Source organism: Nelumbo nucifera, chromosome 2, assembly GCF_055504915.1.
Source record: "Nelumbo nucifera cultivar China Antique chromosome 2, China Antique-T2T, whole genome shotgun sequence".
In the NCBI taxonomy this organism is placed as follows: Eukaryota; Viridiplantae; Streptophyta; class Magnoliopsida; order Proteales; family Nelumbonaceae; genus Nelumbo; species Nelumbo nucifera.
Genome location: NC_142650.1, coordinates 86,265,818 through 86,409,996, shown reverse-complemented (window position 1 = coordinate 86,409,996; position 144,179 = coordinate 86,265,818). Strand labels below are relative to the sequence as shown.

Here is a 144,179-nt window from a genome sequence, read left to right as displayed (position 1 = left end):
TCTTATTGCATTGTGGTATAGCGCGCTTTTGTATGGATTAGAATTTGCATCATGTTATAGCATGACTAATCGCTTGTTTCCCGGCATACAGTGGATTTCTGATTGCATCGTGGTGGTGCACCCAGGATGCGTCATCAAACACTAGGAACACAGTTTAATAATTTATATTTTTCCAATCCTCAAAACTAAATAAAGAACGTAGCTTAGTGGGGAGGAAGGGGTCGAATCCTCAGGGAAGCAAGGTTAAAAATTATTATTTTGTTCTAGACAAATAAGAAAAAGAAAACAGATTTGGAATTTGCAAATAATAGGAAAATAAAATTTATTAAAGCTGAAATTAAATATTCAGAATTGAAAAAGACAAGAAATAAAACTCAGAAATTAAATAAAACTAAAATTAACAAGAAAATAAATAAAAATATGCTGAAATTCGGATCTAGTGGCAATAGCTGTCCAAGAAGATGAAATACACGCTTTCTCCCTCCATTCAACCCTCCAACCCTTCGAGACATCTGCAAAAGACAAAGAAAAGCAGAAATTAAATCAAACCAAAATAAAAAATAGAAATTAAATTGCTAAAAAAACTGAATAACAAAAAGAAAGAAAATAAAACAAAATAAAAATGGTGGATCAGCTCCAATGGCAGAAGTTGCAGGTTGGACGAACTGCTAGCAGGAACCCCTCCTAACAAGAACTGGGCATCCTCTTTCATGTAATCCTTGAACCCCTCAAGAAGCCATAGCCTTGTAAACTGGGTTAACCAGCCCCTTCTTAAGGGCCTTTGGAGTCTTTTTTATAGAGAAGGGAGGACAAAACTGGGATTAGAGAGAAAGAGAGGGGTAGTTAGTAGGTTTATGCAGAAAGTGGGTGCCCCTAGGGTTTAGGAATGGAAGGTTAGGATTAAACAAGAGGGATCCTATGGCTAGAGTGAAAAGGAGAGGGTGCCTATAAGTATGGAGGATTGGGATTTAAGCTCCTAGGATTGAATGGTGGAGATTTGGACGCCTAAGGCTGAAAGGTGGAGATAAAAGGAATGGGTGGCACCCTAGGGTGAGTGGCTGAGATAAAGAGTGAAATAGAGGGCTGAGATTTAGTGTCTAAAGGCTGAATGATGGGGATTAGGAGTTAAGTGGCGCCCTAGGGTTAGAATGCTAAAGAGATGGCGCCCTAGAATGGAGGGTGGAGATTGCAAGGTGAAGATCTAAGGGTATGAGAGGTTGCTAAAGCTTTGATGGTTGAGATTAGATGTTAGGGAGGAGTGGAAGGTGAAGATTTAGTAGTTATGGGTGGCTAGGGTTTGTTAGAGGTGCAAGGAATCAGTGGGGAGGCGCCCTAGAGTTTGCTAAGGAGAGGGGGGTATGCTAATACAGTAGGAGGGGCGCCTTTCGGGTTTAGCAAATAGGAGGTGCCCTCTTGTGCTCAATTTTTTACAGAAACACCCCCTCTCTCATCTGGAATTCTCACCAACTTCCCAAAATCTGCAAAAAACTATAAATTTCCCAGTTTTTACCCAGAATTTGCACAAGGACCCTCAGAGGTCACAACATTGAATTTAACCGAAAAAAGGGTACAGATTAGTTAATGTAAGGTCTAAAATACCCCTAAAATGATGCCCTTAAGGCATCAAAATACAAAGTTATCACGTAGCATATCACTTTCTTTACTAGTTTAAAAAATTGCATCATGGCATATCATGAATTTTTGCTTGTTTCCCGGCATATAGTGGATTTCCAATTGCATTGTGGCATATCGCGCTTTACTATGTTAGTCTTTGATGTGTTTGACATGCGCCAAACCCTTCTTCCTAAGGGCACACCATTCCTTAGGAATTAGGCAATCGCGCAACAATAAAACTGGCCTGAACTAGATGAAGCGATGCTGCATGGGAATTCCTCTCCTTTACCTTTCCATTTGCTTTAATTTTCCTTCGTCGTATCGCCGCTCTTCTAAGCCTCCTTTCGCAAAAATCTTTGTATTCTTCTTTTCGTCTTTGTTGTTTCGTAGTTTCTTACCTCACAACAAAAAGGGGCAGCTGTCAGCACCCGATTTTTGCTCGGTCCACCGCCTGAACCTCCAATTTACTCGAAACACCTGATCAGACCTTTTTGACCCCTTCAAAACACCCAAAATCCCAAAAATCCCAACTTTCATCCCTAGAGCCCTCAAAACCACCTTTAAACCTGCCCGATACCTATCTAATGGCTCCGATCGACCCATACTTACACCTCAACCATCAAATCAGACACAACCATCAGTACTTGGACACCCCCAAATACCCACCTGTGAAATCTCACCAAGATTCCATTTTAAGGCCCTAGATTAACCAAATTGAGCCTTTCCAGATCTGCCCGATCCAAGCGCAGTTAGCCCAATATGACCTTACCACTCATCTCAGACTGTCCAAAGAACCTAAATCTCAATCCCTAAATCCTCAAAACTCATCATAGATCTCATCTGATACCCCCTGACCAAATTACCAAAATACCCTTCAAACCAAATTCCTAAGATCCAACCGTTCTAGATTACCAAAAAATACCCTTTGAATAGATTCCCGTAACACCCTCCTCTTCCGAATTGCCAAAATGACCCCTTTGACTAATTCCCAAATTACCCTCGACCTAATTCTCAAAATGTCCCATCTTCCAAAATTACCAAAATACCCTTAACCAAAATTACCCGAACTACCCCTTTGACCAATTCCCAAATTACCCCTGACCTAATTCCAAAAAATGCCCCTCCTTCCAAAATTACCAAAATTACCAAAATGCCCTTTACCAAAGTTACCCAAATTACACCAAGTGTCCAAAATACCAAGTTACCCTTCTTCCCCCAATTTACACCCTTAAAGACACCGACCTAGTGATATACCTCCCCCAAACCCTAGCTTACCCGCTTGAAACCCCCCTTTTCTCTAAGTTTTTGTTTAGAAACCACCCTTCCTTCCAATTATAAAAAGGAGGGGGCACTATTCCCAATCGAACAAGAAGAAGAGGGGAGAGAACGAAAGAAAGGGGGGTTTCACTCTTTCGTCATTTTCTTTTGGGAGGTTATCGAATGGGGAGTCGAGAGAGAGCTCTGAGAGAAGAAAATATAGAGGGTTCGTGAGAGAGAAAGAGAGCTAGGAAGGAGAGAAGAAGCGAAGTACTCCCGAAGGTTCTGTATTAGCCTTCCTCAAATACGAGTAGAGAAGTTGTTCCCAGCAAAATCCAAAGTAGAGATCCAGCTCCTAAAGAGGCTTCATCGAAAGGCTGAACCTTCCTTTACTTGCAGCACTACTCCTTATTCCATGCCACAAAAGGTATATTCCAACAACCTCATATCTCCTTCTAGGGTATCGACTATAGTTATAGTTGCAGCTTTTTATTTCTGTAATAGTTGTTCTGAGTTTTTGGTTCGTTTTTCTTTGCTTTCTATGAGGCCTAGGGTTCTCTAGAGTTTGGGAGTACTTCGCTTCCTCTCTTTTTCAAACCATTCAGCTGAGTCAGAACGTGGGATTTCTGATAGAAAAGGGGTGAGGAAGCAGTTTCTCATCCTTTTGCTCAGGCTCCTATGTCCAAAAGGGGATTGGTCTGGGAACATAGATGGGAGCATTCCTTCGAGCTATTAGAGGACCTGAGTCTCCAATCTACCTTCTGTGTGAGTAGGGATAATGGTGTTCACGTTGACCAGAGAATGGGGTGCCTAACCCCTTCCCCTTTCTCTCTCTCAACCTACCCAGATTTGTTTGCCTTGTCCGGGTCGAATGATATGGAGTCACCATTGAACTTAGGTTTATTTTTGAAATCCAACTCTAGGAGGGCCATCACTCCCAGTTATTCATTTCTGATGGGTGGCGACTCCATAGCATTCAGCCATGAAGTGAACAGCCGGCGAAGTCATTTTCTCGACGTTCACACTAATAATCAGGAAAAGACCGCCTTCATCACTGACCACGAGTTATATTGTTACAAAGCAATTCCCTTGGTTCTCAAGAACATTGGCGCTACTTATCAGCGACTGGTGAACCAAGTATTCAAGGACCAGCTCCGCCGCAATGTTGAAGCGTATGTTGATGACATGCTCGTAAAAAGCAAGAAGGCCGAGCACCACCTAGCCGATCTCAAGAAAGTCTTCGGCACCCTTAGGAAGTACCAAATGAATCTGAATCCAACCAAGTGTACCTTTGGGGTCAGCTCTGGCAAGTTTCTAGGGTTCATAGTCACTCAGCGAAGAATCAAAGCCAATCTAGATAAAATCCAAGCCATCCTTGACATGCAATCGCCCTGGACTCATAAAGAAGTGCAGCGCCTCACCAGGCGAGTAGCCGCCCTTAGTAGGTTCATGTTTAAATCTGCAGACCGGTGTCTTTCTTTCTTTAAGGCCTTGAAAAAGGTCAAAGACTTCCAATGGACTGAAGAGTGCGAGCAATCCTTCCAGGAGCTGAAGAGATACCTAAGCTCACCACCACTTCTCATTAAGTCGAGCCTAGGGGACGAGTTGTTGCTCTACCTCTCGGCTGGAGACGAGGTGGTCAGCTCGGTGCTAGTCAAAGAAGATTGAACACAAAGGCCGATCTACTACACTAGCAAAGTCCTCAACGATGCGGAAACTTGGTATTCGAACCTAGAAAAATTACCCCTGGCCCTAATCACCACGGCAAGAAAACTCAGGCCATACTTCTAAGCCCACAGTACCTGCGTGCTTATCGACCAACCTCTCAGACAAGTGTTACAGAGGCTAGAAGCATCTGGCCACTTAATCAAGGCAATGGGGCCGGCCTCATCATCTTTGGACCAGAAGACACAATGCTTGAGCACACCCTAAGGTTCGAGTTCAAGGCCTTCAACAATGAAGCCGAGTATGAGGCTTTGATTACTGGACTCCGACTTGCCCTAGACATTCAGGGCCAGTTCAAAGCCTTCAGCGACTCCCAATTGGTGGTCAACTAGTTCCACGGCCAGTTTGAGACGCGGACCCCAACAATGGCAAGCTACCTGCAAAAGGTGCAAGTGCTCGTTCAACGGCATGATCATTTCACTATCCAACAGATCCCTCGAGCTGAGAACGTCCGAGCCGATGCACTCTCAAAGCTGGCTAGTTTGTCGCGGACTGACCTCGACACAACAGTTCAGGTTGACGTCCTGGCTCAACCCAGCATCATCCTATGACACTCCTCATCCTTCTAGTGCAGCAAGGCTCATCTTGGATGGATCCGATAGTGCAATACTTATAGGACGACAAGTTGCCCGAAGACTGCACGGAAGCAAAGAAGCTCGCATATAGAGCCGCCCAATATTGCCTTATCCAGGGAAAACTCTATCACCGGTCTCACACTCTCCCCTACTTGAAGTGTCTCTTCCCTTCCGAGGCCGACTACGTCCTCAAGGAAATACATGAAGGAATCTGCGGGGATTACCCTAGCGCCCATACCCTGGCTCACAAGACACTCTGGTAAGGATACTACTGGCTGACCATGAAGCAGGACACAACCCAGCTCGTCAGGAGATGCGACCGATGCCAAAGGCATGTGAATCTCCACCACTAGCCAATAGTCCCCCTGAGGCCGATCACCAGTCCGTGGCCCTTTGCATAGTGGGGAATGGACATCTTTGGACCTTTCCCTACTGCGGTTGGGCAAAATAAGTTTCTCTTAGTTGCTATGGACTACTTTACCAAGTGGGTGGAGGTCGAAGCTTTGGCACGCATCACCGCACACAATGCCTAGAACTTCTTCTAGCAAAGTGTTGTCTGTCGCTTCAGCATTCCACAAGTTCTCATCACCGACAACGACACACAATTCATTTATTGGAAGTTCGAAGCGCTTTGCACCAACCTAAGGATTGACCACCAGACTACGGCCCTACACCGACCTCAAAGCAATGGGCAATCCGAAGTGACCAACCGAACCCTATTGCATGACCTAAAAACCAAACTTGACCAGGCCAAGGGAAGGTGGGTCAAGGAGTTGCCAAGCATTCTCTAGGCATATAGGACCACGCCACAGACAAAAACTAGAGAGACACCCTTTAGCCTAACCTATGTGGCCAAAGCCATGATCCCCGTGGAAATAGGCTCGCCAACTCTCCTGGCCGAGCTCTATCATTTCCTACGACCCCTACATTCTCTTTGGGCACGTCCATGGTAGTATCATCCTCAGTGGGCAGGGTAGCACTGTCATAAGGGCCCACATCTGCACAACCTCGGCAATGTCAAGGTAATGGCGTAGCACCATTCTCCAGAAAAGGTTGAACCCTGTTTCGAAGGAGCTCACAGCAAATTCGTCTATCTCATGTTGGTACTCCTCCGAACTCTCGAACTGAGCAACCACCTGAACCTCTCTTTCACCAACCTCCTTCATCTGCTCCCTCTTTGCCTTCAAATCATTAATGCACTTCTTCTGGTTGTGGATGGTGTTTTACTGCTCGTCAACCCGGCACTTCAGCTCGGCTATCTCCCCCTCCATCGCGGCTGTCCGTTCACTAGCTGCCTCGAACTCGGCCAACCGAGCTCTTAGACCCACAAATTCGGTGTCCTCTGTGTCATAGAGGCACCGCAGTGCTTGGAGGTGGTCGACCACCGCAACCTTCGAACAAGCGCTCTGCAAAAGAAACTGTGTCGGCACGGTCAACTTCGACCAAGCAAGAAACAAAGCACAAACTTATCGAAGCAACTTGACGAAGGAGTGCCACTCCAGGGTGCCGCTCATTGTTTCCGCAGACTCTCGCTGAATGGCCAGTGTGAGCATCGGGAAATATCTCCACCGATTGTTCACTTCATGGCTGAACTCTATCGAGTCGCCACCCATCAGATAGCTAATAGTGAGTGATGGGTGAGAATCCCCACCCCTTTTCTATTAGAATCCCCACCTTCAAACTCGGCTGGTAGGTTTGAGGTGCGGGGAGAGCGAGATGACTCTTCTCCAAATGCTAGAAAATATCCAATTCCCACCCGAAATCAAACTACGAACTGAATATGTCAAAAGCAATAAACTGAGATAAAGAAAGCAAAGCTAGATTATGAGAGTTAATTATTCAGTCCAACAGAAAAGACTCCAAATAAATAAATAGCGACCTTTCCTAGGTATCAAGGACCCTTGGAATTAGGGTACCTTTGCCTTGAAAGAAAATGATTGATAATATGAAAACTATTTGGAGAAAAGACCGTTCCTTGCGGAATCAGGGATAGATCTGTGAAAACTAGATCTGGATAAACCTTTAAGAAACTATATCTGGATAAACACCCGAAAACTAGATCTGGGTGCATCTATGAAAATTGAATTAAAGTAAATCTGTGAATATTGGATTAGAAAAAAAATTGCGAAAAAGCTGGATTAAAGTAAATCTGCATAATCTGGACCTGGGATAAATTTGTGAAAACTAGATAAAAAGTACATCTATGAAACTTGATCTGGGATAATCTGTGAAAACTGAATTAAAGTAAATCTGGGAAATCTACGAAAAACTGGATTAAAGTAAATCATGGAAATCTAGATCTGGGATAAAACTATAAAAACTGGACTAAAAGTACATTTGTGAAACTGGATCTAGGAGAATTTACGAAATCTGGATATGGGATAATTTGCGACAACTGATTTAAAGTAAACCTGTGAAATCTGGATCTGGGATAAAATTGTGAAAACTGGACAAAAAAGTACATCTGTGAAACTGTATCTAGGAGAATCTACGAAAAACTAGATTAAAGTAATTTTGCGAAATCTGGATCTGGGAAATCTATGAAAAACTGGATTAGAGTAACTCTGCGAAACCTGGATCTGGGAAATCTACGAAAACTGGATTAAAGTAAATCTGGGAAATCTGAATCTAGGGTATCTGTGAAAAACTGGATTAAAGTAAATCTACGAAATTTGAAACTGGGAAATCTGCGAAAATTGGATTAAAGTAAATCTGGGAAATCTAGATCTGCGGTATCTGTGAAAAACTGGATTAAAGTAAATCTATGAAATTTGGATCTAGGGTAAAACTGTGAAAACTGGACCAAAAGTATATCTATGAAACTAGATCTGAGAAAATCTACGAAAAACTGGATTAAAGTAAATCTGTGAAATCTGGATCTAGGAAAATCTGCGAAAAATTGGATTAAAGTAAATTTACGAAATCTAGATCTGGGAAATCTACGAAAAATTGGATTAAATTAAATCTGTGAAATCTGGATCTGGAAGAATCTGCAAAATCTGGATTAAAAGTACATTTGTGAAACTGGATCTAGGAGAATTTGTGAAAAACTGGATTAAAGTAAATCTGCGAAATCTGGATCTGGGAAAATCTACAAAAAACTAGATTAAAGTAAATCTGGGAAATCTGCATCTGGGATAAAACTATAAAAATTGGTCTAAACGTACATCCAAGGTTCAAAGTATCGCTACGTATCGGCCTGTATCGGCCAATACGTATCATTCTGGGACCCTTTCGATACGCCCCTATAGTGGGTGTATCAAGGGTCTGACCGGTTCTAGGGATGGAGGGGTCCTAGACCGACTCCCTTGAACCAGTTTTGAAAAAAAAATAATAAAAAAAAGTAAACAAGTATTGAAAGTAAATTTGTGAAAACTGGATCAAAGTAAATTTGTGAAAAAATGGATTGGATCTGGGAAAATCAGCGAAAAGTTGGACTAAAAGTAAACCTGTGAAAAAATCTAGATCTGGGAAAATCTGCAAAAACTAGATTAAAGTAAATCTATGAAATCTAGATCTGGGATAAAATTGTGAAAACTGGACAAAAAGTACATATGTGAAATTGGATTAATGCAAAATTTGGATCTGGGAAAATTTGGGTTAAAGTACATCTGGATCTGTGAAAACTGGATTAAAGTAAATCTGCAAAATCTGGATTGAAGTACATCTGGATCTATGAAAACTGGATTAAAGTAAATCTATCACTAAGAAAATCATGTTAGAGACAAACAAATCAATCACAAAACACCAACAAATATTCTTTAGTTTTTCAGAACATTTTGGAAGATTTTAATAACTACTTTTTGACATAAGACAATGTAAAATAATTGTTATAGAGTTTCAGACATTATTCTTCTATTTTTTTCTTTCTCTTTTGTTTCTTTTTTGTATTTTTTCTTTCATTATTTATATCATCTATATTTACTCAATTAAAACTAGTATTGGTCAAAGAAAGGAGATTTACAAACGTAATTTCTAACACGGGTCAAGGCATAAAGGCTGACATGGCCGATTGATTTTCTAGATAAGCGAAAGTATAAGAAGTGATGGTAAAGCCAAGATAGAAGTTGAGCACACACTGAAAAGGTCAAGCATCTCAAATTGTGGCACAAGTAAGTATTTAATTATCGAGCATTTCACAAGGACATGAAATATGGGAATTGTACGAAGGAAAAGCATCAAAACTCAAGGGCAAAAGTGCCTTTAACCCCAACTCTTATGAGAGTAATTATGTCCAAATGGGCTATATCCGGTTTGCATCAGATGAGTGTGTATCCGGTCATTACTCAAAACTCATTGAATTCAAAAGCATGCATGATGGAACTGTAAATTGTTGAACAAGAGATTTGTTGTAAGAAAAGCCTTATCACAAGGGGTCTGCCCTAGTTTAGTTTCTTTTTTTTTTTTTTTTGTGAACAAAAAAGGTGGGCTATGAAGATGATACTTTAATTGAGTGAGTGACAACTACGATCCTCCATCACCGGCCAAATAGGTCTATCTAGTACTAATTTGTTGATTTTTCAAAGATCGAGGAGGTCTTGCTCATTAGGACGAAATGTGGTATGGGAAGGAGGTTACAAATGATGGGTTAAAAGGCCTAAATAACAATTGATGGGAGGCATCAGATGCATAGATCACCTCTTGGGAAATTTGATTCAGGAAATGCTCTCATCATCATATTTTCATCATCCTTTTTTTATCTTTTCTTTTTTATTATTTTTTTGTCAAAGTTCTCTTCATAGCCACATGGATGGAGATTGCTCTTCGTATTCTTCATCAGCATGAATCGTGCCTTCTTATTGATCAGGAAGGACTTTATTTTGGGACAAAATGTAAATGGGTAGGGAAAATCAAAACCATCCTAGCTGCCCCAGTTTCTTCTAATTGTTTCTGGATTCTCCGTTTGCCCATTCACTTTTGCATTGATCTTTTGTGATAATCACCCCGCTTTCATTATCAACAGAGTTACCAAAATTTCATTCCCTTTTTCCTCTCTCTTCTTTTTTTTTTGCCCGATTGTCCTAATCGCTTTCCAATTTGTTTTGACACCCACTCGCTAAAAAATGTTTATTATGGAAAAAGGTTGATAGGAATGCTCAAAGGGCCCACTAGGGGATTTTACTACTTACTATCAGGATTGAATGCATAAGGTCAAACAAATGACCAAGGATGGTCTCCCTTCATTTCATTATTGACTACATGTTGCATATTGAAGAATCATATGTCGAGCATAGTATTTGTCGAGCAAAGCCCCTTTGGGCATTCTCCATCCTCTTTCTCTCATTCTTTTGTTTTCTTTTCTCTTTTCTATCTTTTTTTCTTTTTCTCTGTCTTTTTTTTTTGTTTTTTTAGACCTTTGATGATCCTTGAAGTGCATTCTCTGGGTTTGACTAGTTTGCCAAAAAAAGGTCTAATGTATAAGCTCAACTAATTAACTAGCGACTTTTGCAAATTCAAGGGATCAATGAGGAAAGAGGAACGACCGAGGATGGCCTCCCATCCTTTCTTTGATTAATTGACAGAGCACTAGAATATGATGGTGCCTTTATTCTATGCTGGTTCAAGAAATCTTCAAAGGGAACGAACTATGCTTGGGCATCTATACTTCTTCCCCAGTTTGAACAAAGATGATGGCTTTATTATGGGCCGAGAGGTCACCAGGAAGTTTGATTGAAAAGCTCTTGATCAACACAGACTTTTCTTCAAGCATGCTTTTGGGACTTTGGAAGGAAACAAACTCTACTTTCTTTTGCGAATAGACAGCCTTAAAAGGGCTAATCACTCTCTTATAAGTAAAAATATTAGGCAAGGGAAGGATAAATGGGGGAAAATAATATTTTATTTATGGAAGTGGTTGGACCCATGAGATGGGCTGCTCTACGTACCCTTTGAAAAGTATCAGGCCGGACGTAGTTCAAAATGGAACTTGGCTTCATTAAGGAGGAAACAGTTAGATTTGCTAGATGAGAAGTGATGGAAAGGATTTTATGCCATGACTCGGTAACTAATCTGGGTATTATACACCGGGGTCTAGGACAAAGCATTCTTACATCTTTTCGCCTCCCCCCTTTTTTATTTGAATTTTGGATTTTTTCTTTCTTCTTTTTTTTTGAATTTTCCTTGTTTTTTATATTTTATCCCCCTTTTTCTCTTTTTTCTTTCCTTTTTTTCTTTTTTTTCTCCCTTTTTTTTTGCATTGACTGGTTTTGCATCAGAATAACTGTAAATCACTAGATCATTATCCAATTTGGCGTATCTCTATAAGATCATGCAAAAATGTCACTATTTTCATCAAGTCTGCTCTTTGCTTACGGGATAAGTCCACTCCAGTCAATACTTCCTTTGGCTCGCCCTTGGTACCTAAATTTATGGTCTCAGATTCGACTTTCGGCTTATTCTCTCCAAATCGCTCTATTTGATCAAGAAGCTCCTTCGGAATTTCCTCACCAGGATCTTCTTGTTCAATGCCCATAAAGGTGATGTCTAATTCAATATCCAAAATCCTACAGCTCAAGAGTGAATTCCTAGAACAAGAAAGTAATGAAGGGAAATAAGAAATACTTATGATAGGGGCCGGGCTCGTGATATGGGTTGTGCTATGTACCCTCGTGAAAGGGATCAGGCCCAACGTAGTTCTTCTTGTGTCATGGAATGACATAAAATACGACTGTATTTTGACTATTTACATAAAAAACTCTCGATATGAAAAGAAGTGGGGTAGAGAACATTGATTCCCCACTCTGGCATTACATTCAAACTTGAGAAAATGATTTAATCTCAGCACTGGCTCCCAACACTATGGGGTTGGCGCTCCAACTAGTAACCTCTCCTGGGCGGATCAGATGCATTGGATCGCATGATCATCTTGGTCAATTTTGCAAACATTACCATTATAAAGCTCCGAGACAAGCTGGGGATGGGATTCTTTTTCTCCCTCTTTCAGATTAACAAAGATTTCCATTCCACATTCTATGAAGTTGATGGACGAGGGTTATGTGATTAGGAAGAGGGTTTTGTGTTATGCCTATACCTGGTTGTGGTTGGGGACCTGATACTAGATTGAAGTTAATCAGGTTCTTGTCAATCAAATCCTAGATAACGAACTTCAATGTTATGCAATGATCTGTGGTGTGGCCAAGCCCCTGGTGAAATGCACAATATGCATTCTCATCATAATGCTTTGGTTTGGGCTCTTGAGGCAGCTTCCACTTCAATAGTTTCAAGTACCCCTCTTGGACCAAAGTGGGCAACAAGTAAGAGTGTGGGTATGGAATTTGAGTAAGTTCTTTCACCTCCCTACGGGGGCGAGGAGGGAAAGTTGGGATAGGCAACGGGAGGCACATTGTTATATCTGCGAGGAGGAAATTGGGGGTTTACTGGAGGTTCTGGTTGATAGGGCATCACCAGGTTAGGTGGTTGTGGTCGAAGTGGAGGGTTCATTACCAAAGGTGGTATGACAGGTGGGGAATAAGGCTAAACAGTGGCTACAAAGCCAATTTGTGGAAGGGCATAGGTGGAGATTGCATGGATCTCAGTTTCAGCCTCCAGTCTGGGTGAGGGTCTCCTTGGTCCAGGAGTAGAACAAGTTGGGTTTCTTGCCCCATCTATGATGGGATTCATGCGCCCGTGACACATAAACTCTTCTATCCTTACAACACCCTTGACAACATCGCTAAAGTTCTTCAATGGTTGGGCCACTAACAGTGTATGGTTGGGATCCTTCAATGTCCTAATGAAGGTCCTAACCATTTCCTCTTTAGGCAGGGGATGGTGGAGTTTGGCTGCCACCTCACACCAATGATAAGCATAGTTCAGAAACGATTCCCCTAACTTCTTACTCATCAGTTCCAGATCGGCTTGGTCGGGTACCAATTCCATATTGTAAGAAAAATGGTCAAGGAATGCTTCTAAGACTTTTTTCCACGACTTCTTGTCCTCCTCTAGGTTAGCGAACCATGTTCTCACGCTGCCAATCAAACTCTTTTAGTACATCTGGATCAATAAGTTCTCATCGGACCCGTATTGAAACATCTCCCCACAGAAGATTTTCAAATGAGTTTGAGGGCAACTCTTCCCATTATATTTTTCAAAATCCGACAACTTGAACTTCTCTAGCAGCTTAACGTTGGGGTAAAGACACAACTCTTTAAAATCTGTGACCCCTAAATTGTACACCCCTTTCACTTGCCTCATTTCTACATCATCCTTGAGAGGGGTTTGGAATAAGGGAGGTGGTGTAGCAAATTCGGGATCATCTTCTCCGAAGATGATTGGAGAGAGTCAAGTATAGGATTGCCCTAGGAAGCTGAAAGTTGGCTAACGCGAGGTTGGCAGTAGGATTGTTCACCAAAGGTGAAGGTTGGTTGAGGTGGAAGCTGGCAGTAGGGGTGCTCCGCAAAGCTGAAAGCTGGTTTGGGTGGGGGTTGGTGTGATGATGCAGTGAACGTGAAAGGAGGAGGTGTAAAAGTAGTATTAGGTATGTCAGATGCATGGAATGAGGTAGATGTAAAGGGTGGGAATGCGGTTGATGTGCTGGGAGACATGAAGGCATGGGAGGTTCCTGATATTGGTGGTTGGGTGCTTGGATTTGTGGAACAGGAAGGAAGTGGCGCTGATTGGTTATGATCTTTGCGAAAAGCTGCGAACTGGGCTTTTACATCCACTAACTACTCTTGAAGTTTGAGGTATTCAGTGTATGGGACCTGAAGCTGGTATCCTCGAGTCCGATGTAGCAGAAGAAGAAGGTGGAATGGTACTTTCATTCTGATGTGATTCTTCGGCCATTGCTCGCGCGATTGATTTGGTGATTATGCATCGAGTTGTGAGCCAAGGATTCCCAATGGTGTTCTTTCCTAGCCAACCAGTGGTGTTTTTTTTATTTTCGATTTTCCCTTTCCTTGTTTTGGATTTTTTCTTTATTATTTTTATTTCTTATTTTGGATCATCCCCTTTTTTGTATTTTTTACATTTTTTTATTTCTCATTTTGCATTTTTCTTTTCTCTCTTTTTTTTTCTGATTTTTGAACTTTCCATTCTTTATCCTTTGGATTTTCTTCCACTCTCCTTTTTATTTCAGATTTTCACATTTTTTGGATTTTTGGATTTTCCCCTTTTTTAATTTTCTATTTTTGTAGTTTTTATCTTTTTTTGACTGTCCTCTTTTTCCTTTTTTTTATTTTTGGATTTTCTTCTTTTCTTTATATTTAATTTACCCCTTTTTTTATTTTTTTTTGTTTTTTTTATTTTTTGTAGTTTTTTCTCTTTTCTCTCCTTTTCCTTTTTTTTGTTTTTTGTATTTTTGATTTTTTTTTGAGTTCACATCCTTTTGATGTTTTTTTTTTTGAAATTTTCTCTTTTTTATATTATTATATATTTTTTTAATTTTGTTTTTTTTTGGATTTACCTTTTTTTATTTCTTTTCTTTTCTTTTTTTTTAAGATAGAACCCTCTAAGATTAATTATGCAAATGTATCTCAAAAACAAGGTGGTTGACCCTAGACTCTAGGCTAGATGATGCACATGGGTTTGGGGTGTGATATCTAGATCATGGTATATGGGCTTCTCAGGTTGGTGACTAACTGGGAGCTTTCCACCAGTCTCATCGGGTGCCTAGTCCCCATGGCCCAAGTGTACCGAACTCTCTCCTAATAGGACAATTGGGTTCTAAATTTCTAGCATTGATGTGTAAATATAAACAATGATGTATCAACAAACATATATAACAAACAATGGAAAGAACCCAAATGAGAAGATTTTGGTATAAACATTAGTACCAATATGTCACAACCACAACAAAAAAAAATCCAAAATACCACTTCAAATATTGACAAACAATCGAAGGACTATAAGCTCAACCAAACTTCAACTTTGAGTTCCTCAACCGAGAACTAAAGACCTCTTCTGCACTATACCTTGGCCGAGCACTTTACTCCTCTACTTCGGAACTAGGGGAGTGGTGTTCAGGTTATGGTTGAGCTGGCTCCAGATGACATGTGACACCTATGTGGCTGCCCCATATTCTTGGCCACGTCAACACCACATCATATCCGCGGCCTACCTTATCTCCTTGGCCACGTCACCTCTGCAGCCCCGCTCCACCTTCCTAGACATGATGACTCCACGTCATGTGGATAGACATGACCAAGACAAGAGAGTAGATGGGGACAACTCCAGTGGGAATTAGGTCTTATCCCAAAGACCTTGATGGTTAACCTCATCCCGAAAACCCCGGAAGCCTAATCCGTTAAGGACATGAATCTTCGGCTATAAAAAGGTACCTCCCACTCAAGGTAAGGGATCCAACTTCTGACTCTTATATTGCTACCTTGCTCAAACCAACACTGTTCTCCAACAGCTTGGCCCAACCACCTACTGCCTCCTATTGCCTTGAGCGTCGGATTACCTACCCGGGGACAACTCCTCAGGCCTTTGACTTGTTTCTTGCTCGTAGATCTCATTGTGCAGCTTCGTCCTTCCACCTCGTCTTCTCCAGTTGGCAAGGATTATCTGACTATAACCTCGGTTCTAGCACTACCTAGGATCGAGCAACATTAATAGATAAAATATATTATTTTTAACATACTAGTTTATCTATCCTTAATTCATGATGTAGGTTAGGTAAGGCTTGGGTGGAGGCGGTCTCTTTGAAAGACATAGAGAGGTCAGTGAGTGGGGAGATAGGCCTTTTGGGGCTAAGGATGCTAGGGTAGGGAGTTAAAGTGAAAGAGTGCTCGGGTACTGGATGTAGAATGTTGAGTGATTCCCAATACGAGGAGGATCTCTATTTATGGGGGAGATCCCAAAATCCTAAAAGGTAGGAGATAAGGGTATTTGTGATGTATCGGGAAAGGGAATATTGGATTTTGCTGTCAATCATTAAGGAGTAGGAGATGATTGTACCTGATCCAAAGAAATAGTATCTCCCAACGAAGGTGTTCACGCCCAAGGAAGGATCCAATGACTGCTCCCACTGAAGATGGCGCAGTGCAGGATGGAGCAAAATCAGTAGTGTTCTTCTCCAAGAACTCTATCCTTCACAAGAATCAGCAGGATGGTACGTGAGCACAGCTTCCTTTCAATCCTTTCTCAAAGGACTGATGTCAAGATCCAATCTTGACTTCTCCCACAACTGGAGATCGAACTGGCAAACAGGGCGACAAGAACAGGGAGGCGGCAAGAGAGTATTTGCAGGGTGCAGAATTCTCTCTTCTTGATTTCAGCACTGAAGAAAATCTTATGTGTGTCTCCTAAAGGCTGCCGCCCCCTTCTACTTTTGTTAACCTAGAAAGATCAGCTCCTAATCTCATTAGGAGCTACTTATCCAAATCATATTTGGATCAGCCTTCTCTTCAGGTGATAAGGATAAATCCTTATCTTATCTGCAGATTAGATTAGCTTTCTCCTAATCTCATTAGGAGGTTTCTAGATCTGAATCACATTCAGATCTGGACTCTCTGACTGGATAGGGTCAAGACCCTATCCTATCTGCTAATCCATCTCAGAATTCGCCCCATTATTAACTAAATAAATAGTGCAGTTCGAAATTGGCTTTAGGCCCATTAAGCTTATGTACTCACTTAACCTTCCTAACTGCTGCCCAGTTGGGCTTCCTTGTATGGTGTGGGACCCAAGCATTGGTCTACACATCAGCCACATGGGTTCGGCCCAGCTATTATTACAAGGCCTGGCCGAATACACTGTTAAGGACAGTGCACCGCCTGAAACCCATCAAATGGGCTCTATGGGCCCAACACTTACCCTAAGTGGTCCCTGGGCCAAGCCACCTTGTAACACCCAGGGACTGTGGGTAGATGCAAGATTAGCCCATCAGGTATTATCCTCAATGGTCTTACACTTAACCTCTCAGCCCATAATGATCATACACTGTCCGACAAGAGAGGACCTCTCCCTCGGCTGCAAGGAACAGTGTTGCACTCTCTACTTATATTGATCCCGGGAATTAAAACCTTTTTGCAAACATTTGAGAAACCATAATATATATACTTTTATATCTCATATAAAATATACTTTACAAAACAAATCTCAACGGTTGAAATCGGCTGCCGGCAGTCTTGGTTTCCATCAGTGAGAGTGCATCCCTGATCATTACCTTTGTCCAACAAAGGGGCTGATCCTGTCACTATGATCACCCACTCAGATGAATTTTCGGCCTGTCTCAACATACCTAGGTTTTGACCCCCGCTAAGGATCTCACTGATTGGTACATCAAAGATAGCCCAATCTGACACCTAGTGCAGTATCATAATCAAGTCTCGGGGTCGGGTGTAACTTTCCAGTTTTGCCCATCAATCTCCAAGGTCCAGGGCAATACTGGAAATCTGGTCCAGTTCATAGATTCAATTAATCCTACACTGTATGTGCCTAGGGTCTCACCCTGGCAGCTGAGACAGGCCACCCCAACCGACTTCATGGCACCACAGTGTCAGCCTTGTCAAGATAGGTCTCCCCAGACCAACCCACTGGCTGAGAACATTCTAAACTAACATGAGTCTCATTAAGTGTCCAGTTTAAGGGTATTACACAGAAACATACCAAGGGAACATGAATCAAATATGCACTTTTATTCATTTACAATAAACTCATAAAGTGCATCATTCTGATTGAAGCTAAGGGCATACAAAACTGTCTAACAGTGAGTGGGCTTGTAAGTCCTAGGTTCATCGCGCGTTTAGCAAATCGTCAATTTATCACACAATTGAACAAGCGTGGGGCTCTATCCTGGGTTCAGCCATGATTCCCTTTGGTTCGAGCATTGAGTGAGCTCGGTGAACCACATGTTTATTGCAATTTTGTAGTACGCATTATTAGTTCATCGCAGAGCTTGTGGTGCGTTGCGGGTTCATCGCAACAAGAACGTTGTCTATGTTTGGCAATTGTTCCTCTACTCCCACTCTTTTGGCTATGGCTCTCCACCAGCAAAGGGCACAGAAGGAGACTGGGATCCCTACTGTCCCTAGCATAGTGAATGGCAGCAGGGCTGTTGGTTCCATGGCATCGTCTCTGGTGGAATCACCAGTTGAGGGTCTATCATACGATGCAGAGCATGCATTGGCCCGTAAGGAGCTCTTGAAGTATTGTAAGGAGAACAATGTAACTCCTTTGGGGTATGATGCTATGGATTGCGTTCTTGTCCAAGGCATTCATTTGAACGACAAGTATTTGGTGACGAAGTCTGTGGCAAAATTTGTGGTGGCTATTATTTGAGGTGGCTGATTACCTCCTTTTGATCTTCCCTCCGTCGTCGTGGGCTTGACTTTAAATACTCTTGTGACGATGATGCACGATATCATGAATCTCCCTTACGATCTGTTGCCGTGGTTTGTCTTCGCTCAATGGTTGAAGACCTGTGACTGTTTTTCTACCATTGGTTTTTGCATGGGGCACATTGAAGAGCATGTCGTCTTATTGCCGCATGTGTTCTGGAAGGCTGGTCTTGGAAGGTCACCGTTGGTTTTTGGTCGGTATTTGAGGGATGTGTGCTCCCATATCAAGGTAGCCGAGGCAAATCTTGCTAAGGCTACCAAGAAGTTAGAAGCCCTCATGGCGGAATGCGATCGTGAGCGCCAGTTGGTGGTTGAGTGTGAAGTACAGATGAAAGAACTAAAGAAATTTTTGAGGCTCGAAGACCCATGTTGGAAAGTATACTGTCAATAAGGAAGGACTGGGCTGCTTCATGAAATTTGTACATGTTTTTTTATTATTTTTTTTTGTAGGAATTTTGAGTTAATGCTGGATGAAGTGCTATATTTTATTTTCGCCGTTGTTTTCCTGTGTAAATAATTTACTGTCATTTACATCATGTTGTTTCTTATTAGTTATAAAAAAACATTAGGGGGTATTATTAGTTACGAAGGGCTGGCGACTATCTTAAAACCTAATCACAAGTAACTTGGAAGCTTGTTAAATTCAGTCATAGTCATGTGTTACCCTGGGTGTGGTGACCTTTATCGCAGATCGAGCGGTGTTTCTGCCAATGGGTAGACTTGTGTATATTTAGCCCCCCTGGATATGGGTGGGGAGGAAAATGGCAAAGAACACTGTGGGGCATCTCTGTCGACTATTTTCCTTTTGTCAAGGGAAGATTGCTCTCAGTCTATAAATAGCAACCCCCTGGCTGTTGGGGAAATATTGGTTTCACCGTCTAGCCCTTCTTTGGCTATTGTTTCAGCAAGAAAGAAAGGGGTTGGAGTCATTAATGGCTTGGCTGGGGTAAAGCCCTCCTGTATCATGATTGGGTCGACTCTTCGATGTTTGCTTCTTGCTGATGGTGGGTGATTTGGCATCTTATCGAGATTCTATAGTTGATGGCGATCAAGAAAGCCTTATAGGGGTGGCCACGTGTCAGCCATTGTTAGTTGCTCTTGATTGTCATTCTATAATAAATGTGGATTAATCACGCATGTGGGTTTGTTCCGATATCCGATACATATATGGTGGCGGTTGTTGACGTAGCACCTCTTTGGAATTAATGCACCGTTCGGTCCCACTTTTACAAGGGTTATTATGTAAATTAGCTTGGGTTATTTTTTGCTAAGCATCCTTTCGGGTCTTGTACAAGCGTCCCTTCATCTGCATAGGTTTTCCCTTTACCTTTTGCTATTGTCTCCGTAGAGTTACCTGTGCCCTAAGTTGCTCTACAAAGCCCTTTTTCTATTCTTTTATCTTGTTTCTCGTTTCTCCGTTCTATGTCTATTTCTTCCTCCTTATGGTTATTCGTTAGGGAAAACCAGACTCCCTTTTTGTTGACTTCATGAGGGAAGTCGATACTACTGAGTTGCTAGTGTAGAGGGAGGCGACCCTAGCGGTCGATGGTGGGCGGGGTTTCTGGCCTCGCATGCCCATGTCTAGGGGTAAGGGTGGCTCCTTTGATGTAATCACCAACACAGAGCTAATGTGTCTCTGTGACTGTGTCGAGGTGTCTATGTCATACAAATGTCAGGAACCCCAAACTAATAGTTCAAAATCCCCTAGTAGTTATACTGCCTAGACGCAGTACATTCTTGAGAACCTAAGTGGAGTCAAAAGGGAAGGAATTGCGTGTCCCATAATGTTAGGCTCCTTGTGTGAGTGTGTTGGATGTCGCAAGGAGAGATAGTTTCAAAAATTGTTTCTGGTGGATGGGCTCGTTCACCCTTATCGCAGTCAAGTATTGATACAGGCATGGTCAGCTTTATCGTAGTGCGTTAGAAAAGTTGAACTATGCTGAAGTGTTCGTGTTATGTAGAGTTATGTAGGGAAGGAATTACTCCCCTTTCAAGAATTGTATTCATGGGTTATGCAAGGTGTTTGTCATTGCAAATTGGATAGAGATCATACCCGTTGTCGGCAAAGCCTCCCCAAAGGTTACATGGAGGTGTGGCTACGCCTGGGGTTGCCAGGGCTATCGTATGGAACATATGGCATCGTGGAACCAGCCACAATATGAGAGTAACTGGGACTGCCAGAGATTTAGCTGTGCTTGGCATTGCTAGGGCTTTGATTGTGCCTGGGGCTGCTAAGACTTTGAGAGTGCCTGGGACTGCCAGGGCTTTGAGAGTGCCTGGGACTGCCAAGGCTTTGAGAGTGCCTGGGACTGCCAGGGCTTTGAATGTGCTTGGGGTTGCCAGGGCTTTGAATGTGCCAGGGACTGCTAAGGCTTTAAGAGTACCTGGGGTTGCCAATGAAGGAAGGAGATATCCATTGTATGGACGCCCGAATCTTGCGGAATAGAATTGGCGAATTTCAAAAAATTTCTCTCCATCCTATTCGGAATTGTATTTCCTATTTTTAGAAAAATCATATTTTTCAAGGATCAATCTTGAACCATGAACCGAACCAAATCTAAACAAAAGCAGTAGAAAAGGGATATACCTAATATGGAGAAATAGTATCTCCCAATGGAGGTGTTCACACCCAAGGAAGGAACCAAAACCTGCTCCCACTAAAGATGGCACAGTGCAGGATGGAGCAGAATCAGCAGCGTTCTTCACAAAAACCAGATCCTTCGCAAGAATCAGCCGGATGGCGCGTGAGCAATACTTCAAGTCAGCCCTTTCACAAAGGACTGATATCAAGATCTGATCTTGATCACTCCCACTGAGAACAGGAGATCGAACTGGAAGATATGGCGGCAGCAGGAAGGAGGCGACAAGAGAGATTTAGTGCAATAAAGCTGAATTCTCTCTTTTGTATTTCAGCTCTGAAGACAGAATGTGAAGTGTGTCAAAAGGCTGCCACCCCCTCCTCCTTTTATAACCTTAAAGGGACTAGCTCCTAATCCTATTAGGAGTTGCTGATCCAAATCATATTTGGATCAGAATTTCCTTTAAGTGATGAGGGTTAACCCTTATCTTACCTGTAGATTGGATCAGCCTTCTCCTAATCTCATTAGGAGGTTTCTAGATATGAATCACATTTAGATCTGGACTCTCTGGGTGGATAAGGTTAAGGCCCAATCCTATACGCTAATCCAATCTTAGAATTCATCCCTTATTTAACTAATCAATTCAGCCCAGTTGGAAATGGGCTTTAGGCCCAATAAGATTATGTGCTTACTTAGCCTTCCAAACTGCTGCCCAGTTGGGCTTCCTTGTATGGCGTGGGACCCAAACATTGATCTACACATCAGCCACAAGGGTTCAGCCCAGCCTTTGTTACAAGGCCTGGCCGAATACACTGTTATGGATAGTGCACCCCCTGAAACCCATCACATGGGCTCTATGGGCCCAACACTTATCCTAAGTGGTCCCTGGGCCAAGCCACCTTGTAACACCCAGGAACTGTGGGCAGATGCAAGATTAGCCCATCAGGTATTACCCTCAATGGTCTTACACTTAACCTCTCAGCCCATAATGATCATACACTGCCCGACAAGAGAGGACCTCTCCCTCGGCTGCAAGGAACAGTGTTGCACTCTCCACTCACATGGATGCCGGGAATTAAACCTTTTGCAAACGTTTGGAAACCATAATATATATATATATACTTTTATATCTCATATAAAATATATTTTGCAAAACAAATCTCAACGATTGAAATCATCTACCGGAAGTCTTGGTTTCTATCAGAGAGAGTGCATTCCCGGTCATTACCTTTGTCCGACAAAGGGGCTGATCTTGTCACTATGATCACCCACTCATATGAATTCTTAGACTATCCCAACATACCCAGGTTTTGACCCCGTTAAGGATCTCACTGATTGGCATATCAAAGACAGCCCAATCCGACACCTAGTGTAGTATCATAATCGAGTCTAGGGGTCAGGTGTAACTTTTCAGTTTTGCCCATCAATCTCCAAGGTCCAAGGCAATACTGGAAGTCTGGTCCGGTTCAAAGATTTAATTAATCCTACACTGCATGTACCTCGGGTCTCACCTTGGTGGCAGAGACAGGCCACCCCAACCGACTTGGCGGCACATCAGTGTCAACCTTGTCAGGATAGGTCTCCCTAGACCGACCCACTGGCTGTGAACGATCTAAACTAACACAAGTCTCATAAGTGTCCAGTTTAAGGGTATTACACACCACATGAACATGAATCAAATATGTAGTTTATTCATTTACAATAAATGTCAAAAGTACATCAAACTGATTGGGGCTAAGAGCATAAAAACTGTCTAACAGCTCACACTTGCACTTAGGTCCAATCTGGAATAAGCCGAAGTCCCATACTTTCCACGTGTTTCTCAAACACTTTTTGTGTGAGTGGCTTAGTCAATGGGTCTGCAACATTCTCTGTCGAAGCTACCTTCTGAATCAGAACATCCCCTCTACCAAGAATCTCTTGTAGTACATGATACTTCCTCTCGATGTGCTTGGACTTCGAGTGGGTTCATGGCTCCTTGGCCTGAGCAATGGCCCCATTGTTGTCGCACAGCAACGGGATGGGTGATGTGTTGGATGGAACTACTCCCAACTCTTGGATGAACTTCTTCAACCACACGGCTTCCTTGGCAGCCTCACTTGTGGCAATGTATTCGGCTTCAGTTGTGGAATCCACCGTGGACCCCTATTTGCTGCTTTTCCAGCAAACAACACACAATCCTATTGTGAATACGTAACCATATGTAGACTTTCTATCATCTGGATCCGACTGGAAATTGGCATCAGTATACCCTTAGATCTGTAGTGATGAACCATCGAATACTAGACAAAACTCTTTTGTCCTTCGAAGGTACTTAAGTATGCATTTCACAGCGGTCCAATGCTCCTGCCTTGGGTTGGCTTGAAATCTGCTTACTATACTCACTGCGTGAGCAATATCGGGGCGAGTGCATAGCATGGCATACATGATGCTCCCCACGGCAGAGGCATAGGGAACATTATTAATGTCCTCGATCTCCTCAGATGTCTTTGGAGACATCTTCTTGGAGAGAGCAACTCCATGCCTGAAAGGAACGTTTCCCTTCTTGGAGTTTTCCATGCTGTACCTTTTGACGATTTTGTTAATGTAGGAAGATTGGGATAGTCCTATTATCCGCTTCGATCTATCTCTATAGAGTCAATGACCCAGTATATAAGACGCTTCTCCAAGATCTTTCATGGAGAATTGCTGTAAAAGCCATACTTTAACTGAGGTCAACATTCCCACATCATTTCCAATGAGTAGGATATCGTCCACATACAGAACCAAGAACGTAACCTTATCCCCACTGGTCTTTCTGTAAAAATAGGGCTCATCCGGATTCTACTCAAAGTCAAACATTTTAACAGTAGAGTCAAATCGGATGTTCCAACTCCTAGAAGCTTGCTTAAGTCCATACATGGATCTATTTAGTTTACATACCATGTGTTCCTGACCCACAGCTATGAAGCCTTGTAGCTGCTGCATATAGATATCTTCAGTAAGATCTCCATTCAGGAATGCAGTTTTGACATCCATTTGCCAAATCTCATAGTCATGGTATGCTGCTACAGCTAGTAGGATCCTAATGGATTTAAGCATGGCCATAGGTGAAAAGGTTTCCTCATAATCGATGCCTTCTTTCTGAGTGTACCCTTTCGCCACCAGACGAGCTTTGTAGGTCTCAACCCTGCCATCGGGGCCCTTCTTTCTCTTATAGATCCATTTGCAACCAATTGCTTTTACCCCAGGGGGCGGATCTACTAGAGTCCAGACTCCATTGGTCTCCATTGTATCCATCTCAACTCTCATGGCATGTACCCACTTAAGGGAGTCTATGTCCAACATAGCTTCCTCGTAAGTCACGGGATCCTCCTCACTAGTCAAGGCTTCCACCAGGTAACTATCTTGGTCATAACCATAACGGACTGGTGGCCTGGATACCTAGGTAGATCTTCTAGGTTGGTCACTACCTGGAACATGTGGGACATCTCCCACTACTCCTGAGCTCTCCTCATCAAGAACAATTTCCTGATGATGATTGTTTAGGATGAAATCCTCTTCCAAGAAATGGGCATTCCAACTACAGAACACCTTCTGTTCTCCTAGGTCATAGAATAGATAGCCCATAGAACTTTTGGAGTAGCCTACAAATAGGCAACGGCTGGTTCGGGATTCCAATTTGTCCGGGCTCATTCTTTTAACGTGTGCTGGACAACCCCAAATCTTCAAGTGTCTGACACTTGGTTTCTTTCCGCTCCAAAGTTCATATGGAGTGCTCGGAACTGATTTGGTTGGGACCCTATTCAGCACGTAAATCGCAGTCTCTAATGCATATCCCCAAAAGGATGTGGGTAACTCCGAGTGTGCGAGAACTGACCGGACCATATCAAGTAAGGTCCTATTCCTCTTCTCTGAAACACCGTTAAGTTGTGGTGTAGCAGGGGGAGCTAACTGCGATACTATCCCATTGACCTTTAGGTAGTCCCTGAATTCGTCAAAGAGATACTCGCCACCTCGATCGGATCTTAATTTCTCGCCCCAATTGTTTCTCGACCTCTTGTCTAAACTCCTTGAACTTTTCAAAGGATTCAGACTTGTGCCTCATTAAGTACACATAACCATACCGCGAATAATCATCGGTGAAGGTGATGAAGTATACGTGTTGGTTACGACTCCTAACATTCAGGGGCCCGCATACATCACTATGTATAAGGTCAAGCGTGCCTGTACATCTTTCAGGCTTGCCGCCGAATGGCCGTTTTGTCATCTTACCACGAAGGCAAGGCTCACAGGTGGGAAGATCTTCTAGAATTAGAAAATTTAAAGGACCATCCTTTACCAACCTTGTGATTTGGTCGATACCGATATGGCCAAGACGGTAATGCCACAGGCACATGGGACTAACGGTATCACGAGTTCTCTTGGGAACGTTAACCGACGTAGTTTAGGCTATGTTGGATTCTAGAGAAGGATGTAGAACATAGAGACCATTCTCCAGTTCCCCGCATGCAATGAATTTGTTGTTTCTTTTAATAGTAATCGTATTACTAAAGAAAATAGAATATCCATCAACACACAATTTTGAGACAGAAATCAAATTTCTTCTTAAATTCTGTACATAAAGACAATCTTTAAGTACAAGTGATCCTTCTCTAAAAAACAATTCTACACTGTCGATGGCCATAGCTGCAACGCTTGCAGAAGTTCCCAAGAAGAGCGCCACCTCTCCTTCACTCAGTCTTCTGCTTATTCTGAAACCCTACAATGTGTTACATGCATGGGTCAAAGCCCCGGAGTCAATACACCAGAATGTAGAAGTAACCAACAAATTGGTTTCTATGACACAGGATTCGGGATTACCTTTCTTGGATTCCAGGTAGGCAGGACAGTTTCTTCTCCAGTGGCCGGTCTGGTGACAATGGTGACAGGCATCTGATGCCTTGTCCTTCTTCTATTTCTTGGATTTGTTGCCCTTTTTTTGGGGCCTCTTCTAAGACCTCCTCTTCTTGCCACGCTTCCCTACTTCCATAAGCATGGCGACGGGCTCATCCTTACGAATCAGTTCCTCAGCTCGTTGCAACATATTGCTAAGCTCTTGTAAGTTGACGTTCAGCTTATTCATGTTATAATTCATGACAAACTGATTGTAGGACAGAGGCAAAGAATTCAGAATGGCATCTACCTTAGTGATGTGGTCTAGCCCGGACCATAGGGCTTCCAGCTCGTTTATGTATCCCATCATCCGAAGACAATGGTCATGCACTGTCCCTTGGTCATTTGAGCGGTCATGAACTGCTTCAAGACCTTCTGCCGAGTAGAACGATTCTTCTCTTCATACATAGTTTTCAGATTGTCCAATATGTCATTGGCCAGTTCGATCTGATCGAACTGCCTCTGTATTGGATTGTCCAGAGAAGCTATGATATAGCAGCGGGCTAAGGAGTTATTTTCCTCCCACTCCAGGTAGTCCCTTCTGTGGGCCTCAGAAGCCCAATCACCCGGACGCTCCGGGGCGGGGTTTTAGGCAACTTTGTCCAGTTTTTTAGAAGTCAGTACCAGCATGAGGTTATGGTACCAATCAGCGTATTTAGAGCCCTTAAGTTTGTTGTCATCAAGAAGCTTGGCGAATTGTCCATTAGCCATTTTCTGGTAAAATAGCAAATATTAGTCCACAACCTAATTTGATTCATGTTCATTACATAGATATGGCTTTTAACCTATGTTCCATTCCCATTTGTTCATCTATGAGATTTCCCTCCTATCTTAGTGACGGAGACAATGACTTGTCTCTGGAAATGTGGGAAACCACATAGGGTGCATGGAGCCAACTGTTTTAGTTGCAAAACCCCACCACCTTTCTGTGAAGGATCATATCCACTCATCCTATGAGTTTTCCCTTTGGCCTCTGTCAGACAAGGTTCAGAGCCATTTTCAGGTAAACCTTTCTGTCCAGTGAGTGGTCACCCATCATATTCATGAACACTAAGGTACCGTGAGAGAGTTCCCATTTTCTGGTGAAGCCCCTCCCACATCGGTCTATGACGCCCCTATCATCTTATGAAACACTCAGACAAGCCCAACAGCAAATGGATAGCCCATTTTTTGGTGTGTTCCTTCATTATTGAAGGACCCATCCTCATGCTAATGATGGAAGGCCTTTAGAGAGTTCATCATATGAATCTCCCTATCACATGCATTCATATTTGTTGGAGGGAACAAAAATTACGCCCTAGTTTGATTTAGGTCAAACCAAAGTGGCTCCCACTGACTTTCATAAAGCCAGATTTCGGTGGGCCAAAATCGCTAGGGTTCCGCACGTATCCTCTTCAGGAGGTGTGGGGCCCACCACTGAGGGAGGTCATCCACTGACCAGTAGGGACACCATGGCAATGATGTGCATTCAGCCATGGTATGCGCAAGAGCCACTATCGAATCAGCATGGGCCAAGCACTTATGGCCCATGAACATAGCACATCACACATCCATACATCACATGCAGGGAAGAATTGATCCAATCAATTAATATCTGTAAAGCCCATTTTAAAGCCCATAATATTAACCATTAATATTATCTAGGTATATGTGTCAAAATTAGGGTTGATCAATTCGGTCCATATAGCTTTATCTGCGAAGTGGGCTTTTAGCAGTTTTAACAATTTAAAACTGGGCCTTTACTAGTTGGGCCGAATTAAACATTCAATTAATTATCAATCCTTAGGCCCATTAGTGGGAGAAATAGGGCTGACATTCAGCCTTGATCGAACCCTAGATTCCGTCCAACCAGTTTGGACCAATCTGGTACGAATGGGTCTAGGGTTTGATCTTTAATTAAAGAATTAATTCAAGAAATTAATCTAAAATTAAATACTGATAAAAGAAAAACAAGAATCAGTCAGATAGGGCTGTTCGCACAATCCATCCTGCAAAACAGAGGTTAGATCATAGTTTGCAGTTTCATAAACTGCAAATCGCAGATAGTGATTCACCCATCTACGAAATCTCCTTCCTTGCGCCGCCATCTTCGATCCAAAAATAAAAATAAATAGAAAGCCTAATTTCTATTATAATTACATCAGATCGAATGCGTATACATTCAGTCTAAAAAATAAAAAATAAAAACATATTTTACAGACCAAATGTAATAAAATAACCAAGAAACTGCAAAATCGCAAGTTCCCTGTGCCAATCAAGACTTCGATCTCCATGTGTATGAACAACCCATTAATAAAGAAAATTATAAAGAACAATTCCAAATAATAATCAAATTTATAACATTTGATTTCAGATTAATCGCCCATTAACTAGAAACAAATTTTCCAGAAAAACCTTATATCTGTGCAAATCGGGTGGAACGCCTTCTGCCCATTTGCGCAAGTTCAGATTTGATCCTATTCGGTTCAAGATTTGAACCTGGCTCTGATACCACTGAAGGAAGGAGATATCCATCGTATGGACGCCCGAATCTTGCAGAATAGAATAGGAAAATTTCAAAAAATTTCTCTCCATTCTACTAGGAATCGAATTCCCTATTTTTAGAAAAATCATATTTTTCAAGAATCAATCTTGAACCATGAACCGAACCAGATCTGAACAAAAACAGTAGGAAAGGGATATACCTGATATGGAGAAATAGTATCTCCCAATGGAGGTGTTCACGCCCAAGGAAGGAACCAAAAATTGCTCCCACTGAAGATGGCGCAGTGTAGGATGGAGCAGAATCAACAGCATTCTTCACAAGAACCGGATCCTTCGCAAGAATCGGCTGGATGGCACATGAGCACTACTTCCAATCAGCCCTTTCACAAAGGACTGATATCAAGATCTGATCTTGATCACTCCCACTGAGAACAAGAGATCAAATTGGCAGATATGGCGGCAGCAGGAAGGAGGCGACAAGAGAGATTTAGCGCAGTAAAACTGAATTCTCTCTTTTGTAATTTCAGCTCTGAAGACAGGATGTGAAGTGTGTCAAAAGGCTACTGCCCCCTCCTCCTTTTATAACCTTAAAGGGACCAGCTCCTAATCCTATTAGGAGTTGCTGATCCAAATCATATTTGGATCAGAATTCCCTTTAAGTGATAAGGGTTAACCCTTATCTTACCTGTAGATTGGATCAACCTTCTCCTAATCTCATTAGGAGGTTCCCAGATCTGAATCACATTTAGATATGGACTCTCTGAGTGGATAGGGTTAAGGCCCAACCCTATCTGCTAATCCAATCTCAGAATTAGCCCCTTATTTGATCAAATCAGCCTAGTTCAAAATGGGCTTTAGGCCCAATAAGGTTATGTGCTCACTTAGCCTTCCAAACTGCTGCCCAGTTGGGTTTCCTTGTATGGCATGGGACCCAAACATTGATCTACACATCAGCCACAAGGTTTCAGCCCAGCCTTTGTTACAAGGCCTGGCCGAATACACTGTTATGGATAATGCACCCCCTGAAACCCATCACATGGGCTCTATGGGCCCAACACTTACCCTAAGTGGTCCCTGGGCCAAGCCACCTTGTAACACCCAAGGACTGTGGGCAGATGCAGGATTAGCCCATCAGGTATTACCCTCAATGGTCTTACACTTAACCTCTCAGCCCATAATGATCATACACTGCCCGACAAGAGAAGACCTCTCCCTCGGCTGCAAGGAACAATGCTACACTCTCTACTCACATGGATCCCGGGAATTAAAACCTTTTGCAAATGTTTGGAAACCATAATATATATATATATATATATATATATATATATATATATATATACTTTTATATCTCATATAAAATATATTTTGCAAAACAAATCTCAACGATTGAAATCGGCTGCCGGCAGTCTTTGTTTCCATTAGAGAGAGTGCATCCCCGATCATTACCTTTGTCCGACCAAGGGGCTGATCTTGTCACTATGATCACCCACTCAGATGAATTCTCAGACTGTCCCAACATACCCAGGTTTTGACCCCGCTAAGGATCTCATTGATTGGCATATGAAAGACAGCCCAATCCGACACCTAGTGCAGTATCATATTCGAGTCTAGGGGTCAGGTGTAACATTCCTGTTTTGCCCATCAATCTCCAAGGTCCAGGGCAATACTGGAAATCTGGTCTGGTTCAAAGATTCAATTAATCCTACACTGCATGTACCTCGGGTCTCACCTTGGTGGCAGAGACAGGCCACCCCAGCTGACTTGGCGGCACATCAGTGTTTGCCTTGTCAGGATAGGTCTCCCCAGACCGACCCACTAGCTGTGAACGTTCTAAACTAACACGAGTCTCATAAGTGTCCAGTTTAAGTGTATTACACAGAAACACACCACAAGAACATGAATCAAATATGTACTTTATTCATTTACAATAAATGTCATAAGTACATCAAACTAATTGGAGCTAAGGGCATACAAAACTGTCTAACAACCAGGGCTTTGACAGTGCCTCGGACTGCCAGGGCTTTGAGAGTGCTTGGGGCTGCTAGGGCTTTGAGAGTGTTTGGGACAGCCAGGGCTTACCCGGGGTTGCCAGGGGGTGAGTACAAGTATGGAGAGCATATTTGACAAGTTATAATATCCAGGTCATTTGACTACTATCACAGTATATAAATGCATGTAGACTTTATCCTAATCAAAACATATGAAAGGGAAGAAACTTTATCGCAATCAAAACCCTATGAAATGAGATAAACTTTATCACAAAATATGTGGGTTGTTGACATATGCATTATTAATAGAGTTCAATAAGGAAGCAAGTATACTGAAACATTGCACATTTATTCATAGAATGTGTACATGTATTGGTGGAATTACAAAAATACAGAATTACTCGAAGTAGGGCTTCAACCAATAGCCATTAATTGTTTCATCCTCTTCTTTTGTGTCTACAGTTTTCAATACATAGTAGCCTGAAGTATGGGCTTCTTTTATCAAATACGACGCCTCCCATGTTGGGGTGAATTTTCCTATGGACTTGCCTTGCCTAACAATGATCACTGTCTTTAGTACTTTATCTCGTTCTCTGAAGCTCCTGGGTCTCAGATGTTTGTTGAAGTTCGTGGCCAGGGCCTGTTTATAGTTGCTCTATTTTTGCGAGGCTATGTTTCTAATCTCATTGATTACCTTTAGCTTGTCTGCAAGTAACTGATCCATGTCCTCTGTCCTAATTTTCTTGCCCATCACGAAGGCTACTCTTGCGGATACGGCTCGTATCTCTGCTGGGAGTACTGCTTCTTGGCCATACACCAATAAGTAGGGTGTTGCCTATGTACTCTTTCTGATAGAGGTGCGATAAGCCCAAAGGGTTTCTAACAACTTCTCTACCCAATCCTTATGGTTATCGGCCACTGTTTTACTTAACATCCTCAATAAAGTCTTGTTTGTTTCTTTTGTTTGTCCGTTTCCTTGTGGGTAATATGTTGTTGATGTTCCTAATCTTGCACCATACTACCCTAGGAGGTCATGGACTTCTTGGTTTTTTATGGATAGGCCATTGTCTGTCAGTATCCGCATTGGGACTCCAAATCTGTGGACTATGTTTTGTCTTAGGAAATTGGCTATGTTCTCTGCGCAGATTCGTCGCAAGGGTATGGCCTCTACCCATTTGGTGAAATAGTCTATAGCCACTATGATGAAATAGTACCCTTTGGAAGGCGGGTGTATCTTGCCTATGAGGTCAACCCCCCAAATATGGAATGGCCAGGCTGTGAGGACTAGGTGGAGATTGTTGGCAGGTTTGTGGATTCTTTCGTCGTAGACTTGGTACTTATGCAATTGTGTACGTATCACTGCGTATATGGTTTTGTAGAGCTAGCTTTCCTTGATGGGCCACAGGTACAGAGCTATGAGTTGCCTCTAGTACCTCATTGATCTCATCACCAGCTAGGCATCACAAAGGCTTTCTTGTGTATGATTTTCTATATAACATTCCGTCCTGGATGTAAAACCGCCTAGCTTTGGATAGTAGCCTTCTCCTCAGTGTAGTGTCAATGGGCAACATGTGTGGTCTTTCAGATATTCTATATACATCCTCCTCCAGTCCTTATCACAGACCACGAGGCATTCTCTACCGTCCACTTGTGAGGTGCATTTATCACATTCCCGCTGCACCTTGGTAGAGTCCCACTTTATCGCAGCCCTGTAATACCCTAACCTTTGTAATTTTCGGAATAGGGTACTTGTGACATCCCCACAATTAGTTTTGTGCACTTCGTTTAGCACTAATTCAGCTTTTGCTTTCCCTAAGCATCTTGTTCTTACTCCATTTGACTATCTATGGTACAGTACTCCATTAACGAGCTGAAATTTTGCGATCAACTTGCTATTCTGTGTCCCTATGGTCTGACTTTTCAGCTTTTGGATTATTTCATACCTCCAATCATCCATTGTTATTTTATGCTTCTCTTCTACCCAATCCCTCAAGGTGAAGGTTGACTGTTTATCAACTGATTGGATGGTGATCTCTATTGGCTTTGTGCTAGCTTGTATCTTGGACCCTAAGGTGGCCAGCGCATCAGCGAACCTATTTTTGGCTCTATTTTGGTGTGTGAAGACTACATCCAAGTTGTAAACTAACCTCTAGATCGGGGTTCTATATGGCAGTATGGTTACCTCCTTTACTGTTGTACTTCCGTCAATCTGTCCGATCACTAGTTTAGCATCACCAATCACCTTTATCTTTTTTGGACCAGCTTCTATTGCTTTGATCAGACCAAGGACTAGGGCCTCGTACTCGGTTATGTTGTGTGAATAGGGGAACTGAAGCTTGAAGGAGTAAGAGGACATTTGTTCATCGGGTGAGGTCAGTGTTACCCCAACACTAGCCGAGGTGCTAGTGCTACTCCCGTTGAAGGTTAGGACCCACTCGTTGCTTTCGGCCACAGTGATCATGGGTGTGTCTCTAGGTACTTCATTTGATACGGGAAAATCAATACTTTAGGGGAAGGCGGCCAATAGATCTGTTGCTAGTTGGCACTTGATGGCTCTTGGTTGGGTGTACTCTATTGTGTATTCATTGAGCTACACCATCCACTTGACGAGTCTACCGAAAAGGGGAGGTCTGTCCATGAAGAATTTGATTGGGTCGTTCCGTGCGATGAGACTTACTTTCTGTCCTAGGATATAGTGCCTGAATTTCTGTGTGGCAAAGATCAGCGCTAGACACTGCTACTCCATGTGGGAATAGTTTTTCTTAATTGGTTTGAGGGTTCTACTGGCGTAATATATCTGGAGTTCCACTTTATCATCGTCCTCCTGCGCCAGTAAGCATCCTATGGACTCTGACCCTGTTGCAATATATATTCTGAATTTTTGCACATCTTTGGGTGGTGACGTTGTCGGGGCCCTAGCAAGTGTTGCTTTCAATTTCTCAAATGTTTGTTGGTGCTCCGGGGTCCATTTAAACTCGGAAGACTTCTTGATTAGCTTCATGAGTGGCAGCGCTGCATGTGCGAGGCTAGGTATGAACCTCCTTAGGTATGAAATCTTTCCTAAGAAAGTTTTTAACTGAGACTCATTGGTTGGAGGTAGGAGGTCTAGGATGGCTTTGACTTTGTTCTCATCTGGGTGTATCCCTTTCTGATCTACTCTGTAGCCTAAGAACTTCCCTAACTGCACCCTGAATGCACATTTTAGTGGGTTTAACCTTAGCTTGAATTCCCTGCATCGGATGAAGACTTTCCTTATAACCTCAGAATGGTCCTCCTTCTTCTTTGCTTTGACAACTATGTCATCCACATAGCATTCAATTTCTTTGTGTATCATATTGTGGAAGACGCTAGTCTTCACTCTTTGATATGTTGCCCCCACGTTCTTTAGGCTGAAGGGCATCGTCTTGTAGTAGAAATTCCCTATCGGTGTCCTAAAGGCTATGTAGGGTGCGTCTATGGGAACCATAAATATGTGATTGTATCCAATGTAGGCATCTAAGAAGGAGAAGAGCTCATGTCCTACAATGGAATTTATCAACACCTCCATGTTGGGTAGAGGGAATTCATCCTTTGGGCAAGCCTTGTTTAGGTCCCTAAAGTCGACACAACATCTGTGATAAGGTGAGGTTAGTATTTGGGTGATATGCTATTGCTAAAGGACTAAGTGGGAGAACACTAACATTAGTTGTTTGTTCTTCTTCTTTATTGGGACTACATTGGCTAGCCACTGAGGGTGTGCTATAGGTTTGATAAAACCCACGTTTAGAAGTCATTCTACCTCCTCTTTGATCTTTAGGGTTATTTCTGGCTTGAAAATCCACCGCAGCTGCTTTACTGGCCAGAATTTCGAGTCTATACATAGGGAGTGCCTGATGAGGTCTAAGTTTAATCTCGGCATTTGGTCGTATGACCAGGCGAATACATCCTGAAACTCTGTGAGAATACGCAAGTTAGACTATTTTTGAGTTCTAAGGCTTTTGCGATAAGGATAGTTCCTTTCCTTTTAGGAGTCCGACAAGATTTTCTTTGTCTTCTTGGCGAATATATATAACGGTCTTTTGTTCGTTCCGTTAGCCACTAGGTTGATTTCTTCTAATGGCTCTTCTACTGTGTCAATGGAATCGTCATGCACCTTAGAGGTGCTCTGACTTCATCGCAGTATTCTAGGGCATCCTCCTTCAACTCCTGTCGTGGCCCGTGTTATTATTTGTCTCAAATTCTGGGGGTTTCATGTCTAATAAGTTTGTGGTTAAATGTTGTACCTTTGTATCATTCTCAATGATTGAATTATTGTTTGATGATATTACTGCAGCAACATCGAGTTGCAATGTGGTGAAACGGTACTGGTTGAAACATTACTTAGAGTCTTATGTTAGAGGATTATGGTGACTTTTGACAAATAAATATGTATTTGATTCGGGAAAACATCAATAATGGATCATACATTAGGGATGGACCTTTTGAAAAAGATTTTTACCATTAGTACAAGTTGCGATAAGGCTACGTTAAACAAGATATATCATAATAAAATCATACCTCGGGAATGGCCTTCTTGGCTGTGGGTGGTTCGTCGTCTTTGTGATCCTCGACGATGGTGTAGTAGCCTTTCCCATCGCTCCCCGTCATCTGGATGCATCTGCTTCTTTTCTTGTGTTCAGCAGTCCTCGCAGGCTTGCTCTCTGGTGGGTGAGGCAACTTTGTCCCTTCGACCTTGGCTATCCTCGTCGCACCATCGTCTGCTAGTTTTGTGAAGTAAATGGCATCTTTTCGGTGTGTCTCTAACTTGTCAAAGGGGACCCTGGTGGTTGGGATCCTTATTGGTTGCCCCCGGTATTTGGCTTTAATGCACTGATGATATGTCGATGGGATGAGGGCCAAGTCGTGTATCAGTGGGCGTCCCAAGAGAGTGTGGTAAGAAGTCCTCACTGGGATTACCTGGAACTCCTACATGATGCTGAACGGGCCTATTACTACCTGTAGCTCGATGGATCCTTCCATGATGGATGGGTTCCGTTGAAGTCTGTCACTTCTAGTGGCAATCCCTTGATGTCCTCCTTTGACATTCATCAACTCCAGCGTGTGGATGGAAATAAGATTGACAGAGCTTCTTGGGTCAACCATCGATCTTCTCATTTTGAAACCCCCTATTTTCACCATGATGTACAGGGGTCTGTTATGGTAGAGGTCAACGGCCGAAATGTCTTCCATTGTGAATTCCACACTACTGCGGTCACAGCTGTAGGACCATAGCGGGTACCGAAAGACTTCTGCCAGTGCTCTAATGGCTAGTTTCTGCGTTATTGTGTTGGCCTCTTACTTGGTGAAAAATTGTTGCAGCTCCTCGCTGTGCTCTAGTTTTTCTATTAAAGCATCTGACTGGCACTGATCGGATGCTCCGACTACATTGATACTTCCTTCATGGGTATGAGCTAGGAGGGGGTCAGTTTCTACACATGCTGGGTCCTTTTTGATGAACTGGTCCAGCTTTACCTTCTGTATGAATAGCCTTCTTAGGGTGAAGCAATCCATTGGGTCATGATGTGGCATCTGATGGAAGTTGCACCACCTCCCGCCGTGCTTGTCTTTCTCTAGGTCCACTCCTGCTGGTGGTGGCGGCAGGCTGATGGTCCTGTCTTCAACTAACTTGTTTAATATCATTTTAACCTCCTCCCTTGTGCAGGGGAAGGGGGAGGGGCACTCCTTCTTCCTGGGGCATTATCGCACTGATATGGCCCCTGTCTAACTCCTCTATTGTTTTTGGGCTTCCTGTTGACTGCATACGCCTCGTTTTTGTTGTATGGAGAGGTGTCCTTGACGATTCGCATTGTCCTCTCAGCACACCTCCAGAGCTGGCAAAAGGTCTCGACTTCAAAGTTTTCAATGCCGATCCTGTAGGTAGGGCACATGCTTTGTACGCATTGTTCGACAAAACTTCTCTCAGTGGTGTGTTCGTCGAAGACGGAATGTGTAAGTTTTTCGAACCTCATGACGTATGCCAGAAGATCCTCCCTTGGTCCTTGCTCTACGTTCTGTAGATCGGCCATTGTTAACTTTCTTTCCAGGGTGAACCACTTCCATAAGAACTTCTTGGCTAGTTCACCCCACGAATCGATGCTTCCCGAGGTGAGACTCACAAACCATGTGTACATCGGGCCAGTCAATGACTTAGAGAATTCTCATACTTTGAGATCCCCGTCGAGAGCAAAGGAACCAAGGATGTCCTCGAACTTGCTGATGTGCTCCTACGGGCTGCCTCTCTACCTGTCATATTGTGGCCACTGTAAAGGAGGGGTGTACCCGACAGGGTAGGGCTTGTACAAGATATGGTTAGAGTAAGGCTTTTGCAGGACGATTGAATCCTAGGCCCGATTGCGGCTTTCAACGACTAGCCCTTGGACGTATTCCCTCAGTTCATTCCAACTGAGAGGGGCTTTTGTTGTCGGGTCGGTGCAGGGAAAATCATGAGATTGGTGGGTGGGGACGGTGGTCTATTTGGATCGGGGTTGGGTTGGCTCTAATAGGCTGCTTGGGCATGGCGGAGGTTTGGTTGGAAGCGTGGCAGCTGGGGTTGGGATTGGTGTTGGGGACGCTGGGAAGAGTTGCGACAGGGGTTTATTCAACTTGGGTCGAATAGTTGAGTAGAATCTGGAGGGTACTTCTCGTCTCCTGCATTTGTTCTAGCCTCCTGAATCTGATTTCGAAAAGTGCTCAAACTCAAAAACTTTGTTCGACAGTATCTCAATGTTCGCTTGGATAGGTGTTTCCATCTCCGGTTGGTTCTCTGCTCTCAGATTGGTGTTCTTCGGGACGTTGTTCTGTTCTTCAGGGATGGTGGTGAGGTTGATTCTTCTTGAAGCCATTCTCTGTGATCAAAGGACAAACTAGAGATTCTATTGTAGGTTAGGTAAGACTTGGGTGGAAGCGGTCACTTTGAAAGACAGAGAGAAGTCGGTGAGTGGGGAGATAGGCCTTTTGGGGCTAAGGATGCTAGGGTAGGGAGTTAAAGCAAAAGAGTGCTCGGGTGCTGGATGCAGAATGTTGAGTGAGTCCCAATATGAGGAGGATCTCTATTTATGGGGGAGATCCCGAAATCCTAAAAGGTAGGAGATAAGGGTATTTGTGACGTATTGGGAAAGAGAATATTGGATTTTGCTATCAATCATTAAGTGCGCCACTAGGGTTTTGCCACGTGTCTCATGAGGATTTTCCCCAAGGATCGACTTTCCTTCTCCTCAAGATCCCTCATTACTCACGTGTGCTACTACCTCTCATGCACTTTATTTTAATTGACGTGGCGTTTAACAACATCACCACTTGGAGGGCGGCATCTTATTAACCCTACGTGGCATCTCGCCACGTCTTTTAATGGTGTAGGTTCCACGTGGCTATGGGCACGCACAGGCCTCACCATGGGCTTGACCCGGGCTTCTCTTGGTTTGGGTCGCGAGTGGGCTTGTAAGTCGTGGGTTCATCGCGCGTTTAGGAAATCGTTAGTTTATCACACATTCCAATAAGTGTGGAGCTCTGTCCTGGGTTCGGTCGTGGTTCCCTTTGGTTCAGGCACCGAGTAGGATCAGTGAATTGCGGATTTTGTGGTACGCACTGTTAGTTCATCACAGAGCTTGTGGTGCATTGCGGGTTCATCGCAATAGAAAGGTTGTCTATGAGTTGCTCGCATACAACCTTGTGGTGTTAGTTTCACCGATGTTCTCTGAGGGTCTGAGGAAACACTGTATACCTACATATGTGATGTATAACTTTTAGTTATTAATGAAAATTTCTAGTTATTGATAAAAAAAAAAGAAAACAAACATATCTAACCTTACTGGTGGATTTGAGCACCATTCTTGAACATCAACTCAGATTTCGCTTTCTGGGCAACTTGTTGAGCCACAATATTACAAGTTTTACAACCATCTTTGGCTTGTTTATTGAAGAGTTGATGAGTGTTCGCAGATTACCACGCTTTCATAGAATTTATTCTAGTGAATCTTGTGATTCTAAGAAACGTTTTCAATTTTGAATGTACGGAAATAGTTGGAATTAATTTTTATTTTGATCAAAACTCATTCTATGATTTAAATCTTTATAGTTAAAAAACTTACCTTTGTAAAAGAATCAATTTTGGCTTGAAGTTCATTCAAATAATGATTCATTGGAACTAAATTATAACTGAGCTTATAAAGTATCTAGGAATAGGGGTCAATACCTAGGGAAACACATATACCAGATAAGATATGCAATAATAGTGTGGTTGCATTAGTATGATCCTTCTAGCCTTCTTGTGAGTTAACTCGACCATTAGCAAGTCAATTCAAACTTGGCAACTCAGACCAAGGCTATGTCTATTAATTCCTCAAGGCCACATTTGGTTTTCAAAAAGATTTTGATAGGATGAGAAAATGAAAATGAATGTGAAATTTTTATGTTTCATTGTTTGATTGCAAAAGAGAAAACAGTGGGAACATCAGCTCCAATAACAAAGGTGTGATTCATCATGAAGCCACTTCTCTACAAAAAACTGTTGACTCAATCAATGATCTAGTGATTGGTTGGTTGAGCCATTCAATTATTTGACACATTAGTAAGTCACAAGTCAATTATTAATTCATATTTTCTATTTGTTTTGTATCTCATTTTCATCATCAATATGCTCCATTTTTTATAAGATTTTCTATAAATTTTGTATTTTTATCTATTTTTGTATTTTATTACTTATGTCATCATAGGTTGACCCGTTCGACCCAAGGTTCAAAGTATCATTATGTATCAGCCCGTATCGGCCGATACTTATCGTTCTGGGACCCTTTTGATATGCCCCTACAGTGTGTATTGGAAGTCTGACCGGTTCAGGGGATGGAGGGGTCCTAGACCGGCTCCCCTGAACCAGTTTTGAAAAAAATAATAATAAAAAAGTAAAAAAACAAGTATCGAAACGCCTGACACGCCCCTATCAGCGTATCGGGCGTATCGATATTTTGAACCTTGGTTCGACCCAATTGGTGGAACGAATGAACCATTTGACCTATTTAGTGGGTAATGGGTCAAATGTTAAAATTTTACTACTTTCCTTTGTATTTCTTTTCCAATTTCATAATTGATAAAAATTAAACTTAGTTTTATTCAATATGATGAACATATAATAGTATTATTATAGATACTCAACTTTCTTAAGAATTCTTATATTTTCTACAAATGTTTATGTATTATCTATTAATTGTATTTGTATTACTTGATTATGACATCACAGATTGACCCATATGACCCAATTGATTGAACCACCCAACCGATCCAACCAATGGGTCACATGTAAAAAATTAATACTTTTTTTGCATTTTAACCTTTTGTCGTGATTAATAAAAAATAATTCTTATATATGGCACTTATTTTTTCCTAATATAATGAATATATAATATTAGAGATCTGACATTTTTCTCAAATTTTCTATATTTTCCTATATTTTTTTATTTTATATATTTATAATATTTTTATTATTTAATTATGACATCATTCATTAATCCATTTGACCTAAATGATTGAACCACTAACCCATCATTTAAACCAAGAAGTGGTCCTATTCTGGGTTAGTTACACCAAAATGGTGTGGCTCCACTGCCCAATAATTGAGAATTCTAATCCCATCTTGTTCCCATCCTTTCTCATTACATCCTGTTACCCAAACATAGGAATGAAAAACAATCATCTAAGCCTGAAAAACAATCATCATCTAAGCCTTATACAAACCGCATGAGGTTGGTTACATGAATTTATTCCACCATTCTGATTTGTTCCAATAAAAGAAATACATAATCCATGACGATGAGAGTTTGGTAAAAGTTTTTTTGCCAATTATCAACGGGATGAAACCCTTCTTTCTCAATTTTCTGTTACTATCTTATTTACCATCAAACAAAACATAATCCCAGAAGACTTGTAATGTTTGCCATGGCAACGGCCAACATGGCCACCTAATCGGTTAGCCCATGCAATCAACAAAGGGCTAACAACCATCACATTACATCCCTATGATCCTATAAGTGCTTTAAATTAATGTTTTCAACCAACCATTGATTCAGCCCTTTGAACCGTTCGAACCATCACTAGGCCTTGATTCCGGTTCCAATTCTGCTAAAACCCACAGTTTAGTAAAAAATAATTGACTTGGTAAAAAACTGTCCAACTTGGGTGGTTCTCAACCATTGACCTAGTCACCAGGTCTGTAAGCTACACTCCCAATGTATGTGCAAACTTTTAGAGGCCAACTTTGCACTCTAATGTCCAATTGGGATGACCTTTCTTTTTATTTTATTTTTTTATTTTGGGGAGTTTTTCGAGATTTATTCATCCCAAAAACAATGAGCTATAGGCGCTTTGCCCCACTATTTTGCCAAAAAAAACCCCTCTTTTGGCCTCAAATTGTAATTTTTTATATCTTTTATAAATAAAAAAATTAAAAGTTGAATTTAAAAACATAAACTAAATATGAAATAATACATATATTACATGTAGAACATAATTATATATTATTTATTGATAAAATACATATTTATACACACACATATATATATATATATATATTAATTTACATATTGCTGATGTAACAGTCTAACCCATTCGATCTGAACAGTTGAACCGGTGACCCACAACCTGGAGACAAAAACAGTTTGGCCTCTAAGTAGATTTTTAAAATTTGATTTAAATAAGTATCCAACTAAGAATCTCGACTAAGTCAAATAACAGAACATAGCCATTAGAAAAAGACGATGCATATATTGCTAGAACCTGGAAATAGAAGCTCAGCAAAGCTCAACAAGCAAGGAAAAACTGAAGGCGGAATAAGATACAAATTCAAAATTTCATTCCTTAACAAAATTTGATAGCTAAATAAATTTAAAAATTAAAAAAATCATCTTAATTAATACAAACTTTGTCGGTCAAAAGAGATTAGTAAGTCGGGATAGAGGCATCTGTCTTAACAGCATAGGCATGAATTCCTCCAGCCACATTGAATACCCTCTTGAAGCCCTGCAAAGAGAAATTTGTCAGTCAAATACTTCAAGCATGGACTGTGCAGATAACTACCCTTCGCTCAGTACATGAATGTTTACACCATTTAGGCTGCGTTTGGAAACAATGCAAATAGTGTAAATTCCAGTTCAGGGTAAATTTGCAGTCTGGTTCACTTTTTCCTGTATTTGGCAACATTATATTTAAGCATTGACAAATGACAGACCAATGCATATTTACATTGATAATAAGATGTAAAAGTACATCAAGTAAATTTGCATTCAAGTGGGTTTTTGATTAAAAAAGGCATATGCTTTATTGGAATTCATGTTTGCATCCATTACAGCTAAAAGTCTGTTTGGTAAGAAGGTAAAATTGTCAATGCAAAACTAACCCAACTTTGCAATTTATATGGACTATTTTACACTATACATATTTGCATTCACACTTGCATCGTTTCCAAACACAGCCTTAAGGTTTGAACTAAACATTACAAGACTGATATAGTACAAGATCAGTGAAGCTTCTCAATTATGTTCATTTTCATAGGTAAAAAAACGTTGCCATTTCTGAAGTTCATATGAAGCTACACAAACTCCCTAGACTCCCGCCATACTGGCCTTTAGTGTGTTGACCTGTTCATAGGCTGGGCTTCAGGATCAGGTTTACACTGTTTTGGGCTGGGCTTCAAATTTTGACAAAAGCCAAGCCTAAGCCCAGCCCATGAACAGGTCTCAATACCAATTATATGTTACACAATGAAAAATACTATACCAAATAAGATCCTAAAAATGACTCGTCACTTCTAGTGATACTAGAAAATTTAACAGTACTTTTTCAGATATACTTCATTTTACCTCCATGGTTATCCAAGATTTCATCCAGATGCCACTTCGTTTTTTTCTTTTTGTTGAAAAAGGGATTATTTCATTAATCAACTGGATTCAGCCATTGTGCAATTACAAAACCAAGAGGGCCACAGCTGGGCCAAGCTTCAAAAATGTTGTAGAACAGCACATCTCTTTGAAAGTCAGATTATTATTTCCATGTAAGCTTACAATGCAAACTCCGTAGGCTTTTTAATCAGAGTAAAAAGCTTTGGGAATATATATACATAACTTCTAATATACAACTTCCAATCTATTTGGAAACTTAAATGAAAAAAAATATTGACTTTGAGCATTTAACTTTGATACTTCTCCAGCAGAAAAAATTTAAGGCATGCTAAAGTGACAGCAATGTATAGCCTCCATGCATGGTAACAATTAGAAGACATACACGGTTGGACCAAGAATGACAACAGGCAGCCTAGTCTGACTTTAGAACCATGTTAGGCTGGGCTAATAAATCACAACTTTACTGTGTCTTTCTGAATAAAAAGCTATATATTCCACTGAATATTACAGACACTTAGGAACAATAACAAGGGGTTGTAATTTATAGCAACACCTGTTCAATTTCCATTAATCCATTCTCACCCAACCCAGGTGATTAAAAAAAGAAAAACATCAACCTTCTTATTTTGGGAACCAACAATATCAGTGACAGTCATAGGTACCAAGGAGAAAAGGACTTACGGACATGTACAGCCATATAGAAGAGTTGTGTGCTGATATTAAACAAAACGCAAAAATCAAAGATGAACGGTTTACCTGTGTCTGCAACCACTTGGCAACCTGTAGCGACCGCACTCCATGGTGACACTGCAATTAAAAACAAATACCATCAACTATATTAACTGATAATAAAAACTCCTTTGCATAACAGAGCATATGTTATTTATTAGAGTCTGGATACACATCGATGGGTCCCAGTTTTCCCAACTATGCTAGAATAAACAAGCATATTTAGATAAAGGACCCCTACCAACAAATCTTGATTGAATCCAGATTTTGCCATCAGAACAAGTTGATTTTGAGATATGGTACTTCTTAGTATTATCCATCAAATAATTTGCCCCAAGTTGCAAAATGACCAAATTGACCATTTAAGCCAATGACTTCCATCTAAAATATTATATTAAAATTGAATATTATTAAGAAATAAAGTTAAAGTATCACCAAAATGTTGACATTGCAATTTCTTAGGTGACCAACTGGGTGGGTAGTATACAAACGTGTGTAACCGAGTTTTGGTCAGTAGGAGCACATAGAGCCGAAGATTAGGGTGCTTAATCTGCGCCGAATGGGCCCTAATGATTTATTTTTATTTAGTAATGTTCTCTTATATTGTTTAGTTGTTAATAGGCCTAATTCTGTGTTAGACAATTATGCTCTTAGCCCCAATCAGATTGATGTATCTTTTGACATTTATTGTAAATAAATAAAGTACATAATTGATTAATGTCATTGAGGTGTGTTTCTGTGTAATACCTTTAAACTGGACACTTGTGAAACTCGTGTTAGTTTAGAATCTTCACAACAGTTAGATCTGGGGAGATTTATCCTACCAAGGCTAACACTGATGTGCCACCAAGTTGGTTGGAGTGGCTTGTCTCAGCTGTTAGGGTGAGACCTAAGGTACATGCAGTGTGAGTTTTCCTGAAACCCTGAACCGGACCAAATTCCAGTATTTCCCTGGACCTTGGAGATAGATGGGCAAAACTAGAATGTTACACCTGACCCCTAAACTCGATTATGGTACTGCACTATGTGTCGGATTAGGCTGTCTTTGATATGCCAATCGGTGAGATCCTTAGAGGTGGTCAAAACCTGGGTATGTTGGAGCAATTTGAGAGTTCACCTGAGTGGGTGATTATAATGATAGAATCAGCCCCTTTGTCGAACAAAGTGAATGATCGGGTAATGCACTCTCTCTGATGGAAACCTAAACTACCGGCAGTTGATTTCAAACGTTGAAATTTGTTTTTGCAAAATATATTTATATAGAGATATACATATGTATATTATGGTTTCAAAATGTTTGCAAAAGGTTTTAATTCACGGGATCCATGTGAGTAGAGAGTGCAACACTGTACCTTGCAGCCGAGGGAGAGGTCCTCTCTTGTCGGGCAGTGTTTGATCATTATGGGCTGAGAGGTTAAGTGTAAGACCATTGAGGGTAATACCTAATGGGCTAATCTTGCATTTGTCCACAGTTCTTGGGTTTTCATAAGGTGGTTGAATCCAAGAACCATTTAGTGTAAATGTTGGGCCCATTAAGAGCCCATGGTGATGGACTCAGGGGTTCACCGTCTCCTACAATGAATTCGGCCAAGCCTTGTAACAAAAGCTGGGCTGAACCCATGTGGCTGATGTGCAAATCAATGTTAGGGTCCCACGCCGTACAAAGAGAGCCAACTTGGCAGCAGGTTAAAGAGTAAGTGAGCACATAAGCTTAATAGGCCTAAGGCCTAATTCGAACTGGGCTTATGTTAGTTAATTAAAAGGGGGTGAATTTAGTTTTAAACTGATTAGGATTAGCTGAAGGATAAGATAAGTCTTATCCATTTAAGAGTCCAGATCCAACTATAAGATTGGGATTAGGAAACTCCCTCCTAATTAGATTAGGAGGCTGATCCAGAGAAGGCTATAAATAGGGGGCGAATTCTTTAGATTTTACACAACAGCAAATTGCAGAATTCTTCCTAGTTATTGCCGCCCCTACCCAGTTCGATCTCCACTTGTGGATCCGATCAAGAAGAGTTCTTGATATTGTTTCTTGGTAGAAGAAGCAATCTGAAGTGGTGCTCATCAGCCCCCAGCCCTTGCTTGATTCTTGTTGAAGAATTCAGGTTCTTGCTGAAGAACCATCCTGCTGATCCTACTTCATTACACATTGTGTCATATTTAGTGGAAATGGGTTTTGGTCTTCTCTTTGGGCGTGAACACCTATGTTGGGAGTTACTGTTACTTTGTATCAGATATATCCCTCACTTCTCTTTTGGTTTCAGATCTAGTCCAGTTTTGGATTCAAGAACGAACATTGAAAATACGGTTTTCTAAATTAGGGAATACGATTCCCGGATGGGAAAGAGCAATTTTTTGAAATTTCGCCCAACCTTCCTGTAGGGTTCAGTCATCCATTCGATGGATCTCCCATCCCTTCATTCTGATGGGCTTGTTAACCATTTTTTTTAATTTCTTTTAAGTGATGAACTGGCCACCCACTTGAGGGAAAATCTATAATTAGTCTTGATTAAACAAGTTTAATAAAAGATTGGAGAGATAGGTAAGAGAACTTTCTCCTCCCTTTCTTTTCCATCTTCTCTCTACTGTTTTCTTCTCTTTTCTCTTTCCTTTTTCCTGCTGAAAGTTGAGAATTATTTACAAATTTATTGATCTGAATCGCATCTTAGTATCAGAGCACCTCTTCCTTTCTTCCACCTTTCTTTCCTTTTTTTCCATGCACCCTTCGATTAGAAGAGTATGGAGAGATGAGTTGCTGATTGTTCAAAGAACTTTTGTGCCTAGTTGGTAGAGGGTTTGGAGAGAGAGTCTGGCTATAGATTGCTAAGAAAGTGAGGTTGCTGCTTTTTTGCCCAAAACCCTAGCCGACTAGAGAGTTTATAGTTACATTATCTGTGGATGACTTCAGCTAAGGGGAGAAGAGTGTGGCTATCTACTATTCGATGTTGAAGTCACTATGGCATGAGATAGATGTTATGGAAGCATTTGTATGGGAAAACACAAAAAATGTAGAAACTTTTAGGAAATTTGTGGAAAGAAACAAGGTGTTTGAGTTCCTTACAGGACTCAATCCTGAATTTGATATTACAAGGCAGAATATCCTGGCCAAAGATGAAGTGTTACATTCTCAGGCATACTCTATGGTGAGCAGTGAAGAGAGCAGGCGACAGGTATAGCTATAGACCCCACCTCCTCCAAAACATTTTGCACATGCAGGAATAAAACCAAAGGGGCTAAATGAAAAAAAGGAGGTGATATGTGAATGCTGCAAGAAGCCTTAACATACTAAGGATTATTGTTGGAAGCTTCATCTAGATCTTTTTCCTGAGAGGTTTCGGAACAACAACTTTAAGAAGGGTGGTTAGTCTGGAAAGCCCAAGAATGCAAATGTTGCTACAATATCTGAATGTGAAGAAAACTTTGCTGTGGAACAGCTGGCAGCAGTGAAGGTAGAATTTAAGAGATATGGGAAGTTGATAAACCACTTGGAGTCTAATATTGCATCTTCCTCCTCAGGCACCCCCTCTACATCTGCTTTTGCCCATTCAGGTATTCATGTTTCTACAAATCATGCTACAACCTCAGATAATCGTAGAATTCTTTGAATCATAGATTCTGGTGCATCATACCTTATGACTAGCATACCCAACCTTTTTTGTTCATACCAGCTCCTCTCGGGTAGAGAGAAGATTTCTCTTGCCAATGGGTCTCTTGTTCCCATCTCTGGCAAGGGGAATATTAAAGCCTCTAACTCACTTGTATTATCCTCTGTCCTTCATGTTCCCAAACTTAGCACTAACCTTTTATCTATTAGTAGTTTAACAAAATCAATGAATTACAGCATAACCTTCTTTCCTACTTATTGTGTTTTTCAGGACCTGAAGTCTCAGAGGACGATTGAGAGTGGCCATGAGGCGAATGGGATATACTTGTTGGATGTCTCTGATCAAAGTCCTGGATTACCTAGTGGAGTAGCTTTAGAGTTTGTTTTATCAGAGTCAGTTAATAGAGTCTTGATATGTCATTTCAGATTTGGTCATTTGTCTTTTTCAGCTTTGAGTCATTTGTTTCCAGAAATGTTTAAGGGAATATCCCTATCGAGTCATCATTATGAGTCATGTGAACTTGCAAAACATTGTAGACAATCTTTTTCAGTGAGTAATAAAAGATTTGTTTCTCCTTTCCATATTGTGCACTCTGATGTGTGGGGGCCATATCATTTACCTGCTATGGGGGGTTACAACTATTTCATTCTTTTCATTAATGATTTCTCTCGTTACACCTGGATATACCTTATGAAATCCTGAGATGAAGTACCAAATATTGTACAAAAATTTCATGAACTTATACTTACCCAATTTAACACTCGGATCAAAATATTCTGATTTGATAATGCAAAGGAATATTTTGAGAAGAGTCTTTCCTCCTATTTTGATACCTTCGGAGTTATCCATTAGAGTTCCTGTTCCTACACTCCTCAACAAAATGGAGTGGCGGAAAGGAAGAACAGACATGTGGTTGAGATTGCGAGGAGCCACCTTTTTGCTTCCCATGTTCCTATTAAGTTTTGGGGTGATGTTGTCCTTTCTACATACTTGATAAACCAAATGCCTTCTCGGGTTTTGGGGTTTAAAACTACCTTTAGCTTGCTTTTCCCAAATGAGGATCTCTTCTCTTCCTCTCAAGGTGTTTGGGTGCACTTGCTATGTCCATGTTCACAGTCATCAAAGACAAGTTTGAGCCTAAAGCACACAAGTGTCTTTTTGGGATATGCCTCCACACAAAAGGGGTACTGCTGTTTTGATCCGGTTCGTGGCACTCGCTTTGTTTCTAGAGATGTCACATTTGCAGAGTGTGTTCCTTTCTTTGGTACTTCTCTTGAAGAGGGGCATTAAGAGGAATTGTTTGCACTTTCACCATCTGTTCTTCTTCCAATTCCCATTGAATCTTTTATAGAGTCTCCTCCAGTCGAGTCATCTATCCTTTCTCCCCCTCCTACTGCTGACCCCCCTACTTTTTCTTCCCATCCTATTATCCAGAGGTGGTACTAGAGACAGAGACTCGGAGACATGCAAGTTGTTTCCACGCCTTCAGATGTGCCTCTTGCTCCTCTCATCAATAATGAAGTAACATGTCAGCCCTTTTCTACCACTTCGGATGCCTTCCTTGACCTTGATCTCCCTATTGCCCTTCACAAAGGCAAACGGAAATGTACAACTCATTGCATTTCCAAACACCCGTCCTACAAACTTCTTTCCCCTTCCTACTATTCCTTCCTTGCCTCTGTATCCACACATGTGACTCTCAAATCTGTCTCAGATGCCTTGTCCAAACCAGAATGGAGGGATGCTATGATGAATGAACTAGATGCTTTGTATAAGAACAATACTTGGGAAATTGTGGATTTGCCCGAGGGAAAGGAACCGGTTGGCTGTAAGTGGGTGTTCACTATTAAGTATCATTCTGATGGTACTGTTGAGAGATATAAGGCCCGTTTGGTTGCTAAAGAATATACTCAGATGTATAGTATTGACTACTTAGAAACTTTTGCCCCAGTAGCGAAGATGACTTCAGTTCGAGTTTTGCTAGTTTTTTATTGTCCTCTTCATCAGTTTGATGTAAAGAATGCTTTTTTGAATGAGGACCTACATGAAGAGGTTTATATTTCTTTACCTCTAGGGGTGTATGGGAAGGAGATGCAAGGAAAGGTCTGTAAACTGAAGAAGTCTCTTTATGGCCTTAAGCAATCTCCTAGAGCCTGGTTTGACAAATTTTGGGTTGTTCTTGTTGCTTTTGGGTACACACAGACTCGATGTTGGATAGTGTATGCCCTTAGCTCCAATCAGATTGATGTACTTGATGACTTTTATTGTAAATGAATGAAAGTACATAATTGATTCATGTGTTTTGGTGCGTTTCTATTTAATACCCTTAAACTGGACACTGAGTTTTCTTGAAACCCTGAGGCAGACCAAAATTCTAGTATTGCCCTGGACCTTGGAGATAGATGGGCAAAACTGAAATGTTACACCTGACCCTTAGACTCGATTATAATACTGCACTAGGTGCCGGATTGGGCTGTCTTTGATGTGCCAATCAATGAGATCCTTAGAGGGGGTCAAAACCTGCTATGTTGGGACAATCCGAGAATTCATCTGAGTGGATGATCATAGTGACAGGATTAGCCCCTTTGTCAGACAAAGTGAATGATCGGGGATGCACTCTCTCTGATGGAAACCTAAATTGCTGGCAGTTGATTTCAACGGTTGAAATTTTTTTTGCAAAATATATTTATATAGAGATATATATATATATATTACGGTTTCAAAATGTTTGCAAAAGGTTTTAATTCCCGGGATCCATGTGAATAGAGAGTGCAACACTGTTCCTTGCAGCCGAGGGGGAGGTCCTCTCTTGTCGGGCAGTGTTTGATCTTTATGGGCTGAGAAGTTAAGTGTAAGACCATTGAGGGTAATACCTGATGGGCTAATCTTGCATCTGCCCACAGTCATTGGGTTTTCATAAGGTAACTGGACCCAAGGACAATTTAGTGTAAATGTTGGGCCCATTAAAAGTCCATATTGATGGACTCAGGGGTTCACAGTCTTCTACAATGAATTGGACCAAGCCTTGTAACAAAGGTTGGGCTGAACCCATGTGGTTGATGTGTAGATCAATGTTTGGGTTCCACGCCATACAAAGAGAGCCAAATGGGCAGCAGGTTAAGAGGTTAAGTGAGCACATAAACTTAATGGGCCTAAAGCCCAATTTCGAACTATGTTAATTAGATTAATTAAATAGGGGCGGATCTGGGTTTCGATCAACAGATAAGGATAAGAGGATAATACCCAAGAAGAGGACTCGTGATACAATTAATCTCACGTGCCTGTGGCATTACCGACTTGGCCACATTAATATAGAACGTATCATAAGGTTGGTAAAGGATGGTCCTTTGGATTTTCTAACTGTAAAAGATCTTCCAACCTGTGAACATTGCCTTCAGGGTAAGATGATGAAACGGCTATTTACCGGTAAGCCTGAAAGATCTACAAGCACACTTGACATACATAATGATGTATGTGGTCCCCTGAATGTTAAGACACAAAACCAGCACATTTATTTTATAACATTTACCGATGATTACTCACGGTATGGTTACGTGTACCTAATGAGACATAAGTATGAATTTTTTGAAAAGTTAGAAGAATTCAGACAAAAAGTCAAGAAATAGTTAGGAAGAGAAATTAAGACCCTTCGATTAGATCGAGGTGACGAGTATCTCTCTGACGAATTCAGGGACTACTTAAAGGACAATGGGATAGTATCACAACTAGCTCCTCCTGCTACACCACAATTAAACGATGTGTCAGAGAGGAGAAATCGAACTCTATTAGATATGGTCCGATCACTTCTCGTCTACTTAGAGTTACCTACATCCTTTTGGGGTTTTGCATTAGAGACTGCGGTTTACGTGCTGAACCGGGTTCCAACCAAATCCGTTCCTAAGACTCCATATGAACTATGGACCGATAAGAAATTAAGCGTAAGACACATGAAGATTTGGGGTTGTCCAGCACATGTTAAAAGAATTAGTGCTGACAAATTGGAATCCAAGACCAACTGTTGCCTATTTATAGGCTACCCCAAAGGCTCTGTAGGTTACTTGTTCTATGATCCAAAAGAACAAAAGGTGTTTTACATTCGAAATGCTCACTTCCTAAAATAAGATTACATCCTGGATAATCATCGTCAGGAAGTTGTTCTTGATGAGGAGAGCCCAGGGGTAGTGGGAGATGTCCCACCAACTCTAGAAAATAACCAACCTAGAAGATCTACCCGGGTTTCCAGGCCTCCAGTTCGTTATGGCTATGACCAAGAAAGTAACTTGGTGGAAGCCACGACTAGTGAAGAGGATCCCATGACTTATTCGGAAGCTATGATGGACATAGATTCCTTGAAGCAGGTAGATGCCATTAGAGCTGAGATGGAATTAATGGAGACCAATGGAGTCTGGACTCTAGTAGATCCGCCCCCTAGGGTAAAGGCAATTGGTTGCAAATGGATCTATAAGAGGAAGAAGGGCCCCGATGGTAAAGTTGAGACCTACAAGGCTCGTCTTGTGGCGAAAGGGTACACTTAGAAAGAGGAAATCGATTATGATGAAACCTTTTCGCCTGTGGCCATGCTTAAATCCATTAGAATCCTACTAGATGTAGCAATATACCATGACTATGAGATTTGGCAAATGAATATCAAAACCACGTTTCTGAATGGAGATCTTACTAAATATATCTATATGCAGCAACTGCAAGGTTTCATAGCTGTAGGTCAGGAACACATGATATGTAAACTTAATCGATCCATATATGGGCTTCAGCAATCTTCTAGGAGTTCACCTGGTTTGACTCTACCGTCAAACAGTTTGACTTTGAGTAAAATCCGGATGAGCCTTGTGTTTACAAGAAAACCAGTGAGGATAAAGTTACATTCTTGGTTCTGTATGTAGATGACATTCTACTCATTGGGAATGATATAGGAATGTTAACTACGGTAAAAGTGTGGCTTTCACAGCAATTCTCCATGAAAGATCTTGGAGAAGCCTCCTACATATTGGGTCTTCGACTCTATAGAGATAGATCGAAGAGGATAATAAAATTATCCCAATCTGCTTACATTGACAAGATAGTCAAGAGATATAGTATGTAGAACTCCAAGAAAGGAAATGTTCCTTTCAGGCATGAAGTCACTCTATCCAAGGGTATGTCTCCCAAGACTCCCGAAGAGATTGAGGGCATAAACGAGATTCCCTATGCTTCATCCATAGGGAGCATCATGTATGCCATGTTGTGCACTCGCCCTGACATTTCTCAAGTAGTGAGTGTACTAAGCAGATACCAATCTAACCCAAGAAAGGAGCATTGGACCGTTGTGAAAAACATACAAAAATACCTACGAAGGACAAAATAGTTTTGTTTGGTATTTGATGGTAGTTCACTACAGATCCAAGTGTATACTGATACCAACTGCCAGTTAGATTCAGATGGTAGAATGTCTACATCTGGTTACATCTTCACGACGGGGTCCTGAGTAGTAAGACTAATAGTCCACAACCCAAGCCGAACACATTGCCATAAGTGAGGCTGCCTAATGAATGAAGGTGTTCATTCTGGAATTTGGAATTCAACACATCACCTATTCCACTATTGTGTGACAACACTGGATCTACGGGAGATTGATGTTAAAAGGTAGCATCAGCGGAGAATGTAGAAGACCCATTGACTAAGCCACTGACACAGAAAGTGTTTGAGAAACACGTGGAAAGTATGGGACTCCGGCTTGTACCCGATTGGACCTAAGTGCAAATAGGAGCTGTTAGACAGTTATGCCCTTAGCTCCAATTAGATTGATGTATCTTTTGACATTTATTGTAAATGAATAAAGTACATAATTGATTCATGTCATTGTGGTGTGTTTCTGTGTAATACCCTTAAACCGGACACTTATGAGACTCGTGTTAGTTTAAGATGTAAGTCAGTCCTCTAATATCAAGATTAAACTTAGTGATTAGCAGAATAAAACAGGTCTGAATAGTTGTACAAGAGAAGAAGATGGCGAAGAGAAGAGGTAAGAGGAGTCTTATTATTCTCCATTCTCCTCTAACCCTATTTTATTAAGATCTAAAAATTTGATGATGACAAGAATGCCCTTAAGTGGGCGACCAGCTTGGCAGTTACATAAAGAAAATAAAACAAGAATAAATAACAGGCCCATTAAGTGTGGCCCATCAACATAAAATAAAAGATATTACAAGAGTGGCTGTTAGGGCCCATTCGGCCCAGTCTCTTTACACTCCCCCTCAAGCTGAGTATAGATGTAAATCATGCCCACCTTGCTTATATAGTGTGTCAATTTCCCCCTTGGTCAAGATATCAACCAATTACTCTTCTGATGTGATGAATGGTAAACAAACTTCTCCTGAAGAGACTCTTTCCCTTATGAATGTGCTTAGTTTTGTCATGTTGAACAGGATTATGTGCAATGTTCTATCAACTAGTTACTCAATGTGCTTAGTTCTGTCATGTTGAATAGGATTATGTGCAATGTTGATAGCAACTTGGTTGTCACAATAGAGCATCATTGGTTTCTCGTAGTCCACTCCCAATTCCTCTAGAAGGGATCATAGCCATAGTAATTCTGACACACCATGAGCCATTGCCCTGTATTCTGCTTCAGTTGAGGATCTAGCAACTACTAATTGTTTCTTACTCCTCCAAGACACAATATTCCCAGCAACTAGAGCACAATAACCAGAGGTGGACCTTCTGTCATCAATACATCTTGCCCAATCTGCATCAGTAAAGGCTTCCAACTTCATGTGACCATGCTTAGCAAATAGAATACCTTTCCCCGGAGTACCTTTCAAGTAGCACAGAACCCTTTCTGCAATAGCTAATTGAGTATCTTTGGGAGAATGCATAAACTGACTAATAACACTTACTGCATAGGAAATATTTGGCCGAGTCATGCAAAGGTATAACAACTTCCCAAGCAGTCTCTGAAACACTCCCTTATCAGACAAAGGTTCACCATCTGTGGTAGAAAGCTTATGATTAGGATCAATGGGAGTGGAGATGGGTTTAGCTCCAAGTTTACCAGTTTCAGCGAGAAGATCAAGGACATATTTGCGCTGAGATATGAAGATACCATCCTTAGATCGAGCAACTTCAATGCCCAAGAAATACCGAAGATCTCCCAAGTCTTTGATTTCAAATTCAGAGTTGAGAAATCCTTTTAGTTTACTGGCCTCTTCAATGTCATTACCCGTGACCACAATGTCATCAACATAAACAATCAAGAAGGTCACCAAAGAGTCATTTCTCTTCAAGAACAGTGTATAATCAGATTGTGTTTGAATGTAGCCAAAGGAAACAAGAGCAGCCCGAAATCTCTCAAACCAAGCCCGAGGAGATTGTTTGAAACCATAAATAGATTTGTGAAGTTTACACACCTTGCCTTTCATTTGTTTCCCATACACTTCTGAAGGTAGAGATATATAGACCTCTTCATGCAAGTCTCCATTCAAGAAGGCATTTTCAACATCAAACTGGTGTAGGTGCTGTCAAAAGTAACTGCTAGAGAAAGTAAAACCCTGACTGAAGTCATCTTAGCAACAGGAGCAAATGTCTCAAGATAGTCAATGCCATACATTTGGGTGTAACCCTTAGCAACCATTCAGCTTGAGATAATGCTTCCGGTACAGACTTGGGTATCACATGGGAAGAAACAGAGGCAAGAAATGAGTAGTAGGAAGAAGAGAGAAGGCTGTAAGATAAGTGTTTGGAGATACAATGGGCTGTACACTTCCGTTTGCCCTTGCGAAGAGCAATAGGAAGATCAAGGTCTGGGACAGTCAGAGATGGGTCAGTAGAGGGCTGACCTATTTCCTCAGGAATGATGGGAGTGGAAAGATGCTCTTCTGAAGGAGTGGAAACCATCTGCACATGTCTGAATCTCTGCCTATGGTACCACCTTTGGAGAGCAGGAGCAGAAGCAGGAGGAGCAGGGATATCAGAGGTAGGTCCAGTGGAAGAGGTGGACACCCCATGATCAGACTCGCAAGGGATGGGAAGAGGAACAATTGGAGACATAGCAAAGGGCTCATAAGATTTCTCCCCCTCAGGAGGAATACTAAAGAAGGGAGTCAACTCGGCAAAGGTGACATCCCGAGATACAAAGCGGGTGCCACGAACTGGATCAAAACAGCAATAACCCTTCTGTGTGGAAGCATATCCCAGAAACACACACTTATGAGCCTTAGGTTCAAACTTGTGCCTTTGGTGACTATGAATATACACATAGCAAGTACACCCAAACACACAGAGAGGAAGAGAAAAGATATCCTCATCCGGGAAGAGAAGACTAAAAGGAGTTTTAAAGCCAAGGACCCGGGTGGGCATACGGTTGATCAGAAAGGTAGCAGTAAGAACAACATCGCCCCAAAACTTTCAGGAACATGGGATGCAAACAAGAGGGATCTGGCAACCTCAACCACATGCCTGTTCTTTCTTTCCGCCACCCCGTTTTGTTGTGGAGTGTAGGAACAAGAAGTTTGATGAATAACCCCAAAAGTTTCAAGATAAGTGGAGAGGGTTCTCTCAAAATACTCCTTAGCATTGTCAGAGCGGAATATTTTGATACGAGTATTAAACTGGGTGAGGATGAGTTCATGAAAATTTTTCACAATAGTTGGTACTTCATCCCTGGATTTCATGAGATAAATCCAAGTGTAACGTGAATAATCATCAATAAAAAGGATAAAGTACCTGTAACCCCCCATGGTTGGCATGTGATATGGCCCCTACACATCAGAGTGAACAATATGGAAAGGAGAAAGTGATCTTTTATTGCTAATTGAATAGGAATGTCTACAATGCTTTGCCAGCTCACATGATTCACAATGAAGACTCGATAAGACACTCCTTTAAACATATCTAGGAACAGATGACTCAAAGCAGAAAAAGACAAGTGACCAAACCAAAAATGACATAATAAAATTTTGTTAACTGTTTTGGAATGGTAGAATACTGATATGTTTCATTCTATTGCCAATGGGCATATTTATACAGTAAGTTGCTGCAATAAATAGAAAGAAAAAAAAATAGAAAGAAGAAAATAGAAAGAAAAAAAAATAGAAAGAAAAGAAAATAGAAAGTACAAAAATAGAAAGAAAGAAATAGAAAGAAAAAGCTTTCTAAATCAATTCTTCCATAATCCTAGGAATATATACAATTCTATTTTCAGATCTGAACCAGTAACCCCACGTTTTCCAGCACTCTCCCTCAAGCTGGTGAATAGAGATCCTCCATTCCCAGCTTGGCTATAATTCTCCGAAAGTCTGTACTATTGAGCCCTTTAATAAGTACATCGGCCAGTTGTCCTTTTGTAGACACATAGGGAGTGCAAATCAACTTACTGTCCAGTTTCACTTTTATAAAGTGTCAGTCAATTTCGATGTGTTTCGTCCTATCATGTTGAACAGGATTGTGAGCAATATTGATGGCTGACTTGTCACAATATAGTTTCATAGGCTCTTCTCATGGAATCTTCAGGTCTTCTAAAATTATCTTCAACTAGAGTAATTCACACACTCCTTGTGCCATAGCCCTGAATTCTGCCTCTGCACTTGACCGAGCCACTACATTTTGCTTCTTACTCCTCCAAGTGACTAAGTTTCCTCCTAAGGTACAGTAACCAGAAGTGAACCGTCTATCTACTAGAGATCCTGCATAATCGGCATCTGTATATGCTTCAAGAGTCAGTCCTCCATTTCTTCTGAATAAAATTCCTTTTCCTGGATTGGCTTTCAAATAGTGCAGAATTCGATGAGTAGCCTGCAGATGAACTTCTTTAGGATTATGCATAAACTGACTTATTACACTTACAGCATATGCAATATCCGGTCATGTATGTGCAAGATAAATGAGTTTTCCAACTAGTCTTTGGAACATCTCCTTGTCTACACTTGCATTCTCGTTGGTTTCTCCAAATTTATGATTGGGATCTATAGGCGTGGAAGTTGGTTTACATGCCATATTTCCTGTTTCTCTCAAAAGATCAACAACATACTTTTGTTGAGAGATAAAGATGCCTTGTTTAGAATGTGCAACTTCAATTCCGAGAAAATACTTTAGTCTCCCCAAGTCTTTTATCTCAAATTCTCTGGCAAGGCAGTTTTTCAATGCTTCCTTCTCCTTTTAATCATTCCCAGTAACGATTATATCATCCACATAGACTAATAGTGCAGTAACTCCCCCTGAGGCTGTGTGTTTGATAAACAATGTGTGGTCACCTTGACTTTGCTTGTAACCTGTACGCAGCATTACCTTCGTAAACCTTCCAAACCATGCTCTCGGAGATTGTTTAAGACCGTATAGTACTTTCTTCAACCGACAAACTTTGTTCCCTTTAATGCCTTCTCCAAAACCCGGTGAAATGTCCATGTATATCTCCTCTTCTAGATCACCATGGAGAAACGCATTTTTTACATCAAACTATTGCAAATCCCAATTATAGTTAGCAGCCAATGACAGTAACACCCTTACTGTATTCATTTTAGCTACTGGGGCAAAAGTCTCCTGATAATCTACCCCATAAGTCTGTGTATATCCCTTGGCTACCAGGCGTGCTTTGTACCTTTCTAATGACCCATCAGATTTGTACTTAATTGTGAACACCCATTTACAACCTACCGTCTTCTTGTTTCTTGATAGATCCACAACTTCCCATGTGTTGTTTTTTTCTAATGCCTCCATTTCCACTCTCATGGCTTTTCTCCACTCCTTATTAGAAAGTGCCTCAACTAGAGTATTAGGAATTGGAATGGTGTTAAGGCTGGCTAGAAAACTTTTATGGGATTTAGAGAATCTTTGGAATGATACATATTTGGCTAAAGGGTACAATGGGCGTTTGGTACATTCTCTGGTTCTTTTTCTCAGTGCAATAGGTAGGTCATACTCATACTCAGACTGTGAAGGTGTAGGTTCAGGTTCTAAGCATCCCTCAGTTCTAAGATTAGGAGTTGAATCTTGGACTTGCACAGGTTGAGGATCTGGATTTTTCCTCCTAGAGTAAACCTACATATATCTCACATTATCATGCACATTATTCGTGGGGTTAACAGTGTCCGAATTTGGTTCAATGGTCGGGTTGTTTGACTCTTGTTGAGACTCGGGAATGTGGGGCTCAGAGGATTGTGACTCAGAGGGATGTGATTCTTGACGATTGAATGTCTGTGAGGAGGGTAATACATCTAGGGAGAGTAGATCTGAGGCCTTATCTTCCATTAATGAGGGCTCCCCCTGAAGATAAGGTTGAGTGAAAAAAGATTTTCCTTCCTCAAATGTGACATCGATGGAGGTGTAGAATTTTCTGGTGGCTGGATGATAACATTTATAACCTTTCTGAGTTGGGGAATATCACAAGAAGACACACCTGATTGCTCGTGGGTCTAATTTTCCCTTATTATGGACATGAACAAAGGCAGTGTAGCCAAAAATTCTTGGTGTGAGATTATTTGAAGCTCGAATATCAGGGTAAAAATGAGAAAGGACTTGTATTGGGCTTCGGTTGTCAAGAACTTTAGATGGTAATCTATTTATGGTGTAGGCAGCAGTAAGGACAGCTTCCCCCCAATATTGTTTTGGCACCTGATTTTGAAAGAGAAAGGCTAGGGTGGTTTGCAAAAGATGGCCATTTTTTCTCTCAGCTTATTATGGAGAGGGTTCTCTCAAAATACTCCTTAGCATTGTCAGAGGGGAATATTTTGATACGAGTATTAAACTGGGTGAGGATGAGTTCATGAAAATTTTTCACAATAGTTGGTACTTCATCCCTGGATTTCATGAGATAAATCCAAGTGTAACGTGAATAATCATCAATAAAAAGGATAAAGTACTTGTAACCCCCCATGATTGGCATGTGATATGGCCCCCACACATTAGAGTGAACAATATGGAAAGGAGAAAGTGATCTTTTATTGCTAATTGAATAGGAATGTCTACAATGCTTTGCCAGCTCACATGATTCACAATGAAGACTCGATAAAGACACTCCTTTAAACATATCTAGGAACAGATGACTCAAAGCAGAAAAAGACAAGTGACCAAACCGAAAATGACATAATAAAATTTTGTTAACAAACTCTGACACGACTGACTCTAAGGCAACTCCATGAGGTGGTCCCAAAGCTTGATCCGGTGTGTCTAGCAAGTATATTCCATTCGCCTCATGGCCACTCCCAGTCATCCTTTGAGACTGCAGGTCCTGAAAAACACAATGAGTGGGAAATAAGGTTATGCTGCAATTCATAGACTTTGTTAAGCTACTAACAGATAAGAGGTTTGTGTTAAGCTTAGGGGCATGAAGAACAGAAGATAAGAACAGGGTGTCAGAGGTCTTTATATCACCTTTACAAGAGATGGGGGCAAGGGACCCATCGGCAAGGGATATTTTCTCTTTCCCAGAGAGAAGATGATATGAGCAAAAAAGGTTAGATAGACTGGTCATATGGTCTGATGCACCGGAATCGATAATCCAAGGGATTTTATGATTACCTGAAACTGAAGCATGATTTGCAGAAGCACGAGTACCTGAGTGAGCAAAAGCCGATGAAGACTGTAGAGGAGATGGGCCGAATGGCCCATAGACTGTCATTTCATGTTTTGTTATGTTTTCTCTTTGTTATGGGCCTTATTCTGGGCCCATACTCTGTAATGTTCTGTTTTTTGTATTTTTCTGCCCACTTAAGGGCTTCTCTGTAATTTATCAAAGATTAACACCTTAATAAAATGTTTAGAGTGTTAGAGTGAGGTTAAGTTCGAAACTCTCACTCTCTAACACTCATTGCCGCCAGCTCTCTCTCTCTTCTCTTCCTCTCTTGTTTGTTTAGTTTCTATTTTGCATCTAATCTCAAACAGTTCCATACATCCAGTGAACTGTTTTCAACTTGGTATCAGAGCGGGTCATTGCTTGGCGTGTCCCTCATGTGGTTCTAGTTCAGCCAACTGCATGAGGAGGTTCTAGGGCTGAATGTTTACAGTCATTCGCCTGGTTCTTGGAGGTCATTGGAGGGTGCCCAAGTTTCTATACACTTGGAGAAGGGTTCGGTGACCAGAAAGAATCAGAGAGCAAGTTTTTCAACCTGATTTGAAATCAGAAAAAGGGGATTTTGAAGCTAGCTCAGAGAGCAAAGTGTTCGGCCTGGTTTGAAGTTCAAACCAGAGATACTGTAAGTTGTTTTCTCAGTTCTTTGCTGAGTTATTTTGTTATTTGGGAGGACTGTTAAAGCATTCAAAGCACACCTCCATTCGGCCCACTGTTGCTGGACTGATTCTACTCAGAAATTTCTGGGTTATTCTGGAAGTGTGGGTCGACTGTTATTGGACTTCCAAAACTGCTGAAAACTGATCTAAACTAAGTGGTACAAGCCTCTACTTTAGTTCAGCTACTTCTTGGACCTAGACGGAGTGTTCTTGAAGTGATTTCTGTTGGGTTAATAGTGAAGTGTTGACTGTTGCATACATAGTGTTTGAAAAAAGTCCTCTTAGGTACTGTGGACTGTATGTTTTGTTCTCCTTGGGAAATTATTGTTGGGAGCCAAGAATACATATTGCTTGGAGGCCTGCTGATTGTTCCTTGAAGGCTGAATCAGGGTTTCTTCTCCTTGAAAGTGCTGCCACTAAACTTGGTTCTCACGGCTGTCAGTTCTGAACTGAGTTTGTGTGTTGTTGTGTTTGCTATTGTTTCAACTCAACCTGAGTTCCTTGAAATCAGATCACTTTTGGAAGGCTTGCCGAAACCCTAATTGAAGCTGTTACATAATGGACTTCTCAGAAATTGAGAACAAGAGCACTGCTGAATTTGGACATAATTCGGGAACTACAACTGATTCCTTGTTGGCTGTAACTACAGTTAAACTGGATGGAACCAATTATTTGGCCTGGTCACAATCCATAAAAATCCATATTTGCAGTAGAGGAAATGGGGGTTTATCTCTGGGAGCAAGAAAGCTCCCCCAGAGGAGGATCCCTCTTATGAGAAATGGATGCAGGAGAATTACACAGTGATTGGGTGGCTTGTGAACTCAATGCAGCCAAAGATTAGCCAACATTATCTGTGGATGAACTCGGCTAAAGAAATCTGGGATAGTATTGCAGAAACTTACTCACAGAAGTTGAATGTTGCCAGAGCCTACAAACTGAGAAGTGATGTGAAGAATCTAAGGCAGGGGGAGAAGTCACTTGCAGCATACTTCTCAACCCTGAAATCTCTATGGCAAGAGATTGATTTGATAGAGGCTATGACATGGGATACCCTTAAGGATGCTGAAACATACAGGAAATTGGTTGAAAAGAATAGGGTCTTTGAGTTCTTGACAGGGTTGAACTCTGAGATTGATTTGAGTCCAAGGAAGATGTTTCATTGTCACAAGCATATGCTTTGGTCAGCAGTGAAGAAAGTAGGAGGCAAGTGCAGGTTCAAGGAGTCAGTATCAATGATCATTTTGCAAATATGGGAATTAAACCCAAAGGGGTTACAGGAGCTCACAGTGGCACAGGAAAGGAGGTGGTGTGTGAATATTGTAAGAAGCCGAAACACACAAAGGACAAGTGTTGGAAATTGCATCCCAATCTTGTTCCTATCAGATTCCAGAAGAAGAATGATAGTAGAAAGACAGTAAGTGCACATGCCACAAGCACAGATACAGAGGTTGAGTCTATCAGTGCATAGTTGGCAGCCATGAAAGTTGAATATGAGAAGTTTGGAAAGATGATCAGCCAGCTTGAAGGTGTAACTTCATCATCCAACCCTTCTGGAAGTCCAGCCACCACCGCATTTTCTCACTCAGGTATAAGGGCTTCTACTAACCATGCATCCACCTCAGGTAATCTCAAAACCCCTTGGATCATAGACTCGGGTGCTTCTGATCACATGACCAACCTTTCCACTTTGTTTGTTTCATATGATTTACTTCCTGGTCGTGAAAAAATCACCTTAGTTAATGGTTCTCTTGCCCCTATTTCTGGCAAAGGAACTGTTAAGGCTATAGACTCCTTACTCTTATCTTCCACTCTTCATGTACCTAAATTAAATGCCATCTTATTATCTGTAAGTAGCTTGACCAAGTCATTGAATTGTTGTGTAACATTTTTCCCTTCTCACTGTGTGTTTTAGGACCTAAAGTCTCAGAAGGTGATTGGGAGTGGCCATGAAGCGAATGGAATATACTTGCTCGACACCCCTGGCCAATGCTTTGATCATCCCAAGAATGTTGCTTTGGTTCTACTTTTCCAGAGTCTGTCAATCAAATTATGTCGAGTCATTGTCGGTTGGGTCATTTACCTTTTTCTGCTTTAAGCCATTTGTTTCCCAAACTGTTTAAGGGAGTCAGTGTGTCCAGTCTCAATTGTGAGTCCTGTCAGTTATCAAAGCATTGTAGAAAAATTACCCTATGAGCAATAAAAGATCCTCTTTTCCTTTTCATATTGTGCACTCTGATGTGTGGGGGTCTTACCACTTATCCTCTATAGGGGGTTACAGATATTTTATCCTATTTATTGATGACTTTTCTAGATTCACTTGGATATACTTAATGAAATCTCGAGATGAAGTCCCAAGACTTGTGAGGCAATTTCATGAGCTTGTTTTAACTCAATTTGATACCAGAATTAAGGTTTTCAGATCTGACAATGCAAAAGAGTATTTTGAGAAGAGTTTATCCTTGTATCTCTCTGACATGGGGGTTATTCATCAAAGCTCCTATGTTAGAACCCCTGAACAAAATGAAGTTGCTGAGAGGAAAAATAGTCATATTGTTGAAGTTGCAAGGAGCCTTTTGTTTGCCTCACATGTTCCCACAAGATTTTGGGGTGATGCTGTACTTACTGCTACCTATCTCATAAACCGTATGCCATCCAGGGTTTTAGGGTTTAAATCCCCCTTCTGTCTTCTTCATCCAGACAAGGATCTCTTCCCAATTCCTCTTCGTGTGTTTGGCTGTACCTGCTATGTTCACATTCCAAGTGTGTAGAGACATAAGTTTGAACCGAAAGCCCACAAATGCATCTTCCTTGGTTACTCCCCCACACGAAAGGGTTATTGTTGTTTTGATCCAAAGACTGGCACCCGACATGTCTCTATGGATGTTACCTTTGATGAACTTTCTCCTTTTTATGGTTCCTCTCAGGAAGGACATTGTCCATAGTGGGAGAGTCTATCACAAGTTTTTGCTCTTCCTCTTCCTGTCCCAGTTGAGCCTCTTGACAAACCTGTATCCTCACCAAATGAATCAAAGGAGGATCAATCACTTCATACCTCTTGTCCTAGTGCCCCTATTTCTTTACCTCCTCGTCCTACCCATAATAATCCCAAAGTGTATCAAAGGCAGAGATCCAGGAATGAGCAAGTAGTTTCCCTTACAACAGATGAGGCTCATACATTCCCAATCACAGATGAGATAACAGGTATTGCTTCAACTCCTTTGGAATCATCCTTCCCAGACCTTGATGTCCCCATTGCTGTTAGGAAATGGAAGCGGAAGTGTACTGCACACTACATTTCCAAACACCTTTCTTATGACCTGCTTTCTCCTTCATACTTTGCCTACCTCTCTTCTGTTGCTTCTAACCCCATTCCTAGGTCTGTCTCAGAAGCTCTTGGGATTCCAAAATGGAGAGATGCCATGAAGACTGAAATGGATGCTCTACATGCAAATAGTACTTGGAAGGTGGTGGATTTGCCTGAAGGGAAAGGATCCAGTTGGGTGCAAGTGGGTTTTTACCATCAAATACAGGGCTGATGGAACTATTGAGAGGTACAAGGCCAGACTTGTTGCAAAAGGCTACACACAGACATATGGGATTGACTACCTGGAGACTTTTGCCCCTGTTGCCAAGATGACTACTGTGAGGGTTCTTTTATCTCTGGCAGTTCACTTTGATTGGCTCTCTATCAGTTATATGTAAAGAATGCATTTCTGAATGGTGATTTACATGAGGAGGTCTACATGTGTCTTCCTCCAGGAATGTATAGGAAAGATTTGCAAGGAAAGGTATGTAAATTGAAGAAATCACTTTATGGTCTCAAACAATCTCCTAGAGCCTGGTTTGAGAGATTTAGAGCTGCACTTGTTAAATTCGGCTATGTTCAGACACAGTCAGATCATACTCTGTTTGTGAAGAAAAGTGGATCTCTAGCAATGTATCTCATTGTGTATGTTGATGACATTATAGTGACCGGTGATGATGCCTCAGGCATTCTGGCCCTTAAGTCTTTCCTCCGTACAGAATTTGAGATTAAGGATCTGGGGGAGTTGAGATACTTCCTTTGCATAGAAGTTGCCAGATCCAAGGATGGGATTCTTATTTTCCAAAGGAAATATGTCCTTGATTTGTTGTCTAAAACTGGAAAACTGGGTGCAAGACCAGCTGCAACTCCCATTGATATGAGTCACAAACTTTCAGCTTTGGATGGAACTTTGTTGGAAGACAAAGGGGTCTTTCAGAGACTTCTTGGGAAGCTTCTGTGTCTGTGCATGACTAGGCCAGATATTGCGTATGTTGTCAGTTGCATTAGCCAGTTCATGCATGCTCCTAGAGATACTCATATGGCAGCAACAGAACGGATTTTGTGCTATTTGAAAGGCTCTCCAGGAAAAGGAATTCTATTTACCAAGCATGGTCATCTAAAACTTGAAGCCTATACTGATGCTGATTGGGCTGGAAATATTGATGATAGAAGATCTACTTCAGGGTATTGCAATCTGGTGACTGGTAATGTTGTCTCTTGGAGGAGTAAGAAACAATCTGTTGTGGCCCGATCCTCCGCAGAAGCAGAGTATAGAGCCATGGCACATGGAGTCTCGGAATTGTTGTGGCTAAGGTCCTTAATGGAAGAACTTGGGATTGATCATGACAAACCCATGGTGTTGTACTGTGATAATCAGGCTGCCATCAACATTGCTCACAACCTGGTACAACATGATCGAACCAAACATATTGAGGTTGATCGACACTTTATTCGATAAAGAGTCTCCTCCGGTGAAGTGTCTTCCATTCATTACTTCTGAAGGACAATTGGCAGATTTTCTCACCAAGGGCATTTCCAAGGCAAGGCTTCAACATGACACTAAGCTGGGCATGATTAACATCTATGCTCGGCTTGAGGGGGAGTGTAGAGTCGATGGGCCGAATGGCCCATAGACTGTCATTTCATGTTATGTTATGTTTTCTCTTTGTTATGGGCCTTATTTTGGGCCCATGCTCTGTAATGTTCTGTTTTTTGTATTTTCCTGCCCACTCAAGGGCCTCTCTGTAATTTATCAAAGATTAACACCTTAATAAAATGTTTAGAGTGTTAGAGTGAGGTTAAGTTCAAAACTCTCACTCTCTAACACTCATTGCCGCCAGCTCTCTCTCTCTTCTCTTCCTCTCTTGTTTGTTTAGTTTCTGTTTTGCATCTAATCTCAAATAGTTCCATACATCAAGTGAACTGTTTTCAACTAAGACGATGTACTATTGGAAGGGTGAGCTGAAGAAACTGTAGCTTCCAGGTGATTTAGGAGCCTCCCATACTTCTCAAAATCCAGCTTCATTGCAGCCAACAGCTCAATGGTTGATTTCTCTACACTCTCCTTACTTCCCCCTTCAAGTACTGTAGCAGCATTAGCAATCTTGGGTTTTCCCACCTGACTACGCTTCTTAGGGTTATTATTGTTCTTAAACCTATCAGGGAGAAGTCCAGGATGAAGTTTCCAGCAGGTGTCCTTTGTATGTCATGGTTTCTTGCAATATTCACACACCTGCTCTCTTTTCTCAGTAGGGCCCTTTGGTTTCATTCCCGCATGTGCAAAATGTTCTGTAGGTGGACTCTGCAATTGAACCTGCCGCCTACTCTCCTCACTAATTATCATAGCATATGCCTGTGAAAGAGTAACCTCATCCCTGGCCAAAATATTTTGTCTGATAATATCAAACTCTGGGTTGAGTCCAGTGAGAAACTCAAACACCCTATTTCTCTCTACCAGCTTTCTATACATTTCAGCATCCTTTTTACTCTCCCATACCACTGTCTCCATAACATCAATTTCCTGCCATAGGGATTTTAGTATAGAGTAGTAGATTGCTACACTCTTCTCCCCCTGTCTCAAGTTTTTCACATCACTTTTCAATTTGTACGCTCTGGCTACATTCAGTTTCTGTGAATAGGTCTCAGTTATACTGTCCCATATCTCCTTAGCCGAAGACATCCAAAGATAGTGTTGGCTTATATGGGGTTGCATAGAGTTAACTAACCATCCTATAACAGTATAGTTCTCTTGCATCCATTTTTCAAATTCAGGGTCCGTCTCTTCGGGTTTCACCTTACTGCCTGTGAGATACCCGAGTTTTCCTCTACTACAAACATAGATTTTTATAGACTGTGCCCAAGCAAGATAGTTTGTCCCATCTAGCTTAATTGTGGTAACACCAGTCAAAACGGAATCTACTGAGGCAGGTCTAGAAACCGACACCTGCTTGAACTCACTTCCGTATGTCTCCATTAATCAAACGGAAATCAAAGAACAGAAATTTTGACTATGTAAACTTACTTGAAGTCAAACGAGATCTCGGGTGCTTGAAAAACTAGGGTTTTGCTCCGTCCAGCAGATGGGAGGAAGAGAAAAGATGTTGCCGCACCTACGACTAACCAAAAACTCTTCCAAACTTGAACCACCCTCCTTTAGCAGTCACAAGACACCTTCCAAGCACAGAGCGCCACACCCGAGTTTCACCTTTCCTGGTAACCTCGAAAATCTCTAGTCAGCTAGGGTTTCGGGCAGCAGCAAAACAGCATCACTTCTTGGCAAAATATAGCCAGAACTAAACTCTCCAAACCCTTCTACCAACTAGGCAAGTGATTCTCTATACTATAGAGAACCTATCTCTCCATACACTCTCTGGATTTTAGAGTGTACAAGAATGAAGAAAAAAAAAGGAAGAGGAACTAAACCCGCTCTGAAACCAAGATGTAAATCAGTCCTCTAATATCAAGATTAAACTTAGTGATTAGCAGAATAAAACAGGTCTGAATAGTTGTACAAGATTAAACTTAAAGAGTCCAGATCCAAATAAAGATTTGGATCAGGAAACTCCTAATCAGATTAGGAGGTTGTCTCTTTAAAGGCTATAAATAAGAGAGCAGGGCAGACATGAAAAACACTCCAGACACAACTCAGCAATCTACAGAGTTCTTCCTTGTTCTTGCCGCCCCTACCTAGTTCGATCTCCATTTGTGGGAGTGATCAATAATTGTTCTTGATATTGCTTCTTGGTAGAAGAAGCAATTTGAAGTCGTGCTCACCAGCCCTCTATTCCATTCTTGCTAAAGAATTCAGTTCTTGCAGAAGAGTTGTCTTGTTGATCCTGCTTCACCTCACATTTTGTCATCTTCAGTGGAAGCAGGTTTTGGTTTTCTCCTTGGGCGTGAACACCTTCATTGGGAGTTACTGCTACTTCATATCAGGTATATCCCTCTCCTCCCTTTTGGTTTCAGATCTGGTCCGGTTTGGTTCAAGATTGATCCTTGAAAATGCAGTTTTCTAAAATAGGGAATGCGATTCCCAGGATGGGAGAGAGAAATTTTTGAAATTTCGCCCAACCTTCCTACAGGGTTCGGCCATCCATATGATGGATCTCTCATCCCTTGCAGAAATTTGATCCAAAGTCTATTAAGTGTGTCTTCTTGGGATATTCTTCAATCCAAAAAGTGTACCCTTATTATGACCCTCGCTCTAGAAAAAATGATGTCCAAAAATGTTACATTCTTTGAGTCTACTTCCTTCTTTTCTTCTTCTCGTCCCTGTCTTCAGAGGGAGAATGCTAGTGAAGATCAAACTCCTTTTTGTATGCCGATTCCTGCTTCAGTTGTAACTGCCATTGTCGATCCTTCTCCTTCTCCTCTTCCTCCTTGTGGTGGTAGTAATACTCCTCTTGTGCCTCCTATTCCTCAGTCTTGGCACCAGTGGTTCGTTAGACGAAAAAAGAGGATGACTCCAGAGATTGAATGTCCATTACAATCTGACTTCCCGAACTCAAGTAATTTGGATTCTAAACCACTTCTTGTTTCTGATACTTGCGGTGAACCTGTTACTGAGCCTGCTAGTGTGGTTTCTGACTGTAACCTTCCTATTGCGGTTTGTAAAGCTAAAAAGACATGTGCTAAATATCCTATCTCAAATTATGTCTCTTATAATACCTTATCTCCCTCTTATTGTGCCTATAACTCTTCCATTGCTTCTGTTTTTATCCCTCACAGTGTTATTGAGGCAGTGCAGTTCCCTCATTGGAAGGATGCTATGAACCAAGAAATGGAGGCGCTTGAGAAAAATCAAACATGGGAAATTGTTTCTTTTCCAGTGGGCAAAGTTACTATTGGATGTAAGTGGGTTTACACAGTGAAGCATAAAGCTGATGGCTCAATTGAAAGGTATAAGGCTCGACTTGAGGCAAAAGGGTACACTCAATCTTACGGCATTGATTATTAGGAAACCTTTGCTCCAGTAGCCAAGATGAACTCAATTCAAGTTATCATGTCTCTTGTTGCCCATTAATCTTGGCCCTTGTATCAAATGGATGTTAAGAATGCCTTCCTTAATGGCGACCTTCAGGAAGAAGTTTACATAGAACTTCCTATTAGAGAGAACATCCCTAGAAGTGCAAGAAAGGTTTGTCGTTTGAAGAAATCCCTTTATGGCCTTAATAGTCCCCTAGAGCTTGGTTTGACAGATTTAGAAAAGCTATCTTAAAAATTGGCTTTTCTCAATCTCAAGCTGACCATACCTTGTTTATCAGGAGAGCGAATGGAAAAGTGACTATGTTGATAGTATATGTTGATGACATTGTTATCACAGGGGATGATATCTCTGGAATTGCTGAACTAAAGTCTTTTATTGCTATTGAATTTGAAATTAAAGATCTTGGAAATCTTCGGTATTTCCTAAGGATTGAGGTTGCAAGGTCAAAGAGGGGCACTTATATTTCTCAGAGGAAATATATCCTTGATCTGCTTCAGGAAGTAGGGAAATTGGATTGTAAATCAATTGAAGCTCCAATTGATCCCAATCATAAGTTGGGAGTTGATGATGGAGATGTCCTTCCTGACCAACTTGTGTATCAAAGACTTGTCGGTCGCCTTCTCTACTTGTGTTTGACTAGACTAGATATATCATATGCTGTAAGTGTGGTTAGCCAATATATGCACAAGCCTAGATCATCTCATATGCAAGTAGTGAATAGAATACTAGCCTATTTAAAAGGATGTCCAGGAAAAGGGATGTTGTGTTCTAATCATGGGCATCTCAAGGTAGAGGCTTATTCTGATGCTAACTGGGCAGGTTCTATTGATGATAGGCAGTCTACTTCTGGTTATTGTACCTTGGTGGGTGGTAATGTTGTATCTTGGAGAAGTAAGAAACAATTAGTTGTGGCTCGATCTAGTGAAGAGGTAGAGTACAAAGCTATGGCTCATGGATTTTCCGAATTGTTATGGCTAAAGAACTTGTTGACAGAAATGGGAGTAAAGATTGATACTCCAATGATATTAAATTGTGACAATCAAGCAGCCATAAACATAGCCCACAATCTTGTTCAACATGACCATACAAAGCATATAGAGGTTGATCGACATTTCATTAGAGAAAGAGTTGCTAGTGAAGAGATTTGTTTACCTTTTGTGAGGTCTGAGGATCAATTGGTCGATTGTCTTACTAAAGGTGTCTCCAAATCAAAGCTTAACAACAATTTGAACAAGTTGGGCATGACAAATATCTATACTCAGCTTGAGGGGGAGTGTTGAGAGTGTAAGGGCATTTATGTCCTTTCATCCTTTATTGTATTTGCGCACCTATTCAAGGGCCCATTTGTAATTTTCTTCAAAAAGTTAAGAAGGCCTCTTTAGGGTGTGAATAGTAACACACCTGTATTCTTCGACAAAACTCTTCTTCTACCTCTTCTTCTTCCTCTTCTTCTTCTCCTTCTCCTTGACTACTTCAACTAAGCCTCTTCCACCTCCCATTACTACTAAGGTAATAGGTCAGCCTTCCTCTACCCCTTTACAAAGGCATAAAGAAGTGTACAACCCATTGCATCTCCAAACACCTATCCTACAACCTTCTTTCCCTAACCTATTATTCCTTTCTTGCCTTTGTTTCTACACATGATGTCACTAGGTCTGCCCCATAAGCTTTATACCTGAATGGAGGGATGCTATGATGACTGAACTAGACGCTTTGCATAAGAACCATACCTAGGATATTGTGAACTTGCTTGAGGGGAAGGAACCGGTTGGATGTAAATGGGTATTCACTATCAAGTATCATTCTAACGGTACTATTGAAAGGTTCAAGGCTCAGTTGGTTGCTAAAGGTTATATTCAGATGTACAGTGTTGATGATTACCTAGGGACATTTGCCCCTGTGGCAAAAATGACTTTAGTTCGAGTTTTGCTATCTCTTACTACTACTTTTGATTGACCTCTTCACCAATTCGATGCTAAAAATGCCTTTTTGAATGAAGATTTACATGAGGAAGTTTATATGCCTTTACCTCTATGTATGGAAAGGAAATGCAAAGAAAGGTGCGTAAATTGAAAAAGTCCCTTTTATGGCCTAAAACAATCTCCTAGAGCATGGTTTCAGAGATTCCGAGCTACTCTTGTTGCTTTCGGTTATACATAGACTCAGTTCTATCATGCTTTATTTGTTAAGAGGAGAGACTGCTTGGTGACCTATCTGATTGTTTATGTTGATGGCATTGAGGTTACTAGTAATGATACTTAGGAAGTGATTAATCTCAAAAGATTTCTTAATACTAAATTTGAGATCAAAGACTTGGGTGACCTCAAATATTTCCTGGGAATTGAGGTTGCTCGATCTAAGGATGGTATTTTCATCTCTCAACACAAGTATGTCCTTGATTTACTTGCAACAATTGGTAAATTTGGTGCTAAACTCTCAACTACTGATGGTAAACTGTTGACTGATAGGGGAGTGTTTCAGAGACTGCTTGGGAAACTGCTATATCTCTCATGACTCGACCAGATATTTCTTATGCAGTGAATGTCATTAGTCAATTCATGCATTCCCCCATATATACGCATTTATTAGCTATAGAGAGGGTTGTGTTACCTAAAAGGTACTCCGAGGAAAGGTATCTTGTTTGCTGAGCATGGCCACATGAAGTTGGAAGTATACACCAATGCTGACTGGGCTGGATCTATTGATGATAGGATATCTACTTCAGGATACTGTCCTATGGTGGTAGGGAACATTGTTTCATGGAGTAAGAAGCAGTCTACTTGCCATTTGTTGCTTCTGAAGAATAATTAGTTGATGTTTTGACAAAAGGTGTTCCAAAAGGGAAGCCGATACATTATATAAGCAAGCCGAGCATGATTGGTATCTATGCTCAGCTTGGAGGGGAGTGTAAAAAGACTGGAACGAATGGGCCGTAGTGATTTACTTTTATTTAGTAATGTTCTCTTATATTGTTTTTATTTCTTTTAAGTGATGATCTGGTTACTCACTTAAGGGCAGATCTGTAATTAGTCTTAATTAAACAAGTTTAATAAAAGATTAGAGAGCTAGGAGAGAAGGATTGAACTTTCTCCTCCTCCCTTTCTTCTCCATCTTCTTCTTCTTCTCTCTACTGTTTTCTTCTCTTTTCTCTTTTTTTTTCTTGCTGAAAGTTGAGAATTATTTACAGATTTATTGATCTGAATCACATCTCTTTTATCTATGCATTTCTTTCCTTTGAACCAGGGAGAACAAAAAACTTGTCATTATTTCTTAAAATCAAGCATAAGTGGTCATTTCATCATTCTTTTTTATTTATTTCGTGGCTTAAACAGTTGATGATTTAGATGAAGCCCCATAATAGTTGTATATGATAATATACATATACTATAAAGTATGTATATCATGCTACATAGTAAAAAAAAATTACACCCTTGTTTTAGGAAGTGCAATTGAATATATATGTAAGAAGAAAAGTTATCATTAACGGGCCAATTGCAACTTCAAAGCAGTGGGACTTAATGTCAGAACAAGAACAAAGAATTTAGTACACTTAAATTCCATACAAAGTGAATTAACTACAAAACAATCTAAACATATGAATATAATTACTTTCCTTGTGTAAAAGAAAAAGAAAATGAACATTTTGTTTTACTGGAGAACTTTACTTACTAAAACATATGTATCCTTGTCAGGATTAAACTTAGTTGTTATTTCTGGGCCCCAACTCCCAAACTGGCGAAGGGGAAGAACCTGAAAACCTGGCAAAGAGGCCTGGGCACTGTTCCCACCAAATAATTAAGCACACAAACAGAAACAGTAGCAGGTGAAAAAGATATCCCATAATTGACCTAAACAAATTATTGCCATCAACTTGCAAAAAACATTTCAATACTCTTGGAAGTAATATCATCTTTAGATTTATTTCTTGTTGGACATTTTTTTTCTTTAGAGAAAGCATTGGAAAATGTTGGCTGAGATCTCAGAACCTGTCTTAGTGAGATAAAACAAAGATACGACTGCATAATGTGTCATATGGAATTTACACTCAAAATTGAAGTATTTGACATGATATGGCACCCCCTTGCAAAGGCACCTGGATATCATAATTCAGAAATTACCAATTTATCAAGATCATCAGTTTCTACAAGTAACTAAATTTCCAGTATTTGGAAAAAAAGTGGAAGAGCTGCTAATTCATCAATGGTTTTTATGTAGTGTTCCTTTGATTCCCAATGGAGGCATGGGCCATTAGAATTTATAGTGAGAAGCTATCTCCCCTACCAAGGGTTTAATCTTTAGCTTTGGTGGTAATTTTGATCCACGTGGTAGTGGAATTAGTTTGTAGAAGAATATGGAATCTCACATAACTCCACCAGTGTTGAGCTTGTCATACATTGCTGGTTCCAAGTCCAGATACATTGCTGGTTCCAAGTCATACATTGTCATTTCATGCTCATGTTAGGGTGTTTCTTGAAAATGATGTGCTAGGACAAACACTTGGTTGTGGTGAGAAATGGGGAAGGGTTCCCACATCTTTTTGGATGAGGGTGAGTAAAGAAGTTAGTCTAAGAGACAATACTTCAATTAACTAATTGGAAGTTGGAATGATATAGTATGGAATCCTTTCCGATGCTGTTTGAAATAGCTTGCAACAAAGAAGCAAAAATAGCTGACCACTTGATGTTGCAGAACAATGATATAGTATGAAATCCTCAATTCCACAGGAATCTTATATTGAGAAATAACACCTCTATTGGACACATTTGTTTTTGATCAGCAAAGAAGAATTATTTTTATTTATCAGCGAAAAGCCGGAGCCAAATTACAATACAGCCAACATTCCAACAAAGCAAAAAAAAAAAAAAAACCTCCAATTGATCCCAAAACAGCTGCTGCCTATAGACCCCCTGCTTAGCTAAAGAATCAGCCATTCCATTTGCAGTCCTTCTAATCCAAGTGAATGAGGCATTGAGTTCCCTTTCCAGACTTTCTATCTCTCTCAGAGTGTGTCTACATATCCAGGGACCATTACACCTTCTAGTAGTCCAAGAGATAACCAGTTTTGAATCCCCTTCTACCTCCAAATTTTGAAAGTTTGCTTGCTTAGCGAGTTTTAGACCTTTGTAACAGCACTAGCAGCTCAGCCTTTATTGAATCTCCTACCCCTAGAGGACCCGAGTACATTGCCAATACTTTCCGTGAACAATCTCTAAAAACACCCCTATGCCTGCCAGTCCCGGTTTTCCTAAAGAGCTCCCATCGAAGTTCAGCTTTATTTTATTGCCACCTGGGAGCTTCCAGTCCATCACTTTTTTATTTTTCCCTTTAGTGGAGTGTGCAACTTCATTCCATGCTCTTGTAATGCCAGTCACTTGAAAGCTTTGAAAGAGCTCTAGTGTTTTTAGCCAGCTTGCAACCTTTATCTTTAATAGAATCCACAATTTCTTCTTTTGACCTTCGCCTTTCATTTAAGATCCTTGCATTTCTTTCCTCCCAAACAGTCCACACTAGGTGCTGCCCTAACTGCTTTCCACATTACCCTTCCTCTTTTTTTCGGTTGCCTTAGGAAGTTTGAGTTGAAGAGACTCACTATATCCTGGGGAGTAATCCACCTGCAACCAAAGAGAGAGCAAAGAGAGTCCCAGACAAAGAGCACAATAGGACAATGAAGCAGTAAATGTGGTAGGGATTCACCATTTGCCAAGCAAAGAATACACACATGAGGAGAGGGGCATTTATTTGGCTTCCTCTTTTGAAACATGTCACAAGTATTCACCTTTCCAAGGAAAACCTCCCAACACAAAGCTTGGACCTTGGGTGGAATGGGCTTTCCTCTAAATCTCTCTCACTAGGAAGTTGATCTTCCCATTGCACTTCGCAAAGGGAAGAGAAAGTGTACTACCCATTGCATCTCACACCATCTTTCCTATAAAACCTTATCATCCTCCTACTGAGCTTTCCTTTCTTCCCTAGATTCTATATTTATACCCAGGAATGCTACTAAGGCTCTCTCCAAACCTGAGTGGAAAACAACTATGCAAGAAGAGATGGAAGCTTTGGTTAAAAACCAGACTTGGGAGATAGTCGATCTTCCTCCAGACAAGGACATAGTCGGATGTAGATGGGTGTTCATTGTGAAGTACAAGCCTGATGGCAGTATTGAGAGGTATAAGGCAAGGTTGGTTGCAAAAGGGTATACACAGACCTATGGCACTGATTATCTGGAGACCTTTGCACCGGTTGCTAAGATGAGTTCAGTTCAAATTCTCGTCTCTAACAGCCACCTATTCATGGCCCCTATTTTAGCTTGATCTTAAAAATGCATTCCTCAATGGTGATTTGCAGGAGGTATATATGGACACCCCAACTGGGTGCCTGGGTTTTATGAAAATGTTGATAAAGGAAAGGTTTGTAAGCTAAAAAAATCATTGTATGGCCTAAAACAGTCACCTAGGGCATGGTTTGACAGGTTTGGAGGGGCACTTATCCTCTTTGGGTACACACAAACCTAGTCTGATCACACTCTCTTTGTGAAAAGGAGAGATGCACTTGTGTCAATTCTGATTGTATATGTGGAAGATGTAGTAGTTACAGGAAATGATCTAAAAGAGATTGATACTCTCAAGAAATCAATACAGTAAGAGTTTGAGATCAAAGATCTTGGTAAGCTAAAATATTTCCTGGGGATTGAGGTTGCAAGATCCAAGCATGGGATTTTCATCTCTTAGAGAAAGTATGTACTAGACTTACTGCAGGAGACTGGGAAGTTGGGAACCAAACCAGCTGACACTTGTATTGACCCAAATCATAGAATTAATGCTGTGGATGGTGAGTTAGTTAAGGATGTGGAGAGATATCACAGAATGGTGGACTGGCTATTATGTTTGTGTATGATGCGTCCAGATATTTCCTATGTTGTTAGTGTTGTGAGCCAGTACAAGTATGCACCTTGGGTTCAGCACTAGGAAGCCATTGAAAGAATACTTGCATACCTGAAGAAGCACCCCGGCAAAGGTATTCTTTTCTCAAACCATGAAAATCTGAAACTAGAGTCTCATATAGATGCAGATTGGGCAGGTTGTTTATATGACAGGAGATCTACATCAAGGGCATGTACCTTTGTGGGTGGAAACTTAAACTTGATCTCATGGAAGAGTAAAAAGCAAGCAGTTGTGGCTAGGTCAAGTGCAGAGGCTGAATATAGTTCCATGGCTCATGGTATCTAAAAACTACTTTGGATTAGATCCCTACTAAATGAGATTGGGGATAAAGCAGAGGAACCTATGGTGTTATATTGTGACAATCAAGTTGCAATCAATATTGCCCACAATCCAATTCAGCATGACAGGACAAAACACATTAAAGTTGATAGGCACTTCATAAGAGAAAGGGTAACAATCGGAGAAGTTTGCTTGCCTTATGTCTCTTCAAAATTGCAGTTGGCTGATGTACTCACTAAAGCAGTTGCAAGGAACAAGCTTGAACATGATTTATGTAAGTTAGGAATGTATGACACTTACTCCCAACTTGAGGGGGAGTGTTGAAATTTAATCAGTTTTGTGTAGATTTAACAATAATTTTTATATGTTAATTGTTAGATAGGAAGTGGGGATCACAGCATTTATGTTAAGTCCTTTGTTGATTGTTTCTTAAGTCTTTTATGTTGTTTTAGATGCTTGCCACCCTATAAGGGCATATTAGTCATTGTACTCCACTATATTTTTAATATAAATACTAGTGAAGGGGCGGCCAGAATTAAGCTCTCTTTTTCTTTCTCAAATCTCTCTCTTCTTCTTCTTCTCTCTCTTCTCTTCTTCAAGAAAATATATTTTCTTTTACAGATTTTTTTAATTCAGCAGATTTCTACTATTTTATTTGAAGAAAACTCCAGGGTGGAAGCTTATATTAATCCAGATTGGGATGCTTGTGTTGATGATAGGAAATCAATAGGCCACTGTACATTTGTTGCTGGAAATCTAGTGTCCTGGAGGAGCAAGATCCAATTAGTAGTAGTGAGACCTAGTGTAGAGGTAGAGTATCAGGTCATAGCACATGGTGTTGCAAAGCTACTCTAGATGAAGATCCTCCTAGAAAAAAAAAAAAAAAAAAAATTGGAGTTTATTTCTGATGGTCCTTTAAGACTATACCATGATAATCAGAATACTATTAACAATACTCATAATCTAGCACATCATGATAGGATGAATGAAAAACATTGAAGTGGATCAATACTTTATTTGTGATTTTCTTGTGAAGTCTCTTTAATTTGTCTGAAGCTATGTCAACAATTGGCTGATAATTTTACCAAAGGAATTACAAAATTCATTTTTAGCAGAAAAATGAAATTACAGTTCTTACACTTCTTCAGGTTCACGAACATCTATCAATTGAGCCTCTTCAAAGAAACTTTGGTCTTGCATTTTTGCATGAAGCTCCTCTGGGTCAATGTCTTGAAGTATAAGTTCTTCCCTAGAAGCATTAGTTTCCCCAAACAAGTACAAAATAAAATGAAAATTAGAAAATGTATTTTTTGAATATCAAGTAGAATTTTCCATTAAAGGTTTCTCAGACATACCTTTCAGACAATACTTGCAACAAGTGCCACCCAAATTTAGTCCTGCATCGCACAACTTTGTTTAAAGGTGCACTGAATGCAGCCTCCTCAACCTCTGGTACCTGGTGACACCAAGAAATCCATCATACTAGCTTGGCTCTAATGTATGTTGAAAATGAGAACCTATGGAGACAAAGATACTGGATATACTGAACCAAAAAAGAGAATCCATGGACAATTCTATAGATATAATTTGTTAATAATATAAACATCGGGGAGGGGGAGAGGACCCTTGTGCAAACAAAGGGAACATTTCTCTTTCTATTTTGCCAGTTAGCAAGGCTCTTGTGAGGTGGCAAGCCTTGCCATTCAAAGGGTCCCCTTGGAGGTTTGTATCAAAACCCCCAGGTCAGATAATTGGAGATATTCGGTTCGCTGCCCAGATGTGACAAACGGTCAGCAGAAGAAACTTAATTAGGTATCAATGGTTTGCCTTTTTTTATGATTCAATGGAAAATTTTATTAATGGAGAAACAACATCTCGCATTCCCAACTAGGTATCAATGGTTATGGTCATAAATTTTATTTAATCTCACATAATTTTTTATCAGCAACAGATAACAGAATTTTATTAGATAAAAGAAAAAGCAGTACAACAAGAGGTTGCAGCTTTGCATTACAAATATAGATTGTGAGCATACCCCTGCTATCCCACCCCAACTCAGATCTTACAACTGAGCCCAAAACAGCTGATGTCTTAAAGTAGTGGGGCTAGCAACAAACTACCACAAGACAGAAAGAGAGATGAAGAGAGAACGTGAGAGAGAGAGAGGGGGGGGAGGGGGAGAAAGGGTAGAGGAAGAGAAAAGAGAGAGAAATCCCAAGGAATCACTCCAAGGGTCCTAGAATCACTCCATACAGAAAACTTGCAAGAGAACTCTAAAGAAATCTTCATTCATTAGCTTCAAAAGGAAGAGAATATATCAATTTATGGAGAGGCCCGGAATACTGTTCACCACAATTACAAAAATGCCACCCCTTGTCTTGTGCATCAAGAAACGTAATAACTTTCTACCTACTAATGCAAATAAACTGAAAATTGAAAGAGAAACACTACTAAGCTAGAGGAACAAGATGCTATAGCCCAAACCCACATGGGACTGGTCAAAATGATGAAAATACCCATACTGTCCAAATATACAGAAATACAAAAAATCAGAAAATTCCAAATTTGATTATTCAGCTCCCACATTATTCTCTTCTGGTTCAAAAAAACTCATCCTCGAGTTTTGAAGAACATGAGGATGAAAAGTTGATGTACATCAATGACTAAAGGAGTAGTAATTCCCATGGCTACTTCAACACACTTCGACTGTAGAGTGTAGAGTAGATGTCACACATATAGCTATAGATGGATCTTGAAAGCAGTGTATGTCTGTAACACTGACTCCATAACCTTCATTGTTAAATAATCAATAACATTAGCTTCTTGACCACTTACATCACCAATCAGCCTAACTTGTGATGAATCTTCCCCTTGCTTATCACTATGAATTTTCATATCCAAAATCTCAATTGCAGCATTTGGAACTTTTCCTTCAATCTCTAGTTGAGAAATCTCCATCCCTATGTCTTTAGCTACCCTTGGTTCTTCAGCAAACTCTTGAACTTCTACCATTATTGACGTTGGTGGAACTTGTACTATGTCAACTTGTAATTTCTTGAATTGGTTCCAGTTGAACTTGTAACGTAAAGTCGTGACTTACTTCCTTAATAACATCTACTACAATCAACACATTTGCATCTTGCACCTGAATTTCTTCAACTTGCTCCACTCTTATGATCTTATCTCTTCTTGATCATTAACCACAAGCTGACCATGGGTGTTGGAAGTTCCTTCTTCAACAATTCCAATCTTTTCTTGGCCCGCACCCTTTTTATCTTCAATGTTTACAACTTTGAAATTCTTCATTCACAACTTTAGCTCTAGGATGGGCATTGACATGCAAGAAATCATCTTCTTTATCTTCAAATTTGTACTTTCTTCTCATTAGCTTCAAATTCATTGTTGTAACCAGCTGCTTCTTCTCTATGTTGAGAGCCAATTCAAAAGCATGATTTAGGTCACAAATAGGCCAATTTATAAGGATTTAGACTATTACAACAATCAATTACTGGGCAAAGTAAAGCGTGCCAAGGATTGCAGAATAACTACCATGGTTCTTGAGAATAATAATAATAATAATAATAATAATAATAATAATAATAATAAAGAAGAAGAAGAAGGAGAGAAAACTGTTCTAGTCGAACTAGAGAGAAAAGCCACTTCTCTAGTCGGCCAAACTTTATTTATACCTTTCTAAACAAATCAGAATTACTCTTATGCCCTCACTTAAGTGAGAGACACATCAGCTAACTTAAGATCTACTTATAATTACATTTAACATATAACTTAATGTAAAAAGCCTATACTACCCTTCTACAACCGACTCTAACACTCCCCCTCAAGCTGGTGAGTATATGTCATTTAGTCCCAGCTTGTTACATATGTAGTCCACTCTTCCCCAACTCAACCATTTGGTAAACAGATCTACCCATTGATTTCCTGTGTTCGCATATGTTGTACTTAAAGCACCTTCTCACGTACAAAGTGGCAATCAACTTCTATATGCTTCGTTCTTTCATGAAACACTAGATTATAGGAGATATTAATTGCAACTTGATTATCACAATATAGGTTCATAGGCGTGTCAATCAAGTACCCCATTTCCTCTAAGAGATGCTTCAACCACACTAGTTCACATGTTGTGTGTGACATGGCTCTATACTCAGCCTCTGCACTACTTGCTACCACTGTCTGCTTCTTACTCTTCCATGTCACTAAGTTGCCACCAAGAAAAGTGCAATACCCTGTAGTGGATCTTCTGTCAGATATGGAACCGGCCCAATCAGCATCCGTGTACCCCTCTATCTCAAGACTTCCTCCACTCTTATATAACAAACCAAGACCTAGAGCTCCCTTCAAGTACTGCACAATCCTTAGAACCGCCTCCCAATGTGGAATTCGAGGATTCTGCATTAACTGAGTCACTACACTAACTACAAATGAGATATCGAGTTGAGTGATGGTTAGGTAATTCAGCTTACCTACCAACCTTCTGTACCTTCCAGGATCTTCAAACTCCTCACCTGCATCACTACTCAACTTAACATTCGGTTCCATGGGTGTTTCAGCTAGTCTGGCACCTAATAACCCTGTTTCCTCTAACAGATCAAAGACATATTTCCTCTGGCACAGATTAATACCATTCTTGGACCTCACTACTTCTATCCCTAGGAAGTATCTTAATTTGCCAAAATCCTTCGTTTGAAAGTGATCATGCACGCAAGTATTCAACTTGTCAATCCCTGGTCTATCACTGCCAGCGATAACAATATCATCTACATATACTACCAATAGGATCTTTCCAGCACTAGACTCATTGCAGAATACGGAATGGTCAACCTGACACTGTTTCATGCTAAACTTCTTCACTACTTCACTGAATCTACCAAACCATTCACAGAGGGATTGTTTAAGCCCATAAATAGCCTTCTTAAGTCTACATACCTTATCACCCTCCACCTGAGCAACAAACCTTGGCGGTTGCTCCATGTACACTTCCTCAAGGAGATCACCATGTAAAAAGGCATTCTTGATGTCAAGCTGAAACAAGGGCCAATCATGCATAGCAGCAAGGGAGATCAGAAGACGAACAGAACCAATTTTGGCAATAGGGGAGAAGGTGTCTGTGTAATCAATACCATATAGTTGTGAATAACCTTTGGCAACTAATCGAACTTTCAACCGTTCAACACTCCCATTAGGCAAATATTTAACAGTGTATATCCACTTACAGCCTATAACATGCTTACTAGGTGGAAGAGTGGTGAGGTTCCACGTATGAGTACGAATCAAGGCCGAGAGTTCTTCCTCCATTGCTTGGCGCCACCCTGGAGAAGTGAGAGCTTCCTAGACATACTTTGGAACAGAGACAAAGGATAACATAGAAACAAACTGGTGATGGGAAGTCGAAAGGTGAGATACAGAAACATAATTGGAAATGGAGTGAAGAATGCAACTGCGTTTACCTTTCCACAAAGCAATAGGAAGATCAAGGTCAAAAACAGGGGGTGGGGCTGGGGTGGGAACAACTGTCGGATCTGTCAACGGTGACGAAGCTAGAGGAGGAGCCAGTACTTAACGATGCATATACACTTGCTGGATGGGTGGTTGTCTAGCAAGTAGTTGTACTGGAGGCAAAGACTTGGTAACAACTGGAACACGAGGAATAGGGTCCTCAACAGGAACTGGAAGAGGAGGTGATAGTGACGGAAGAGAAGAAACATCAGACCTAGAGAAAAAATGAACAAACTCAAAGAATGTAACATCAGGACACACAAAAGAATGTTAGGAACTGGGGTTATAACACTTATACTCTTTTTGGGTCCTAGAATAGCCAAGGAAGATACACTTAGTGGATCGAGCCTCTAACTTGTCCATTCCAGGCCCAAAATTATGAACAAAACACACACCCAAAAGTGATCGAGCAATTAAGAGACTTAGTCAATTTACTAACAAACATCTGGTTAAAGGGAAACTTGGGAACATATAAAACTGAAGATAGGGACAACGAGTCTATGTCAACATTACCAACACCACATATGGAAGATATAGAACCATTGAAAAGAATAACAGATTGTGATGTGGAAGATGGATAAAGGGATGAAAACACACTTGGAGTCCCAGTCATATGATCGGAAGTTCCAGAATCTATAATCCAATGGGAAGGCTTGGATGCTAGACAAGCCATACCTGAGTGTGCAAGGGTAGTTGTGTTCTGCTGAAACATACCTTGAATGAACCACTCATACTCATCCCGTGGAACACTCATAATCCCTTTCTAGAGGCATCTATAGATGTAAAGAGTTTCTAATCAGTTTGCTGAGATTCCTATCTCGAACCACCACTAGTTACGACTGCATGATTTGCCCAGGTTGAAGGTGGGCCATGTAGATCATAGAAAAAGTTGATAGTATGTCCCTCCATACCACAATGTGTATACCTCCTCTGACCATTACTACGTCCTCTACCACGGGCTCCCCCTAAGTCTCGACCTCCAACACGACCACCACGCCACCACGATTATACATGCCACCACCACCACGACCATACATGGGTCCACCACCACTACCATGGCAAGAATGACCTTCTCGAGCTCCTCCTCTACCTCCACGATCTCCCCCTCTCGTTACTGCAATGCAGACCTATATAATATAGTGGAGTTCTCCGTGGGTCCAACCGAGATCCTCCGGAGACCAGCAAATACTTCCTCAAGAGAAGGAAGAGCAAATCGACCTAGTATCTATGCCCTTACAAGTTCATATTTAGACTTCAACCCTACTAAAAATCTAGTCACATCCAACTGCTCTCTCTGTTGTTGAATTTTGACATCAGGTGTAAGAGGGTGATACACATTGAACTCATTTCACAAATTTCTCATACTTGCATAATAATCTTCAAGACTAATTCCCCTATTGCAAATTGAAATACTCTTGGTACAGTTGGTAAACCCTAGTAGTGTTGTCTTGTCCAAAATAAAGCTTCCTTGCATGATCCCAGACCTCCTTGGTTGTATCTAAAAACATGAAGTTCACACTAATTTTGGGTTCCATACTGTTCCATAGCCATGTCATAATTTGCGCATCCTCTTGCTCCCACTCATCATATCCCTGAGAATCAGTTGGGGGTTTATCTTCCCTCACATGCTTCACTTTCTTCTTAGCTTTCAAAAAAACCTCAACAGATTTAGCCCAAAGCACATAATTCTCACCATTCAGTTTTATAGATGTCATCTGCACATTCAAATAATCAGAAAGGACCATCACACTAGACTTGCATTCACTGCATTCTCCCATGACTACACAAGGAAAAAGGGAAGAAATTCTACCACTAGTTTGTCACCCTACTTCGCTAATTAGTCACCGTACACACCAACGATTGATTACTACTAGGGTACCTACTATCATAGGTTTCAAAAACAACACTCACAGTAAACCACTTTTAGCAACAACACCACTGCTGTCTTCCACTTTCAGCACCATAAACCCTCACAATACACCTCACGAACAGGAAATTTGGTTCTGCAACATATCACAATTTGTTTCTCACTGCTACACTCATGTAATCTAACTATCTCACTGCTACACGTCACAATTTGGTTCAGCAATCATGTAACTACTTCACCAAATCTGCACTGTCACCATCCTGACACCTGAAACCAGCTCTCTTCGAACAGCCGAGTAGAAGGTTTTCTACCAACCACACAAAACCACAACAACTTCACTCATTGGAGGCATGAAAACCCCCAGAAGAAGAAAACGATCAGTCCTTTTTTTTCTTTCTGAGAAACACCTAGCTATCAATGAGAATTCTGCAAAACCCCAGGAGAGTATGCGCTGAATAGAAGGAGAAAAAGAAGATTGATCTGAACTAGTTATCGTGGCTTTGATACCATGATAGAATTCAGATGTAGTGTTCGTACAATTTCAGATAATAATAATAATAATAATAATAATAAGAATAAGAATAAGAATAAGAATAAGAATAAGAATAAGAATAAGAATAATAAGAATAAGAATAATAATAAGAATAAGAATAATAATAAGAAGAAGAAGAAGAAGCAGAAGAAGAAGAAAAAGAGAAGAGAAGGAGAGAAAACTGTTCTAGTTGAACTAGAGAGAAAAGTCACTTCTCTAGTCGGCCAGACTTTATTTATACCTTTCTAAACAATCAGAATTACTCTTATGCCCTCACTTAAGTGAGAGACACATAAGCTAACTTAAGATCTACTCATAATTACATTTAACATATAACTTAATGTAAAAAGCCTATTCTACCCTTCTACAGCTGAGTCTAACAGTTCTTACAATGGTCTCTGTAAAATTTAATAGAATTGGTCGTCGAGTGGTGTGGCCTTCTTCAGGGAATTGCCACGTGTCCTTCTCCACCATCCAGTTGTATCATCCCACCCCCCTTAAGACATGCCTTGTCCTCGAGGCTTGCCCTGTGGAATTTCTTCTACAGTTCGCTCCAGTTCTCCCAGGTGGCATCTTTTGATCTTGTTCCCTCCCACAGGATCAGAACTTCTGTAGTTGCCTTGTTGCCTCTCTTAACCGAACACCTATCTAGGACGGCGACAGGGTTGGGCTGCAGTGTTCCATCCGCCAACAGAGGTGGCAGGTCTTGGTGAGTAACAGAGTGATCACCTACCTTGGCCTTAAGCCAGGACACATGAAATACAGGATGGATTCCACTTCCTTCTAGCAGGTCAAGCCGATAAGCAACAGCTCCTATTTTCTCGAGAACCATAGTAGCGAGCAGATAACTTTTGAGATTTGCAGGCAGCAACTGAACTCTGTCTTTATGGTTGAAGCCGCAGGAATACCCAGTCTCCAACTTGGAAAACTCTTTCAGTCATTCCCTTGTCTGCCATTCTTTTCATTATGTTTTGGTTTACTTGGAGGTTCTCTCTTTGTTTTGTTAATGCAATTTCTCTCTCCCTTAGCTCTTGGTCAACAGACTGCACCTGAGTCGTCCCTGGAATGTATGATATCAGGGTAGGTGGAGGATATCCATACAAAGCCTGGAATGGAGTGGTTTTTGAAGCCAGATGGAAGGTGATATTGTACCACCATTCTTCCAGGGAAATCCATTTGATCCAGGAATGGGGTTGGGTATTGGTAAAACAGTGAAGATAGGTCTCCAAGGTCCTATTGAGCACCGCCGTTTGCCCATCCGTCTGTGGATGGTATGAGGAACTCATGTTGAGACAGGTCCCTTGAATTCTGAACAATTCCTTCTAGAAATTGCCGGTGAAGATTGGATCCCTATCACTTAGTAAAGACTGAGGTAACCCATGTAGCTTGAAGACCCCTTCCATGAAAGTCTTAGCAACTTCTAAGGCTGTGAAAGGGTGAGAAAGAGGCAAGAAGTGTCCATATTTGGTGAATCTGTCCACAACTACAAGGATCACTGTCTTTCTGTTGGAAGGGGGCAGACCTTCTATGAAGTCAAGAGAAATATCAGTCCACGCCTGTGCTGGAATGTTCAATGGTTGTAGCAGCCTTGGGGTGGGTACATTCTCTGCTTTATTCCTCTGGCACATTTCACACTCCTTGACCCAAGGTTTTACTTCTTTTCTATACCCCTTCCACCAACATACCCTCTTCAATCTCTACATAGTATTATGAAATCCTGAATGCCCACCAGATGGAGTTTCATGGGCTTCTTCAAACAGCGTTCTCCTAAAATTAGAAGTGGGACTCAACACTATTCTGCCCTTCTTCCAAAGCATTCCTTTTCTCCACTCATATTTAGTCTTTGAAGTCCCTTTTATGAGCTCTTGGATGATGCTCTGTAATTGGGAGTCTTTGGAAACTTCCTTTTTTAGCTCTTCTACCCAGCTTGGCACTTGCATTGAAATTGCCAACATCTCACCTCCACTTTTACGAGAGAGCATCAGCCACAATGTTTTCTCTTCCCCTTTTGTACCTGATCTCATAATCGTACCCAATCAGTTTGCTCAAGAGTCTCTGCTGGATTGGTGTCATGAGCTTTTACTGTAGGATACAACCCAAGCTTCTGTGGTCTATGAGAATATGGAATTTGTTGCCAAGGAGATAAAATCTCCATTTCTTAACTGCTGTGACTATAGATAATAATTCTTTGTCATATGTGGAGAAATTCAGAGTCTGTCCCTTAAGTGCCTTCCTAAAGTAAGCCAGAGGTCTCCCATTTTGGGAGAGAACTGCCCCAACCCTCCTCCACTAGCATCACATTCTAGGGTGAAAGGTTGGCTGAAGTTTGGGGTGGCCAACACTGGAGCTGTGGTCATGGCTATTTTCATTGAAACCCAAAAATTCAATGAAAATTCAATGAAAATTCTGAAAATCAAAAAGACAAAAAACCCAAAAATTCTGAAAATTAGAGTTTTGCTTGGAATTTTGCATTGAAACCTAGCAAAGTGAATAATAATGGAGAACAGTGAGGAAGTACTAAATTAGGTAGGGATATAAAGTGATATTGTACAAAAAGACAAAAAACAATCCATGGAGAAAAGGACAAAGAAAAGTTAAAACTACAGAAATTGAAAAGGAAAGGTCCTATCAAAAAGACTAATTGAAAAAGGAAAAGACGAAATTTATGTAGGTTGTGTGGAAGGTCCCAATAAGTGATTTAAATCCCGGATGAAGGCTAAACGAGATACCAAAAGATCTTGATTAAACTGGTAATAGAGAATTAGAGGTGAAAGAGAATATAGAAAGAAGAGACAAAAAGAAACATCAAAGGTTTATGTTAAGAAGAAAACACAAGGAAGACTTGCACCACTTGAGAAAAAAAAAAACTCTTTGAATTCAACATGGCAGATGACACTGAATAGAGTAGAATGGTCATGTTATTTAGAGCTAAAAGAGATGCTAACCAAAAGATCTTAATTAAATTAGTAATAGAGAATCAAAAGACAAGAAAGAGAGCATAGAAAGAATGAGAAAAAGAAAGAAAAGAGAGGATAAATGCATTAGGGTGTTAGCTCATCATCCTTCTGTTGTACAGTTTTAAATTTTTATTAAAGTTTTCCTTTTTACTTGCCAAAAAATAATAAGAAACTCATAAGGAAGACTTGTACCACTTGGAGGGGGGAGGGGGGGAAGCTTTCAATTCAACATGGCACTGAATATAGTGGAATGGTAGAACAAGATTCATGTAACAGATCTCATGGTTGGGATAAGGCTTTGTTGAGTTAAGATGGTGAAAGTGAAATTTGTTTCAGAGTGTGTCTGATAGTCCAGGTAGAACAGCTTGGGCACACATTCTAGGTCAACTAGTCAAGATTCAATGACCATTCTTTATGACAAATAATTCAAACAAATTGTTTATCAACAAATCTGAATAAATTAAATAATACAATGTATGAAATAAATTATCCTTGATGCAACTTTCATCAACATCTGGCATGTTTATGCACCAGGTTAATCACCTTCTTTCTCATCAAGTCATCAGCTGAAGATTGATGTGTGTAGGTATGTGGTTTCAACAGACACATAGGGGCTAGTAGAACCCATAGTGATGATGCTCAAGCAGTTGGATGATTCCCATAGTTTACCAGGTGCATTGTTGATCCAAAGTTCAAAATATCAATACACCCCAATCCGGAAGGGGTATATCAATACTTTGAACTTTTCTTTTTTTAGTTTTTTTTTCAATTTTATAGAATGGGCTATTTTTATATACTTTATTTATTAAAAAAAGACTTCTCAAAATTCCCTTAAAATAGGTGTATCGGGAGTCAAAAGATACGAAATGATACGCCCAAAATGGGGTGTATCACATTGAAATTTTGAACCTTGGATTTACCTTCATGAAGATTTCTCTTTCGGGTTGTTGGCACCTATAACTTTGTAACTATACTTCTATACATTAATAAAAACAGGAAAAAAAAGAAGAAAAGAAAAAGAATAAAAACATAAAAAGGTTTTGAGAATTCGGAGTGGAACATGGCTTGGTAATTTAAAAAGTTGTTGCAAGATTTAAATTGAGTAATATACCATTTGTCCTTTCCGCACCCAACCAAGCATCCCTCCATTTTCTTTGGATGGACAAATCGAGTACTCCACAGCCAAGTCACTCAAATCCTCTCCTAGATGGAACAATAGAATGGCATGAAAGAATGAAATTGATATTATACTCAGCAACATAAAGATAGCTGGAGTTATTTCAATCTTATTAGAGATATGGTTATGTTGATAACATACATGACTTCCAGATTTGCTTTGGATATCCCTTATGTAGAAGTGAGAGATGACAAACTCCCTAAGCTAAGGAAATCCATTTCCATAAATAGCCATTTTCATGAACCACTATAACTTCCTCATTCAATATCAAGCTAAGTGCATTAAGACACTTATAAGCGTAGACAAAGTTTCCTAACATATACCTCTTGTTTCAACTCTTACACATGTACCATTTAGGTAATTTACTCTGTAAAATATCCTACTCTAAGTATACTCCTTTTATATTGGAAAATATGGAAACTAAACTTCATTACTCATGCTATAGGGGGGAAATTTGTTGTATCAATATGTATGCCTTTCAGGTATTGGAAATTGCAATACCCTTGGCAATATATGAACCAAAAAAAGGATTTTTATTCTTAGATGGGAAATAGTAAACGCTCATTTCTGCAATTACGCAATCTAACCTTAATCTATGGCTATCTCATAACAGAAAGAAAAATTACACTATCCCGTGCAATGCACTGTTGAGGGGAAAAGATTGTAAAAGGATGAGATGACCTAACTTTCTTAAGGGGTGCTAAGTACACATTCTTTTGCAAATGATTTATTCCCATAATCAATAAAAATCACAAGAATTGTTGATAAAAAATCTAGATATATATGATTATGAGAGATAACCTCCGGAAACTCTTTGTTGAAGCTCCAATAGAAGCTTAAGGTTGTCTTCACTGACAAGCAAGTGCTGGACCAGTATCTCTCTACCTCCTACACTGTTCACAGCACCAAATGTAGCTGAACAAAAAGAATAAAAAAAGAAATTACAGAATATCAAATGAAGAAGAAGAAGCAGAAAGAATGAATGAATGAATGATATAGACTAGTATAAATCATTTAAAAAAGAAAAACTGAAATTTCTAACCACTGACTAGAATAATGGAATCAGAATGGAGTTATATTAGACACAACCAATTAGCACTAAATAAATATTCAAAAAATAAAACAGATACATCCGTACAGGGAAAGCTGGCATTTATAATAAAAACAATAATCAACCAATTCCAAGGAAAGAATGTCCAAAATTTATCTTTAAATACTGGATAAATTTAAAAAAATTAAAAAGATTCATTAAAAATCAACAAAAGACGGCGGGAAAAGGAAAACCCAGCTCACCCTAAAATGGAAGCACCAAATACACAAACAAAACATCGAAACAGAACAAGAAAAATGACGGGATTTAACAGAATAAACCGACCTCTTCTTTCCAATCTTGATCTGCCCATCAAGGGGGATGCCCACCCCAACCTTCTGAAATGAAGAGAAGATGAAATGGGTGTGAAGTTCATGTTAATAAATGGCAGTAATGAAGCAGATGTAGAGAAGTTGAGAAGGCTCAATGACGCTGACAGGTTGAGAGAAGAAATCAAAGAGAGCCTCGGATTGCAGAGAATTGGAGGTGCTAGAGATGGGAAATGAGAAGGTCTCAACATCACTTTCATTTCGACAGTGCTTGTGCTTGAGCTCAGACCCCTTCGTGCGCTTAGCTGCTTTCCTGTTGTTTGGCGTACTCTGCGATTCGTAGTTTGTAGCAAAACTAAAGGGGCTATCAACGATACCCGTTGATCCTCAACCCGACCCGATTATCTCAACCGGATGGTTCATATACACGACCCGATCCGATAAAATCCGTGTCCGATTATAATATGCGAGAAAGATGTAATACCGTAAATGCTTTGACAAAAAACATCCGGACCGGGCAGTTTAACCGTTGAGTTGTTCAATCCAATCATCGGGTTGTAGGTTTATTATGTGTAAACTTGGCTATAATTTTGCATTCTCACGTCCAATTGGGATGATTTTTTTTATTTTGATTTTGGGTTAACTTTTGGAGATCTATGCATCCTAAAGTTTTATTGGTACCTTATTCCACTATTTTCAATCAAAAAAACCCTTTTTGACCTCAAATCACAATTTTTAATATTTTTATAAATAAAAAATTAAAAAACATAAATAAAATATAAAATAATACATATATTATATGTAATATAATTATAGACACAATCAAATCATGAGGCAAAAACGGTCGGCCTCTGATTGGGTTTTTAAAACATTGATTGATGATACTAACAAAGCCATATTTCCAAAAACAAAAACAAAAACAAAAACAAAAAAAAAAAAAAAAAATTGAGAGAATTGAAATCTCTTCACGAATTCTAGGCCCTTTGAGATGGCTAGAGCTTCAGCTTGGATAGGTGAATTAGCCAACAGAGGTCCACAATGAGCAGCTATCTCATGCTGACAGGGAATTACTCATTAAATCCACCACCACTGCTATCCCTTCTTACTCGATGGCCACTCAACAGGTTCCCCAGTAGGTTTGTTCAAAAAGCAATGCCATTACAAGAGACTTTTAGTGGGGTTACTCTCCTGGTCAGTCTCATACTTATTTATATGGTTGGCACAATTTCATGAGGAGAAAGGAGAATGGTGGATTGGGTTTCTAAGATGTCTCTTTGAAGAATAGGGTTTATCTATGATCAACTCTCTTGGAGGTTCTTAAATGAGCAAGGCTGACTATGGACTTCTATTTTATCTCTTAAGTACCTTGGATCTCAACACTCTTTTTTGACTGTAAAGAAGAAGAGCTCTGACTGTTACATTTGGCGGTTCATATTGCGCTCTAGAAGTGATTAAAGGGCTCAACGATTTTGATCTCTAACGGTTGGAGTTCTAATGTATATGGAGACCCCTAGATCCCCAATAAAATATACTTCCACCCACTACCCACTCTTAGAACTGCAAAGTGGCAACTCTAACTTTGATTAAAGGCAATAGGAGGTTGATGCCATCTCCTCCATGTTTGAACAAGAAGTAGCAAGGGAAGTTATGAATAGAGATCCTCCACTCTCTTCAGAACCGATTTTGCTGGACAATTACACCTCATGGATGTTTTACATGTGCATTGGGGTACAAGTTACTTTGCAATGATCTTGTAGCTCTTCAAATCAACATATTGCCTTCCATGATGTGCCTAAGATTTTTTTTGTGGTGTTGCATCATAGACACACAACCTGTAAGAGCTGCGTTGGCCAAAGCCTCCCCTAGTATTGATAAGACTTTGCCTACTTTATAGTTTGGAAGATGAGGAAATTGATCATTTGTTTTTCCACTACTAAGCTACTACGATTTGGTTTGGTAGAAACCTCTCTCTTTGAACTGGTAACAACAACCCTTGGAATTTATGTCAGTGGATGGTCTTCTAGTGAAATAAACTTGGTAAGGTGCTAGTGATGGTATCAGTTTTTTTTGTGAGGGAACAATCTTTGGCACTAATGGAAGGTATTTTTACTAAAAAAGTTATGGAGGGTATTGATTTCAACCCTTATCGCAACCCACTCTTAAATCAATCAGCTTGTTCTCTTGAAGCTACAAAGAAGTAATCACTCTAACCAGTCAGTCCCTTCACCCCCATCACAGTGCTCACTAGTGTGCCCCCTACATACCCAATAATTAAAAACCATTGTTGATGAATCCAAGGGATTGATCGCTTCTGGTATTGGCATAGTCATTCGAGATCATCAGTGGGCTTTTCATTTTGGATTTTCTATTACATTGGTTTTGATGAGCCAGAGATCACTGAAGCAAGAGCTTTTCAACTTGAGGTTCCTTGGCGGCTTCATTCCATCATTACTGATTACAAGAAGCTTCTGCTAATTTTTCATCATTACTATATCTCCTTCACACCACATACAGGGTAATTAATAAGGCTGCACATACACTTGCTAAACATGGTTGTAATGTTCTAAGACCAATCTCTTGGTCCATTCCTCCAAGTTTTCTTAGGCATGTACTTTCAGATGATTTGATGCAATGAATTAGCCTGTGGGCTTTCTCTCCAAAAAGAAAATAGTCATGGGAACAAAACAATGAAGATTTGCCTATACAACGATGAAGGGAAGTTATTGGAAGCATTGACCACCCAATGTGACTAACATGCAAAACTGTGAAGCTATAAATAACATGCAAAACCTGCCTTATCCATCCATGAAAATGTTTTTTTCTGGAATGCTTGAGGCTTGGTTTGGGAAGAATGCAAAAACAAATTAATATGTTCAATGCAAAATCGTCCATGGGATATTTCTAAACCTTGTATTTGCACTCTTCGCAAACTGAACCAAAACAAACAATAAAACATTTGGGAGAGCTCTTATTGATGTATAATTAAGAAACCATAAACCAAACTTCATAATTATTATTGAAACAAGAACTTAGATACAAAAATCCACCAAAATGATGTCAAGACTTGGATATAGTGGATCATACATTGTCAAACCTAAAGAATACTCAAGTGGTATCTAGTTATTGTCGAATAATTAATGACGATATTCGTGTTAATACTACCCACATATTAAGTAGATGCATTAATTCATGGTGATTCATTTGCACAAAGCTTATCTTGAATGGATATCATCAACTGTCTATGAACATTTGAAGGCCACTCAAAGAATGCAAACTTGGCATGAGATACAAACATCGGGAGCTATACATCAACCAAGGTTGATGATCATGGGAGATTTCAACAGTATCTTGGACCCTAGTGAGAAGGATAACTAGCCAGAAGATGAAAGGTTTTTGGGAAACCATTGATCAATGTAACCTTATGGATTTCAGATTGAAAGGGTGAAAATTCACATGGACCAGCCATCAAGATGGCCGTAGCATTCAAGTGAGAATTCATAAAGTGCTAGCAAATCTTCATTGGAAAATGCTCTTTCCCAAACTCATAGTTAACCTACCCAAAGTTAATTCAAATCATAGACCCTTATTGATAGAAATAAAAGATAAATCATCTCCAACTGAAAACCCTTTTTTGTAATATTGAACATGCATGACTTTTGCTTACTGATGTAGTTATAGAGGCCTAGTTTTCTCCTCCATCGTTTTACTCACTTTCTATATATTCAAGGAACTAGGACCCTTCCTAGGCTTGCTAAACATTAGAACAGGAGAACACTAGTTGGGATTCATGCAATATACAAGCTTTGTTAAGCAAAATTAAAGCAAAGAGCCTTTTGGCATTCCTAATTTTGGTTAAATCAGTCAAAGTCCAAGTCAAGCATTATTTTTTATTAATGGTTTTTAAATTAATAAAAATTAATTTTAAAATCAACAATTTTCTAAATATAATATAAAGTGGAAGCAAAATTTATGGCCTATTAGAAGAAAATTTATGGCACTAGAGATGCAAGAAAATGCAAACAAATTAATGGTCCTAATTTAAAGTTTAGTTACCTACGTCATGGTTGGAACTGGAATTGGCCAAAGAAGTGGTTGAAGGAGTAAGAATCCTAAGATACAAGTTAACACTCTTAACCATCTACTAATTCTAGATTAGTGGAGTGACCAACCTAGAGTTGTTCTCATGACCTCTATATACCTCCTTTGGGCATGCAACTCGAAGGAGGACACTTTAGGCTCAATACTCTCAATTGAAAAGTGGTAGATCCTCACTGGGCCTAAGCATGAAACTTTGGGTAGGTCAAACCTGAGCCCAACCTAAGTTTTTGCATGCTTGGGCCTAAGTTTTTGGATTGTGGGCTGAGTCCGGGCCAAAACACTTAGACTTGACCTAAACTTGGGTTGGGCTTGGGTTGAGGGCTTACATAGCTCAAGCCTGGACCGATGTGAGTTTATCTGAAAAAATACATACATAATACACACATATATATAAATAATATACATGTGTATATGTATAAAATATGACTATGTAAAATATATACATAAATTCTTTCAAACCCTACCAACCCATCCAAGCTTGACTTACATGGCCCAGCCCCCAACACCAGCTCAAGCCTAACCAAAGTTGTATTAGGTTAAGTTCAGGTTGGGCCTACTTTGATAAACTTGGACTTAACCTTGGGTTAGACTAGGCCCAAGCCTGAGCTTTACACCTTTAGGGTTGGACCTAGGTTGACTGTCAACCTAACCCGACCTGCCCAAGTTGCACCCCTAATTAGGTCCTTAATCTTGAAGAAACTTACATCCAAACCTTACTACTTGACCAACTTGACAAACAATTGCCCCATCACCATGGGTTGATTACTTTTCCAACTTGAGTTCTCAACCCCTATTTATAGAGGGGTTTGACTTAAAACCTTTTAGATTGGGGTTCCTATGAATTTGTACTTAATTGGGTCAATATTTATTAAGAATTTCAAACCTTAAGAGGTTGTGCAAGCAAGAACCATAATTTATGCCTCTTTAATTTGAATTAAAACTTGTTTAAACCAATTTGAATGCATAGACATCAATCACAACAAGTTTTTTGATTGCCACTATTGTATATGGTTGCCCAAAGATGGTTGTTTCCTATAAGCACCGCTTTTAGTTGAGTATTGGGTGTGTATAAACTTGGATTATGTTAAAATGTTGGTAACATGATTGAAATTCAAACATTTAGACACCCCATTTTTGCACACTTCCATCATCTCTTATCTCTTTACAACACTTCGAGTTTCAAAAAATTCATCATTTAGTCACTTAGAAAATTTTGGGGAATTTATGAAATTTTATAAATTTGGACTTTTAGGAAACCAAAACCTTTAGATATGTAGAAACTAAAATTCCAAACCAAACTCTCCATTTGGAATCTTTTCAATCCAAAGCCTAATCAGCATTAGACTTGAAATCAAATCCATCCCCAAGCCAGAACAACCCCATCTGAACCTATCCCTTGCAGATCAACTTGATTAGACCTTTGATCAACAATCTATCAAGTTTGGTTATTCTGCAACCCTTCAATCAAAATTTGACAATATTGATTGCGAGCATCAGAAAATGGCTCACTTTGGTTGATTTGGAGTCGCCACCCATCAGTCAAGTGAAATGGAGGTGATGGAACCTTTGGAATTATGTTGAAAATCATTTTGGTTTATTAGTGACTCCAAACTCAAGGTACTAGCTTAACGAATCTAGGTAAGACATAGATGGGAGAGGGAAGGGATTAGACACCCATCTCCTAAGTTCCAAAACAAGCACGAATAAATAGTTATTCAAGCAAAATAATAATTGAGAAAGCAAACCACAAAACCATCACATGAAAACTCCCTTAATTATATTTATTTATTTATTTATTTTCTTTTTTGAACTTAATTTTTATTAATTGTTTATATTATTTTGTATTTGGTTTTATTGGACTAGCAAATTTATTTTCTTTTTATTCTTTCATCAGAATTTTTTAAACCTTTTTTTATTTTTTTTAATTTTAATAATTTTTTTATTTTTTTTTTATATTTATTTGCTATGTTTTCCATTACGGTTCGACTATGATATGGAAAAGATATGATATCGAAAAAACAACTAACCAATAAATTGGAATCATAAACATGGTAGCGAATCGGGTGTCATTTATCAAAATTCATGGGTGGGCTTTGATTGGTCAAAACTCTTTTTGTATCATGTCTTTCCCATATCATAGATTTCCCCTTTCCATTATTGTTCCTTTTCATGGCATATTCCCCTTCCTCCTAAATATGACTAAATCTATTGAACTAACCTCTCTATTCCCCACTTTACCTAATTTATTTATTTATTTATTCTTTAGTTTTTTATTTTCCATTTTTTGGTTACGTTAGTTTTCCTTCCCAACCAATTATCCTTCCCACTTTGAGTGTGCAAAAGAAATGAGGATTCACCTCGGTTCCTTTACATTCTCTTATGGCTATCTCCCTCATTTTTATTGAATTAATGACCCTCGATGACTAGAAATCTCACATCCATGGACACTTCCAACCATATTTCATGATCTCCAATTTGCAGGTAAGTATAGTGCCCTTAGTCTTAAATAGAATCAAACATTTGAGGCCACACATCAATCATCAAAGAAATGAGCATTTATCACACTATAGAATCTTAAATAGAACAAACATTATAAATAATTGGTTGGTAAAACAACAAAGAGAAATGGAATGTATACTAAGATTCAAATTTTTTTTAGCCATTCTATTCAAACTTCAATGAAAAATAGAGTAGAACTCAATGAAATAAACAAAGATATTATAGACGTAATGGATAGTCTTGACAGTAAAGCCAACTAGAAATAAGAGAGAGAAGAAGAGAGAAGGAAGAAGTTGGCGACAATGGAATAGTTCTGGTGGCGCAAAATTCTATTAATATTTATAGGCCATCTAAAATAAAAGGGAAAAAGACCCTTGTGCCCCTACTATAAATAAAGTACAATAACAAAAAATAAAAAAATACTTTAAACCGACCAAACAGACCCTAACAAGACAAAAACTAAACTATTTCAACACTCTCGCTCAAGTTGGAGCATAGATGTCAATCATGCCTAATTTGTCACACAAATCATTATGATGCACATGATGAAGACCCTTGGTGAAGATGTCTGCAAGTTGTTCTTCTGAGCTGGCATATGGAGTGCACACTTCTCCACTAACAAGTTTTTCTCTAATAAAATGGTTGTCCAATTCAATGTGTTTCGTCCTTATCATGGAGGACTGGATTAGCAGCAATATTGACAACAACTTTATTGTCGCAATAGAGTGACATAGGGTTGTTAACTGCAAAACCCAGTTCACCTAACAGGTTTCTTATCCACATGATTTCAGCAACTCCATGAGACATAACTTTGTGTTCTGCTTTAGCACTAGATCTAGCCACCACACTTTGCTTCTTACTTCTCTAGGTGAACAAGTTCCCTCCTAGAAAGGTACAATACCCACTGGTAGACTTTAGGTCATCGACTGCCCCTACCCAATCAGCACCAATATATACTTCCACCTTTAGATGTCCATGTTTCTAGAATAGCAAACCAACTCCTGAAAAATTCTTGAGGTATTTAAGGATCCTCTCTACAGCTTTAAAGTGAGTTGTCCTAGGATTGTGCATGAACTGACTAAGGACACCTACTACATAAGCAACATTAGGCCTGGTCATAAACAAATATAAAAGTCTCCCTATAAGTCTTTGAAACTTCTTCACATCTTTCAAAAACTCCTCCTGACTGTCTTCCAGCTGATGGTTAGGTTCAATTGGTGAGTCAATTGGTTTCACCCCTAGCTTGCTTATATCTTCTAGTACATATTTCCTTTGGGAAATAAAGATGCCCTTTTGAGAGAGGGAAACTTCAATTCCAAGGAAATAACGTAAGGGTCCTAGATCCTTCACCTCAAATTGAGTGGCTAAGAATTTTTTCAATTTCTGTATTTTAGTCTCCCAATCTCTTGTGATCACTATGTCATCCACATACACAATTAAAGATGCAATTTTCCCTTCACCTTTCTTTACAAATAGAGTGTGGTCTGATTGGCATTGTTTGAACCCCATCTAGTGAATTGCTAAGTGGAACTTACTAAACCAAGCCCGAGGTGATTGTTTTAACCTATATAAAGATTTTTTTAACCTGTACACCTTCTTCTCACTACCTTTGGCACAAAACCCTAGAGGTTGAGTCATGCACACTTCCTCTTCTGAGTCACCATTCAAAAAAGCATTCTTAATGTCCAACTGGTGAAATTCCCAGTCAAGATTTGTTGCCAATGAGAGAAGAATCCTAATAGAGTTCATCTTGGCTGCTGGAGCAAATGTCTCTACATAGTCTACTCCATATAGCTATGTAAAACCTTTTGCCACCAATCTGGCCTTGTACCTTTCAATAGTTCCATCATCCTTATGCTTTACTATAAACACCCACTTGCATCCCACTAGTTCATTCCCTTCAAGAAGATCTGCCACTCCCAAGTGCCATTTTTGTGCAATGAATCAATTTCTTCCTTTATTGCATCTATCCATTTAGGTTTGGATAAAGCTTCTGTCATATTCTTAGGAATAGTGATACTATCAATGGAAGAGAGGAATGCCTGATATGAAGGTGAAATATGGTCATAGAACACAAAGGGAGAGATAAGATGATTAGTAGTACATGATCTAACACCCTTTCTCTTACTAATAGAAACATCAAGATCATTAATGACAGGGGAATCAACATTGAGAGGTTAAGGCATATCAATAGGAACAAGTGTACCTGGCTAATGAGGAGGATCTACCTCTATAGAGAATCTGATGATGTTGGTTGCACAGTTTCAGGTTCCATGGCTCTTGAACTTTGTTGGCTCTTGTGGCGGTGAAAAAGACACAAAATGGAGGAGGATCAGGAAGAGGAGGTAACTAAGTCTGAGCCTGGGTGTGTTTCTCCTCAACCTTACTCTCCCCCTGAGGAGAAATTGAGAAGAAAGGTTGACTCTCAAAAATGGATATTGTTAGACAGTGTATGCCCTTAGCTCCAATCAGAGTGATGTATAAATACATTTATTGTAAATGAATAAAAGTACATAATTGTATCATATTATCATTGGTGTGTTTCTGTGTATTTACCCCTTAAACTAGACACTTATGAGACTTGTGTTAGTTTAGAATGTTCTTAGCCATTGGATATACTTGGGGAGTTTATGGGTGTTACAAGGTGGCTTGGCCCAGGGACCACTTAAGGTAAGTGTTGGGCCCATAGAGCCCATTTGATGGGTTTTCAATGGGTGCACTGTCCTTAACAGTGTATTCGGCCAGGCCTTGTAATAAAGGCTGGGCCGAACCCATGTGGCTGATGTGTAGATCAATGCTTGGGTCTCACGCCATACAAGGAAGCCCAACTGGGCAGCAGTTAGGAAGGTTAAGTGAGTACATAAGCTTAATGGGCCTAAAGCCCATTTCGAACTGGGCTATTTATTTAGTTAATAATGGGGCGAATTTTGAGATGGATTAGCAGATAGGATAGGGTCTTGACCCTATCCACTCAAAGAGTCGAGATCTGAATGTGATTCAGATCTAGAAACCTCCTAATGAGATTAGGAGAAAACTAATCTAATCTGCAGATAAGATAAGGGTTTATCCTTATCACCTGAAGAGAAGGTTGATCCAAATATGATTTGGATAAGTTGCTCCTAATGAGATTAGGAGCTGATCTTTTTAGGTTAACAAAAGAAGAAGGGGGCGGCAGCCTTTAGGAGACACACATTAGATTTTCTTCAGTGCTAAAATCAAGAAGAGAGAATTCTGCACCCTGTGAATACTCTCTTGCCGCCTCCCTGTTCTTGCCGCCCTATTTGCCAGTTCGATCTCCAGTTGTGGGAGAAGTCAAGGTTCGATCTTGACATCAGTTCTTTGAGAAAGAATTGATAGGAAGCTGTGCTCACGTGCCATCCTGCTGATTCTTGTGAAGGATAGAGTTCTTGGAGAAGAACACTGCTGATTCTGCTCCATCTTGCACTGCGCCATCTTTAGTGGGAGCAGTCTTTGGATCCTTTCCTACTCCTTTTGGTTCAGATCTGGTTCAGTTTATGGTTCAAGAATGATCATTGAAAATATGATTTTCTAAAATAGGGAATGCGATTCCCAGTTGAAGGGAGAGAAAAATTTTTGAAATTCGCCCCTTATTCCGCAATCTTTGGGCGTCCATACGATGGATCTCTCATCCCTTCAGTGGTATCAGAGCCTGGTTCAAATCTTGAACCAATTTGTTTCAGATCTGAACCTGCGCAAATGGGCAGAAGGCGTTCTACCCGATTTGCGCAGATATGGGTTTTGGGAAATTTGTTCCCAAAATTAATGGGCGAATAATCTGAAATTAATTTTACATAAATCTGATTATTATTTAGAATTGTTCTTTATGTTTTTCTTGATTTATGGGCTGTTCGTACAAGAGGAGATCGAATTCTTTGTTTGCGCAGGGAACCTGCGATTTTGCAGTTCTTGAATTATTTTTGGTCTGTAAATAATTTTTTTTTATTTTCTAGACTCAATGTATAGGTATTCAATCTGACGTAATTATTAATAGAAATAGGATTTCTATTTATTTTATTTTGGATCGAAGATGGCGGCGCAGAGAAGGAGATTTCGCAGAGAAGGAGATTTCACAGAGAAGGAGATTTCACAGATGAGAGAATCGCTATCTGCGATTTGCAGTTTGTGAAACTGCATTCTGTGATCTAACCTCTGTTTTGCAGGATGGATTGTGCGAACAACCCTGATTGACTGATTCTTGTTTTTCTTTTATCAGTATTTAATTTTAGATTATTTTCTTGAATTAAAGATTTAATTAAAGATCAAACCCTAGACCCATTCGAACCAAGATTGGTTCAAATAGTTTGAACCGAATCAAGGGTTTAATCGAGGCTGAAAGTCAGCCCTAATTTTCCCACTAATGGGCCTAAGGATTGGTGTTTAATTAAATGGTTAATTCGGCCCAACCTGTAAAGGCCCAGTTTTAAAAGGTTAAAACTACTAAAAGCCCACTTAACATTTAAAGCTATATGGATTGAACCATTCGGCCCATATACTTAGATAATATTAATGGTTAATATTATGGATTTAAAATGGGCTTCAAATGGGCTTTACAGATGGTTAATTGATTGGAATCAATTTATCCCTGCATGTGATGTATGGATGTGTGATGTGCTACGTACATGGGCCATAAGTACTTGGCCCATGCTCAATCGACAGTGGCTCTTGCACACACCATGGCTGAAATTTGCCAATCTATCTCCAAGGTCTAGGGCAACACTGAAATTTGGTCTGGTTCAGGGTTTCAAGAAAACCCACACCGCATGTACCTCAGGTCTCACCCAGGCAGCTGAGAGAAGCCACCCCAACAAAGTTGGCGGCACATCAGTGTCAGCCTTGGCAAGATAAATCTCCCTAGATCTATCCAACAACTCTGAAGATTCTAAACTAACACGAGTCTCATATGTGTCCAGTTTAAGGGTATTACATAGAAACATAACACAATAACATGAATCAAATATGTACTTTATTCATTTACAATAAATGTCATAATGTACATCAAGCTGATTGGAGCTAAGGGCATACACTATCTAATAGCTCCCACTTGCACTTAGGTCCAATCGAGTATAAGCTGGAGTCTCATACTTTCCACGTGTTTCTCAAACACTTTCTATGTCAGTGGCTTAGTCAATGGGTATGCTACATTTTCCGTTGATGCTACCATCTAAATCTAGACGTCCCCTCTTCCAATTATCTCCCATAGTACGTGGTACTTTCTCTCGATGTGCTTTGACTTCGAATGGGCTCGTGGCTGCTTAGCCTGAGCATTGGCTCCAGTGTTGTCACACAATAGTGGAATGGGTGATGTGCTGGATGGGATGACTCCTAATTCCTTAATGAACTTTTTCATCCAGATTGCTTCCTTGGCAACTTCACTTGCGGCAATGTACTCGGCCTCGGTTATGAAATCTGTAGTGGACCCTTGTCTGCTGCTTTTCCAGCTAACTGCATAGGACCCCATTGTGAAGATGTATCCAGATGTAGACTTTCTATCATTAGGGTCTGACTGGAAATCGCCATCAGTATACCCTTGGATCTATAGTGAACTACCATTGAATACCAAACAAAACTCTTTTGTCCTTCGAAGGTATTTCAGTATGTTCATTACAACAATCCAATGCTCTTATCTTGGGTTAGATTGGTATGTACTTACCACACTCACGACCTGAGTAATGTCTGGCCAAGTGCACAACATGGCATACATGATGCTCCCTACGGCAAAGGCTTAGGGAACTTCTTTCATGCCCTCAATCTCCTCAGGTGTCTTGGAAGACATCCCCTGGAAGAGAATGACTCCATGCCTGAAAGGAATATTTCCTTTCTTGGAGTTCTCCATACTATATCTCTTGACTATTTTGTCAACATAAGTAGATTGGGATAATCCTATTATCTTCTTCGATCTATCTCTATAAGGTCTAAGTCCCAAGATATAAGAGACTTTTTCAAGATCTTTCCTGGTGAATTGCTATGAAAGTGATACTTTCACCGTAGTTAACATTCCTATATCATTCCCAATGAGTAGAATGTCGTCTACATACATAACCAAGAACGTAACCTTATCCCCACTGGTCTTCCTGTAAATACAGGGTTCATCCGGATTCTGCTCAAAGTCAAACTATTTTACGGTAGAGTCAAACCGGATGTTCCATCTCCTAGAAGCTTGCTTAAGTCCATATATGGATCGATTAAGTTTATATACCATGTGTTCCTGACCTGCGGCTATGAAACCTTGTAGTTGCTGCATATAGATATCTTTAGTATGATCTCCATTCAGGAACGTGGTTTTGACATCCATTTGTCAAATCTTGTAGTTATGGTATACTACTACAACTAGCAGGACCTTAATAGATTTAAGCATGGCCACGGGCGAAAAGGGTTCCTCATAGTCGATTCCCTCTTCCCGAGTGTACCCTTTCGCCACAAGATGAGCCTTGTAGGTCTCAACCTTATCATCAAGGCCCTTCTTCCTCTTATAGATCCATTTGCAACCAATTTCTTTTACCCTAGGGGGGCGATCTACTAGACTCCAGACTCCATTGGTCTCCATTAAGTTAATCTCAGCTCTCATGGCATCTACCCACTTCAAGGAATCTATGTCCAACATAGCTTTCGTATAAGTCACGGGATCCTCCTCACTGGTCGTGGCTTCCACCAAGTAACTTTCTTGGTCATAGCTGTAACGAGCTGGAGGCCTGAATACCCAGGTAGATCTCTTAAGTTGGGTATTAACTAGAGCTTGTGGGACATCTCCCACTACCCCTGAGCTCTCCTCATCAAGAACAACTTCCGGACGATGATTGTTCAGGATATAATATTCCTCCAAGAAATGGGCATTTCGACTACGAAACACTTTCTACTCTCTTGGGTCATAGAATAAATACCCTACAGAGCCTTTGGGGTAACCTACAAATAGGCAACGGTTGGTCTTGGGTTCCAATTTGTTAGCACTTGTTCTTTTAACATTTGTTGGATAACCCCAAATTTTCAAGTGTCTTACAGTTGGTTTCTTACTAGTCCAAAGCTCATAGGGAATCTTCGGAACGGATTTGGTTGGAAGTCGGTTCAGCACATATATTGCAATCTCTAATGTGTATCTCCAAAAGGATGTAGGTAATTTCGAGTGGACGAGAAGTGATCGGACCATATCCAATAAAGTTTGGTTCCTCCTCTTTGACACACCGTTTAATATTGGTGTAGTAGGAGGAGCCAGTTGTGATAGTATCCCGTTTTTCTTTAAGTAGTCCCTGAATTCGTCAGAGAGATATTCGCCTTCTCGATCTAATCGAATGCCCTTAATGTGTCTCCCTAACTGTTTCTTGACCTCTTTTCTGAACTCTTTAAACTTTTCAAAGGATTCAGACTTGTGTCTCATTAGGTACGCATAACCATATCATGAGTGATCTTCGGTAAATATTATGAAATAAACATGCTGGTTACGTGTCCTAACATTCATGGGACCACATACATCAGTATGTATAAGGTCAAGTGTACCTGTTGATCTTTCAGGATTACTGGTAAATGGCCATTTTGTCATCTTACTCTGAAGGCAAGGTTTACAGGTTGGAAGATCTTCTACTGTTAGAAAATCCAAATGACCATTCTTTACCAAACTTGTGGTACGATCTATGTTAATGTGTCCAAGTCGGTAATGCCACATGCATGTGGGATTAACTGTATCATGAGTTCTTTTCTTAGGGATATTATCCGATGTTGTTTCGATTATATTTGTTCTCAAAGAAGGATGGAGAACATAGAGACCATTCTCAAGTTCTCCATATGTGAGGAATTTGTTATTCCTTTTGATAGTAATCACATTACTGAAAAGAGCAGAATAATCATCCACACATAGTTTTGAAACAAAAATCAAATTTCTTCTCAAATTAGGTACATAAAGACAATATTTTAATGTAATAATTCCTTCTCTGAAATATAATTCTATAGTTCCTATGGATGTAGCTACAACACTTGTAGAAGCCCCCAAGTAAAGAATCACTTCTAAGTCACTCAGTCTTCTGCTTGTCCTGAAACCCTACAATGTATTATATGCATGAGTAGAAGCCCCAGAGTCAATACACTAGGATGCAGAAGTGACCAACATATTGGTTTCTATGACAAAGGATTCAAAATTACCTTGTTTCTTGGCCTCCAGGTACTGAGGACAATTCCTCTTCCATTGGCCGGTCTGCTTGTAGAAGTGGCAGGCACCAGATGTCTTATCTTTCTTCTGCTTTTTAGGCTTGCTAGTTTTCTTCTGAGATTTCTTCTTTGCCTTCATCTTTTTCTTTCCCAATTTTCCACTTTCAACAAGCATGGCTATGGGCTCATCCTTTTTTATCATTTCTTTGGCCCTTTGCAACATATTGTTGAGTTCCTGATGGCTAACATTTAGCTTGTTCATATTATAGTTCATAATGAACTGATTGAAGGAAGGAGGCAAAGAGTTCAGGATGGCATCAACTTTGGTGACATGATTTGAAACTAAGGAATGCGATTCCTGGAAGACTGAAACAAATTTTTGAAATTTCGTCCAACCATCCAGCATGGTTCGGCCATCCATACGATGGATCTCACCTTCCTTCAGATACATCTACGAAGACATAGTACTTACATGAGGTGGGATCATACCAACGATAACCCTTTTGAGATAAAGGGTAACCAAGGAAAATACAAGGAATAACACAAGGATCAAGCTTACTGCGAATAGGGGACATGTCATGAACAAAACAACAACACCCAAAAATATGCATTGGAATGGGAGACAATGGAGCTGTAGGAAACAAAAGTTGATGTGGGGCCTTATACACTAGTAACCGAGATGGCATACAGTTGATGATGTATGTAGCACACAGAACAACATCCATCCAAAAACATTTTGGAACATTCATATGGAGTAATAAACCATGAGTTACTTCGAGAAGGTGACGGATTTTCCTTTCAACAATATCATTTTGTTGGGGTGTCCTAGCAAAAGAGATTCGATGAAGAGATCCACACAAAGCAAAGAACCCCATGAGATCACTATGGAAGTACTCTTTTGCATTGTCCAATTGGAAAATATGAATTTCAGTTTGGAATTGAGTGAAAACCATGCGTTGAAAGTCTTTAACAATTTTGGGCACTTCATCTCTAGATTGCATAAGGTAAACCCAAGTATATGTAGAGCAGTCATCAATCAAAGTGATGAAGTACTTTTGTCCAACCACAATAGGTAGAGTAACCAGGCCCCAAACACCAGAATAAGCAATATGAAACGAAAATTCAGATCTTTTATTTCTTAAAAGGAAAAGAACTTCTACAATGTTTGCTCAATTGACATGTCTGACACCGCAACTTACTAACTTACAAAGACTTAAATAATTTTGGAAACATAACTTTTAATGACTCAAAAGAAAGATGACCGGGACGAGTGTGCCATAAGTTGGTTTGACTCTCACTAAACGAACTCAAGGAATCTATAGCCACAAAACTAGCTTTATTCTCTAATACATAGAGACCACCCACCATGTTTCCTTTACCAATCATCTTCCCTGAGGCCAAATCCTGAAACACATATGAAGACGGAAAGAAAGTAACTGAACACATAACACATTAGAGAGGGTAAGGTCGAGTGGGAGACATATGGTTCCTTGGCCGGCTATGGTAGAGAATGAACCATTAACCAGTCTCACCTTATCTCTCCTAGAGAGGAGGTTATATGCCCGAAATAAATTTGACTCACCAGTCATGTGGTTTGAAGCTCTAGAGTCAATTATCCAAGGGGAATAAGATGTATGAGATGGTACATGGAAAGTAGTGGAAGTGTTACCTGATGTAGACGCAAAAGAGGTAGAAGGAGTAGGACCAAAATTCATTTGGCGAAGAGTCCTACCATATAAGTCCAAATGGTCACGAAAGGAGTTGATAATATTTTCTTTAGGTCAAAACTAGGGTGCCTTTCCTAAGTTACCATGGGACTAGTCTCTTGAGATGCCATATTAGTTGAGTTATACTTTTTTCTGATTTTGCTGGATTTGTTTCTTACCCTGATTAGTTGTTGACTTCTTACCCAATTCTTGTGCCCATTTAGGTTTTTCATGGAGCTCCCAACATGTATCTCTGGTGTGCCTTGTGTTTTGATAGTGAGTGCACCAAAGTTTACTCTTGTCATCCACTCTCTTTTGAGAATCACCCTTCTTAAAGGAGCATTCGACATTAAAATCTGAAATTCCTCGGATAGATAGGGCAACTGGCTCCCCCTCTGCACAATTTATCACACTTCTATTATCTTCTGACTGGACTAAGGCATAAACCTCTTGAACTAATGGCAAGTCTTTACTTCCAAAGATCTGTACTCTAATGGACTCATATGAAGGGTTTAACCCAAAAAGAAAAGCAAATACCCATTATTGAGAGACAAGTAACTTGTATGCCTTTGCATCTTCATCACATTTCCAATTCACACTTTGATAGTGATCTAGTTCTTTCTAGATTAATGTCAGATATGAGTAATACAATTAAAGACTCCTCTCCCCCAATTTGCAATTAGAGGATTCAGCTTGCAGTTGGTATATCTTGGCATAGTGCCTTTGCTCTGAATAAGTAGATTTTGCTTGTTTCCATTTTTTTCATAAGCTGTTTCAGCCCACATGAATGTCTTTCTTACTTGTGGCAGCATAGAAACCAAGAGCCATGACATCACCATACTATTTTCTTGGTTCCACCTATCATATTCAACACTTTCATTCTTCGGTTCCTTCACTTTCCCATTAATATATCCTATTTTCCCCCTAGTAGTGATGTAGAGTTTTATTCCCCTAGAACATTCAAGGTATTTTAGTCCATCGAAGGGAATTACAACCATGGGAAAACTCATATCCATTCCCCCACTCACTCCATTTTGACTTCTTGAAACCCCCAAAGTAGCAGAATTCTCAGAGGACATGGCCAAAAAAGAATTTCAGTCTCAACACTCAACTTAGGATCCCTCCTTACACCAAGAAAAAACCTTAGCTCCACACAAGTAATCAGTCCACACACACACACACTTCAGTTTGGACTCAAATTGAGCACAAAACAACACCAATTTCCATAAAAATGCAAGATCAGACTGATTTCAGACCTGTACGGGTTAATAGTCCCAACCTACCAACCTTCTAGAATGTCTGAGAACATTAACCATTAGGAGAGATCCTTAAACACTTGTAGTCATAGCAAAAATTGTAGATAATAGCTCATTTGTGACCTACAGTCACCTTTTCACAGGTACAGTATCACACGATCCAGGAGAAAAGAGGTATAAAGCTCACAAAGGTCTGACAACATTCAGAAGCCCAAATTCATTTGATTTTTCTCTTGGTACACGACCAATAAAGGTAAAAGAGAAAAAAAGGACTGTACCAGTCTTAGATCAGTTTTGTTTAGTCCAGATTCAACAAGTCAAAATAGAAAGAAAACTTGTTCAAACTACTCTCACAATCAATAACCCCGCTCTGATACCATCTTGACAGTAAAGTCGGCTAGAAATAAGAGAGAGAATGGAAGAGAAGAAGAGAGATTGGCGAAAATGGAATAGTTCTGGCGGTGATGGATTCTATTAATATTTATAGGGCATCTAAAATAAAAGGGAAAAAAGACTTACATAGTCCACGATATAGGACATATAAAATATTTATAGTTCTGGTGGCAACAAACGATCGATTTTGTTTAAAAAAAGAAATTATTAATAGATTTCTTCTTAACAAAAATACAGAGTCCACGATAACAAGAAAGAGATGTATGTAGCATAGGAAGTATAGGAATGAGCTTCAAATCCCAGCTCTTTCGAAGGCTTACCAAAGCTAGTTCAAGGGAACCAGCTCTTTCAACCCTTTTCACCTCTTTCAAATCCCAGTGGTGACAAGGATATTAGAGTAAAATGAATACCAATAGAGTCTGGATCTTTCATCATTGATTGTGTTTTTGCCTTATCGCATAGCATAATTCTTCCTAATTTCTTAACACAGTGGATTGTTGATTCCACCATGACATATACGCATTTTATCATCATTAGTGTTTTTATTTTTAATTGAAACACAATATATCATGGTAAATATATAAAAAAAAAATAATATGTATAATGATAATAAAGGAAATGATAATGAGAGCTTGGTAGCAAGTTCTCCACCACTTTCTAAGCATGTGGTATTGTATCTAGAACTTACTAAGCAAGTTCTACACCTCAATTGTTATATCAACCACTACCATTAGACCTAGGGCCTTACAAAATATCTAGCCATGAAATTTCAACCCAAGATTCCTCTATTTACCTAAACCAAAATTCTATTTCAAACCCTCTTATTGTTATAAGCACTAGCAACCCAAATCCCTTTGATCCTGGACACACTACCATGTGCTTAGAAAGTGGTGGAGAACTTGCTACCAATCTCTCATTATCATTTCCTTTCCCATCATTATATATATTATTTATTTATTTTATATATTTAGCATGATATGTTGAGTTTCAATTAAAAATAAAACACTGATGATGATAAATTGCGTGTATGTCATGGTGGAATCAACAAGCCACTATATGTTAAGAAATTAAGAATAATTATGCTATGCGATAATGAAAAAACACAATCAACGATAAAATATGCGCTTTGTCATGATACAAATAATAATACACCATAAGTTGGGAAATCAATAAAAATCATGTTATGCCATGATGCAAAACAATGTTAATTTTTTCACTATGAGGGACTTTAATGCCACGAAGGAATTTGATGTCACAAGGGACTTTGTTGCCACAAGAGATTTTAGTGCTATAATAGACTTTGAAACAGATATAATTCGATAAATCAATTACTTTTTTATTGAAAAATGAGAAATTAATACCCCTTAACTGCAACATTGATGATTTTCATGTCCAAGATGCATTATGTCATGATGAAAATAATAATCTGTTGTATGCCTGGGAATCAACAAAAGTAATGGTATGCCATGTTGCAAAAACACGACCAATGATAAAAGATGTGCTATGTTACGATGCAAATAACAATCCACTATAATCCAAGAAATTAGCAAGAATTATGCTATACCATGATGCAAAACGATGTTAATTTCTTTTCCATAAGGGATTTTAAGCTGAGGGACTTTAGTGTCGCAAGGGACTTTGATGCTACGAAAAACTTTGTTGCCATAAGGGATTTTAATGTCGTGAGAGACTTTAATGTTGCAATAGATTTTAGAATGGATATAATTCAAATGAGAAGTTAATAATTTTTAAATTATTAGTGTTTTTTTAACTAAAATAGATGATTTCTATGCTTGATATACATTATGTTGCCATGCATATAGCAATCTACGGTATACTAGGAAATGACCAATAAAACATTGATATCTTGGCCACAAGGGACTTTAATGCCATGAGTGACTTTGTTGTCACGAGGGATTTTAGAATTGATATTATTATATGATTAAACACTAATTTCTATGTTGTAGGGCGGAAGACTAATATGACTAACTAAAAAATGAATGATTTCTTCATCCCGATGAATTAAAAAATACGATATGATTAACTAAAAAACACAATTCTCCCTATTATGGACTTCCAAAGGAAAATTATAAATGATTAATTAGATGAGGAAACATAGTGTATTAACAAAAAAGCCTATGAAAAATGAGGTATTATTGAAATCCAAATATAATAAAGACGATATGCAAAAGGGATGCATTTAGGAAGTCAAATGAATGCTCAAAATATGGAATTCAACCAAGAACTATTCTAACATGAATAAGAAATAAAAGTAACGACCTTTTTCTTGGAAGGTAATGATCAAAATACTTTGAGCTTCAAAGACATAAACATTATATATGCAGAGATTGTTAATCAAAGACTCATATAAAAAAAAAACACTTATCAGAAGGGGGATTGCCTTAGTTTGGAACAATTAAAAATGATATATTACAAAGGGATTGGTTGCTCAATTTAAGGCAATGAAGCCAATGATTTGTTAAACAATGGTACTTATGGAAAGCTTCAAATGAGAAATAAAGTTGAATTTGCTCAAATTGGGTTAAGTGGTAATTTTGCCACGCTTCAAATCACTTCACTTAGATATTCAATTCCCTAATGGATTGTACCCCTTTTGCCCCTAGTTTTGTAGAACACCAGGTACGACCTTTTTCTTTTCTTTTCTTTTTTTTTTTATAATTCTTCAATTCCACTCCTTGGGTTTCCCTTTCGGGTTTTTAACATCATTCTTAATTCCTTCATTGCCATCCCACTTAGGTCTATCTAGTGCTAATTGCAATTTCTCAATGATCAAGGAGGACTTCTAATTAGGATGAAACGTATCCAAGGATAGGGTTCCAAAATGAAGGATAAAAAGGCTTAAGAAACTTACCTACAACAGGTGTTGAATGCTTTAATTGACATCTAGGGATTTACTCAAGGTTATGGTCTTGTGCTTTTATTTCTTCTCAATTTAACACTCTTATAGTTAAAGATGAAGAAGTACTCTTCATGTCTTTCAATACTATGGGTTATACACCCGATTGATCAAATAGGACATTATTCTAGGAAGAAATATAAATAGGTAAGGTTCAAATGAAAAATGAATATGAATGCTATTATCAGAGAACAATTTATTGATTTGACTATCATATCTACCCTAGTTTATCCTTGCTACCTCCTTTTCTTTTTCTTTTCATTTTTTGTTTTAATTTGTGTATTTGTCATAATTTTTTCATATTCATTTCTTTCTTTTTGTTTTTTTTTCTAGAAAATTGATTGAGATTCACACGCATAATTGAATATTTGACATCCGTATCCTACGAGGGTTTATTTTGAATGAATGGGCACTATGAAGGCTCAAAGTGGTATAACTAGTGGATTAAACAAATAAAAGAGGATTTGAAGTAAAAAAGGGATAAAGCAAATAGCCAAAAGAGTACCTCTAATTTCTTCACATCATGCATAAACCCATAGGGAAGAACTACATTTCAAGCACAATTTATGTTTAACAGACAAGAGTATTTATGTCATTAGATAGATTCAACACTTGGAAATTTTAAGGTTACTCGAATGGGAGTGATCCTATTCTCTTTTTCTCTTTTTTTTCTTCTTTTATTATTATTTTTTGTTTTTTCTAAAACCTTTCTCCAGCCCTTTGGGAAAAAGTTTCCTGGGAATTTGATTGGTTTGACTAAGAAGGTCCAATGAATCAACTTAATGGGCTAATTAGCGGTGTTAAATAATGGAAAGGAGTTCTAGGGAATAATGACAACCAATAATGGCCTCCAATCCTTTCCCTAATTAATCAACAAAGCACTAGGTTGTTATGACGCCATCATTCTATGCTGGCTCAAGAAATGTATCCAAAGGAGTGTGTATTCCATCACAAGACTTCAACCTTATGGCTGCCCTATTTTTGATCTATCAATGATGGATTTATCTATGACTGCTTGGGAATGGACATTGGTGCTTTGGCCTAATAGGGTTATTCCCTCCTTAAGCATTTATAGCAATGAACCTTCGATCAACAATCATTGTTTCACAACACCATAACTTTGAAGCTTATTTCAAGTCCATGTTTAATAAAACAATAGTAATACAACCCCCCAAGGGAAGTGGCAACTCCATATCTTTCCAAGGTTGGGAAGTCCCCTTCTTATTAAAAATTATTGTCCCATCTATAAGTACATGTAGTTTACCATCATCGGGACTACGATGAAGGTGTTAAAAAAATCACCATACGGAGAAATCCCAACCGGAACACCTTTGTAATGGCACAATGGCACTTTATCAAAGTGATGCAAGGCTCACGCACTTGCAATGTGCATAGAAGGCCATCCTACACTTGTAATGAGTATGAAATGCCTTTTGGGACATGCAATGAGCACAATATGCTATCTGAGACTAGCAATGGGTCCAGAATGATATTGCAACTCTTTGACGAACTTAATACACTACTAACATCCTGCGGTGAGCATAGAATGGAAGCTCACGCCGTGATGAGCGATAAACAAAGCCAAATCTAGCAATATTCATAGGAAAATTGTGCCCCACATAGTCGCAACAAGCCACAACGGAATGCTTCAAAGATAACTTACAAAAACATCCAAATGCATTAGCCGATCGAAAGTCCCGACACGTGTCTACAAGAAAACCCAGGAGGGGGTGTAGCTGACATGTGCTATGTGAGAATCCTTAGGGAAAGGAAGCTCTATGCCTAGAGAATCTTGATAGACACATGGAAAAACCTTAGTAGTGTTCACTTATAGCTAACATGAGGATAAAGATCCCCTTTCCTAATAGGGAAAGGTCTCTTTTGGAATCTTCTCCTAATAGCCTCGAGATCCCATTTATAATAGGAGAGCAACTCTCCCCCATGTGAGACACTACCATATAACCCTGACCCTCGGGTTTCTCAAAAAAAGTCTCTCTCACTCTGTCTCTCTGTTTCTCACACACACTCCCTTCTATGCTCTTCTCCCACCGTCCTCTAAAACCAATATTCTGCCTCGCATTCTCTCTTTCCTGTCATCCTCTCCGGACCTTCAGAGACTTAACTAACCTCCATCGCCTTACCACCGCACCTACACCATCAAAAGCGAAAAAGGTAGAACAATAAAATGAAACAAACAAGTTAAAACTTTTATTGATTTAAAAGATGATTTGTATGACGATCATTCTCCTTTCTAAAAAGATAAAAGCAAAACAAAATTTAATAACTATATAGTGGTCCTAATGTAGTAAAATAAATGTGATATAAAGTCTCTAGTGAAGCAACATCTTTGGTAGTGTGGTGCCATGCCTAGAATTTCACTAGCAAGATCAAATATACCTTTATCGATGAAGTCTTGGATAACAAACATTAATTGGCAGCAATGATAAGTGGTGTGCCCTAGTCTTTGGTGATAAGCACAAAAGGCATTTTTATCATAATTTTTTGGCTTTGGCTCTGACAAGGGCTTCTAGGTTATTGGTCAAAGGTATCCCTTTATAACAAGCAAGGGTAGAATTGAGCACGAGAGCATGGTAAATTAGGGGTGAGCATTTGGTTTATTCGATTAAAAACCAAACCGAATAAATCAAATTTTAAAAACTAAACCAAAAAATTAAAACTGAACCGAAATAAAAATTTTTGGTTTGGTTTTCGGTTATTTTGGTTAAAACCAAATTCTAATAATATATACTTTATTATATATTATAACATATAATATATATTATATATTATAAAATATATATTATGAAATCGAATTTTATTAATTATATATTAATATATAAATATATAATATATTATATATTATATGTTACATTTTATATACTATATCTTACATATTATATATTATATATTACATATAATAATAGAAAGTTTGGTTAATTTGGTTAACCAAATTTTTAATTCTAAAAACCAAAACTGAAAACTGAATTAGTCAAAATCCAAATTAACCGAACCTATTTAACCAAAAACCGTAAAGACTGAACCAAACAAACTGAAACCAAAATTTTCATTTTGTTTTTTTGATTTTAACTGAATAGTGTTCACCCCTATGGTAAATGGACGAGAACCCTTCTCTCTTTCTTTCGGGATGGTTGGCTATTTGGGGTTGCTTGGGCCAAAGATGATGATAATGTTTGTGGTGCCAGCTTAGATGGTGATGCATAGAGTGAAGTTGTTTGAGGTGGAATTGATATTATGAATGGTGCCATGGGTATTTCAACTGTACCAGGTGAACACGTACAAGTTGATGGTTTGTAGAGTGAGGACACTAATTAAGGTGGGGGTTTGAAGGTTATGGGTGTAGGTGTGGATGTTGTGAGGGCCGACAAGAGTAAGGGTATGCCTGATGGGGGTGTCTTGTGTGGGTTTTCCCAGGTTTGAGTGATCATTCAATCAACCTTAGAAACCAATGCGCTCGTCATCTGCTTGAGCTCATCAAATTCTTGTTGGGTCACAAAGTGATTATCCATGGGAGCAAATATTTCTCTGAATAAAACACCAGAGAATTTATTATGCAAAATGCAAAATGGATAGTAAAAAATAAGGTGATGATCTTTATTAAATAAGACTAAGCAATCCAAGAAATAGGACACCTATATTATTGTTATTATAAAGCAATAGCAACATGTCCAAAACCTTTAGATTAACCTTGCCTTGTTCTTGTTTTTCTTCTATTCTTTATCTCCCCCTTAATTATCTTAAGGGAGCTTTGAACTTCAAATGATAGACACTCATATGCATGCAACAAAATAATGGGAAAAACAAAAATGTGTATCTAAGATTTTTATCTAGGTTTGGATCTGGCCTGGATTTAGATCTGTGATTGTATTTGAGTTTGGGGTATGGATCTCTAGATTTAGGTTTGGATTAGGATATGGAACTTGGTTTGGATTTGTGTTTGTATCTAAGATTTGTATCTATGTCTGGATTTAGGTTTGGATCTGGTTTGGGTTTAGATATTTGGTTGTATTTGAGTCATGGATCTAGGGTCTGGGTCTGGATCTTGATCTGGGTTTATATCTAGATCTAGGTTTGGATTTGTGTTTGTATCTAAGATCTGTATCTAAGTTTGGGATTAGGTTTGGATCTGGTTTAGGTTTGGTTTGTCTTACTTGGGTCATGGATCTTGGATCTAGGGCTAGGTTTAGATTTTTGTTTATACTTGGGTCATGGATTTTGGATCTATGTTTGAATTTGGATTTGGGTTTGTGTTAAGGGTTGGATCTGGATTTATATCTAGGTAACAAGTAAGATCTAGATCTGGTTTGGATCTAAAATTTAAATCTAGGTCTAGATGTGGATTTGGGTCACGGATGGCATGGGGCATCGTATAAATTGTATTTCACTCTCTCCTTGATACTTGGTTCCAGGCTTCTTCGGATTAGAGGTGGTTGCCCCTACTCCAATCATCAGTGGGTTAATCAGTCCATGCCTATGAGATTCTTCAATTCTAACAGCTTATTTCACTACTTCGCTAAAATCCTTAAGCAATTGTACAACCAACAAAGTATGGTAGGGATCTTTCAAAGTCTTATAAGAGTCTAACCATTTCTTGCTTGGGCTTGGGATGACATAGTTTGGATGCCATTTCACGCCATCGATAGGAATAATCTATGAAAGACTCTAGGATTCTTAGTCATGGACTCAAGATCTGTTCGATCTAGCACTAATTCCATGTTGTAAGAAAAATGGTCTAAGAATGCTTCAAATACTCATTTCCATGATTTTTTTTCTCTTCGAGTCAGGCTTTTCTGAAACATTTGGACCAAGAGCTTGTCATCAAAACCATACTAAAACATATATCCACAAAAGCCTTCCAAGTGAGTTTGCGGGCAACCTTTTCCATCATATTTCTCAAAATTGGGTATCTTGAATTTCTCAAGTAGCTTGGTATCTGGATACAGGCATAATTCCTTAAAGTCCATGATTCCCAAATTACGCACTTCTTTCACTTGTCTCATTTCTTCTTTTAATTTTTGCTATGATTAATTTTTCTTAATTATCAAAAAGAAATATGTAGAATTTTTCTTATTTACTTGATTTTGTTTCTTCCATCTTTTTTTTCTTTTTTTTTCTTTCTTATGTTTCTCTTTTCTTGTTTTTCCTTTTCTTTCATTGTTTTTTCTTTTGTATCGTTTCCTTTTTCTCTTTTTCTTTTTAATTTTTGTTCATTTCCTTATCTTATCTTTTTGTTTTGCTTTTGATTTTTGTGTACATATTCTTTTATAATTTATTATTGTTTTTGTTCTTTTTTAACTTTATTCTAATATATTTTCATTTTCATTTATTTTTTAATTTTTGTTTTTTTGGAATTTTGATTTTATTATTATTATTTTTGTTTTACATTTTTATGTTTTCTATTTTTCCTTTTTTGTTTTTTGTTTGTTTTTTCACTCTTTTTTTCCATTTCTATTCCATTCTCTCTCTTTTTTGTATTTCTCTCTTTTTGATTTTTTTAAATTTCTTATTTTATTATTAATTTTGATTTTCCATATGTTTGTAATTTTTTATTTTCTATTTGTAATTGTTATATTATATTTCTTTCTTTTTTTACAATTTATTTTATTTTTGGATTTTTAGAAATTTGTTATTACTTTCATCTTTTTCTAGTTTTAATTTTCTTTACATTTTTATATATTTTTCTTTTTCTTTTTATTTTTTAAAGATTTCACCTTTAATTTTTCTATATTTAATTTTTTGGATTTATTGTTACCACTTTATCTTTTTACTTGATTTTTTTAATTTTTTAATTCTTTTGGGATTATTTTTATTGATTTTTTATTTCCTTTTAATTTTTTTCTTTTTTCTTTTTCCTTTTTTCTATTCTTTCTCTTTTTTCAATTTGTTGGCTTTTTAATCATTTTAATTTTTTTTAATTTTCTTTCGTGTGTATTTGACTAACCTTTCCTACGCCTTTTTATTTTAATTTTTGTCTCTCTTTTTTAATTTTTTCCTTTTTCTAACTTTTTTTTAACCTTTATTTATTTAATTTTTTAATGTTATGTTGTTTTTTATTTTAGTTTTATTGGACTCTTAACCTTTTAATGATTTTTCATCTTTTCTTTTTATGACATTATTTTATGTGGGCCCCACAAAGGGCATGTAAGCAAACAAAGCTGGGGTGGCTGACACCCTAACTAACTAGGCTGACATGTAGAGTGTGATGTATGAGGGGTGGGTTTGTCATCTAGACTCAAGGCTCCAAGAAGGTCGCCACCCTTCAAACCTGCACCTATTGGATGAATGAGCTTCTTAGGTTGGTGGCTGGTTGAGGGATTTCAGCATAGCTTACGGGTACTTTGGTCCTAAGGCTTAAGCGTATGGTCCTCTCCTATAGGACAATGAGATGCTAAATCTAACATAGGGTGATGTGCAGCAAGTGGGTGAACATATAAGCAAATAGTAGAAACAAAACAATAAGCAAATATGCAATAAACATAAGAGAATAAACAATTATTATTATAACAAAAAAGAGATAATAAGTGCATGTATATGGACAAAAATAGTAATCAAGCCAAACGGGCCCCCATATGGGTCTAACCTATAGAGTTTTGAGAGAAAGACATCCTTATACCATCTGAACTTTGAAAGAGTTCTGCATTTCAAATTTATAAGTTGCTCCCTTATTTTATTATTCACATCCTTCATTCTCCCAATAAAATGATTAATTATGTTTAGGCACAATGCCATTACAGAGTCCTCTAGGGTTTGCCCGTTTGGGTAAGTTATGGCCATTCCACCGAATCCCTTTTAATTGCTCCTAATATTAGGTCTCTCTGGTGTAGCTCTAAATGAAACTAAATAAGAAACGAGGTCCTAGAAAATGAGAAAAATGCAGCTAAATTGCATCAGGGAAAAGAACAAATGTAAGAGAAATAAAACTATCGTGAATAGTGAATAGTAATAGTGAACAGTGCCGATGAACAATAACAACGAATAGTAATGAAAGGAAAGGATGGAACTAACAATGAATAACTAAGTCGCACACTTGCAAGGACTCAGGAACTCGAAACATCACTTTTACAAACACTCTAACACATTAGAATGACTTAAGAAAACAGACCCTCCTGTAGTGAGCCTCACTCCAACTCCACCCCTTCTTTGGAAGAGGGGCCTTTATTTATAGGCAGACAAGGGGTCTCCTTCCCCTGGCATTAGAGATAAGAGCGGATATATTTTCTATGTAGTGGTTTTGGCTTTGTGCTCTGACTTTATGTCCATTAGTCTGACAGCCCCGTAATTTTCGGTAGCTTTACATCTATCATCACGAGTGCTCCGTAACTTTCGGCGTGGTTGCTGCTTTTATGCATCCAAGTGCTTTGGATGCTTCTGCTTTTTGCTATCTGTCAACTTTACTATTACTTTGCTCTCATTTTAGGGTGGTGCCTTTTTATTGTCTTTTAGTGATTAGTTTAATTACTTCGTCTAGATATGGAGATAAAGTCATCTGAGTCAAAGTCTTTCTCCTCATTAATGGCCTTAATTGCCATTTGATGCGCACTTCCCAGAGAAAGGTTGGGGAATATTTCTCTTACTTGTTTCTCATAAGAGCTGTATAATTCCATTTGCTTGATGTGTTCAAAACTGTATTCTACCTTTCAGAATTGTTTGTATCTTTACAACACGTTATCATTAGGCAGAATTTCCTCAGTTGCTCCCCACTGACACCACCACGTGTATACCCACTGGGAGTAACAATGCTGAAAATCTTCTAAGAATTGGACAAACCATGAATGTTTAATGGGTGTATTTTGTATTAAGAATACTTTATACCAAGCAGATTGATAATCCCAATAATTAAAGTGTTTAGTCCTTTGTTCTAAAGGCCTTTGAAAGAATCTACACCGATTTGGGGATCCCCATTTTGCCATGGTTATGAATTTTATTATGACAAGCTTACAATAAGCTATTTTGTCTCCTCGAGAATTTCTATAGCAATGCTGAATTCGGGCCGATCCTATTTCTATAAGGATGGCTCCATAATACTTCTGATCCTTATTTAAGGAGAATATTGGGAAGTGATTCTCCTAAATGTATTTTTGATTCACCTTTAAGATTTCAGGCCCTTGATCAGGACTTTCTAAGATGGGAGCTATTTAATCTTTGATTAATTGAGATGACCGTGTCTATATTAGAATGAATAAAGGGGCTAAATCCTTTTGCCTCTTCCATAGGTTCTCTCCTTTTGCCTCTTCAAGAAATCAAGCAAAAAATTATCAATTCCTTTTATATGGCTTGCCACCTAGCAAATATTTGTCATGAGACCAGCTTTTTTTCATATTCTAAGATCTCATTTGCGGATCTACAGTCTATTTGCAGGATAAAGTGTTGATTTATCAGATCGCTTTGGAACTTGGACACACAAAGGAATATACTAAGCATTTCCTTTTTTATTTTCAAATAGTTCTTTTGGGAATCATTCCATGTTCCTTTTTTTTTTGAGCCCCAAAAATTACTCCCGGTGGAGGGGTGACCACTGAAATTTTATTAATATGAAGAAAACTATGGAGGGGGAGACGTAAAACCTTACCCCTCGCTTTATACAAAAGGAGCCTGGTTCATATAAACATTAAGCATCCAGGCAACCTAAAATCAACGAATTCTCAAAAAAGGAAGACCTAAACCATCTGTTGTACTTGGGAAGGAAGTGTATCTATGCAATCATAAACAGTTTTCTGAAACAACCAAAACCAATGTATCCAAGGGGCTGTACAAGTACCATTGAGAATATCAATCAGAAGTTGGGAATTTGATTCCACCATTATCTTCTCTAGATTAAGAGCAACTGCCAGGTGTAAGCCATCCAGCAAAGCCATAGCCTTTGCGACTAAATTGGAGTCTAAACCATAGGTGTTAGAGAAAGCACTAATGAAACCATTTCTTCCATCTCTGATGATACCTCCTCCACCACATGGGCCAGGATTTCCTCTAGAAGCACCATCAACATTCAACTTAAAGTAACCCTTCGGAATTGGTAATAAATGCATCACCTTGATGTACCTATTCTTAATTGGGTGAATTCGTAACCCCAAACCCTGTAAAGAGAGTTGTTGAGTAAAACTCACTCTATGGGTGAGGTGTAGAGGAGAGGATACCTCATGAATCCATCGCACAATTAACCAAATCACCATATTAGAGCATCTGAATTTATTTTCCATTCTACGCCTGTTTCTTTCCTTCTATATTTCCCAGACTACAAAACAAGCAATCAGCCCTATTGTAACAGCCCATTGGTTTTTTCCTGAGGCTGCTGAAAACCAAACAGAGAGGAGCTCCTTAATACTCTCATTACCCCTGAAGGGAAGCCCAAACAATCTGCTAAAGAAAAGCCAAACTTTTTGAGCTAGACAACCATGTACCAGCAAATGATTAACATTCTCCTCTGAGTGATCACGACAGCAAACACATTTGGATACAAAAGGGGTCCCCAGCTTCTTTATATCAGAGTCCACCCCTACCTTCCCCACCATAAGTTTCTAGACAAAGAAGCTTATCTTGGTGGGCAATAGAGCATTCCAAACTGACTTGTACCAATCCACCGTAGGATGAGCATCCCTATAGAAGGACCAAGCTATTTTAACAGAGAACTCTCCTTTTGTTTCAAGAAGCCAAACTATCTTGTCTTGGTTGTTATAGAGCTTCACACTTGACCTCTGAATCTGTCGGAGAGCCTTATCCTCAAGAAACCCTCTAACCTGATCCAAACTCCAAATTCCTACCTCATCAACAACATCACAAACTCCCAACAACAAATTAAGACCATCTAGCTGAATGACTTCCTCAATTAAAGGACCATCCATGGTTCAATTATCCAACCAGAAGCTGATTTTGCCCCTTCCCACTAACCACCTCGAGAGAAGGACTAAATCACCTCTTAGTTCCATGTTCACCTTCCAGGTATGAGAAGTATAGCACAGAGAGATGGCTGTATAGAAATGACTACCCTTCAGCACCTTGGCTCTAAAAATTCTGCCCACAATGAATTTTGGAACAGCACTCGCCACAAAGCTTTCAACTTGAGTGCTTTTTGGACATCAGATAAGTTTTTAATGTGCAGATTTCCTCCAAGCTGGTGATGACTACCTGTCTCCGAATTAGACCAAAGGAATCCTTTCATCAATTGACCCAGAAATTTGATAACCTTCTTGGGAGTTGCAACTGCCGACATCAAGTATATCGGAATATTGCTCAACACATGTCTAATTAAGACCAACTTACCTCCCGCTGAAATCATTTTCCCTTTCCAGCCCAAAATTTTTGGTGCCACTTTCTGCACAATCCCATCAAATGCTTCTGCTTTCAATCGGCCCTTACCAATGGGGGTCCCAAGGTAGGTGAAGGGGAGAGCACGTAGCCCGTGACTAAAGTTATGATTTGAATTTTGCTACGAGAGGCTTTTGTTGAAGTGAAAAAATAGCTCTTTGCCTTGTTCACCAATTGACCCGAACATTGCTCGTACCTTTGGATTATTGACATTACTTTCTCTAACACCTACTTGGACCCTCTTGTGAAGATAATGGTGTCATCAGCATAGAGGCTGTGGGTGATAGGAGGGCAGCCCCTGTGAGTCACATAAGCATTTGCAGGATACTGTACACCTAGCTTGGATAAGTTTCTACTGAGTACCTCCTCTGTAATGATAAACAAATACGACGAAAGGGGATCCCCTTGCCGCAAGCCTCTAATCAAATCAGCAGTTCCAAAGAACTAAAAAATCATGTGACTCCTCCATTCCAAAGAACTGAAAACCAGTAGTTCACAACCATTTTTCTAATCAAATCAATCCAATGTTCACTAAAACTGAACCATCTCAGGACTTTGAAGAGGAAGTCCCAATTTAGCCGATCATAAGCTTTGGCCATATCCAGTTTCAGCAAAACATTTCCCTGCACAACCTTTCTATCAATATCTGTTATCATTTCCTGTACCAAAGCTACATTATCCATGATGTTTCACCCCTGAATAAAAGCACCTTTCTCTAGTGAAATTAACTTAGGTAAAATACCTGCCAGTCTTTTAGTAAAGATCTTTGCAATAAGTTTGTAGCAGAAATTACCTAAGCTGATGGGATGAAAATTTGTGAAACTCTCAAGGACCTTGCATTTTGGTATCAAAGAAATAAATGAGGAAGTGTAACTCACCGGAAGTTGGCCACCATTAAAAAAGAACTGGACAACCCCTACCACATCTGCTCCAACAATGTCCCAGCACGAGACAAAAAAATGTCCTATAAAACCATCCAGCCCCGGTGCACTGTCTCTGTCCATGGCATGGACCACCTCTTTAATTTCTCCCTCAGAAGGTACAACCAAAAGATTGGCATTGTCTTCCTGATTAACTACATACGGAATGTTATCCAGCAATTCCTCATCACCAACTACTCCTTCCTCTGAGAGAACACTACAAAAAAAATTTACAACACCTTGTTTTAACTTCTCTGGGTTAGAAATCCAACCACTTGTGGAATTTTTAATCTTGCTAATTCTGCTCCGCATTCGGTTCAGCTTAACAGACATATGAAAAAATTTTGAGTTTCTATCCCCCTCTTTCAACCATTTAATTCTCAATTTTTGCCTCTAGAAAATTTCCTCATGTTTGTGAACTTCATGAAGTTTCTTCCTCTCCTCCCTTAACTTCGTTAGGCTAGCTGCAGAGTTCATCTGTAAGTGATTTAATTCAGCTTGTTGGACCCTGTCTTCTGCCTCCTTGACAGCCTGATGAACATTCCCAAAGACCTCCCAGTTCCATTGCTTGAGTTTACTCCTTAATTTATGTAGTTTGAGAAATAAACTCATCAATGGATTGGCATGAACCTCCTCAGTCCAACAATCCCCGACCATCGTGTGAAAAGAGTGATGAGAGAGACACATCTGCTGAAACCGGAAACGTTTAGGACCTGTCTGTCTTTCCTCCTCCACAGTAAAAACTAGAGGGTAGTGGTTTGAATAGGTGTGATTAAGATGAGTCACAGGCTTCAAAGGGAAGGATTGCACCCAGCTTGAGTTAACCAGAACTCGATCTAGACGAGCCCAAACATAGTCCAAGCCCTCTCTATTATTGCACCAACTAAATCGGCTTCCAGAGAAACCCAAATCAATCAGTCCTACAACATTTATTAGATCCACAAAATCCTCCATTGTAGACACATCAGGATTTCTTCCCCCCCACTTTCTCCTCTCTACAAGTAATCGCATTAAAATCTCTAGCTAACAACCAAGGTTCAGAAATACCAGAGGCTAAGCTTTGAATTCTGTCCCAAAGAGACATTCTTTCCAGCCAATCACATTTGGCATAAACCACGGAAAGAATGAAATTCTCATTGGTAGTGGTGGTGACTTTCACCGATAGGATTTGATCATAGTCATCAATCAACTATACAAAGAAAAGACTATTCCAAAAAATTACAATTTTGCTATTGATATTCACCATAAAACCAGTCATATTGAGTCTCCTATAAATCTAGGAAAGTCTATCATCCCCAATCATGGGTTCCGAAACTGCTACTACCCCTAACTTATGCAGTTTACAAAGTTTTTTTAGACGAGTTATAGAGGGATCATATGCAATCCCTTTAATATTCTAGAAAAGACCATTCATTGAGAACATCTAGAAGAAGTCATACCTTGGCCAGTCTGCGATCTAGTAACTGGTCTGTTCTAACTCCGAACATATTTTTCTGAGGCCTTTTCTTGCGAACCACTTGTGTCCAGTTCGCTTCCACTTCTAGCTCGACTTTGTCCTCAGATAAGGCATAGGAAGAATTTTGAGCTCTCTCAGTAATTTTATCGAGCAACTCGGCATCAGAACTGAGGCCATTGTTGTACCCCCTACGAGAAAGTCTCTCGTCCAATTCCAACTTGGATTGTTGCAGCTCTGCTAGACTCCAGATCCTGTCAGGTTTCCTACAAGAAAGAAATCGTCTCCAGATTGATTGGCCGAACAGGCTTCAAACTGATATCATCTTTAGAAGCAAAAGACGTTTGCACCCCCTCTGCAGGTAATGTTAGCTGTTCTGGGATTTTAGGTTGCTGATCCTGGATCTCTTTTGTATCTGTGTTTTCTATCACTACAACTTCTAGTACCGGTCCTGGGGTTCTTCAAACCTCCTGGTAAACTTGCTTCACAGTTTGTTTTTTTTCTGGGTGCTTCAAGATTACCAGGCATTTTAGCTGAAGTGGGTTTAGACTTGGCGACTTCTCCCTCAGATTTTGAATTTCTCTTCAGTTTTAGTTTGCATTCCCTTCACCATGACCATGTTTGAAACAGAAAGTGCAATATTTGGGGAGGTTCTCATAAACAATTTTTTGCCAGAAACCTTCCTTGCCGAGCCTAACCCAAACACGACCTGGGTTTTCTTTCACCAGATCCACCTCAACGCAAACCCTAGCCGAGGTTGTTCTGGTCAAACGAGTAGTAGCCGGATCAACTTTTAGCACCCTTCCTGCTACCTACGCAATTGATCGTAGGTACTTGTCATTGTACAAATTAATCAACAACATTGGTAGAGAAATCCAAAGAGGAATCACTGACGGTTCCCAACCTAACTCCAACCCAGGCGTCCATTTTAGAAATCTTAGTAGAAAATCCTTGATAATAACAACCTCTCTCAGCCAAACCCTAAGGTATTCCTCCTCACTTTCAAACCTGAGAAGCACATGTCTCGGATCTAATGCAGTGAGCACAATGGCTTTTTGGAGTCTAAAAGTACCTACTAGAAATTCCCTCATCTCCGCTAGGGAAGGACAACCATATGCACATTTTCCAAGCAAAGCAAATTGGAGTGGGGGGAGAGATCTCTCAATATCTTCTTCTGAGAACAGCACCGCCGGTTCTCCCCATTTGATCAAAAGTACCTTCAAAGGAATATCCACCACCGGTGTATCAAGAATAGTAGGAAAAGGATTTGCGGCAGCAACAACCACCAAGGCAAAGGAGCACCTTGAGAATCCCCAAGCAGCTCCCCTATTTCATCTCGAGTGTATTGATTTCATGTACAACTTCCTTTTCACCAAATGTGCAATCATTCCATGTTCTTGAGGTGAATCTTATTATTGCTTCTTTTCCGTTGATACTTTGCTTTAGTATTCCTCCATATCCTATGTTGAATGCCTCTGTCTCTACTATTTTTTATGCTTTCAGGTGAGGGATATTCAAACATGGCAATGTTTTAACTCTCTATTTAATTCTTTTTATTTCTATAATAAATTCTTCAGCCCATTAAGGGGGAGACTTTTTAAGCCTTTTGAGCAAAACTTGCCTGTCTTTGGCTAGGTCTTGGTAATAGTCCACTACATAATTTAAGCATCCTAGAAATCTCTGTAATTGTTGTTTGTCTCTTATTTCATTTGGAAATTTGTTAGCAAATTTGGTTACTCTTTTGATACATGAAATCATTCCCTTTGTTATGTTACACCCTAAGAATCTTATTTCTGTTTGAAACAGTTTCATCTTTTTAGCTGATATTGCTAATCCACTTTTCTTAATAATTTCTAGGAATATGTTTAGGTGCTTCCAATGACTTTTTATTGTAGGAGAAAAGGTTAAAACATCATCGATGTACACTAAAATAAAGTTAGTATATGGAACAAATATTTCGTCCATTATCCTCTAGAATTCTGATGGGGCATTTTTTAGTCCAAACGACGTGATGTTCCACTCAAAATGTCCAAATGGAACAGTGAAAGTTGTCTTATATCTATCCTTTTCTTCTATTTGGATTTGCCAATATCCTGATTTCATGTCAAACTTGGAAAATATTACTACATCATATAATCTATTCAATAAATCTTGTTTATTGGGTATAGGATATCTTATCCATTTTAGTACCTTATTTAAAGGCTTTATAGTATATTACTGATCTAGGAGCTCCTCTTTCTACTTTTGCTGCATTTTCTACATAAAATGCTACACAACTCCAAGCAGACTTGTTGGGCCTGATTAGACCTTTACTCAATAATTCTTGAATTTCTTTTTTACATATTTCTAATAGTCAGTCTACCGTTTGGATGGGTCTATACTTAGTAGGGATTTGGCTTTCATTGAACTTATCTTCATATAGAAGGCTTATCGAGTGGGCTTGCCTATACCACATATTTTTCTTTCTAGCTTTCTTTGGAATTCCTCAATCTTTGTTTTCACCTTAGGTTCTCCTAACATCCTTGACACTCTTTCTAGTTGTATTTCCTATTGGATTTTTGTTATGAACTTGACTTTATTGTCCCAAATCTTGTTTTAGCCAGTCTAGTTCTGCCATCTTGGGCTTCTCGCAGAATTCATATATGACTTCTATGCCTTCTATATAAGTAGCCATTCCTTTGTTGGTTATTTGAAAGGGTAGGTTAAATAGTAGGAATGGTGTTCCTAGAATTACTTCTTGCTTTATTCCTTTAACCATGATGAAGGAGGTTTTTAGGCAGGTTCCTGGGTTGCATACATGAGCTGACGGGATTTTGTATCGAATGCTTAGCCTCCTTCCATTTACAACACTAACTTGAGCTATTTTACTAAAGTATTTTGTTGGAATTAGCCCTTCTCTTATACAGTTTATGTCAGCCTTATAATCAATTAGGGCTACTATATTCATAGATCTTTTATTTATGAAAATCTTCGAATACCATTTTGGAGGCTTTTGTTCCATCATATAAACAAACTCTTCTCTTCGGATTCTTTTAGGTCAATCCCTTCTTCTTCTTTAAGTGTTTGTGTGATAGTTATCCTATCCTTTAATTGTTTGACTTCTTGTTTTAGGTTGTTAACTTCTGTTTTTAGGTCATCAATTGTTGTAGTTTTGGGTTTATCATTTTTTACCCTTTTCATAAGCTCATTGAAAGAATAAACGTTTTCTTGTTTTTCATCTAGGCATTTCTTAGGGGCTTTGGCTTGTTGAATGGCCCAATTTAGGTGCTTCCTCTTAATTTCAAGATTTTCTATGTCATCAATCATGTGAAAGAAGAATTTTTCTTCTAGTGTTAGCATGTTTATGCTTGACTCCTCGGATTAGGGCTACTATATTCACTGTGATATCTTTTATTTATGAAAATCTTCGAATACCATTTTGGAGGCTTTTGTTCCATCATATAAACAAACTCTTTTCTTCGGATTCTTTTGAGTCAATCCCTTCTTCTTCTTTAAGTGTTTCTATGATAGTTATCCTATCCTTTAATTGTTTGACTTCTTGTTTTTGGTTGTTAACTTCTATTTTTAGGTCATCAATTGTTGTAGTTTTGGGTTTATCATTTTTTACCCTTTTCATAAGCTCATTGAAAGAATAAACGTTTTCTTGTTTTTCATCTAGGCATTTCTTAGGGGCTTTGGCTTGTTGAATGGCCCAAGTTAGGTGCTTCCTCTTAATTTCAAGATTTTCTATGTCATCAATCATGTGAAGAAGAATTTTTCTTCTAGTGTTAGCATGTTTATGCTTGACTCCTCGTCTAATGATTCAATATTTCATTTATTACTAGAGTCTCCATAAGTACACAAGCCATTGGTCTGCTCACGGCATTGGCTTTCTGTAGAAAGTCCTTGGTCTTCATGTTCTAATGCTGCTAGTTCATTCAGTTTCCTTGGTTTAAACTTTGGGCATTTGTTGGCATAATGCCTTGCTTGTTTACATTTAAAACAAACCAGCTTTGCTTTTGTGGGTTTTGGTTTTTCTTTCTGAAAGAAATGGTTTTTAGATCTTTTATAATCTCCTTTTTGATTCCTATAGTAACCTTTTGAGCTCTTCTACTTGTAGGGTGCTAGAGGTTTGACCCTGAACTAATAGCAAAAATTCCCTAGTTCCCTATTTGAGGCTGATTTTTCTTTTCTCAATTGCTTCTTTATTTTCAGGTCATTGAAAAGATTTAGACCTACCATGTTAATCTATTGGATCAATTCTCCATATGTATAATTTTGATAAATTATTTGATCTCCTCCCTCACTTTGTAGGTGACTTCTAACCTTTTTAGCAATGACCGAGGCTAATCCTGATATGAATTGTTCTTTCTAGTAGTCTTCATTAGGATTGTCTAACCTATAGATTTTTGAGAGAAAGACATCCTTATACCATCTGAACTCTGAAAGAGTTCTGCATTTCAAATTTATAAGTTGCTCTCTTATTTTATTATTCACATCCTCCATTCTTCCAATAAAATGATTAATTATGTTTAGGCACAAGGACATTACAAAGTCCTCTAGGGTTTGCCCATTTGGGTAAGTTATGGCCATTCCATCAGAATCCCTTTTAACTTCTCCTAATATTAGGTCTCTTTGGTGTTGGGCAAAGTAATTGTCCCACCATCCTCTTAATTGTCGTGTGGATGAGGACACTACAAGGGAAACTATTGTCCTTTCAGAGTTTCCTTTAATTTTGTAGGCATTAGAGTACATGAGTATATTGTAGATTACATTATAAATTTGATATTCAGTCATTCCATCTAAATTCCATTCATAGAGGGAGGCTCCATCATAACTGTTGGCTCAATATTAGGGTTCTTCAAATAATAAGTCTACAGGGGTATGCCTAGGGTAATAAGGCTTTTGTTTAGGTCGATGATTTTGGCGAATCTTGTTTAATTGGAGGGATTCTACATCTGTTTTTATAGAATCTTTATCTTGGTCATCTTCACTTTCTTCATTTAGGAAGTTTATTGATTTTACTAGGTCGGTCTTCTCTTCTCTGGATAGCGATGATTCTCCCTTTTCCCATGTTCTTTCTTTTATATCTAAATATGCTAATCTGTGAGTAAGTTGGTCCATAAATGTTTTATTTGAGAGTTCAAATGGCTCTTTTGAAAATTTTACATCTAGGGGTATAGAATGTGGGACTATTTGAGGTTTCCCTTCTCGCTTTACTATTACAACTTTTCTTTTCCATTCTCTTTTAGTTTTAGTCTTTGGACTGGTCAGTAGGGCTTCTATTCTGCTTTCTTGTTTTCCAATGGTTTGAAGGCAGCCATTTGTATAATTATTTTGCTCAATCACTTGGGAAATGTATTTTGTCTTTATTTCCTTCTCTTCATTGATTATGATAGAATTTTTTATTGGACTTGCTATCAAATCCTCTTTCCCTATTTTTACGGGTTCCATTGGTGGGTGTATAGCTTTTATGATTTTCTCTAAGACATCTTGATTATTTGGAAATTTAAGGTATCTAAAGACATCTTGATTGTAGAACCAATCCCAAAAGAATATGTTCTCTCATTTTTCCCTCATGTCTTCATACCATTCTTCCCTTAGTTGGTCCCTTTCCCTTTTATCAAATTGGTTGAAAAACCATTTTTTTCTATTGACTTGAGAGTTAAAGTCTTTTCTTAACAGCATTTTATTTATTTCAAATTCTTCTTCTTGTAATTCTAGAACGTTTATCTCAAAATCAGTCTCTGATGGTTCATAAGATTTAATCGATTGGGGTCCTTTTCTTTGAGATGATTCTGGTTCTTCATAAGTGGCGTATCTCACCACTGATAATGCTGGGTCAATAGCCACTTCAGATTGAGGTCTGGTTATTTCTATAGACCTCCTAGGCAATATGTAGCCCTTTGTTACTCTACTTTGCAATTGTAGGAGGATCTTGGAGGGTCAAGGTTTGGTTTAAACCTCAGTTCTACTGTCCCGTCATTTTCTTGGATTATGGAATCTAATTCTGTAGATTCTTCTAGGGTTGGGTTTTCTTCTGAATTTAGTGTCCATTTTTTTTGGTAAGACTACATCTTTCCACATGATTGGTCTGGGTATGGTAACATTATCTTTTATGTTTGTGGGGAATAGAGTGGTCACTCCTTTTTTACAATCATACCGAGTGTTTGGACAAACTGTGTTCGTTACTTTGAAATATATCCAATACATTAGGGATATATTTTCTGATTCTGGTCTCATGTTAAAACCTTGGGTTTGTACTTTTGAGGTTAAGGTTGTGTGTACGCCTGGATCTGTTAGGGATACTGAAAAGTTGTGGAACGAATTGAAATATACAGGGCCATCACTCAAGCTTCCTTCTATTACTCCGATGGTTGCATCTTTGAAATTAATGTGTCAACCATCTTTTACACACACACACACCAATACAATAGTGTTTAACCCTAGTCTTGTTAGGGGCTTTACTACTACTTGTAGCAGTCCAAGGTGTATGAAGTTACAATCCCTCTTTCCTATATTCCTTCTCAAGGTTTGCGGATCTAGAGGGTAAAAATATTCATGTCCTTCACAAATTGCTACAGTCCTTTCGATTGTGCTTTTAAGCTAAAAGAATCAGTCCTATACACTTCTTTAGGTGGTACTTTAGGAACTGACGAAAATTGTAATGATCTTTCTAGGTTTTAGAAACTGATTTCTTTTATGTTTTTTATTGACATGGTTTTACTTATGGATCTTGAAGAGGCCATATTATTACTACTATCAGATTTAGATAAGGATCTTAACAGTCTGGCCATGGATTTCGATATCCTTAAAGGCAGTTAGCAATCTATTGCCCTTCAATTTCTTATCCTGGGCTCTTGCAACCTAGCCTCAAGGGACAAGGGTCCTAGCCTTGCTAATCCTAGCCAAATGAGTTTCCTTATCCAATGGCTCTGATACCAAGTGAAGCTCTAAATGAAACTAAATGAAAAACAAGGTCCTAGAAAATGAGAAAAAAATGCAACTAAATTGCATCAGGGAAAAGAATTTAATTGTGAACAGTACCAATGAACAGTGTCGATTTAAGGGGGAAAAAAAGAATTTAATGACAAGAACAATTATTTTTATTTTTTATCCTTTATCTTATTTTATTTTATTGTAATTCCTTTAATATTCTCTTTCTCTGCTTCTATTTTTTTTATTTTTTTCTTTTTTCTTTTCCTCTCTTTTTCTTTCTTTTTTTATCCTCTTTTTTTTAATTCCCCTTTTAATACTTATATGATTCAATTTTTTTTCTTCTTTTTTCTATCCTTCTTTTCCTTCATTCATTTCACAACATAATTTGGTTTCTTTTTCTTCATTTTCTCCTTTTTCCATTTTTTCTTTCTTTTATTTTGTTTATTTTTTAGATTATTATTATTTATTATTTATTATGAATTTGTACTATAGGCTTACTATTTTTTTTTTGAATTTTTGATTGATTTTTTATTGTTTTATATTTGTCCTATGATTATTTTTTCTAAATTATCCAACAGAAATATGTATAATTTTTCTTATTTAAATGATTTTGTCTCTTCCATCTTCTTTTTCTCTTTTTTTTTTGTCTTTTTTCTGTTTCTCTTTTTTTTTTTTATGTTTTTCCATTTCTTTCATTATTTTTTTTTTCTTTTCAGTCATTTCCTTTTTCTCATTTTTTATTTCTTTTCATTTCCTTATCTTCTCTTTTTTTGTTTTTGATTTTTGTGAACATATTATTTTATAATTTATTATTGTTTTTGTTCTTTTTTTACTTTTTCTTAATACTTTTTCATTTTTATTTATTTTTGATATTTTATTATATATATATTTTGAAATTGTGATGTTATTATTATAATTTTTTGTTTTTAATTTTTATGTTTTTTTACTTTTTTTCCCTTTTTTGTGTCTTTTCACTCTTTTTTTTCCATTTCTATTCCATTTTCTCTGTTTTTTGTATTTCTCTTTTTGATTTTTTTTTGAATTTCTTAATTTATTATTATATTTTTATTTTCCATATATTTTTCATTTTTGAATTTCTATATTTTATTTCTTGCTTCTTATTTTATCTTGTTTTTTTGAAAATTTATTTTATTTTTGGATTTTTTTGAAATTTTTTATTATGTTGATTTTTCTTTACTTTTCATTTGTTTTATATTTTTATATAATTTTCTTTTTCTTTTTCTTTTAAATATTTCACCTTTACTTTTTCAATTTTTAATTTTTGGATTTATTATTATCCTTTTATCTTTTTATTTGATTTTTTAATTTTTTATTTCTTTTGGGAATATTTATTATTTCCTTTTACTTTTTTTCTCCTTTTCCTTTTCCTTTTCCTTTTCCTTTTTCTATTCTATTTCTTTTTTCAAATTTTTGGCTTTTTAATCATTTTAATTTTTTTTTATTTTCTTTTGTGTGTATTTGACTAACCTTTCCTACCCCTTTTTATTTTAATTAATTTTCTCTCTTTATTTTATTTTTTTCCTTTTTCTAATTTTTTTTATTTACCTTTTTTTAATTTTTTTTTTGTTATGTTGTTTTTTTTTTATTTTAGTTTGATTGGACTCTTAACCTTTTAATTAAGTTTGTTTTTTTTTTATTTTTATGAAATTATTTTACATGGTCCCCACAAAGGTCATGTAAGCAACAAAGTTGAGGTGGCTGACATCCTAACTGACTAGGCTAACACGTAGAGTGTGATATATGTGGGGTGGGTTTATCATCTAGACTCAAGGCTCCATCAAGTTTGCCAACCTTCAAACCTCCACCCATCGGACGAATGGGCTTCTCAAGTTGGTGGTTGGTTGAGGGATTTCAGTGCAGCGTACAAGTACTTTGGTCCCGAGGCTTAAATGTACAATCCTCTCCTATAGGAAAATTGGATGCTAAATCTAATGCATGATGATGTGCAGTAAGTGGGTGAAAATATAAGCAAATAGTAGAAACAAAGCAAATGTAAATATGCAATAAACATTAAAGAATAAACAATTATTATTATAACAAAAATGAGATCATAAAGAGCATGTATATGGACAAAAATACTAATCAAGCCAAACAGGCCCCGATGTGGGCCCCACCTATGGTCCAAGAACTGCCTAGTTGAGTTGCTAGTCTGTGAGCATCGGGAAACAGCTTACTCGGGCTAGAAATGGAGTCACCACCCATTAGTTGAGGAAATGAAGGTGACGGGACCTCCAAAAGTACATCGAAACCATTTTATCTAATAGTGACTCCAATGGCCCAAGGCACTAGCTAAACCAGTCCGGGTAAGACTTGGACGTGAGAGGGAAGGGGTTAGACACTCCTCTCCCGGGTCCAATAGATGGGGCCCACATGATATTCTGAACAGGCACAATCACAATTGCATAATCATTTAATTGAATAAGAGCATAATAAACAAAACAAATAAAGTAAAAAAATCACAAGAGAAGCTTCCCTCAAGGTAAAAGACAATGAACAATGTCTTCTTTTGAAGGATAATTTTGACATTTTCAACAGACAACTGACAGTCGGTTAATGGTAGGGACCAACTTGACACTTTTTGAAAGTTTAGGAATTGTAGTGACATGTTTAAAAATTCGGGTAGTAACTTGACACTACCTCCAAAGTTCAAGGTAGGAGGATGCCTCTATTTGTAGCCTTGTAGGTAGGGATGCAAACGGATAGGATCAAATTCAAATCAGGGTATATCCGAATTCGATCCAACACTTTTAATTGCAGATCAGATCCAATCCGACACTATTAATTATAGATATCTGATCGAATCTGATAGACATGGATCTGAATTCAAATCCAATCAAGAAGTCGGATATTGGGATCTGATTTGATCCGATTTGTTTTATTAATTAATAAATTATTAAAAGAAAAATAAAATATACCAATTAAAATAAAGAAAAACAAAAAATACAAGTATTTTTTAATTATTTTCATCATATATATACATGTTTTTTATAAAAAAATAAGGGCAAGTTTCTTAAACTACCCCTACTATTTAGTTAATTGAAAAACTGTACCCTTACTGTTTAACTATTGTCTTAAACCACCTCTATTGTATCTAACAATTACCATGGGTGTTAAATTGCAATGAGACATATAAAATATTCGTTTTTCCCTTAAGTTATAGAGGGCCTCCTCCCTTTCCTTTGGTCTCTCTCTCACTCTCTCTCTCCTCTCGTCTAGTTATCTTTTTTTTTTTTTTTTCGGAAAATTCCCGATCAGTACCTTGTATTTTGGCTCGAGTGACAATTTGGTCCCCAAACTTTAAAATGCAACAATCCAGTATCCGAAATGTGACAATCTAGTACCTGCTATTAACCAGTTCGTTATCAGCCGTTAAGTGACATTTAAAAAGTAAAAAATGCCCTTCAAATGCCATCTAATTCTCTTTATCAACCATCCATACATTGACAAAAAACCGAATAGTCCCAAATCCTAGCCTCCTTTTATTCAAAAAAGATGGTGACTATTTAGAAGAATCTAGAATTTGGGACTGTTCATTTTATTGTCAATGTTTGGATGGTTGATAAAGAGAATTAGATGAAATTCTTAGGGTAGTTTTGACTTTTCAAATGTCACTTAACGACTGATTAATGAACTGGTTAACAACAAGTACTGGATTGTCACATTTGAAAGTTCAGGTACTAGATTGTCACATTTTGAAAGTTTGGGTACTAAATTGTTGCATTTTAAAGTTTGGGGACCAAACTGTCACTCGAGCCAAAGTATAGGGTACTAATCAGGAACAAATAGCAGTTGTGGTGCTGATCTTGGATGACCATTGCCTCCATCAATTTCACCACTACAACTCGATGATTGTTTGTAGAGGATGGAAACTAGGCAACTCTAGTGTTGATCTTGGAGAAAGCAAGGGCCTGATCTTGGAGAAACCATGACCATCGTCTCCATCGATCTCATTGCTGCAACTCAGTGATTGTTTGTAGAGGGTGGGGGCAACCAATCCCATTGAACCTGATGGATTGTGTCGGTGGTAGCTTAAGAGCACTTCCCATGTTATGACATATTAACTTGAGGTGGATAACTTGGTCTTTTGCTCCAGAGATCAGGATAGCTGGTGGAGAATAACAAAATTGCAGAGTTCATTACAACAAAAATATTCCTTGTTCATCATTAGCAATCATTAGCCTTTTATTTTGTCTTTTTCCATTTCGGTTGTAACGGCCATCAAGCCTGAGCTCTATATATGTATCCAACTACAATCGAATGGGTATGAGAGATTTACCTTCCAAAAAAAACTATTTTTGCTTAATTTCCTTCTAAGAGTTGTGCCTAGCACTATAGCTCGAGGGAAGAAGTCAACCTCATCTTGGCAACGGGAGGACATCGATATTAGTCTGGTATTAGAGATAGACATCCCATCTGGAGAGGAGATGTTGAATCTTGAAGAAAGGATGAACTCCCTAGAGAAAAACTAGGAGGGAGTCATGGCCAGGTTGGTAGAGATTCTAGAATGTCTGGGGCCTCCACCTCCAATAGGAGGGAATCCCGAAGTGAACACCAATCAATCTATCTTAGAAGGTGCAGGCGACAGAGGCAAGGAAACTAAAGCTTTCAACAAGGTGGGGGGGGGGGGAGGGGGGTGGGTCGATTGGCGTAGGAACATGGAGACCAAAGTTGGAACTCCCCAAGTTCAGCGAAAAAATCTCAATGGTTGGTTGGGCCAGTTACCTCAGACCACCTTGGTACAGAAGTATATGGACCAGTTCCAACTCCTGTCTAGCCGGGTTAAAGGGCTTAATGAAGAATACCTTACGAGCTACTTCATTTCTGGCCTGAAGCCTGAAATCCGGGCTGGAGTGGAGAAGTTCGAACCCACCTCTCTCACCCAAGCATTTCGCCTGGCCTTTCTAGAGGAAGAAGAGTGGACGGTCAAGCATTGACAGGTACTAAGTGAACCACTAAAAATAAAATCTCTGATAATAAATTCTTCTTCTACCACTAAACATGTTCCAGAAATCAAAAGGCTAACCCCGACAGAAGCACGGGAAAGGAAGGAGCATGGCCTCTGTTACCACTATAACGAAAAATATATCCCTGGCCACCATTGCAAGACACATCAGTTGTCTTGGGTCACGGAACTGATGGAGGGAGAAGACCTTGGCGATGAAGTTGAGGAAGATCCAAAAGAAGGGGAGGTGTTAGTTCTAGAGATATCCCTCCATGTGATCTCAGGATCAAGTTCCCCAAAAACCATGCGACTCCAAGGACTAATAAACCAACAACCAGTAACACTGTTGGTGGATACCGGATCCATCCACAATTTGTTGGATCCAAGGATAGCTAAGAAGGCAGGAGTTATTTCAATGACATAGACACAGTCTAAAGTGTTGGTCACCAATAAATAAAAGATACAAGGGGCTAGAAAATGCCCATAGGTATCTAGCAAAACTTAAGGAACTACTAATAGATGACTTCCATCTACTCTCCCTACAGGACTACGATGCAATATTGGGGAACTGATGGTTAGAGACACTAGGACCAGTCATATAGGATTTCTCCTCTTTGTCTCTACAATTTTAAGACAGCCAAGGCTGTCACACCTTGAAGGGATTACAGACACAATTCCCTTGTATGGTTGAAGTCACTAAGGCTGCTAAAGATACCGAGAAGGGGGCACTTTTGTCCTTGATTTAGTTGAAAGCGGGGGGGGGGGGATAGTAGATGAGCTCGGAACCATAGATTCAGAAGCTATTGGAAGAATTACAAATACCTAGTTATGACTTTTGTAAGTGATCAAGATTGCATGGAATGCCCAAAGAAATTGTAAGTGATCGAGACCTTCTGTTCACCAGTAACTTTTGGAAAGAAATTTTCAAACTTTTGGGAACACAACTACATATGTGCTCTTCATACCACCCTCAGACAGATGGGCAAACAGAGGTCCTTAATAGGACTCTGGAAACCTACCTTAGATGTCACACCAGTGAACAACCACAGAATTGGAGTAGATGGCTACCTTTAGCAGAATGATGGTATAACACCACCTTCCATTCTGCCATCAAAACCACCCCTTTTTAGGCACTATACGGATATCCCCCACCAAATTTAGTCTCCTACATCCTAGGAACAACTCATGCACCAGTAGTGGAGGTTGAATTACAAGAAAGGGAAAGGGCTCTACAAAAACTTAAATAGAATTTACTCTTTGCCCAAGTCAGAATGAAGAAAATGGCAAATCGGAAGAGAACACAACGGATTTTCAACATCAGAGATTGGGTATACTTGAGGTTGCAACCTTATCGACAGAGCACAATGGCAGTTTGTAAATCTCAGAAGCTAGCAGATCATTTTTACAGACCATTCAAAATAACAAAGAAAATTGGTCTAGTTGCATATCATCTGGCGTTACTAGAAGGTTGTCGTTTACATCCAATTTTCCATGTGTCATGGTTAAAGGCCAAGGTTGGAGACATCTCTCATGCCCAAGCCACTCTTCCACCACTAACAACTAACGACACACTCCAACCCTAGCCATCTGCAATTATTGACAAAAGACTAAAACGACAAGGCAACAAGGCAGTGATAGAAATATTGGTTCAATGGCAAGGGACACCCGCCAACAGATTCGACTTGGGAGATACTCATAGACGTACAACAGAAATTTCCTCAGTCTAGCCTCAAGGACAAGGCTGTCTCTGAAGGGGGAGGGAATGTTACAACACATTAAACCTGAGGAGGATAACTTGGTATTTTGCTCTAGAGGTTAGGACAGCTGGTGGAGAATAACAGAATTGCAGAGTTTGTTACAACAAGAATATTCCTTGCGCATCATTAGCAATCATTAACCTTTTATTTTGTCTTTTTCCATTTCAGTTGTAATGGCCATCAAGCATGAGCTCTATATATGTATCCAACTACAATCGAATGGGTATGAGAGATTTACCTTCCAAACAAAACTATTTTTGTTTAATTTCATTCTGAGAGTTGTGTGATGAGACTAAAAATAACCCTATTTTTATCCCCTAATTTTCATCTTTTTACATTACTTTAGCACTTAAATGAACACATTACTCTTGTATTTCGATTCAGGGCAATAAAGAAGGCAATTGGAAGAAAACAGGGCAAATCGGGTGATTTTGCACAATTTTGGCGACAGTCAGCAATCTGGGCATAACTCTCAATTCCGGACTCCGAATTGGACAATTCAAGAAGCATTAGAAACATGAAAGGAAGGCCCACAACCTTTATGTTTTGGATTTTTGCAGATTCGGTACGCATCGAGTATGTAACCGGGCCTGAAGTCGGAGCAAGTTCATAGCCATGCCATTTCACAGTTGAAGCCCAACTCACAGAAGAACCTGGAAGCAGCCCAAGTTATCAGAGAAGCCCAACTCGGATGTAAGAGCCTAAAGTCCTAATTCGAATGTAACCTCGAAGGAGGGAGAGAGTCTTATTAGATCTAAATTTTGAATGTAATCCTATAAAGATAAGAATGTTGGGGATTAGATAAGAGATAGGATAGGATTAGTTCAAAGAAGATCAGGACTCCCTGAAGATAAGATGATCTCCTAGAAGGAGTTGGAAAACAGCCATCTCCTTTGGCTATATAAAGAAGGGGGCAGACAAGCTCTAGCATCACTCACTCCAAGATCCAAGAGATCACCAAGCAACTCAAGCTATCAAGAGAGCAGTTCGGCCACAGAGAAGAAAAGCATAGAGAGTTCGAAGATCATGAGCAGCTAAATTTCTCTTTTCTAGTTCAAGGGGGGAGGTTCGATTGAGTCATTGTGAGGTTTTGTATTTAATTTAAGTTCTTGTTTTCTAATTCAAGTATTCATTGATTCTTGTGCATATTTTCATTGGATGTTAATGTTAATTAATCTGACAAACTGAATTAATGTTGATTTTCCTACTACTATCCACGATTTCGGTGATCCGTAATTGTCATGAATAGTGGTACAAGTAGCAATTAGGTTAAAATATTTTTGGGTCAATTGTTCGTGACAGCCTTTGACCAATGTATTGACATGGTTTAAACTAAAAGGAATCGATGGAACAAGTTTCAATAATTGCAGCTATCTCAATTATTGTCGTTTTGGTTTAACTGTTTTCACAAATCTTAATGCTATTACTGGTTAATATGGAATGCTATCGTACCCAGTTGAGTAGTGATAAGTGTTGATCGAATGCTGGGTTTGATCAGCTGAATTAGGAAAACACAAGGTTTATTATGGCTATCCTAATAAATCTAAGGTTAAATGCTTGAATTGCAAGATTACCAGGGATACCTATGATCGATGGCCAATTGGCTAAACCGAACCCCTAAACCAGAATTCGGTAAGACTGATTTCTCTTGATTGTTTAAGTTTGCTATTTTTTCTTTTAATTTCAGTATTTAATTTTCCCACTCAGTAATATTATCCATTCGGCTAAGAGATTACTGTTAGCTCCCGGTGGGATTCGACCTAGTACCACTTTTACTACAATTATTTTATTGTGGGACTAGTACTAATTTTGAGGGCTTCGACAAACCCGTCAATGTGCCTGGCACTATAGCTTGAGGGAAGAAGCCGACCTCGTCTCAATGATGAGAGGAGATTAATATCATCCCACTTCATAATTTTTAGGTGTGATGTTCAATCTCACCTAAAGGGCTGATTGAACATGGTAGAAATCCTCGAAGGTGGTGAACTGTCAGAAGATGCATCGCATTGGTATGATGCATATTTACTAATGAAATTAAGCCCTATCGTTGAGAGTCCAGTCATTAATGTTATGCCCAGCCTCATAACCACGATTTATAAAAAAAGGTTTTTTTCACTGGCCCGAATTCTGTTTTATGGATGTATGCAAAAACCTCACAACCACGCCATTGTATTTCCTTATGAGTTTCTATGTTCAAATATTGCCCCATAACTGCTTCAGCCAAGGTGAATTTCCTTGAAGAGGCTCACCCTACTGCTCCAAAGCACATTGCTAACTCAAGCATAGAGAAGCCACTTCCTAGACCTAATTATGCTTACAAGACGAGGGCTTGCTGATGTGTTCGAGGGCTGATAGAGCCGAGGGCCTGTAAGTCCGACATGTAGGGGAAGAAGCATGTCAGAGGCCCCAGGTGTTATCCTAGGGGCTGAGACTCTGACGGTCAAGTTAGTAAGAGAGTAGGAAAGGGGTCGGATGAAGCCTGAGTAGAATAGCTCAGACGAGGTCATCAGGGAGCTAGAAAACTTAGAGCAATAAATTGAAGGGATGAGAGATCCATCACATGGATGCTCAAATCTTGCGGAATAGGGTGGGCGAATATCAAAAATTTTTCTCCCTTCAACTGGGAATCGCATTCCCTATTTTAGAAAAATCACATTTTTCAAGGATCAATCTTGAACCATAAACCGAACCAGATCTGAACAGAAGTAGTAGGAGAGGGATATAACTGATATGAAGAAATAATATCTCCCAACGAAGGTGTTCATGCCCAAGGAAGGATCCAAAGACTGCTCCCACTGAAGATGGCGCAGTGCAGGATGGAGCAGAATCAATATTGTTCTCTCCAAGAACCTAATCCTTCGTAAGAATTAGCAGGATGACACATGAGCACAGATTCCTATCAGTCCCTTCACAAGGAACTGATGTCAAGATCGAATCTTGATTTCTCCCACTGAACTGGAGATCGAACTGGCAGGTATGGCGGCGACAAGAAAGAATTTCGCAGGGTTGCTGAATTCTTTCTCCTATGATTTCAGCTCTGAAGAGGATGTGAGAACTTTGATTGAACATCAATCTCTAAAGGCTACCACCCCTTCCTCCTTTTATAACCTTAAAGGGATCAGCTCCTAATCCCATTAGGAGTTGCTGATCCAAATCATATTTGGATCAGAATTCCCTTTAAGTGATAAGGGCAAAACCCTTATCATATCTGCAGATTGGATCAGCCTTCTCCTAATCTCATTAGGAGGTTTCCAGATCTGAATCTCATTTAGATCTGGACTCTTCGAGTGGATAGGGTTACGACCCAATCCTATATGCTAATCCAATCTCAGAATTCACCCCCTTTATTTAACTGATCAAATCAGCCCAGTTCGAAATGAGCTTTAGGCCCATTAAGGTTATGTACTCACTTAACCTTCCTAACTGCTGCCCAGTTGGGCTTCCTTTTATGGAATGGGACCCAAGCATTGATCTACACATCAGCCACATGGGTTCGGCCCAGCCTTTGTTACAAGGCCTGGCCGAATACACTGTTATGGACAGTGCACCCCCTGAAACCCATCAAATGGGCTCTATGGGCCCAACACTTACCCTAAGTGGTCCCTGGGCCAAGCCACCTTGTAATACCCAGGGACTGTGGGCAGATGCAAGATTAGCCCATTAGGTATTATCCTCAATGGACTTGCACTTAACCTCTCAGCCCATAATGATCATACACTGCCCGACAAGAGAGGACCTCTCCCTCGGCTGCAAGGAACAGTGTTGCACTCTCTGCTTATATGGATCATGGGAATTAAAACCTTTTTGCAAACATTTGAGAAACCATAATATATACTTTTATATCTCATATAAAATATACTTTGCAAAACAAATCTCAACGGTTGAAATCGGCTGCCGGCAGTCTTGGTTTCCATCAGTGAGAGTGCATCCCCGATCATTACCTTTGTCCGACAAAGGGGCTGATCTTGTCACTATGATCACCCACTCAGATGAATTCTCGGACTGTCCCAACATACCCAGGTTTTGACCCCTGTTAAGGATCTCACTGATTGGTACATCAAAGATAGCCCAATCCAACACCTAGTGCAGTATCATAATCGAGTCTAGGGGTCGGGTGTAACTTTCCAGTTTTTCCCATCAATCTCCAAGGTCCAGGGCAATACTGGAAATCTGGTCCAGTTCAAAGATCCAATTAATCCTACACTGTATGTGCCTAGGGTCGCACCCTGGCAGCTGAGACAGGCCACCCTAACCGACTTGGTGGCACCATAGTGTCAGCCTTGTCAGGATAGGTCTCCCCAGACTGACCCACTGGCTGTGAACATTCTAAACTAACACGAGTCTCATTAAGTGTCCAGTTTAAGGGTATTACACAGAAACATACCAAGGGAACATGAATCAAATATGTAATTTTATTCATTTACAATAAACTCATAAAGTACATCATTCTGATTGAAGCTAAGGGCATACAAAACTGTCTAACAGCTCCCACTTGCACTTAGGTCCAATCAAGTACTAGCCGGAGTCCCATGCTTTCCACGTGTTTCTCAAACACTTTCTATGATAGTGGCTTTGTCAATGGGTCTGCTTCATTTTCCGCTGACGCTACCTTCTGAATCATGATGTCCCCTCTACCAACAATCTCCCGCAGTACGTGGTACTTCCTCTCGATGTGCTTCGACTTCGAGTGGGCACGTGGCTCCTTAGCCTGAGCAATTGCTCCATTGTTTTTACACAATAATGGGATGGGTGATGTGCTGGACGAAACAACTCCCAACTCGTGAACGAACTTCTTCATCCACACGGCTTCTTTGGCAACCTCACTTGCGGCAATGTACTCGGCCTCGGTCATGGAGTCTGTAGTGGACCCCTATTTGCTTCTTTTCCAGCAAACAACACATGATCCTATCATGAAAACATATCCAGATGTAGACTTTCTATCTTCTGGGTCTGACTGGAAATCGGCATCTGTATACCCTTGGATCTGTAGTGAGCTACCGTCGAATATTAGACAAAACTCTTTTGTCCTTCGAAGGTACTTAAGTATATTTTTCACAGCAGTCCAATGCTCCTGCCCAGGGTTGGCCTGAAATCTATTTACTACACTCACTACCTGAGCTATGTCAGGACGAGTGCACAGCATGGCATACATGATGCTTCCTACAGCTAAGGCATAAGGAACGTCTTTCATGCCATCAATCTCCTCAGAAGTCTTGGGAGACATCTTCTTGGAGAGAGTGACTCCGTGCCTGAATGGAACATTTTCTTTCTTGGAGTTTTCCATGCTGTATCTCTTGACTATTTTGTCAATGTAATCAGATTGGGATAATCCTATTGTCCGCTTCGATCTATCTCTATAGAGTTGAAGACCCAGTATATAGGAGGCTTCTCCAAGATCTTTCATGGAGAATTGCTGTGATAGCCATACTTTCACCGTAGTTAACATTCCTACATCATTCCTAATGAGTAGAATGCCATCTACATACAGAACCAAGAAGGTAACCTTATCTCCACCGTACTTCCTGTAGACACAGGGTTCATCCGGATTCTGCTTGAAGTCAAACGATTTGACAGCAGAATTAAAACGGATGTTCCAACTTCTAGAAGCTTGCTTAAGTCCATAAATGGATCTATTAAGTTTACATACCATGTTTTCCTGTCCTGCAGCAATGAAGCCTTGCGGTTGTTGCATATAGATATCTTCAGTAAGATCTCCATTCAGGAATGCAGTTTTGACATCCATTTGCCAAATCTCATAATCATGGTATGCTGCTACAGCTAGCAGGATCCTAATGGATTTAAGCATGGCCACAGGCGAAAAGGTTTCCTTATAATCGATGCCCTCTTTCTGAGTGTACCCTTTCGCCACCAGACGAGCCTTGAAGGTCTCAACCTTACCATCGGGGCCCTTCTTCCTCTTGTAAATCCATTTGCAACCGATTGCTTTTACCCCGGAGGGCGGATCTACTAGAGTCCAGACTCCATTGGTCTCCATTGAGTCCATCTCTGCTCTCATGGCCTCCACCCACTTCTGGGAATCTATGTCCAACATTGCTTCCGCGTAAGTCACGGGATCCTCCTCACTAGTCAAGGTTTCCACTAGGTAACTATCCTGGTCATAACCATAACGGACTGGTGGCCTGGATACCCGAGTGGATCTTCTAGGTTGGTCACAACCTAGAACTTGTGGGACATCTCCCACTGCTCCTGAGCTCTCCTCATCAAGAACAATTTCCTAATGATGGGTGTCCAGGATATAATCGGTATCCAAGAATTGCGCATTTCGACTGCAGAACACTTTCTGCTCCCTTGGGTCATAGAATAGATAACCTACAAAGCCTTTTGGGTAGCCTACAAATAGGCAACGGCTGATCTTGGATTCCAACTTGTCTGCACTTGTTTTTTTAACGTGTGCTGGACAACCCCAAATCTTCAAGTGTCTAGAGTATTCGGTCCAAAGTTCATATGGAGTATTCGGAACCGATTTGGTTGGAACCCGATTCAGCACATAAATCACAGTCTCTAATGCGTAACCCCAAAAGGATGTGGGTAACTCTGAGTGTATGAGAAGTGACCGGACCATATCCAATAAGGTCCTATTCCTCCTCTCTGAAACACCGTTAAGTAGTGGTGTAACAGGAGGAGCTAATTGTGATACTACCCCATTGTCCTTTAAGTAGTCCCTGAATTCGTCAGAGAGATACTTGCCACCTCGATCTGATCGAAGGGCTTTAATTTCTCTCCCTAACTATTTCTCGACCTCTTGTCTAAACTCTTTGAACTTTTCAAAGGATTCAGACTTGTGTCTCATTAACGTAACTGTATCGTGAAAAATCATCTGTGAAGGTGATGAAATACACGTGTTGATTTCGTGTCCTAACACTCAGGGGACCACATACATCAGTATGTATTAGGTCAAGTGTGCCTGTACATCTTTCGGGCTTACCGTCAAATGGCCATTTCATCATCTTGCCTTGTAGGCAAGGCTCACAAGTGGGAAGATCTTCTACAGTTAGAAAATCCAAAGGACCATCCTTTACCAACCTTGTGATTCGGTCAACACCGATGTGGCCAAGTCGGTAATGTCACAGACACGTGGGATTAACTGTATCACGGGCTCTCTTCCTGGGGATTTCAGCCGACATAGTTTCGGTTATGTTAGTTTCTAGAGAAGGATGTAGAACATAGAGACCGTTCTCCAGTTCCCCATATGCGATGAATCTGTTGTTTCTTTTAATAGTAATTGTATTACTAAAGAAGACAGAATAACCATTTGCACACAGTTTTGAGACAGAAATCAAATTTCTCCTTAAATTTTGTACATAAAGACAACCTTTCAGTACAATTATTCATTCTCTAAAAAATAACTCCACGGTTCCTATGGCCGCAGCTACAACAGTTGCATTAGTCCCCAAGTAGAGTGTGACTTCTCCTTCACTCAAGCCTTCTGCTTACCTTGAACCCCTGCAGTGAGTTACACGCATGAGTTGAAGCCCCGGAGTCAATACACTAGGACGCAGAAGCTACCAACAAATTGATTTCTATAACACAAGTTTCAAAGTTACCTTTCTTGGGTTCCAGGTAGGCAGGACAATTCCTTTTCCAGTGGCCGGTCTTCTTGTAGAAGTGACAGGCATCCAATGCTTTGTCATTCTTCTGCTTCTTGCTCTTAGTGGCTTTCTTCTGAGGCTTCTTTGCCTTCCTCTTTTTCTTGCCTATCTTGTCAGCTTCAACAAGCATAGCTACGGGCTCATCCTTTCTAATTAGTTCTTCAGCTCTTTGCAACATATTGCTGAGCTCTTGCAAGCTGACATTCAGCTTGTTCATGTTATAGTTGATGATGAACGGATTAAAGAAAGGAGGCAAAGAATTAATGATAGCATCTATCTGGGTTGCAAGGTCCAGCCCGGATCCAAGAGCCTCCAGTTCGTTGATGTATCCCATCATCCGAAGACAATGGTCGTGAACTTGTTGACCCTTGGACATTTGTGCGGTCATGAACTGTTTCAAGACCTTTTGTCAAGTAGAACGATT

The 144,179-nt window shown here is 39.4% G+C and overlaps 1 protein-coding gene across 3 annotated transcripts; it reads right to left on the bottom strand.

Moving 5' to 3' along the window:
* Positions 1–41,237: 41,237 nt before the first annotated feature.
* On the bottom strand, positions 41,238–89,126 carry LOC104589028 (rhodanese-like/PpiC domain-containing protein 12, chloroplastic). 3 transcript variants are annotated; one of them, XM_010247202.3, is made up of 9 exons: positions 88,960–89,126; positions 88,808–88,860; positions 88,234–88,347; positions 87,367–87,458; positions 76,741–76,841; positions 76,524–76,634; positions 71,835–71,943; positions 43,079–43,129; positions 41,238–41,444 (listed from the first exon to the last, which is right to left on the bottom strand). In XM_010247202.3, exons 1-9 carry the CDS (start codon positions 89,049–89,051, stop codon positions 41,364–41,366), a joined length of 804 nt encoding a protein of 267 aa, XP_010245504.1. In that variant the 5' UTR covers positions 89,052–89,126; the 3' UTR covers positions 41,238–41,363. The 3 variants fall into 3 exon arrangements, with proteins under 3 accessions (XP_010245504.1, XP_010245502.1, XP_088754517.1); XM_010247200.3 differs by having other exon boundaries at positions 88,808–89,126; XM_088898391.1 differs by lacking the exon at positions 71,835–71,943 and having other exon boundaries at positions 88,808–89,126.
* Positions 89,127–144,179: the final 55,053 nt, after the last annotated feature.

What these genes read in the sequence shown, in the direction of transcription:
- LOC104589028 (XM_010247200.3), bottom strand. Translation starts at nt 89,051, where the DNA reads ATGAAAGTGATGTTGAGACCTTCTCATTTCCCATCTCTAGCACCTCCA. An exon ending in TCAACAAAGAGTTTCCGGAG is followed by an intron (nt 87,459 to 88,233) that starts GTTATCTCTCAT and finishes TGTTCCATCTAG; the next exon opens with GAGAGGATTTGAGTGACTTG. An exon ending in ACAAGGATACATATGTTTTA is followed by an intron (nt 43,130 to 71,834) that starts GTAAGTAAAGTT and finishes TTTTAATTGCAG; the next exon opens with TGTCACCATGGAGTGCGGTC.